Source organism: Oncorhynchus mykiss, chromosome 28, assembly GCF_013265735.2.
Source record: "Oncorhynchus mykiss isolate Arlee chromosome 28, USDA_OmykA_1.1, whole genome shotgun sequence".
Lineage (NCBI taxonomy): Eukaryota > Metazoa > Chordata > Actinopteri > Salmoniformes > Salmonidae > Oncorhynchus > Oncorhynchus mykiss.
The window spans coordinates 27,700,108-27,844,286 of NC_048592.1; the positions used below are offsets into that span (position 1 = coordinate 27,700,108).

Genomic DNA, 144,179 nt, shown 5'->3' on the forward strand with positions numbered 1-144,179 from the left:
ATACCCCCCCCCCCCCAAGCAGACACATCGTTGGCTCTGAATGAACTTTATTTGACTCTTTGCAAACTGGAAACCATTTATCCGGAGGCTGCATTCATTGTAGCTGGGGATTTTAACAAGGCTAATCTGAAAACAAGACTCCCTAAATTTTATCAGCATATCGATTGCGCAACCAGGGGTGGAAAGACCTTGGATCATTGTTACTCTAACTTCCGAGATGCATATAAGGCCCTGCCCCGCCCCCCTTTCGGAAAAGCTGACCACGACTCCATTTTGTTGATCCCTGCCTACAGACAGAAACTAAAACAAGAGGCTCCCACGCTGAGGTCTGTCCAACGCTGGTCCGACCAAGCTGACTCCACACTCCAAGACTGCTTCCATCACGTGGACTGGGACATGTTTCGTATTGCGTCAGACAACAACATTGACGAATACGCTGATTCCGTGTGCGAGTTCATTAGAGCGTGCGTTGAAGATGTCGTTCCCATAGCAACGATTAAAACATTCCCTAACCAGAAACCGTGGATTGATGGCAGCATTCGCGTGAAACTGAAAGCGCGAACCACTGCTTTTAATCAGGGCAAGGTGTCTGGTAACATGACCGAATACAAACAGTGCAGCTATTCCCTCCGCAAGGCTATCAAACAAGCTAAGCGTCAGTACAGAGACAAAGTAGAATCTCAATTCAACGGCTCAGACACAAGAGGCATGTGGCAGGGTCTACAGTCAATCACGGACTACAGGAAGAAATCCAGCCCAGTCACGGACCAGGATGTCCTGCTCCCAGGCAGACTAAATAACTTTTTTGCCCGCTTTGAGGACAATACAGTGCCACTGACACGGCCTGCAACGAAAACTTGCGGTCTCTCCTTCACTGCAGCCGAGGTGAGTAAGACATTTAAACGTGTTAACCCTCGCAAGGCTGCAGGCCCAGACGGCATCCCCAGCCGCGCCCTCAGAGCATGCGCAGACCAGCTGGCCGGTGTGTTTACGGACATATTCAATCAATCCCTATACCAGTCTGCTGTTCCCACATGCTTCAAGAGGGCCACCATTGTTCCTGTTCCCAAGAAAGCTAAGGTAACTGAGCTAAACGACTACCGCCCCGTAGCACTCACTTCCGTCATCATGAAGTGCTTTGAGAGACTAGTCAAGGACCATATCACCTCCACCCTACCTGACACCCTAGACCCACTCCAATTTGCTTACCGCCCAAATAGGTCCACAGACGATGCAATCTCAACCACACTGCACACTGCCCTAACCCATCTGGACAAGAGGAATACCTATGTGAGAATGCTGTTCATTGACTACAGCTCGGCATTCAACACCATAGTACCCTCCAAGCTCGTCATCAAGCTCGAGACCCTGGGTCTCAACCCCGCCCTGTGCAACTGGGTACTGGACTTCCTGACGGGCCGCCCCCAGGTGGTGAGGGTAGGCAACAACATCTCCTCCCCGCTGATCCTCAACATTGGGGCCCCACAAGGGTGCGTTCTGAGCCCTCTCCTGTACTCCCTGTTCATCCACGACTGCGTGGCCACGCACGCCTCCAACTCAATCATCAAGTTTGCGGACGACACAACAGTGGTAGGCTTGATTACCAACAACGACGAGACGGCCTACAGGGAGGAGGTGAGGGCCCTCGGAGTGTGGTGTCAGGAAAATAACCTCACACTCAACGTCAACAAAACTAAGGAGATGATTGTGGACTTCAGGAAACAGCAGAGGGAACACCCCCCTATCCACATCGATGGAACAGTAGTGGAGAGGGTAGCAAGTTTTAAGTTCCTCGGCATACACATCACAGACAAACTGAATTGGTCCACTCACACAGACAGCATTGTGAAGAAGGCGCAGCAGCGCCTCTTCAACCTCAGGAGGCTGAAGAAATTTGGTTTGTCACCAAAAGCACTCACAAACTTCTACAGATGCACAATCGAGAGCATCCTGGCGGGCTGTATCACCGCCTGGTACGGCAACTGCTCCGCCCTCAACCGTAAGGCTCTCCAGAGGGTAGTGAGGTCTGCACAACGCATCACCGGGGGCAAACTACCTGCCCTCCAGGACACCTACACCACCCGATGTCACAGGAAGGCCATAAAGATCATCAAGGACATCAACCACCCGATCCACTGCCTGTTCACCCCGCTATCATCCAGAAGGCAAGGTCAGTACAGGTGCATCAAAGCTGGGACCGAGAGACTGAAAAACAGCTTCTATCTCAAGGCCATCAGACTGTTAAACAGCCACCACTAACATTGAGTGGCTGCTGCCAACACACTGACACTGACTCAACTCCAGCCACTTTAATAATGGGAATTGATGGAAAATGATGTAAATATATCACTAGCCACTTTAAACAATGCTACCTTATATAATGTTACTTACCCTACATTATTCATCTCATATGCATACGTATATACTGTACTCTATATCATTGACTGTATCCTTATGTAATATATGTATCACTAGCCACTTTAACTATGCCACTTTGTTTACATACTCATCTCATATGTATATACTGTACTCGATACCATCTACTGTATCTTGCCTATGCTGCTCTGTACCATCACTCATTCATACAGTGCCTTGCGAAAGTATTCGGCCCCCTTGAACTTTGCGACCTTTTGCCACATTTCAGGCTTCAAACATAAAGATATAAAACTGTATTTTTTTGTGAAGAATCAACAACAAGTGGGACACAATCATGAAGTGGAAGTTTGCTGTTCATAGGGAGGAACCATAAAGAGATATTGGTCAATCTAGTTTTAGATTGTGTGGTCGATCTAGTTTTAGATTGTGTAAATGAGAGAGAGACACATACACATGGAGATAAGGAAACAAGAAAGACAGAAAGACAGATAGAAAGACAGACAGACAGAAAGACAGATAGACAGAAAGACAGATAGAATGATAGATAGATAGAAAGACAGAACGACAGACAGAAAGACAGAGACAGAATGATAGATAGACAGAAAGACAGATAGACAGATAGATAGGACAGAAAGACAGAGAACGACAGAGACAGAAAGACAGAGACAGAAAGACAGATAGAAAGACAGACAGAAAGACAGATAGATAGACAGAATGACAGATAGAATGACAGCTAGATAGGACAGATAGACAGAAAGACAGCTAGAACGACAGAAAGACAGCTAGACAGATAGACAGAAATACAGATAGACAGATAGACAGTAAGAAAGAGGTTGGCGTAGAATATTTGCTTCAATGAGTAGTATTCCTCAGGCATATAGTGTAGTAATTATCCAAACCATCTGCATGTGCTGTGAAGCAGATGGGGAGACTCAACCCACCCTGAGTTCATGCCTGAAAGGTACAAAGCAAAGGATTCTGGAGAAGTTGAGTGAACTCATGTATTTTACGAGACCAAAGTAAGTGGACTCATAAGATATAGGAAACAGGGTTTCCAGCAGGATTTTAATGTACATTATGGTCAAAGCCATTTGTACTAGTAGTGCTATGCTACAGTACATCCTTAACAGTTGTTTTACAGTATATAGAATTATTCACCTCATCTGCTTGGGGATTTAAATCTGCTACCTTTCTGTTACTGGCCCAACGCTCTTAACTGCTTGGCTACCTGCTGCCCACTTAAAAGATAATTTGACTTTTTATTTTATTTAACTAGGCAAGTCAGTTCAGAACAAATTCTTATTTTCAATGACGGACTAGGAACAGTGGGTTAACTGTCTGTTCAGGGGCAGAACGACAGATTTGTACCTTGTCAGCTCAGGGGTTTGAACTTGCAACCTTCCGGTTACTAGTCCAACGCTCTAACCACTAGGCTATCCTGCCCATTGTCTCTTGTAAGTACCATCCTTCTTCATACGTAAGAGGATCACTTGTTCACATGTGTAGGGTATAATCTAGTTGGGGATACCATATTTTGAAATATACACTATATGTACAAAAGTTTGTGGACACATCTTCAAATTAGTGGATTCGGCTATTTCAGCTACACCCATTGCTGACAGGTGTATAGATTTGAGCACACAGACATGCAATCTCCATAGACCAACATTGGCAGTAGAATGGCCTTACTGAAGAGCTCAGTGACTTTCAAAGTGGCACCGTCATAGGATGCCACCTTTCCAATAAGTCAGTTTGTCAAATCTCTGTTCTGCTAAAGCTGCCCCAGTCAACCCCAGTAAGTGCTGCTATTGTGAAGTGGGAACGTCTAGGAGCAACAACAGCTCAGCTGCGAAATGGTAGCCCACACAAACTCACAGAACGGGACCTCTGAGTGCTGAAGCACGTAGCGTGTACAAATCGTTTGTCTTCGGTTGCAACACTCACTACCGAGTTCCAAACTGCCCTTGGAAGGAACCTCAGCACATTAACTGTTCGTCGGGAGCATCATGAAATGGGTTTCCATGGTTTGGGCCCCTTAGATCCAGTGAAGGAAAATCATAATTCTACAGTATACAATGACATTCTAGATTATTCTGTGCTTCCAACTTTGTGGCAACAGTTTGGGGAAGGCCCTTCCCTGTTTCAGCATGACAATGCCCCTGTGCACAAAGCAAGGTCCATACAGAAATAGTTGTCAAGATCGGTGTGGAGAACTTGACTGGCCTGCACAGAGCCCTGACCTCAACCACATCAAACACCTTTGGGATGAATTGGAACGCCAGCTGTGAGCCAGGCCTAATCGCCCAACACCAGTGCCCATCCTCACTAATGCTCTTGTGGCTGAATGGATGCAAGTCCCCGCAGCAATGTTCCAACATCTAGTGGAAAGCCTACCCAGAAGAGTGGAGGCTGTTTTGGCATCAAAGGGGGACCAACTCCATATTGATGCCCATGATTTTGGAATGAGATGTTTGACGAGCGGGTGTCCACATACTTTTGGTCATGTAGTGTATATGATGTGTAATGTTGTTGCAAATATGGATCTCTCAATGTAAATTGGACCTATGACCAGTGATACTTTTGTTATATTATGTTTCAATATGTTTACTTACATTTGGCTGTTCTTTGTTGGTAAGTGTCATTATCACTAGTCTAGAACATTCCACCATCTCACTAAGACCGCAAATGGACAGTGATAAGCCTACTTTCCTTTGTTAATCTGTGGTCTGTGTGTGGAAGTATCCAGGGTGGGTGTTTTGTACAAACTCCTGTTAGTTGACTCAGTGTTGTCTGAGCCAGATTACCACTCTGCTTAATTACCTTCCTCTTCTCATTGGAACCCCAGAGTTTCCTGTAGCAAATTGTCTCCCCATAGTCCCATTGCGTGTGCATTTCAATAGTTTGAAACAAATACTTTTAACTGTGTAGTGAAGACCTGTTATGTCCAACTTAATCACAGATATCACAGACCTAGGGAACATTGTGAACATTGTGGGAGGCAACCTCTCTGCCAAGGGAGACTATGTTCCACTACTAATATCAGAAAAAATCTATATTTAAACATTTAGTTTAGCCTAAATCAAATCCAATGTGTTGGGTAGCATTACACATATTTAGCAGATGTTATTGCGGTTGTAGCTAAATGCTTGTGTTCTTAGCTCCAACAGTTCAGGAGTATCTAACAAAACGAATACACACACATCTAAAAGTACAAGAATGGAATTCACTATATGCACTTTGCCGATATACTATTAATCTAAATCTGTCAATCTCAGCTCTGTTGAGAAGCTTTATGCCTAGTCAGTTTCACGTATCAATAAAGCACATCAGAAGGTTCAGTGAATTAGATGCTCTGGAAGCCCGGAGGGCTCTTCATCTTGAAGGAATATCTCTATGGTTTAGAGTGAGTGAAGAGAGGAGGCAGAGTGAATAACACAGGAGAAGGACTCTAGGGAGGGAGTGAGGAAGAAGGAGCTGAAGAGTGATAGAAGAGCGTTAGGCCTCGTCCCATCACTCTGAAGAATGGGACTTCAAAGGTGGCGTGGCAGACATTACATTACAGCCTCTCTCAGCATGCCACCGCCTTGAGTGGCACCACCCACCCTCAGCCCCTCTCAGCACAGTGGGTATCAAAGTTCAAAGGTCAAGTTCAACGTTTTATTGTCATATGCACAGGATACAGCAGGTGTGAAACAATACAGTGAAATGCTTAACTTGCGAAGTTGCAAGCTGTTTCCCAACAACAGAAAAAAGAAGGAAATAAAAGCAAGAAACACTGTACTGGAGTGACTGGGGCACAGGAGGTTGGTGACACCTTAATTGGGGAGGATGGGCTCGTGGGAATGGCTGGAGCGGAATAGGTGGAATGGCATCAAATACATCAAACGTAGTTTCTATGTGTTTGATGCCATTCAATTCGTTCCATTCAAGACAGGATTATGAGCCGTCCTCCCCTCAGCAGCCTCCACTGGATTGAGGTAGGTATCAAGAGCATTCTGGTGAAGTGATCATAACAATAGGTTTGTTTTGAGATAGTGGGAGCGAGTTGACTGGGGGTATCATGGTACAGGTCTGTCAGTCAGAAAAATACACTGAAGTAATATACAAGTGTTTGTTTTTCAAAGTAAATAAAGTAAGTGGAGCTGCCTGGCCATGTTAAACCAGTGGACTAGATCTATAGCCAATCATTTTACCTGCAAATTCCTCTCCTCTAATTTCCCTTGTGACCTTATAATGGTGTTAAGATTGGTTAGATACCTTGGTGTCTTCTTAAGATCTCACCTGTTTTCTAACCAATAAGAATGCACTAGCGGGTTAAGAGCTATGGTGTAATGCACACTATAACAGGGCATTTATGACTATAGACTAGTTTTCCCTGGTGAGGTGGTTGTTTAAGTATGAGTAATAATGTACAGTGCCTTGCGAAAGTATTCGGCCCCCTTGAACTTTGCGACCTTTTGCCACATTTCAGGCTTCAAACATAAAGATATAAAACTTTATTTTTTTGTGAAGAATCAACAAGTGGGACACAATCATGAAGTGGAACGACATTTATTGGATATTTCAAACTTTTTTAACAAATCAAAAACTGAAAAATTGGGCGTGCAAAATTATTCAGCCCCCTTAAGTTAATACTTTGTAGTGCCACCTTTTGCTGCGATTACAGCTGTAAGTCGCTTGGGGTATGTCTCTATCAGTTTTGCACATCGAGAGACTGACATTTTTTCCCATTCCTCCTTGCAAAACAGCTCGAGCTCAGTGAGGTTGGATGGAGAGCATTTGTGAACAGCAGTTTTCAGTTCTTTCCACAGATTCTCGATTGGATTCAGGTCTGGACTTTGACTTGGCCATTCTAACACCTGGATATGTTTATTTTTGAACCATTCCATTGTAGATTTTGCTTTATGTTTTGGATCATTGTCTTGTTGGAAGACAAATCTCCATCCCAGTCTCAGGTCTTTTGCAGACTCCATCAGGTTTTCTTCCAGAATGGTCCTGTATTTGGCTCCATCCATCTTCCCATCAATTTTAACCATCTTCCCTGTCCCTGCTGAAGAAAAGCAGGCCCAAACCATGATGCTGCCACCACCATGTTTGACAGTGTGTTCAGGGTGATGAGCTGTGTTTCTTTTACGCCAAACATAACGTTTTGCATTGTTGCCAAAAAGTTCAATTTTGGTTTCATCTGACCAGAGCACCTTCTTCCACATGTTTGGTGTGTCTCCCAGGTGGCTTGTGGCAAACTTTAAACGACACTTTTTATGGATATCTTTAAGAAATGGCTTTCTTCTTGCCACTCTTCCATAAAGGCCAGATTTGTGCAATATACGACTGATTGTTGTCCTATGGACAGAGTCTCCCACCTCAGCTGTAGATCTCTGCAGTTCATCCAGAGTGATCATGGGCCTCTTGGCTGCATCTCTGATCAGTCTTCTCCTTGTTTGAGCTGAAAGTTTAGAGGGACGGCTAGGTCTTGGTAGATTTGCAGTGGTCTGATACTCCTTCCATTTCAATATTATCGCTTGCACAGTGCTCCTTGGGATGTTTAAAGCTTGGGAAATCTTTTTGTATCCAAATCCGGCTTTAAACTTCTTCACAACAGTATCTCGGACCTGCCTGGTGTGTTCCTTGTTCTTCATGATGCTCTCTGCGCTTTTAACGGACCTCTGAGACTATCACAGTGCAGGTGCATTTATACAGAGACTTGATTACACAAAGGTGGATTGTATTTATCATCATTAGTCATTTAGGTCAACATTGGATCATTCAGAGATCCTCACTGAACTTCTGGAGAGAGTTTGCTGCACTGAAAGTAAAGGGGCTGAATAATTTTGCACGCCCAATTTTTCAGTTTTTGATTTGTTAAAAAAGTTTGAAATATCCAATAAATGTCGTTCCACTTCATGATTGTGTCCCACTTGTTGTTGATTCTTCACAAAAAAATACAGTTTTATATCTTTATGTTTGAAGCCTGAAATGTGGCAAAAGGTCGCCAAGTTCAAGGGGGCCGAATACTTTCGCAAGGCACTGTATATTGTCAATGAAAGGCAACGGAATGTTTCCTTTCATTGACAATATACAGTGCCTTGCAAAAGTATTCACCCCCTTTGGAGATTTTCCTATTGACCAAACTGGTTAGAATTTAAGGACTGATGGATGGCGCTGAATACTGGGAAATTCTTGAGGGTAACCTGTTTCAGTCTTCCAGAGATTTGAGACTGGGACGGAGGTTCACCTTCCTGCAGAACAATGACCATAAGCATACTGCTAAAGCAACACTTGAGTGGTTTAAGGGGAAACATTTAAATGTCCTGGAATGGCCTAGTCAAAGCCCAGACCTCAATCAAATTGAGAATCTGTGGTATGATGACTTAAAGATTGCTGTACACCAGTGGAACCCATCCAACTTGAAGGAGCTGGAGCAATTTTGCCTTGAAGAATGGACGAAATCCCAGTGGCTAGATGTGCCAAGCTTATAGAGACATACTCCAAGAGACTTGCAGCTGTAATTGCTGCAAAAGGTGGCTTTACAAAGTATTGACTTTGGTGGGGGGGGGGGGGGGTTAATAGTTATGCACGCTCAATTATTATTATTTTTTTCTTATTTCTTGTTTGTTTCACAATAAAACATATTTTGCATCTTCAAAGTGGTACGCATGTTGTGTAAATCAAATGATACAAAACCCCCAAAAATCTATTTCAATTCCAGGTTGTAAGATAACAAAATAGGAAAAATGGCAAAGGGGTGAATACTTTTGCAAGGCACTGTACGTTATATTTTACTCATGTCATTAATCATTGTCTGAAAATGCATGTGTTTTCTCTGGAGAGGATTAGTATGGCTCCTCAGTGCATCACAGGTCCTTTTGACCTACTGGCCAAACCAAAGATCCTCTCCAGAATGCACTTTGCACTCAGCCTTGTAGATGGGCTTGGAAGTGTTTTCTACCATTATCTGCACTCTGGAAAAATGGTTCTCAAAGGGTTCTTTGGCTGTCCCCGTGGGGGAATCCTTTAAAGAATGCTTTTTGGTTCCATTTAGAACCATCTGTGGAAAGGTTCTAGATATAACCTTTTTTTTAAGAGTTCACCCTCCACCTCTTGAATTTGTTGTGTCCGGTCAAAAGATGGTAACAATACGCAGAATGATGTTCTCTGCCCTATGTTCCATTTAAAATAAGAAATCAGACTCTAGCCATAATCACTGTTATTCAAACACAATTCTTTTTTTGTGTGTGTTAAATTGATAGTGGAATGCGTTATCAAGAACCCTTCAGTCTTGGTACATATGTAAGTTGTCTTTGTCGATGTGCAAACTGGGAAATAAATGGATGGTGGCTGTGCTTAAGACATCAAGTCTTGTCTTGGGGTTTCAGTAATTGGACCTATTTGAGAGACAGAAAGCAGTGACAGATTGTCCTCTTCATATATATTCAAACAGTGGGTGAAAAGATGGAGGAGATCGAGAAACGTAGTCATCTGAGTCTGCAGAAAGCAAACCCAGCAATTACATGTGTATAAATGAATAGAGAAATGTTCTGTGAAGTTTTTTAGCCCAATCACTCTTGATAGAAGATTTATTCAAATCCATAGTTCCGTTTGACAGGTCTCATTCCGAGATGAGGATGACTGTCATTACTCATAGCTCATTTACACATTCACCGATGTAGGATATTCATTTGATCAATCTTTTGTATCTGATAATTTTGCAAACTTGCTGTGTATTTGAGTTTTAAAAAGCTTCCAAAATTTGACATTTCAGACCTGATATGCCCTGACGTAAAATCTATCAACCCCTACAAAAAGGTCCATGAATTATAACCCACAAAAATAAATCACATTTCCTGTTGCTGCAGGATTATTTTCCTGCTGTAGCAAACTGGCTCAAATTAAGATCCCACATCTATACCTGTTTGCCTTGGTCAGTTGAGAACAACATTGATCTGTACCTTTCAGGTAAATTGCTCTAAAACAAAAACACTTAGGCAACAATGTTGTTTGTCATTATTCATCTTTGAAAAACAATTTTATTATTGGATCCCTAATGATTAGACACTGTTGATATCAAGCAAGGTTAGATTTCTGAGTTGGTTCACATACTTCAGGAGCAATTATATATATTTTTTACACTCAGACCTAATGAATACTTACAATTAGCGCTCAATATATTTACGAAAAGTATCTAAACAAATATTTATTTTACACTTAACAGTTATGCAAACAATTAGGCTGCATGGCTTGGCATGATGATAATTACATCCATATGATGACTGACCGGTGCTTTTGTTAATTTCATTTAGTGTAATTGCTCATTATGCAGTGTGGTAATTATCCGGCAGCCATAGCTCAGTGGACAGTCTCTGGCTCAGACTGACACTTAACCTTACCAAATGTCAAAGTGGCTAATATAGGAGGGTTCCCATTTAAGCAAAGGTTGTAGCCCCTTGCTATTCCAATTCATCTCATAAAGGTCACCCTATTTGGATTTGCCTTGACAGAAGTTTACTTTTGTTTCCGGGAAAACGTGGAGCCTTCTGCTAATTTGGTGTTGCATGTAAATATAGATTTAAAGACATGTTAGTGGTTCAAATCCATGTTTTAATGTTTTATCCACTCAGAGGTGTACGGACCCCTGCGTCTTTGATGCATTATGGGCAATTCTGTTTTTAAGACTAGGCAAAGAGCTCACACGTCTGATTTCTTAGGTCTAAATCAACCACTTTTAAAAAGGCAAGAGCTGAAAGCAGCAGATATTGTGGGCTCTGGGGACCCCTTATCTACTCTTTAAACACTGCTTTTGAGGTGTGAAAATCTGAAAATCTAGTTGGGATACAGTGCATTCAGAAAGTATTCAGACTCCTTGACTTTTTCCACATTTTGTTAAGTTACAGCCTTATTCTGAAATAGATTTTTTTTAAATCCTCATCAATCTAACACACAATACTCCATAATGACAAACCAAAAACAGTATTGTTTTTGTGCAAATGTGTTCAAAAATAAAAAACTGAAATATCACATTTACATAAGTATTCAGACCGTTACTCAGCACTTTGTTGACGCACTTTAGCAGCAATTACAGCCTTGAATCTTCTTGGGTATGACGCTACAAGCTTGGCACACCTGTATTTGGGGAGTTTCTCCCACTTTTCTCTGCAGATCCTCTCAAGCTCTGTCAGGTTGGATGGGGAGCATCGCTGCACAGCTATCATCAGGTCTCTCCAGAGGTGTTCGATTGGGTTCAAATCCGGGCTCTGGCTGGGCCCCTCAAGGACATTCAGATACTTGTTCTGAAGCCGCTCCAGCATTGTCTTGGCTGTGTGCTTAAGGTCGTTGTCCTGTTGGAAGGTGAACCAATTTGAGGTCCTGAGCGCTCTGGAGCAGGTTTTCATAAAGGTCTCTCTGTACTTTGCTCCGTTAATCTTTGCCTCGATCTTGACTAGTCTCCTAGTCCCTGCTGCTGAAAAACATCCCAACAGCATGATGCTGCCACCACCATGCTTCACTGGACTCACCATACTGAGGAGTAGCTTACATCTGGCCACTCTACCATATAGGCCTGATAGGTGGAGTGTTGTAGAGATGGTTGTCCTTCTGGAAGATTCTCCCATCTCCACAGAGGAACTCTGGAGCTCTATCAGAGTGACAATTGGGTTCTTGGTCACCTCCCTGACCAAGGCCCTTCTCCCCCGATTGCTCAGTTTGCCTGGGCGGCCAGCTCTAGGAAGAGTCTTGGTGGTTCCAAACTTCTTCCATTTAAGAATGATGGAGGCCACTGTGTTCTTGGGAACCTTCAATGCTGAAGACGTTTTTTTGTACCCTTCCCCAGATCTGTGCCTTGACATAATCCTGTCTCGGAGTTCTACAGACAATTCCTTCGACCTCATGGCTTGGTTTTTGCTCTGACATGCACTGGCAACTGTGGAACTTTATATGCCTTTCCGAATCATGTCCAATCAATTGAATTTACCACAGGTGGACTCCAATCAAGAAACATCTCAAGTATCATCAATGGAAACAGGATGCACCCGGGCTCAATTTCGAGTCTCATAGCAAAGGGTCTGAATACTTATGTAAATAAGGTGTTTCTGTTTTTTTATTTTTAATACATTTGCAAACATTTTTTTTGCTTTGTCATTATGGGGTATTGTGTGTAGATTTATGAGGATTTTTATTTTTGATTTAATCAATTTTAGAACAAGGCTGTAACGTAACAAAATGTGGAAAAAGTCCAGGGTTCTGAATACTTTCCGATTGCACTGTAATTTCTCCCTGAACCAATGGCCATGGCAATGCATTTAGCATAAAACATGGGTAGAGTGTAATGCTACACTGACAATCATCCCTTAGCTAGCCTACATGTATAGCAGATAATGTCCAGCAGAAACAAGAGAGATGACACAATGGGTGTAATGGGTGTGTGCTGGTGGCAGGGAAGTCTGCCTTATTATTATTCGACCATGCTGGTCATTTATGAACATTTGAACATCTTGGCCATGTTCTGTTATAATCTCCACCCGGCACAGCCAGAAGAGGACTGGCCACCCCACATAGCCTGGTTTCTCTCTAGGTTTCTTCTTAGGTTTTGGCCTTACTAGGGAGTTTTTCCTAGCCACCGTGCTTCTACACCTGCATTGCTTGCTGTTTGGGGTTTTAGGCTGGGTTTCTGTACAGCACTTTGAGATATCAGCTGATGTACGAAGGGCTGTATAAATAAATTTGATTTGATTTTGAAGTCAGGCGCAGGACAACGAACTTAGTATATACGGAGGGAGTCCTTTAATAAGTGCTCACAAACTCCCAAAACCAACATATACAAAAATAATTAATGTGGGTACAAAACACGCCGCACACCAGAAACTAATAGCACCAATACATACAACAAACAATCACCGACAAGGACATGAGGGGAAACAGAGGGTTAAATACACAACATGTAATTGATGGGATTGGAACCAGGTGTGATGGAAGACAAGACAAAACCAATGGAAAATTAAAAATGGATCAGTGATGGCTAGATGGTCGGTGACGTCGACCGCCAAACACCGCCCGAACAAGGAGAGGGACAATGGGTAACATCTACTACAGTTTGACATCAAATGACCCAACAAAACCATTTCATATCAAAGCACTATTGTGGCTATTGTGCCTGATGAAAGTAGCTGGGATATTACTGATGGATCCCAACAAACAACATGCTTCTGTGCTTTTATTGATTTGTAGAATGTTTATTCATTGAAACAGATTTGTTTCTTTGATGGTTTGTCCTTATAAAGCTTGAGTGGGAGTGCATTTTGAGTCTTCTAGATTGTGTGTAATTGTAAAAGAAATGTATGTTAGCCATCCATACCTATGTATTTCGGTGTCCATGACCCTCCTGAACTTGAAAAAATGATTGAATGTCCCAACATTGAATAATACATGAGTGAGATGTGTGTCTGAAAAACCTTCAGCAAAGCCACAGACTGTCTCGAAGTGTGGCTGACCCCAAATAGATTTTCAGGATTTAAAAAACAAAGCCAAAAATCGAATCCTTCCCTTCTCACTCAAATGGCATCTTGGTTTCACATTCTGTTAGAGTGGGGGAGTTGAATCAGTCAGTAAGTCACGTTGACATTCCTTCATTACTGAGTGGGTTATTGCTGAATATATATCTTCAAACTAGGACAAAGCTCTGGAGTCTAGACTCTAAATCAACGTCTGAATTTCAACAGGCAGTTAGATGAAAAACATACAGGACCTCGTGCTGACTCTGTTTAAGCATCCCCCTTAACCATGTTCTTTCTGTTAATGAAGTGTTTCACTTTCCCTTTCGCAGACAATCTTCTGCGGTGACCCAAACGTAAAGCCTACACAGTTGTGTCCTGTACTCATGCAGATTTGTTATTGTCCCCTCTTTTATGTAAATGTTGAACTTTGAATTAGTACATTAAGGTATAACTAAATAAGGTTCCTATTAAGACTGCAATTATACAAATCATCCGCCTTAGATAGAAATGGATTGTTTTCAGGACATTTAAAGGGGCAATCAGCAGTTGCTACATTCATTTTTGGATTTAGAAATTCATGATATGTACCCATTGAGTTTTAAAGAATATAACGTATTAAAAAATGCCGCATGAGTTTACGTTCAACTGTTGTACCCTATCAGAACTCAAGCATGTTTTACTCCAATGTCTGTAAACAAAGTAAATGTAAACAAACACCATATAGCCTCAAAACATGATTCAAACTCTAATGTTGATATCATGGGTGGTTAGTGATTGCATCCATAACTCCGTCTATGACTTTGAGTGGTTACATTTCTCCAGCCCCATCCCTCAGTTTTTTTAACGAAATATGGGCAGGGGAAAAAGCCTTGTTATTGTTTCTACTGCTGATTGCAGCTTTAAGTTACCATTATAGTAATAAGAGAGGATCATATTCTATTCAACACCGGGCAGGGGAACAGTGCAGAGTGGTTGATTAGATAGAACAGGCCGTTTGATGACTAATTATATGACGCATCTATAGTAAAAACTCTCTTCAGGAAAAACAGTTACTCTTGAGCCAAGCACTTTGCTGATGAAGATAGTGAATACTTCAACCGTGTGCCCTATTTAACATGCAAACCAAACAGGGATGACAATATGTCTCCTCTGTACTGTACTATATTGGGGTGGAAGGGTAGTGTTCATCTGTCTTGTTTGTCTTCAGTCAGAGGGAGTCAGAGAGTGCAACTCATACAACTCTAGAACATCCATGTGTAGCTACTAGTGTAATGGCAATAAAGAATTGCAATAAAGAATTGCCATTGGGACAGTTCAGCAGGCCTACGTAAATGTTAGAGTGCACCTGACTCCCTACATGCAGCCTGCAGTCTCTTGTGTGTGTGTGAGTGTGTGTGTGTGTGTGTGTGTGTGTGCACCACAGAAGGTTGGTGGCACCTTAACTGGGTCGGACGAGCTTGTGGTCACGAGGGATAAATGGAATTGTATCAAATACATCAAACACATGGTTTCGGATTAGCTCACTTCCAGATGTTTTATGAGCCGTACTCCCCTCAGCAGCCTCCACTGATGTGCATGATCCTGTGCATGCGTGTGTGTGCATGTGAGAGAGTGAGCCAGGGTTCTCTCCATGCTCTAGTCTTACCTACACTGAAATTTAACTCTCCTGTCATCTCTCCATGCTCTAGTCTTACCTATTAACTATCCTGTCGTCTCTCCATGCTCCAGTCTTACCTACACATTCATTAATTCTCCTGTCACCTCTCCATGCTCCAGTCTTACCTATTAACTCTCCTGTCGTCTCTCCATGCTCCAGTCTTACCTACACATTCATTAATTATCCTGTCACCTCTCCATGCTCCAGTCTTACCTACACATTCATTAATTCTCCTGTCATCTCTCCATGCTCCAGTCTTACCTATTAACTCTCCTGTCATCTCTCCATGCTCCAGTCTTACCTATTAACTCTCCTGTCATCTCTCCATGCTCTAGTCTTACCTATTAACTCTCCTGTCATCTCTCCATGCTTTAGTCTTACCTACACAGTCATTACCAGGTTGAACCCCCCCTGCTTCTCTCACATCGCAGGAAATTGAATATGGGAGAATATTAAAGGTTTGCTTGCTCAGCGCATCACTGCACTTTACTAGAGCCTGACTATTGTCTGGCAGTTTAATTGCAAGAGACGCTGTGTTTATTGTTCTTTTAGCTTATTTAATCATAAAGTGTGAATACTGAATAATGGCCTACATTAAAATCAAAGTTACTGAGGTAATGAGAGAAGGGGGTGACAGGGACCTATAGACAGAAATAAAGAAAGGGTATAATCTAGATTCTGGAATTGATGTTCTAAACCCCAACAAAGATCCTTTATTCACATTCATGCACATACTGCATAGTGTGCGTAACAGGCTCTTTCTCAGAAACAGGATGATGCATCTGTTCATTGTTTTGATAACAATGTAGCATTCGACAATAGCATACAGCAATTTGGAAAGAGAGAAAGAGATGAACATGATGAAAATAGTGAAAATTATGATGAGAAAACAAAGGTTGACATTTACAATGTGTGGGCATATAACACAACCTATCATTCCCATCAGAGTGGAAAACCAAGGGGTTTGTTTGTTTAAATCAGATGAGTAATTTGATCATTTTACATATGTAAATCGTATGACAGCGGCAGCATAGAGCAGAGACCAGTACTAGGGTCTCTTTGACGTAAAAGCCCACAACTCAAAGATGGACAGTAGCTTATATAAGGAGAGGGAATTGTTGTTACAGCTAATACTACAGATACACCTAAAAAAGGGGATCACAATGATCAAATGCAACATGACACAGGATTGGTTAAATCCTAATGGTTTCACAACCGCAAAACCTCATAATATGGCTCAGCATCCAGGATGTGCAGTCAAAACTGATATCTGATCTTGTTTAGCATGATGTCATTCTGGATGCGTCCAACATGGCACCCTATTCCCTATAACGTTCCCTATTTTTTACCAGAGGGCCCTGGTCAAAGGTAGTGCACTACATAGGGAATAGGGCACCATGTGGAACGCACACAGAGTATTTGTTTCCCATAACTAATAGACTTCTCATATTGAGTAGGTTCCTAGAAGCTGTGTTGCCAGGATAATCATTTCCTGTGATGCTGTGAACACATGTTGTATTGTAAACAGGGATGTGTTTGAATATTAGTAGTCATCATCGGGGATGGTTTGTTTGTACAGTGGACATTTTTGTGAATGGCTTAACAAGGATTACACTATTAATGTTTGGCGCACACACATCACACACGGTTGAGCTACATTGTATTTAGTTTAGAAATCAGATATCACTGGATTGGAGTGGACTTTCACATTACACACAAACTGCAAAAATAAGGGAATGACCATTTCAATTGTGTTTAAAGACTAAGCTTGTAGTTAAAAAAAATGTTTTACCCCTTTTTCGTGGTATCCAATTGTTTTTAGTAGCTACTATCTTGTCTCATCGCCACAACTCCCGTACGGGCTCGGGAGACCAACCAAGCCGCACTTCTTCTTAATACAGCCTGCATCCAACCCGAAAGCCAGCCGCACCAATGTGTCGGAGAAAACACAGTGCACCTGGCAACCTTGGTTAGCGCGCACTGGCCCGCCACAGGAGTCGCTGGTGCGCTATGAGACAAGTATATCCCTACCGACCAAACCCTCCCTATCCCGGATGACTTTAGGCCAATTGTGCGTCTCCCCACGGACCTCCCAGTCGCGGCCGGTTACGACAGAGCCTGGGTGCGAACCCAGAGTCTCTGCAGTACAGCGCCCTTAACCACCGCGCCACCCGGGAGGCCACGTAGTTCATAGTTTTGAACGAAAAAAAACGATAAAGAAAATTGTGTAGGCGACAAGGTAATAGCTAAACTGAAATTATTCCATCCAACCACTGAGACTTCCATTAGGGTTCTAGAATAGAATTACATCAGGGACATGGGAAGCCATATTGTTGCACAGTGGTATGTCATCTACCCAGCCTGTTGGCCAACTGGCTTCCCTTGCTCCAGGAAAAATAACACATTTATATGAAATAACAGCTATTACGGGTGCCATCTGACATGCCGATCTCATCAGGAGAGCTGAGTGCTGTAATGTGGGTGTAATAGCACCATGGGTTTACATAAACTGTGACTCAACCAGGACTAGTCTTCATCATTGTCACCATCATTCTCACCTTCGTCGTTATCATCATTGTCATCAATATCATTATCTGCATAATCATTGGCATTGCCTCACACAACAGCGTGCACATTCATATCACTTCAATAGGATTAACTTTTTAAACACAGTTATCAAATCAAATCAAATTTTATTAGTCACATGCGCCGAATACAACAGTGAAATGCAAATAGTCTGGGTAGCCATTTGATTAGGTGTTCAGGAGTCTTATGGCTTGGGGGTAGAAGCTGTTTAGAAGCCTCTTGGACCTAGACTTGGCGCTCTGGTACCGCTTGCCGTGCAGTAGCAGAGAGAACAGTCTATTACTAGGGTGGCTGGAGTCTTTGACAATTTTTAGGGCCTTCCTCTGACACCGCCTGGTGTAGAGATCCTGGATGGCAGGAAGCTTGGCCCCAGTGAATTACTGGGCCGTTCGCACTACCCTCTGTAGTGCTTTGCGGTCGGAGGCCGAGCAGTTGCCATACCAGGCAGTGATACAACCATGCTCTCGTTGGTGCAGCTGTAGAACATTTTGAGGATCTGAGGACCCATGCCAAATCTTTTCAGTTTCCTGAGAGGGAATAGGTTTTGTCGAGCCCTCTTCACGACTGTCTTGGTGTGCTTGGACCATGTTAGTTTGTTGGTGATGTGGACACCAAGGAACTTGAAGCTCTCAACCTCCTCCACTGCAGCCCCGTCGATGAGAATGGGGGCGTGCTCGGTCCTCCTTTTCCTGTAGTCCACAATCATCTCCTTTGTTTTGATCATGTTGAGGGAGAGGTTGTTGTCCTGGCCTCACACTGCCAGGTCTCTGACCTCCTCCCTATAGGCTGTCTCGTTGTTGTTGGTGATCAGGCCTACCACTGTTGTGTCATCGGCAAACTTAATGATAGTGTTGGAGTCGTCCCTGGCCGTGCAGTCATGAGTGAACAGGGAGTACAGGAGGGGACTGAGCGAGCACCCCTAAGGGGCCCCTGTGTTGAGGATCAGCGTGGTAGATGTGTTGTTACCTACCCTTACCACCTGGGGGCGGCCCGTCAGGAAGTCCAGGATCCAGTTGCAGACGGAGGTGTACAGTCCCAGGGTCCTTAGCTTATTGATGAGCTTTGACTGCACTATGGTGTTGAACGCTGAGCTGTAGTCAATGAATGGCATTCTCACAAAGGTGTTCCTTCTGTCCAGGTGGGAAAGGGCAGTGTGGAGTGCAATAGAGATTGCATCATCTGTGGATCTGTTGGGGTGGTATGCAAATTGGAGTGGGTCTAGGGTTTCTGGTTTCTATGAACTATAGTATTCAGGTCTATTAATACCCTAGACAGAGGCAACATCAGCAATCATCAGAGGTGAAAGTAATTGCTTAATTCCTTCCCAACCTGTCCTCTACCTTTTGACTGTTTACTCACTGGGCAAACTGTGATAAGGACAAGACAGCTGTAGACCATCATTATGGCAACTGACCGCATTCAACTTTATCTGCCTGTAGCTCTTCTTTCCCAGCAAACATCGTCACAGTTAACAAGGCTGTTAACAGTATCAAGACAGTTTTAACTAAAAGAGAGATGATGGCCTACATTCAGCCCAATACAAAACGATCAGTCCTTGACTGACTAGGACTGTTCTACAGATATGGTTCCTAGAAGAAAATTCAGCAAGGAAACTTTTTCTAACGACTCAGTTAGACCTATTTCAATGGATGCTTTTGTAACAAATCCCTGTGTGAAACATATATTGACTGAAGAGATTGCTAATGCACAATCAAACATTAACTTCATGATTCATCTGGACTTTTATGTTTTATGTAGGTGCATATTCAGTATCTTATACAGCTGCTAACTCTTGGCTCTATGTGATATAATCTCTCAGAGCAGGATGAGTATGTCTGTGAATATCTCAGCTGCAATGTCTAGCACCCTACCTTATGACAGAACCTAGTGTGATAGCATCAGGATCATCATCTCATGTTTTATGACTGAGAAGTCATGTTATTGATCTCCGTTATCCAGTGAACATTTTCATTATGTAAATTTACATACTTACTCCATTATTACATGCAAACACAAAGCATATTATAATACATGTCAAAGTACAATTTCACAAATATCCTATTATCTAAGGTCAAATAAATCTAAAGAATTGTGTCCATTTATGCGTGAAATTCTCTTCTGACAACTGGATACATTATGATTACGTTTTTGGAGAAGTACTTATACCTATCAAGACACAAAAATTGCGTTATGAACTTAACTCAGACGCAGTATACTTAACTCAGTATACATTTTGAGCATCCTCCTGAATATTTGGCTTCGTGACCCACAAGCTTGTCCAGCTGTGCGACTTCAGAGAAAGCTGATTGGCTCAATCGCAAGTGCTTTTTTTCTAACGGCAAGAGGGTAATATATTTGTTACAAAGCCTCACAATCAACAGTTCCTACAGCAACACAACAGGACTTTGACTAAACAGAAAAACAGAGGCAAGTATGGGCTTTTCTTGGTTTGTTTCTTCTTGGCAACTTTGTTACTTTGGAAAGAAGACCATTGAGTTTAATTTAGTGTCCACTTGGGCACATACATGGCTTTTCGTATTGTCCATGTTTTATCACTTCGTGAGAAATTAACAGTAAGTAAAACTCTTAATCACAAACGTATTCTAATCCATGATATGTGTTGACTTCTCTGCCCAAAATATTTTCTCTAGTCTATGGCTGTGCCGGGGAACTCACTATGGATACTGCTTTTCGGTGCGTATTTTGCGCTGACGGTCGGAGCAGACTGCGAGAAGGACTGTGCGCTCTGCCTCAACCGTCTACGGGGGCATCAGACGGCGATTACCACTCTGGTAGGTCAAGTACATTTGGACATGTTTTAAAGCATATATTTCAAGTAAAGTAACGGGGTGATACTGTTTCCCGCGTCTAACTTTTTCGTAGGGAAAGATTGCGCAGTAGGCTACGCACCTGTGTTGTTTGGTCACCAAAATAAGCAATGGATAGATAGGCAATATTCCATGAGGTGCGTGTATCCTTGGAACACGACTTTATTAAACTCTTTTTCATTTATTTTGATTCACGTAGACAATGTAATACCAATTAAATTAGGCAACCCATAATGTCAATTGCATCAATATGACATTAATGATTAATGTCGGTTGGATTTTAATCTAGGCTGCAACTTGTGTTGTTGGTCTAACTGGCGACAACATGAGACCACGAGGCATTTATTTTTGCCATGCTTCATGAAGTTTTGAAATTAGAAGAGGATTTGGTTTCATTTATTACATATAGCCTGTAGTAAAACCAAGACTGTTGCGCATCATCAATTTCATGGGAGCCTTGTCACTTCGATTCTTGAAATGTAGGCTACTAAGGCAATTGAGGAGTGGCTGAATCCATGTCTGATTAGCCATTCAATAGTACTGGCCTATCCCAAATGCTCAACATCGAACAAAAAGTCTAAAATCTTACCACAATGGCATAAATTCAGTATCTCCATCAAACCTGTCTTTATTTGTGGCCCTTAGTATGTTTTAGCTCCATCAGGGAGCATGTTGGTGGTTCAATATAGCCTCAATTAAAATGTAGGTAGATAGCATATTTTCATATCATTCAAATACCCCCAATAAAATAAACATTCATATGAGAAGTTATTTTCTATCAGATAATGTATTTAGAATTATATGTAGGCTATACAAAAGCACTCTTCTCTTCTGCTTTGACAGCTCAGACATAAAAATACATGTTTATGAGGCATTAAAGATGTAGGCTTTGAGGAACATCATGTCTCATTAACTGTGATTCTAAAAAGTGGTAAAATGCACCAGATAAGTGTATTTCCATCTGTTTAAATATAATGACTCTTAAAACGAGTAGGTGAACATCACATTGGAACTGGCAAATAGAATGAATTTGTTCATACATCCAACCGTGTCTCTCCGACATTGGCGAGAGTAACAGCCACACCCTGAGTAAAATATTAAATATTGTTTAATTAAACACTACTTTATATGTAAAATATGCCTTTTGTATTGCAAAAAAATATATCACTGTCACTCCAGTCGATACGGTGGAAAGAAAAAATATGTGAACCCTTTGGAATTACCTGGAATTAAGCATAAATTGTTCATAAAATTTGATCTGATCTTCATATAAGTCAACAAATAGCAAACACAGTCTGCTTAAACTAATAACATGCAAACAATTATATGCTTTCATGTCTTTATTGATGGCGTATTTTCTTCTGTTGAAGCCATTCTGTTGTTGATTTATTTACTTCTGTGTTTTGGGTCATTGTCCTGTTGCATCACCCAACTTCTGTTGAGCTTCAATTGGCGGACAGATAGCCTTATATTCTCCTGCAAAATGTCTTGATAAACTTGGGAATTCATTTTTCCATCAATGATAGCAAGCTGTCCAGGCCCTGAGGCAGCGAAGCAGCCCCAAACCATGATGCTCCCTGCACCATACTTTACAGTTAGGATGAGGCTTTGATGTTGGTGTGCTGTGCCTTTTTTCTCCACACATAATGTTGTGTGTTCCTTCCAAACAACTCAACTTTAGTTTCCTCTGCCCACAGAATATATTTTGCCAGTAGCACACTGGAACATCCAGGTGCTCTTTTGCGAACTTCAGACATGCAGCAATGTTTTTTTAGACAGTTAGTGGCTTCTTCCATGGTGCTCTCCCATGAACACCATTCTTGTTTAGTGTTTTACGTATCATAGACTCGTCAAAAGAGATGTTAGCATGTTCAGTCTTTAGCTGACACTCTAGGATCCTTCTTAACCTCACTGAGTATTCTCTGTGCTCTTGCAGTCATATTTGCAGGACGGCCACTCCTAGGGAGAGTAGCAACAGTGAGGAACTTTTATAGACAATTTGTCTTGCCATGGACTGATGAACATCAAGGCTTTTAGAGATACTTTTGTAACCCTTTCCACATTTATGCAAGTCAACAATTCTTCATCTTAGGTCTTCTGAGACCTCTTTTGTTTGAGGCATGGTTCACATCAGGCAATGCTTCTTGTGAATAGGAAATCAAATGTTGTGAGTGTTTTTTTTTATAGGGCAGTGCAGCTCTAACCAACATCTCCAATCTCGACTCATTGATTGGACTCCAGGTTAGCTGACTCCTGACTCCAATGAGCTTTTGGAGAAGTCATTAGCCTAGGGGTTCACATACTTTTCCCAACCTATACTGTGAATGTTGAAATTATGCATTCAATATAGACAAGAAAAATACAATAACGTGTGTGTTATTAGTTTAAGCACAAAGTGTTTGTCTATTGTTGTGACTTAAAATGTTTTGACCAATTTATGCAGAAATTTAGGTAATTCCAAAGGGTTCACATACTTTTTCTTTCCATTGCTGCTTCACGGCTGTGTACCATGAGCCCCTTGATAGAGACAAGTCTCCAATGAAACTAGATTTCCAGTATGGTATGGGTTTGTGAGCCGCTGAGCCACCTCTGTGTTTTGAGGTTCCTCTTCCCTTCCTGTCTTTACAGACATGCTCAATAGAATGTGAGGGCAGCCTGGACACCACGAAGCTCCGCCTCTGCCGAGACGTCCTATTGGAGGAGGTAGATGACATCAAACAGGAAGAGGTGCAGGGTCAGCAGCACCAACTGGCCAAGAAGTATGGCGGCTTCATGAAGCGCTACGGGGGGTTCATGATCAGGAGGCGCTCACCCGTAGAGGGGCGAGTGCAGGGAGGAGAAAACAGCCCGGTGGCTGAGGAAGAGGACATCAGTCTGGAGATCCTGAAGATTCTGAATGCAGAGGCTGAGGGCCAGAGGGATGAGGAAGTGGCCAAGCGCTATGGGGGGTACGTGAGAAGAGGGGGGGACTTGGGGGGCCTGGAGGGGGTGGGCAGGCCATTGAAGAAGCGCTACGGGGGCTTCATGAGAAGGGTGGGAAGGCCTGAGTGGCTGGAGGATCAGAAGAACCAGGGGGGTCTCCTGAAGCGCTCCTGGGAGGGGGAGCAGGGTGACTCCCCCCTGGCTGAAATACAGAAGAGATATGGAGGATTCATGGACTAGGGGTCGGCCCCTCCTCCAACCTCTCCTGAGTCTGGACTCTCAATGTTGATTAGATTATCCATTCTTGTTCCGTTGTAGAGCTTCACTGTCATGCTTTTTGTTTGATTGGGTATAATGTGACAAAAAAAAGAGTACTGTATGTTTTATGGTTTTGGTTATTTATAAAATAACCTGTGTTCGTTGTGGTGTACGAGGCTGGGGCATGTGCGGAAAACAAATCGTGGCATGACCTGTTTGTTTTCTTTCCCTTTGTCTTGCCATTGGTTTTTAAAGGGATAGTTCACTTTTTTTAAATGTTAGTTGAGTTTCCACTTAAAAACTGTCATCCAAACTATTTTTAAGTTTGTTAGTTGGTTATTTAGAAATGGCCAGACTCTCCTGGCGAGTTAACATTAAAATAAGCTACAGCTTCAAAAAAGTTAATTATCCCTTTAAGTGGCCATAGAACATTTCCTGAAGCTTCCATTTCCACCACAAAGTCTCACAAAAGGCTGTAACTATGGGGGAGAAGGCTATTGTGGCCTTCCCATTGGTGGTTTGGTCTTTGGAACTGAAGGGCCCATCAATGTTATCTGCTTTGTTGTTGGAACATGGAGGTACCCTACTCTAAGTACTGCTATACCCGTGTGTTGTAGTCATCCATCTAATGGCAGTGTGTCGGTCGCTTTTCATTGTTATTATAATAACCATATTGCTCTTTCCACAGTGTTCACACTTATCCCAGTATGCTGATGTTGAAACATGTTGCTTTCAGTCGATAAATGCCCTCATTTTTTCTTCTTTCTATTGAGAACAGAGCAGCATTTCAGACCAATTAGTTGTACAAAACATAATAAACCCATGTATCCTGCAAAAATAAGTGGACTCCACTGGCTGTTTGATGTGTTTTTCTGCTTGGGAAGTGGAGCCAATGTTCCTGCCTCACTCTGCCAAGCCCACCTGAGATAATAACTCTGGTGTTAATGGTGAGGATTGTATTTATTTGACACATTCACTCAGCTTCACTCAGCCCTATGTCTATCTGTTTTTTGTACAGATTGCTCAAGTGAGCGCAAAATATTAACAGTTTTTAGTTTCTTAGCTCCCTAATGGCTCAGACTACCAAAACTTCACTGATTGATATTTTGCTTAACTTAATCTCCCCCCAGAGTTTTATATGAAGAATGCTCTTCCTCGCAATAAGGCAGTATTTTAAATGACTCACAAGTTAGATCTACAAAACAGGATAAATAGCCCCCTCTCCTGTCTGACACATTAATTTATATCATTCATTTCTCTAACTTCACTTCTCAATGGTAGTTGTTTCCAAAGGCACCACCATATCTATATCCACAGCCATTAACTTCCAAAATGTTGGCAGATACATACATAATGTAAGGAATAAACGCTGACGTTTTGTACATTACCTTGGGAAATAATGGACGACGCAGCGGGACGAGGCAAAGCCGAGTTCCTTTGTGTAGTTAATTTTTCCAAGATCATAGAGTACCATAGTAATACCCATAAATCCTAGCGGTCAAACAGGAAAATGATTCCAATCGTTTTTCCACCATTCATTTTTCCCAAAGTGGATTTTAGAAAAACGTGAAATAAAGGCAGTGTTTTGTGTTTGTTTACCCAGGCATGACGTTTTGAAAATTTCACTAGGACAAGGTGACTTTTATCAGTATATTCACCTGTATTTACCCCCCAAAAATGAAATGCTAATTGGCTACTAATTTGGCTATTTTGGCTGATGACCTGGATGAGACTGCCGAATTGGAGTAAAGGTAAGATTCTCTGATGTTGGCAAAATGTAGTAATTCATAATTTGGCTACATTTCTTTAAATGGACAATTCTGTGAACTGTCTCATGCAAGTTTTAAATTTACACAATACCTGTTAGCAAAGGTGTCAGCTAGAGATGATGTGCAGGAGCTTGCAAGGATTTGTAGTTTTGCATGAGGCCTACTTTGATGCTAATTATAATTTTCGAATCTGAGAGTAAATAGAGCTGAATATATTGATAAGTCACCTTGTCCGAGAGAGATTTACATGTTATCAAAAAGTCACGCCAGGGTAAGCCTACACAGCCCTTAATTTAAGTGTTTCTAAAATTTCCTATAGGAAAAATGAATGGTTTAAAAACGATTGGAACCATTTCCCTGTTTGACCGCTAGGTTTTATGGGTCTTATGACACCTCCACTGTGGGGTTCTATGTACAGAACATTGGCGTTTATCCTGCTTATAACAGTTGCCAAAGAAAACAATATGAAAGAACACATTTACTGGTAAAAATACTTTTCTTCAATGATATTTAGATTTTTAAACGCAAATTCATACTTTCTCATCTTTTGGTTGCTAGAGATTTATCCCACTTATACCAGTTGCCAAAGAAAACATTACTAATACACACATTTACCGAATATAAATAAAATGTTGTCGTTGATATTTTAATTTATATAAGCAACTTCATACTTTCTCATCTTTTGGTTGCTAGAGACACGATCCAGTTGTTCGTTTGATTAGTTCTGTCACACCCTGATCTGCTTCCCCTGTCTTTGTGATTGTCTCCACCCACCTCCAGGTGTCGCCCATCTTCCCCATTATCACCTGTGTATTTATACCTGTGTTCTCTGTTTGTCTGTTGTCAGTTTGTCTTGTTTGTGAAGTCAATCAGCGTTTTTGTATTCAGCTCCTGCTTTTCCCCAGTCTCTCTTTTCTCGTCCTCCTGGTTTTTGATCCTTGCCTGTCCTGACCCTGTACCCGCCCCCTGACCACTCTGCCTGCTCCTGAGCCTGCCTGCTGTCCTGTACCTTTGCCCCACCTCTGGATTACCGACCTCTGCCTGACCTGACCTTGAGCCTGCCTGCTGTCTTGTACCTTTGCCCCTGTTGCTGTAATAAACATTGTTACTTTGACACAGTCTGCACCTGGGTCTTACCTTGATTCCTGATAGTTCAATATTTATGGACTCGACCCAGTCGTTCGTTCTTTATGTTCCATTGCCATGCTCGCTGGCAATGTTCTTATCCCTTGCATGTTAGCTAGCCGGCTAGCAACCAGAATATACCAGAGTGTTGTTGAATACTCCTTTCTAATTGGCTTGAAGGGCATTCTAGAGAATGCATTATTTCCCTATAATGCATGGTATATGTGCACGGTAGAATTCAATGGCTAGTTCATTTGTGCATGTTTTGTTTAAGCTGCCTTTAAAAGCAAAAGTCGAATTGAATAGAATATTGGTATTGTTGAATTCGATTTTCATAATAGCAAGCTAGGACTGATGGTTTGGTTAGCTAAACTAGCAAGTCTGTTTGTTTAGTTACCATGGCAACTACTGTAGCTAACTAGTAAACTAGTAATCTAATCCACTTCAGTGGATGTTGAACACATTTCTACCTGCAAATGAACACATTTCTACATGCAGTCATGGTATAAAAGGGATAATCAACTCGAGGCTCTATGGGTTCTCTGGAATATAATGCAACTCCGTGGAAGGTCAGTTCCACTCCACTAGCACGTCGTGGAACACACTTTCCATGGAACGCATTGCCCCTCGTTGATTATCCCTTACTTAATGTCCATTCTATAATGCCCTTCTAGCCAATCAGAAACTAGTATTCAACTATGCTGTGGTATAAATACAGGTAACTGCCTAAATAAAGTGTCACAATAGGGCGTTGGGCCACCTCGAGCCGCCAGAAGAGCTTCAATACACCTTGGCATATATTCTTCAAGTGTCTGAAACCATTCTTCCATGATAAATTCCATCATTTGGTGTTTTGTTGATGGTGGTGAAAAACGCTTTCTCGTGTGCCGCTCCAGAAACCCCCATAAGTGTTCAATTGGGTTGAGATCTGAACACAGACACAGACACAGACACAGAAAAACATTATCCACCTATGCTCCTTTGAGACCGCTCTTTAAAAGTCACTGAGATCTTTTCTTCTAAGGTAGCCAAAATAATACATGAACCTAAGCATGATGGGATGTTTATTTCTTAATTAACTCTGTCATTGAGTTGCCCGCTCTCCACTCCCTTTTCCCTCAGAACAGCCTCAATTCATCGGGGCATGGACTCTACAGGGTGTCGAAAGCATTCCACAGGGATGCTGGCCCATGTTGACTCCAATGCTTCCCACAATTGTGTCAAGTTTGCTGGATATCCTTTGGGTGGTGGGCCATTCTTGATACATACAGGAAACTGTTGAACTTAAAAAAGAACAGCGTTGAAGTTCTTGACACAAACCGGTGCACCTGGCACCTACTACCATACCTGGTTCAAAGGCACTTAAATCTTTTGTCTTGCCCATTCACCCTCTGAATGCCACACATACACAATCCATGTCTCAATTGTCTCAAGGCTTAAAAAGCCTTCTTTAACCTGTCTCCTCCTCTTAATCTACACTGATGTGGCTTTAACAAAATAAAGGCTGTATCACATCTTGTCGTGATTGGGAGTCCCATAAGGTGGCGCACAATTGGCCCAGCATTGTATGGGTTTTGCTGGGGGAGGCCCAGCATCGTATGGGTTTGGCTGGGGGAGGCCCAGCATCGTATGGGTTTGGCTGGGGGAGGCCGTCATTGTAAATAAGAATTTGTTCTTAACTGACTTGCGTAGTTAAATAAAGGTACATTTTTTATAATAATGAAAAAATGTGACATCTATAAAGGGATCATATCTTTCACCTGGATTCACCTGGTCAGTCTATCTATGTCATTGAAAGAGCGGTGGTTCATAATGTGTTGTCAAAATATATCACTCATCTTGACATATACTAAAAACTGGAATATCAATCAATCAGCCTTCATTGACACAATGGAAAAATCTAATGATTCATTATTGAAATATTATGGGTGACTGAGAAAAACAAATTGGTATAATTTAAGGCCAAGTTTCAAACAATAATGTAGGCAATAGGGATGGTGGTGTGAGCATAGGGGTCTGGGCAGATGAGATGTAGTCATTGTTTGTGTGTGTATGTAAGTTGTTGTTTGCATCTATAAGTTTGTATTTGGAATGTACATTTTAAAAAAAAGAATATAGGGAAAATACAATATTATATATATAAAAATATGATATGAATTTAATCAATTAATCTATTCTTATTAATTGAATGTCTTGTCAACCCTCATTAATCTCGCATTAGGTCTATGCTTCAGAATATTTGAATTGTTATGTACCATGTGATTATGTAGTCGGTCATTTTTTGTGTGGAAATTTTTGTTTTGACATTCTACAAGAGAAACTATCGAAATAATGTTGTAAAATATAGTCTGCAGGCACTTGTGAATGACAAACATCAATAAATCCCACAATTCCCTGTGTAGTTCCAGAGCTCGAGTTTTGACAAAGAACATGGATATACTGACAAGATACAAGTCTCTGTGCCCTAACAATGGGAGTCGTTGTCCACAAAGCAACAAGCTGTCTAGCTCCCAATCATTTTTGAATATTCGATGAGGGCTGTTGACGTCAGCCGCCTGTATTCAATGGAGAGACACGATGCTACTGCCTCATCCGATATAAAGTGTTTTTTTTCTTAAAGTTGCCGTGATGTCACGTACCCTACTTATATCAGTGCACTTGTAACAACTTAAGCATTACGAAACTTCTATTCAATCAAATGAACCTCACGTAGCAAATAAGCCATTATTTATTCGTTGACAAAGTCCCTGGGTCGCTCCTCTTTTCAGTTCGCTGCAGCAAGCGACTGGAATAAGCTGCAAAAAACACTCAAACTATAAGTTTTATCTCTTCATTCAAAGACTCAATCATAGACACTTACTGACGGTTGTGGCTGCTTCACGTGATGTATTGTTGTTTCTACCTTCTTGCCCTTTGTGCTGTTGTCTGTGCCCAATAATGTTTGTGCTGCAACCATGTTGTGATGCTGCCATGCTGTGTTGTCATGTGTTTTAATCCCAGCCCCTGTCCCCGCAGGAGGCCTTTTGCCTGTTGGTAGGCCATCATTGTAAATAAGAATTTGTTCTTAACTGACTTGCCTAGTTAAATAAAGGTAAAAAATAATAATAATACTATTCAACACTTTCATTGACCTCCATACTCCATGCTTGGTGGGCAAAACAACGATAAAACGCCACCTGCTGGAGGGAGACAGATTTCCCCCCGTTGGGCTTCTCTCTTCCTTTCTGGCTTTGATCAGTGGCTTTGATTGGGGGTCATGTGACGTTACATAACCAGGCTCCAGCTCAGTTCAAGGAAAGTAGGCTGCACTGTTCAGGCATTTGACGACGGGAAAGCAACGAATAAACCACGCTGAAGGTGCAGGTAACGTCACTGAAGACATATCTCAACATAAGGAGACAAAATCATTTTTCAGTTCGTCTTTTTTTGTTGCTTTGATTCGCGAGTGCATAGGTCGTTAACAGACCCGCATTTACAGTGTTGAAATGTAGCGATAGTTGTTACAAAATATGTAAGGTTGAAGCTGATTAAGAAATCAGGTTTAGATCCAGCATTTTTAATGTGAGTCAAGGACGTGTATGTTAGAGTGCCACGATTGGCATGATGGAAACATTGAATTTGTCGGTAAACTTGACAAATGTCGACAAAATACGCTACATGAATTATGCGAGAAATTACGGCGGAAACGCCTTTATTCGCAGATTTTGATGTTCAGAGTGGAAGAGGCGAAGCGAGAGGTTTTACTCAAACTAAAATATGTCCACGAAGTGAGGAATGTTTGTATGGAGGTCCGTGTGTTGCATTTGGTTAAACAAAATGTAATTGATCATTCGCTACGTGAGGCTTATTTTATCGAATAGAAGTTTCACAATGGTTAGGTTGGTATTCCCTGCTATAAGTGGACGCACGTGGCATTTCGGCAACTGTGGAAATACAACTTTTAATCAGTTGCGCCTGTTGTAGAGCGATGGACTCATTAGTATGGACATTGCCACTGAGGGCTACAAAGATGAGCCATCAATCCACAATTCACCTGTTCTCGCCTGCTTTCCTTCTTTGAGGACATGTATTTCCATTTTTAGAGCGGTCACTTGACTATCTTACCAATATAATAGACCATCTGATATATTAAACCATCCTATCGAAAGTCACACGATACAGGTGTGTGGTTCTCCCACTACGACTCGGGAAAGCATGCAGTTTATTAGGCTACAGAGGAAATAAATTATGATTAACTTCACAGGGTGGTGAAAGTGCACGGTAATGATCTTGATGCTCCTTTCCAGTAAATATCGAGGTTCTTATTCTGGTGACATGATGATTGAGTCCTGGCTGCTGTTTTGACAAATAAAAATTATGAAGTCAGTGCCAGCCCTAGCCTTTGCAATTTTGCCATGGGGCTGGTAAAATATTTAGCAATTTCATAACACATTTCCTGCTACTCTACCAATTTTGCCTTTGGGTGGAGAAACATTTTGCAGTTTTGAAAGTGATATCTGAGTTAGGGTGACTAACAAGATGAAATTTGGTAAAATGTGTTAAAATGTTTTTAAAACATTCCACGTGAAATCACAATGCTGCTGCAACAGTTTGGGTCTCAGTGTGTCAATTTCAGATGGTTAAGCATTGCACCTGTAGTAGCATTACTGTATTTCAATTGCCCCTCGCAAAGTTTGTATTTCCTTCTCATTTAACTTCTCAAAGTTTTGCCATACAGGACTTTGCTGCTGTCCCTTGCCTTTCTCAACCATTAACAAAGATCAGGGTTGCCAGGTCTAGCTAAAATTTTAAGACTCCTAAAAACCAGCAAATTTGGTTTTCAATCAAAAAAATTGTGAGTTGAAGAATGTCGCAAGTTAAAATATTAATTGCCCTTATTAAACAGATAATGTTCCATCAATGGATGTCGATTAACTATAGACAAATCCGACAATAGAGTTTGAGTGTTGAAAAGAGGATCTCGAAATCTCTGTGCAAGAAACACTTGAAAGAACTTCAAAACGATGTTATGCTATTTTCTGGCAATTGTGCCAGATGTTAAGACTACAAACTTATAAATACAACTTTTTTTTAATGCTAGTGGTTGTGGGATGCAATAGATCCCAAATTAATACAACTCTCCCAGACTTTGGAATATTTATTTCTCGCATAGAATAGGTTGACTTTTGTACTATGGGGGATAGTAGATTGACATAGGATAGTGCTAGCGCTTTTGCTGTTCGTTAGGCCTACTTATGTTGTTGGATGGCAAAGTAAATGTGGACAGTTTTTCCAATATCTTCAATATGCACCTCAAAGCATCCTTCACTCGTGCTGCCAAACACACCCTCGTAAAACTGACTATCCTACTGATCCTCGACGCCATTTACAAAGTAGCCTCCAACACTCTACTCAACAAATTGGATGCAGTCTATCACAGTGCCATCTGTTTTGTCATCAAAGCCCCATATACTACGCACCACTGCGACCTGTACGCTCCCGTTGGCTGGCTCTCGCTTCATACTCGTTGCCAAACCCACAGGCTCCAGGTCATCTACAAGTCTTTGCTAGGTAAATCCTCGCCTTATGTCAGTTCACTGGTCACCATAGCAGCACCCACCCGCAGCACACACTCCAGCAGGTATATTTCTCTGATCACCCCCAAAGCCAATTCGTCCTTTGGCTGCCTTTCTTTCCAGTTCTCTGCTGCCATTGACTGGAATGAACTGCAAAAATCACTGAAGCTGGAGACTTATATCTCCCTCATTAACTTCAAGCACCAGCTGTCAGAGCAGCTCACAGATCATTGCAGCTGTACATAGCCCATCTGTAAATAGCCCATCCAACTACCCCATCCCCATACTGGGGTGCAAAATAAATAAATACAGTATCTCAACTTGCACATTCATCTTCTACACATCCATCACTCCAGTGTTTAATTGCTATATCGTAATTGCCTTGCCACTATGGCCTATTTTATTGCCTTACCTCCCTTACCTCATTTGCAGACACTGTGTGTGTGTGTGTATATATATATATATATCTCCTTTTTTTCCTACCCTATTATTGACTGTATGTTTGTTTATTCCATGAGTAACTCTGTGTTGTATGTGTCAAACTGCTTTACTTTATCTTGGCCAGGTCGCAGTTGTAAATGAGAACTTGTTCTCAACTAGCCTACCTGGTTAAATAAAGGTTACATTTAAAAAAAATGGATCAGGACGCGCGCAGTTGCTTCCCCGATGTCTGTCTTCACTTGTAGCCTGTGAGAAAGACCCGATCACTTGATGGAGAGCCATGTTAGTGAGAGGCGCTTCGGAGCGCGCACCATTCTGGGCCAAGGGCACAACGGCCACTGGCCACCATAGGAATGGATTTTTTTAGGGTGCATTATGGCCACACAGAGAATGTCGCCATGAAATTCTAGACATTATCAAATTGTGAATTAGATACTTATGAAGTGTGTGGAATACCTATTTATTTGTTAATTGCTCAAAACACAGAATAGCCGCGTGTGCGCACTCCCTCAAATCGTTTGGAGAAAATATCCTTTATTTTATTCAGCTTTGTTCAATTGTATTCTTCATAAATTATAAAATGTGATAGGAGAATTATGTTCTCCAGTTACATCACCCAATTTAATTATATTTACTCTCAGTCTGCAAACCAGAATGTGTAAGATCCTGGTCGAATGAAAGACGGAGGCCCAGCTAAATAGTCAAAAGGTTTATTCACGGGAACGTTCTAAAGTCAAGAATACAAAACAATTCATTTTATACTGACTTCTCACGCCCACACATTCACACACACAGACGCACATACACACATACCCACACACACATTCACAGACGCACATACACACATACCCACACATACATGCACACACACACATACCCATTCACACAGACGCACACACACACATACCCACACACACATTCACACAGACGCACACACACACACATACCCACACACACATTCACACAAACAGACGCACATACACACATACCCACACACACATTCACACAAACAGACGCACATACACACATACCTATATACATACATATATTTTGCTACTTTGTATTTGCTCTGGCCTGTCATGTAGGGCTGGGCGGTATACCGTATTTTATAATCTACCGGTATTGATGCACGGACCGGTTTGGGTTTTTACTTTACCTTCTATAACGGTATTTGAATGTTTGTTAAATGTGATACGGCATGTGTAATGTCCATTTAAAAAAAATAATAGTTTACTGCGCTACTTCAGTCGGCTCTCTCTCCATGCCGCTTTCCACACAGACTTAGCCCCGCCCTCTGTCACTCAAGGAGCACATTTGTTGTTCCTCGACCACGACTCTTGCGTTCAGTCTTCATGGTCAATGCAGCGCATGCAACAATGTTGATGACGACAATGCAGTATTCACTTTGCTTTTTAATATAAATCCACTAGCGTTCTATAATTACACTTTGTTTTTCTTACATCTGCCAACAGCTAGTTTGTCTTTTCTTAGCAAGTTCGGCCTAAATCTTGTAAAGCTGCTAATGCTAATCGCTAGCTAATAAATGTACTGAATCAGAGCAAATTGGCTATACAGCCTGATAATACCAGTGTTTGTGTAGACCTAGATCAGCATGTTTGTGCAGCTGTGACTTCTAAATCAGAGCAATGTGCAATGTAAGAATGTTAGCTACTTCATGTAGTTAAGAGAACATTCAATGTAGCCAAAGATTATAGGGTCCCCTAGGAAACACTTGTCAACACTTTGGTGTCTACCCTGTCACAATAACTCCTCCCCGTGGCATTTTCATTCATTGTCCTGTAAAAACACTGTATTCAAAATGCCCACTATTATATTCCAACTATAGAATTTGAATTATCATTCTATCCTCCAAGTGTTTTGCTCTAAATCGCAAGTCAAATTGCAATTGCAACATTTGGTTCGAAATGAGGCCTAGATGGTTTGACAATATTGTGCAGCCCTACGTGGCAGTGTGGAAATGATCTCAAATGAGTGCAGAAAATGTAGAAATGATTTTGGGTTGAAGTTGCATTGAACCATATAAAACAATCAGAATGGAGAAAACTGATTTTTGTAATCCTTAGCACCCTAGGGTCGCGCGTTACTCATAAAGCAAATGTAGAACTTTTTATTATTCAAAAACATTAACGACCGTCATACATCCAATTTTTTTCAATACCGTGATGATATTTTTTCCATATTGCCCAGCCCTAATTTAGTGCACATGCATTTTGTTTACATCACAATCAAACTTGTGTGTTTTTGAGTTTGTCGTGTGATTTCATGAATAGCCTAGTGGCATTTCATGCATTGTATTATCAGTTGAAAGTTATCCTTTTCAGATCAAACAAGGCTGATCCTATAGGCTACAGAAATGTATTTGACTAACTACAAAAGCAGAACACTAAACTGCAAAGTTTGCAGATGAGTGTTTTATAGCCCAATCTATTCAATAGACAAACAAATAAAACAATTAAATCAAACAGAAGTTAGCAAACAAATGAACTTTTTAATTGTGACAACTGTCTTTCCAGGGATCAGAAGAATGAATTTCCTCCTGGAAACCCTTCAAGTGATCGTAATGTCGATCTATTACAACATGGAGGCGTTTGTCCGACTGTTCATCCCACCCAAGAACAAAAATGTCACCGGTGAAATCGTCCTCATCACTGGGGCGGGCAGCGGCATTGGCCGGCTCCTGGCTGAGAAGTTTGCCCCCCTGGGCGTTTCTCTGGTCTTGTGGGACATCAACCAGGAGGGCATGGAGGAGACTTCAAGGCTAGTGAAGGAGAAAGGGGCGACTAAGGTCCACTACTACTTGTGTGACTGCAGTGACAAGTCCGAAGTCTACAGAGTGGCTGACAAGGTAATCCACCTGATTCTTATCAACTAGTCTTCCATCAAGACTATACTTTGCTGAATTAGTGTTGCTGCTTTGTTGGCTAATTCTCAGCAAGCCTTATGGTCTCCTGTGATTGGATGGCAGTGATATTAAATAGATTCCGGAGCGTTGAAAACTGCCCCAAACTGCCAGGGTACACACCCACATTGAACCACAACCCCAAGACTGAAATCTGAGCAACAGAAAAACAGATGAGAAATCGACCAGTTCAGTCCCTCTTAAAATACCCCCCCAGGTTCAACCTGTTACCCATGTCCATAATTACTCAGCAAAAATGTTATATAATCCTTACCATAAGTGAGTCGCCAGGATGTAGGAAACAAATAGATGTGTGTGTGTGTGTGTCGAGTCAACGTGTGTTTTTTGAAGTAGTGTGGTAAAAGTTAACATATGTCTATGTTTAGGTCAAGAGAGAGGTGGGGGATGTAAGCATTCTCATAAACAACGCAGGCATCGTCACGGGCAGGAAGTTCATGGATGCACCAGACTCCCTCATTGAGAAAACCTTCGAAGTTAACACCATGGCACACTTTTGGGTGAGCAAATGAGATGACTAGTGCACATCTGCGCACACTGTCTTGTCTGGTTTCGCTCACTTGCTGTCTTTATCTGTCAGTGCAGGCATTTTAAATGTGAAAGCATTATCCTAAATCCGCCAATATGTTTCTAAACATTTGATGGCTCTAACCTCATTGTAGGCCTATGTCCCTTGTAGTGTCAATTCCACCCTCACCCATCAAATGAACACAGATCTGTGTACTGATTCATATTTCCTGTTCATTTCTCTCTAGACATATAAAGCCTTTCTCCCAGCGATGACTGCCAACAACCACGGTCATCTGGTCAGCATTGCCAGTTCAGCTGGTCTGATTGGTGTCAATGGGCTAGCAGGTAAATCACCCACTATGCATGACTTACGCCAATGTTCCTCAATACTGGACCTGGAGAGCGACGGGATGTGCCGGCTTTTGTTCCGGTCCAGCACCAAGACACCTGATGGCTAATCAATGTTTGATGACTGGCTTAATCAGGTGTTGGTGCAATGCAAGAACAAAAGCCTGCACAGAAAATCTAAGGACATTTATTTGTCACATGCTTTGTAAAGAACGGGTGTATACTAACAGTGAAATGCTTAGTTACAGGTCCTTTTCCCAACAGTGCTACACACCCTCTAGCCATTGTGCAGAACATTACCTTTGTCTATGCTGTAAACTCTGGCCAGTACATTATGCAATCAGATTTCTATCATGGAGCTGATCGATACACATGTTAGCAGTCGACCTCGAATGGGGTAGAGGTTTAATGTGTAACTTATTGTACTACTGTAGTTGAAAGTTCCAAAAACAGACTGAGGTAGATGGACTGAAAAATGGTTCAAGGACAGTCTATTTCAATACTTAAGTGACGTTGACATTGCCAATGCAATTTCACAATTTAGTATAGACAAACATTATCTTGCTGTAGAGACCTTTGTTTAACCTGCTCTAAAACTGTTTGCAAATACATGTTTCCCTCTCCTGATAGATTACTGTGCCAGTAAGTTTGCTGCTATTGGCTTTGCTGAGTCTGTGGCTCTGGAGCTGCTGGCTACTGGGAAGGATGGAGTCAAGACTACCATAGTGTGTCCATTCTTCATCAATACTGGCATGTTCGATGGCTGCAATACTAAGTAAGTTATTTGCCATAAGGTGTTATACGGGATTTAATTAGACTTTAAAGTTGTCCAATTATTTTTAATGCTTTTATAAAGGGTTATCCTCTTTGCATATATTTAAAAAAAAGTTTCTCATTAAAAGTTTGAGATTGAATCCTGCTAAAAGGGTTTGCATCCATGTAGAAAATGACTTTAATATGCAATCTCTTTAAATGCCAGGGCCAGTTCTGTTCCTTTGAAACTCCCTACGAGAGACTTTTGAAATTGTTTTATTTTTATTTTTTATGACCTTGTCTCAGCATTGACAGGGCAAAATAGGTTGTGTTGAGGCAGGACTTACAAAAGTTCTGGGAGACTTCCTCTCTGAGCTGTGTGCTTGTGAGTTACTAATGCCTATTGTCACAACACTATGTATAAAAGGTCACGCACATAGGTCAAGTATGTGGACTGATACTCAACGTTGCTAGTCAAAATTGCTAGCCCTATGGTACAATTAAGTGATAATGCCAGAGAAGCCGGCGTTTGGAGGATATATTGGCAGGGGTGTTAGGCAAATCGTTCCAATATATCCTCCAAACACTGGCTTCAAAGGCATTATCACCTTTATACTATGAGTTACCAACATATTCAAATAATAATTGACATATTTTCATTCATATAATTTTGATTAATTTATTCATACTATTTCATCCTCTCGATATAGTCCTGACACAAATCTAGGGTTTCTATCCAAGCCGGCTGGTCGTTCGTTCTATCGGTTCAGTTGCCGGGAACGCGACCCAGTCGTTAGTATGGCAATGGAACATTTAGAACGGTCTGGCAACGTTTTTATCCCTTGCTTGCTCGCTAGCTACCCAATTACGGCTAACTTACAGTAACGTCAAACAGTGCAGCCAGAATAACCGCGAAGTAGCTGCATTTGCGTTTGTTTAATCTGTTTTCTAGTGACATTTATTTGGATACATCCATGACAATGAGCTAACGATGCTTAATTTCACCTGGCATAGGAAATCTGCTCTCTCGTCGGGACACTTGTTCAGAGGAGCTAGCCAACAACACAGCTAACACAATCACTTTAAATTGAAGCTGGAAATTGGAAATTGAAAAAAATTGAAGCTGAAATTGAAGCTGTTTCTTTGTATATATCCATAAAAATGATGCCAGCTGATTCATGATTTACACTGGCTAAGAAAAGATGCATGTCTGTCTCCTCCTGACATGTTCATTATTATGGGACACCAGAAGATCAAATTTCAATATTGAAACAATGTTGCAAATGTCGTAGACTGACAGCAAGGTTTATACAAATCTCAGTTCAAAAATCAATGCTAGTATAAAATAAATAGGAGATCATGAATAGATGCTTTTTATAGTGGAGATCGAGTTTATAAATTGCCTGGCTGGGCTGATAAAACAGTGGATTGCGACGTGCGATGGAACAGAGTAAATAGGCATTTGAACGTCATAGATTTAACCAGTGGTAACTTGTGGAATGGATACCGACTGGAATGCCGTTCTAACCAATCGGCATCCAGGATTATACCCCACTTTGTTTACATACTCATCTCATATGTATATACTGTACTCGATACCATCTACTGTATCTTGCCTATGCTGCTCTGTACCATCACTCATTCATATATCCTTATGTACATATTCTTTATCCCCTTACACTGTGTATAAGACAGTAGTTTTGGAATTGTTAGTTAGATTACTTGTTGGTTATTACTGCATTGTCGGAACTAGAGGCACAAGCATTTCGCTACACTCGCATTAACATCTGCTAACCATGTGTATGTGACAAATAAAATTTGATTTGAATTTATCACTATCAACAACAAACATAGAAGTGTGTACTGTACACAAGAATAAACATTACATACTATGGACTGGCTACAGTTGTGCTGGTAGGTAAAATAAATTGTTTCCCCCACAGGTGGCCTCTCTTGTTGCCCATCCTGGATCCAGACTACGTAGCAAACAAGATCATTGAAGCCATTTTAACTGACCAGGTCTACCTTCTGCTCCCAAGGACCATGTATCTTATCATAGGCCTGAAGAAGTGAGTCCCTTTATGTTCTTCCACTCTACACTTCATGATGGGATAGCATGCTGGGTTTAGCTATTTGTCGCACTGCCTCAGATCTGCTGCACAAACACGCACAATGACACTGTCAGTCACTCCATTCCAATACTCAGAAATGGTTACATGCTCAAAATGCACAGTAATGTCATACCCCTGGTCACAAACGGTTTCCTTCACTATTCTATGCCCAGGTAGGGTGCCCTCTGTCTAGTTTTCTAGCCTCCCTCCCTGCCACAAGTTGTTTACGTACAAGTCTTTCAATTAGCATAGTCCACATCTTCCCTAATGTTACTTTTTTACGGCTTGTTTTTACTGTTCGTGACCTAAACTAGCCTGTTAGTGAGTCTTCAAGTCTCGGACAGGATGGTGAATTATTTACTGTAGTAATTGACGAGGAAGGATGGACAAACAAACATCTGGTTTGTGACTAGCACTTGTAGCGAAACCAAACCACCCCAAGCTTTAAGTCAAAGCATTTTTATACTGTTGGTGTATGTGGACCCAAGCATTTGAGCTGGGTTGCCAAGCAACAGCTTTAGTATTTTGTCTATGGACGAATGCATTGCCAGGCTAAACTGTGAGCACTTATGAAGCTTGTTACTTCACTACATCAGGCAGTTCTGTCAGCTCTGATATAGTTCAAAGAAACTTGTTCCATGTTGTTTTTTTCACTAACATACCACATGCACTTGAATGTATCTTAAGACATTGTGACACAATGTGGTTATTTGGGGGGCACGTTAATGATCACAGGTTCTGGTTGAAAATGTAACTTCAGATCCACTATGGTTGGTTATTAATCTTAGATGGTTAATGCACAAAGAGTGAAGTGAGTGTTTTATAAAGTTGCTGACCTCCCTTCACCGTGTCCTTATAGCTCCTTGAGGTGGAAGCAGGCAGCTCTCCTGGGGAAGTACCTGGGTGCCTTCGAGAACCCAGAGCACTGTGAGACAACAAGCCTTAAGCTGCACTGATCTTCACTTCAGCCCCTTGCACTCTGACCCTCGTTTAACCCATGCCTATGGTCAACAAACTCACACACCCTCAGGGTGTGAATTGTGTTTTCTGTAACATACGAAGCCATTCGTGCATCAGCGTCACTGGCTGCCAATAGCAACATGTAGATTTAACGGTTATGTCTACAGTTCACACTGTTAAGAGAGGGCTCCGAGGTGATTTCTGTTAGCATAACATTTACATTATCCAACAGCTTGAGGTAAATGGTCAGCATTGAATTCCCTGATACCTCTGGTGAAAATTGAATCTGCATAGTGTTACTGCATTATCACTAGTACTGAAGGTACATTCTGTCACTTTATTTGTGAAACAGACCTCACCCAAAGCCCTGTAGAAGGATTGTTCATGTGCATTGATGAATTTGCATACAGATACATATTTTAGGGAACTAGTGAGAGTGCGGGAGTTTGTTTTTGACTACTGAATTACGGAAATCTGTCAAAGCTGTTTGAATGTTTCACTTGGGCCTAATGCCGTTGTTAAAGAGGCATTGTGCATCAGTGAAATACCTGTTACAGTATGTAGAAATGCACTTTTGTGGTTGGGTGTATTTTCAATGTTTTATATGGCCATAACTGTAAATCCCATTGGGATGTGACTACTTCAAGAATTATAATAAAAAAATGTTGTGTTTTTGTAAGACAAGATGAAGTCATGTTAGTCAAGGCTCTACAATCATTCAGCCAACCCTCACTCATACCCAGTGCAAACCTAGTCAGCGCTAATACAGTCGTTACAGGGGTGTATTTAATGAAGGGAAACAACCTGATACACAGCTGGTATGATTCTCAATCATTTTCTTATCTACACCATACATTTCTTTTAGAACTTTTTGTAATGTTATACCCTCCTGAACATGCCCCTAGAAATGGGGAAACTGTTTGTTGTAATGGCAGGGCCACTTGGGTACACCCCAGAGCATATTGCATCGATCATATTTTTAAAAAATCACATTTTCAATTTATTTTGAAGGCTATCAAAAGGTCATCATTGTCCCTCCTCTGCCAACGTGACATCACAACACCTTGTCTTTGGCTGTATTTCAACAGTAAGCTGAATTCTGATCTTTTTTTAAAACTAATTGGTCTTTTTGCCCAATCCGATCAGCTCTGAAAAATATCTTATGTGAAAAGTTCTGAGGTGTTGGCCAAATTACCAATTAGTGGGGAAAAAAAGATCAGAATTAGGCTGCCTTTGTATATCCGTAAGGCTGGCAGGTACCGGTAAATGCTTACCAATCTATCCAAAGGCCGGCAGATGGCGCTATTGATCTGGAATTGATGGTTCCATCTTACGGTCCAAACGCATTGTATGCAGCTGGCAATACACCCGGTCCATACCGAAAACATTTTCTATTCTGGCTGCAAAGGTGTTGATTTCCTACATTTTAATTGCGAGAAGGAGGAAATAAACTGAGAAGATATGAGTACGCTCTTTGAAACACCATTTTCCTCCACCAGGCTAGTGGCTAATGCTACTTCCTGTTGCACCCTGATTTCAGTCAGGGGTAAACCACACTGCCGCAACCTGATTGGCTGAACGCGATACGTAACACCCGAGACTAGCATTCCTAGGCATTAGCCACTTTAGCTTGGTGGTGGAAAAGGGTGTTTTCATAAAGAAAGTATGCATATATTCCGGCCTTCCTGCCATTAAATTTAGTTAAGGAGGAAATCGATGCCTTTGCAGCCTGACTGGATAATGTTTTAGCTACGAACCAGTCCAGGAGAATACAAGTCTATTACCGGCTTCATACAATGCGTTTGGAAGGTAAGATGGAAATGACTCGATCGCCATCTGCCAGCCTTTGGGCTGTTGCTAAACACTTACTTATGCATTTATGTCAAGTACGGATGCCAATGAGCAGTTATAGAAGCACCTGGTTGAGTGGACTGCAAGACTACATTTAGCTGGATACAACAGATTTATTCAGACCTACACCTGATTAGGACGGCAGTTGACAAATGATCTGCAACCTCAAGATTTTAAATCTACACAAGGCTTTTTGCGTTATGGAAATGTCCTTGAGAAAGAGGGCTTTTAGAAGTTTGAACAAGCTGAGTGTGTCTGGTGGGGAAGTTTTGATTTGGAATGATTTCCATGGCTACATTAGTTCCTTGAGGCCTTTGAGAATGAGTCTGAATGAAAGAGTGAGTCGTTGGCTTCATGTCGACTACAACACAATACAGCCATGACGAATACAACACAATACAGCCATGACGAATACAACACAATACAGCCATGACGAATACAACACAATACAGCCATGACGAATACAACACAATACAGCCATGACGAATACAGCCATGACGAATACAACACAATACAGCCATGACGAATACAGCCATGACGAATACAATACAACACAATACAGCCATGACGAATACAACACAATACAGCCATGACGAATACAGCCGTGACGAATACAATACAACACAATACAGCCATGACGAATACAACACAATACAGCCATGACGAATACAATACAATACAGCCATGACGAATACAGCCATGACGAATACAACACAATACAGCCATGACGAATACAACACAATACAGCCATGTCGAATACAACACAATACAGCCATGACGAATACAACAATACAGCCATGACGAATACAGTAGACGCAATCACTCGCCACCAATTAGACAAAATGACTAAAGCATGAAATGGCTTCTCTTAACATGATAAGTAGTGCAATTATGAGGTTATTATGCCCTTTGAAATACGTTTTGTTACTGGACTGGAAGACATTCAAACAGCGTCGATTATATCCTGAATAATTCATTGGATTTTCATCAGTGTTTTCTTCTTTAAGGGGTTTAATTTAGTCCCACTGTGATTACCAGTTAGGCTAGTGATCTATTCTGTTAGTTAGGCTGGCTAACAGAATAGATGACTTAATGTACTTGGTTCTAATGAAGTTCCAATGAAGTAATTTGGACTCACTTTCTCTTCTAGATGATGTTTGTTCTCCTAATAAGCTATAAATTGCGCATTGCAGTGATCATTGATAATATGTAGCCTAATTGACTGTTTTTATCACCAGTATTATACCCGTCAAGCTTGGGATTCTGCTGGGGATGTATCTGGGAGCTTTCAACTTTATGGATGCTTTCAAAGGACGCGTCAAGAAGGTGGAGTAGCGAAGAGGAAAAAGAGACAACATACTCTGTAATATTAGTGCCTCAAAGGAGATTAATAGTGCCTGTTATGTTTCTGTATTTTCTCTTTTTACTTGTTTTATAACATGTTCTTGTTTATAATTAATTTTAGTGTGTGAAGAAAAGCCTACTTACTAGTTTAACTCTGCAGACAAATTATATGTGTAGGCTGTATTGGTAATCAAATAATTAATGTATTACCTTAAAAAAAGAAAGTTGATGTAACATTGTGTTTTGTAGTATAAACCATATGGTGTTAGTTCACTACACTGACACGTAAGTATTGCTACATTTGGTAGCTATTTCACTCTTGTACCGTTCAGTGGAATACGTCCTCTTTTTGGCCTAAAGGAAAATTGAAGGTTTTTATTATTATTGACGCACTTGGTTTTTTATGTTAATTTGTTTTAAAAGGTCCATTGTTTTGAGGTCGAACCAGTTTCACCCACAGTGATAACCAGAACCACAGATGTTGAATTGAAGTCAACTTCACAGAGTAGTATGGAGGTACAGTATACTGCAATGTTGTCATTAGCGTTTAGATTACCTCATGCGCACACATGCACAATACACATTAGAAAAGGCCTAGTAGAGAAGCTCAGAAAACTGTCATGTGAAGGATGTGAAGGATAATTACCTGTGTGTACTGGACTAGTTTTGTGAAGTTCTCTAAGTCTACAGTAGCCAGATGACGGTTTACTCTACTGCCATTAGGATAATCAATGAAGTAATAATGCACATGCATTCAGTGGCTCTGTACAGAGGTGCTAGGCATTGGATCGGAAGAATAGGATAAATAATGTTCTGTTTTGTTGGAAAATTATCAGTTTGCATATACAGTATTTGTCCTCTGGACCTACCCTTTACATTTGAACAACTGAGCTGTTTATTGGTTAAAGGAAGATGTTTTCTGTTGACACTGAAGAGTTGACAATATGAGCTAATCATTTTATTTCAACCATGTCATGTTACATATTAATTATCGCTCTTTTAGTATCATGTTGTGTGTAACTGTTGGTATCTGAACATGATCCATTTTTAAACGTGTTTGTGTTGAAAGCCAAATGATATGGGACATTTATTAATAGTAAAAAGTTTGAAATCAAAGTCTTCTGTCATGCATTTTTTTTTTTTTATATCTCCGGTGGTTCTGGAATGATCCCTGAGGTACTAAATGTGGTTATTTGGTGATTGTGTGATCATAGCCCCATCTTGTGGAGACTTTAAAACCCGTTCTAGTCCTGTCAATTACTTTCCTGACTAAAGGGACAGACTCGGGCTGCACATCACTCTCCTCGCTGTGTACCATGTCGGTCTGCACGTCAGCCAGGCTAGTGAATGACAAGTTGGATTCAAACCCAGATGTCTCCAAATACAATGGATGCATCTGGAGAGATTTGATGTGTTAGATAATCTTTTAAACATCTGATTTAACCTCCTGACCCTTCAGTTGTTACTCAGTTTGTTATCTCATCTGGAGAGAATTGCAATATTGTTATCTAGATGTGAAGTACAGTTGACTTACTCATGCTGACCTTGGTGTAGGTTTGCATAGTCTTGTATGTAGTGTAGGTGAGATTATTTTGGACATTGCAATACTACATTTTGTTCACTAGAGGTCACTGGTGTCATACAGAGGGGATAGACCGTTCTTGGAACCCTCAGAAGCCAAGCAGCCTGAAATACAGTGCAACAAAAATTCTAGTCTGGTACCAAAAATGTTCTCTTGTACAGAAATGTATTCCATTGATAGTTTAAATGCATTCATTTATGTGGGAATACTGTATTCCAGAACAGACATTTCACAATGCAAATCATAAGTGATTAAGGTTATTCTCTAAGGTGTGCAATGCCCATACATCCCTTCCTTGGCTCTCTTGATGATGTTACATGCTCTAAGCAGTGCACGCTGAAAGGCTGTGCATGGTCAATCCAACGTCTGCTTTGGCCGTGCAGCATCTAAAGCCAATTTATGCTTGATCTGCATATGTGGTCAGATTGTGTGACTCGATTGCGGAGCCTCCAGAGGGATGCCGAAGCCAAAATGAGCTCAAATCAAATGTTATTGGTCACATACACATGGTTAGCAGATGTTAATGCGAGTGTATAAAAATGCTTGTGCTTCTAGTTCCGACCATGCAGTAATATCTAACAAGTAATCTAACCTAACAATTTCACAACAACTACCTTATTTTCACAAGTGTAAAGGAATGAATGAGAATATGTACATAAACATATGAATGAGTGATGGCTCAGTGGCATAGGCAAGATGCAGTAGATGGTATAGAGTACAGTATATACATATGAGATGAGTAATGTAGGGTATGTAAACATTATACAGTATAATGGCATTGTTTAAAGTGGCAAGTGATACATTTATTACATCAATTGTTCCATTATTAAAGTGGCTAGAAGTTGAGTCAGTATGTTGGCAGCAGCCACTCAATGTTAGTGATGGCTGTTTAACAGTCTGATGGCCTTGAGATAGAAGCTGTTTTTCATTATCTCGGTCCCAGCTTTGATGCACCTGTACTGACCTCGCCTTCTGGATGATAGCGGGGTGAACAGGCAGTGACTCGGGTGGTTGTTGTCCTTGATGATCTTTATGGCCTTCCTGTGACATCGGATGGTGTAGGTGTCCTGGAGAGCAGGTAGTTTGACCCCGGTGATGCGTTGGGCAGACCTCACTACCCTCTGGAGAGCCTTACTGTTGTGGGCAGAGCAGTTGCCGTACCAGGCGGTGATACGGCCCGACAGGATGCTCTCGATTGTGCATCTGTAAAAGTTTGAGTGTTTTTGGTGACAAGCTGAATTTCTTCAGGCTCTTGAGGTTGAAGAGGCGCTGCTGCGCCTTCTTCTCCACGCTGTCTGTGTGGGCGGACCATTTCAGTTTGTCCGTGATGTGTACGCCGAGGAACTTTCCACCCTCTCCACTACTGTCCCGTCAATGTGGATAGGGGGCTGCTCCCTCTGCTGTTTCCTGAAGTCCGCCATCATCTCCTTTGTTTTGTTGACATTGAGTATGAGGTTATTTTACTGACACTACACTCCGAGGGCCCTCACCTCCTCCCTGTAGGCCGTCTCGTCGTTGTTGGTAATTAAGCCTACCACTGTAGTGTCGTCTGCAAACTTGATGATTGAGTTGGAGGCGTGCATGGCCACGCAGTCGTGGGTGAACAGGGAGTACAGGAGAGGGCTGAGAACGCACCCTTGTGGGGTGTCAGTGTTGAGGATCAGCGGGGTGGAGATGTTACCTACCCTCACCACCTGGGGCGGCCTGTCAGGAAGTCCAGGACCCAGTTGCACAGGGCGGGGTCGAGACCCAGGGTCTCGAGCTTAATGACAAGTTTGGAGGGTACTATGGTGTTAAATGCTGAGCTGTAGTCGATGAACAGCATTCTTACATGGGCATTCCTCTTGTCCAAATGGGTTAGGGCAGTGTGATTGCGTAGTCTGTGGACCTATTGGGGCGGTAAGCAAATTGGAGTGGGTCTACTGACTCTTAGCTTGTTTAATTGCCTTGCAGAGGGAATAGCTCCATACCGCATCATGGTGCACCTCTCAAATTTTGTAACAATGTGGCGGGGCGGGCTCAGTATAGCTCCACATTGACATGATTGGTTGATGATTGGTTGACTAGGTGAGGGTGGGAGGTCCTGTATGAACACAGTCACTTCCTTGACAACTTCCCTCACAACAGTTTTGCACTGCTTAGTGAAGTGCAAGAAGTATGAATTCCCTGACTTCTGCAGGGAAGTCAGGGAGGTGCACCGCGATGCAGTATGGAGCTATTCCCTCCAAGGCAATCAAACAAGCTAAGAGTCAGTATAGAGACAAAGTAGAGTCACAAATGCTGCACGGCCAAAGCAGACACAGATTGACCGTGCAGCGCCTTTATGGCGATGTGGCCTCTGAGGTCAGGGCATTCATACTTCTTAACCTTCGCTGAGCAGCGCAGAGCTGTTGTCAAGGAAGTGAGTTTGTGTTTTATACAGGACCTCCCGCCCTCAACTACCATCAACCAATTATGTCAATGCGGAGCTATACTGAGCTCTCCGCATTGTTACAAAATTTGAGAGGTGCAAGGCATAAATTGGCTCTCTGAGCTATGTACGTGCATGCATCCTTGGAGAGGTGAGGAGGACCTGTGTGAAAATAACCACATTAAGGATTAGCCACAATAGTGGAATTTGCAGTTAGCCTTCAAAATAGAGGTCCCCCATTGAAAGTGATACAAATAGTGGAATAATGCCATATTTGAACTAGGAAATGCTGAACAATGTCTTAATGTTGTTAGGTACACCCATCTAGTATCGGGTCAGACCTGCCTCCAGAATAGCCTGAATTCTTCAGGGCATTCTACAGGTGTTGGAAATGTTCCAGATTCATATTCTTTATTTAATCCTTATTTTACCAGGTAAGTTGACTGGGAACACGTTCTCATTTACATCAACGACCTGGGGAATAGTTACAGGGGAGAGGAGGGGGGATGAATGAGCCAATTGTAAGATGAGAATTATTAGGTGGCCATGATGGTTTGAGGTCCAGATTGGAATTTAGCCAGGACACCGGGGTTAACACCCCTACTCTTACGATAAGTGCCAAGGGATCTTTAGTGACCACAGAGAGTCAGGACACTCGTTTAACATCCCATCCAAAAGACGGCACCCTACACAGGGCAATGTCCCCAATCACTGCCCTGGGGCATTGGGATATGGGCTAAATAGGGAAAGTAGTAGCAGGGGGAGGGATGTCCAAAAGGGATGTTGGTTCATGCTGATGCGATGGCATCACGCAGTTGCTGCAGATTGGAAGGCGGTACATTCATGCTGCGAACAACCCATTTCATCTCATCCAAGGGTGCTCTATTGGGTGGTGGTCTGGGGACTGCACAGGCCACTCTAGTAAATTGAACTTTGTCATGTACCAGGCAAAGTTTTTCCACTCCTCAATTGTCCAGTGATGGTGATCGCGTGCCCCATGGAGCCGCTTCTTGTTTTTAGCTGATAGAAGTGGAACCCGGTGTGGTCGTCTGCTGCAATAGCCCATCTGTGACAAGCATCGACGAGTTGTGCGTTCCGAGATGCCGTTCTGCACACTACTGTTGTACTGCGCCATTATTTGTCTGTGTGGCCTGCCTGTTTGCTTGCGCGATTCTTGCCATTCTCCTTTGACCTCTCTCATCAACAAGCTGTTTTTGCCCACAGGACTGCTGCTGACTGGATGGTTTTTATTCATCACACCATTCTCTGTAAACCTTAAACAATGTGTGCGTGAAGCCCAAGAGGGTGTTTCTGAGGTACTGGATCCGGCACACCTGTCACCGTTGATCATACCACGCTCAAAGTCGCTTAGGTCAATCGTTTTACCCATTCAAATGTTCAATCGAACAGTAACTGAATGCCTTGATACCCGTCTGCCTGTGTTACACAGCAAGCCACGGCCACGTAACTCACTGTCTTGTAGGGAGCAATCAATTTTCGTGAACGGGGTGGTGTACCTAATCAAATCAAACTTTTTGTCACATGCGCGGAATACAACAAGTGTAGACCTTACCGTGAAATGCTTACTTACAAGCCCTTAACCAACAGTGCAGTTCAAGAAGAGTTATGAAAATATTTACCAAATAAACAAAAGTAAAAAGTAACACAATAACATAACAATAACGAGGCGAAATACAGGGGTACCAGTACCGAATCAATGTACTGGGGTACAGGGTGATCGACATGTACATGTGGGTAGGGGTGAAGTGACTGCATAGATAATAAACAGTGAGTAGCAGTGTACAAAACAAATGAAGGGGGGGGGGGGGGGTGTCAATGTAAATAGTCTGGTGGCCATTTGATTAATTGTTCAGCAATCTTATGGTTGGTGAGAGGAGCTGTTAAGGAGCCTTTTGGTCCTAGACTTGGCGCTCCGGTACTGCTTGACATGCGGTAGCAGAGAGAACTGTCTGTGACTTGGGTGATACACTGGCTGGTGAGTGTATCAATTCAACAAAACACAAATCTGTTGAAATCACACTGTGGATGTATTATACTTTAGTATTGCATTGGGGGCATACTGTATGCACTGTAATGCCTTACCTATGTAATGCCTTACCTATGGATCTTGGGTCCATGAAACGGGGCATCGGCCTACTCAGTGACACTGACAGAACACAGCTGTGAAGAGTTTACACACATATTAGCGTTGTAGCTCATATTAGGGAACTTTAACTGTGGGAAATCACCTCAGTATTCAAATTGTATTTGTCACCTGCGCCGAATACAACAGGTGTAGTAGACCTTACCGTGAAATGTTTACTTACAATGCAGTGTTAAGAAAATATTTACTAAATACAAAAGTTTTAAAAAATAACACCATAAAATAACAATAATGAGGCTATATACAGGGGGTACCGGTACCGAGTCAAATATGCAGGGGTACGGGTTATTCGAGCCTATTGAACATTAATTTAGCATGCCTTACCTATGGATCTTGGGTCCATGAAATGGGGCATCAGCCTACTCGGTGACACCAACAGAACACAGCTGTGAAGAGTTTAAACAAATGTTAGCGTCCGAGCTCTTATTGTAGGACTCTGAAACCACTGTGAAATGAGACACAAAAGATCACCAGTAAACCTACTATGTGGTTTCACAGTCCCACAAAGAGCTATGACGTTTATTTATATAAACGTTTCAGAATTGTAATCTGTTGGAGTAACTGAGTAGGCTGATACCCCGTTCCATGGACCCAAGATCCATAGGTAAGGATGTATTTTAAATGGTTTATTTTATGGCTTCTATTTCTTGTGGAACTTGACGAATAACAGCTGGGGACATGGCAAAAACTCCTACATCAACTGAAATAAAATACTTGTTCAAAATAAATAAAATTCCATTCAATATTCATATTTAGTGGTTTTAAGGTAAAAGGACACCTTACCTGATATTGAAAGCCTTTTGGAATCCAGATTTTACACTATTTTTACACTAAGTAGTGATATTTCTGGCGACAAAAGGCACCATTTAGAAGGAATGAGACAATTATTTTATTTTGTGGAAATTATATAACATTCCGACCTTGTTTAGCATTCATTATATTGTCCAAATATGGCATATGGTATCCGTTTGAATCGCTTTCAATGAGGGACTTTTATTTTGAAGGCGAGCCACAAATTCCACAATTGTGGCTAATCCTTATTGTGGCTAGCTTCACACAGGTGAGAGGACCTTTCCTATAAACTTGGAGCCAAATACGGGAGTGTTCATTGACTCAACATCCATGCCATCGCATCACTACACACCAGACAATTCTACCGTCCACAGTGAAATGGCAAGAAAAACGGACGTCCCTTCCCTTTATTACGGTGAGTAGCCTAACCTAGGCTCATTGACGTAAAGTGTGTCACATTGATTGGGTCTGTTATTAAATAAATATGGCACATTAACAGCGTATGTAGCAATAGCAAAGGTGAGAAATTGTACCCTCAGATATCCTACCCGGCTGGCACATGATATTTATATTGCATAAGGGGAAATAGTTTTCAAATATTCTCAAAGCAACAGGGAAAGGGGATTTTAAGTCTATTTTTGTATCGGGGTATTATGGTGTTAATTTGACTACTAATTCTAGCGCGTTCTCGAGCCTCCTTGAGCATTCCACCTGCCATCCAAATACATGGATTATGAAATGTTGGTCTATGGGACATGATGAATGCTAGCTATGACATAACAACTCCGCATTAACTTAGCTTTGCTATTTTGGTCCGGCGTCCGAATCGAAGCGGCGCAGGTTAACCAATGGCACGAGCCGCTCGCCTGCATATTGCCGGGGATGCAACTTTGTTGCTAAGACGTCGTGTGCCGCTCGCGCACAGGGCAAATCTCGGCGCCGTATATATGCAGGATGGCAACTGTACTGCAACCTCATCTGACAGTGAACTGTAACGGAACCCTCTGTATTTAACATTATTCATAATTTTTTAGGCTACTTTTATAGGCCAATGACTGTATTTGAGTTAATAACTAGACGATCCAAATTATTTTACGGTTGCCCTTTGCGCACTAAACCTTGAGCACAAATCACACAGGCAGTCTATACCCATTTAAGTGCGCAGAGAATTTTAAGATTATGCAATAAATATTTTCTATTATTTTCAACATTAAAATGACCTTCTCTATTTTCTGATGCGTTCCACACAAAAAAACATTCCTAGTCTACTTCTGGTTTTCAAGGACATTAAGCCACCACGAAACACTGTAGTCTACTGGCTATTGTTGCTGTGTTGTTCATAATTACAGGATATTTCCCTCTGCTCTACTGAATACCAGGCTCTCTGTGACACAGTGGATTGGTATTGGAGTGCCCGCTGGCTACAGCAACCTGCACTGTTTCTGGAATGCAGTATCATTCTGCTCAGTCAAAATAATCTGTCAACTATTGTCAGGTGTGCATCAGAGGAGACTGGTGGGAGGTGCTGTAGGAGGATGGCCTTATTGTAATGGCTGGAATGGAATGAACCAAACGGAATCAATTATGTGGTTTTGGTATGTTTGATACCATTCCAGCCATTTACAATGAGGTGTCCTCCTATAGCTCCTCCCACCAGCCTCTGGTGTGCATGTGTATAGTCTGCCATTTGAGTGAAAGAGTTGGATGTGCACCAGACCAGTATAAACCAGTATTATGTTCACTGGCCCGAATGCCTCATTCCTTAGCAAAGTGGGTAAATGGTTCTCTCTCACTTGAACAATCCATTGTTGGAGGCATTAAAGCAGTGCAGGTGTGGCGGTGAGGTGTGTGAATGTGTTCTGGGGTAGAGCTGGGCGATATAGACACAAATCTATATCACTATATTGGCTGGTTTATTACGATAACGGTTAATTCAACGATAAGTTTAACATTAATGCGCACGGTAATTTTTTAAATATTACCCCTAAAACTACTACTACTACTTTCAATGTTGTGACTATCATTGTCCCGTTAACCCATATTAGCAGACTTATTTTATTTCTAACTTAACGATAAGTAGCCTTTCCTAGAGGAATGTTATCATTAAAATGTCAGTGATAAATGGTCGGTTTGATCGGTATTGCTCATTTGCGGTTTATCGTCCCAGCTCTATTCTGGGGTGTGTTACGGGCCTCAGATCAGTTTCACACATTTACATGGAGTGTAACGCACTGGTACTCTTTCTGTGGTCCTTGAGTCAAAGTCCAGCTGTTTGCTGACAGTGATTTCATCAGGGTTAAATTGCCAAAGCCTGGCACTTCCTCTCTTGCCCATGCAGATTAAGCTAACCTTGCCTGAGACCTGAAGCATCCCAGTGTCAAGGCTTTAGTTCAATGGGCTAACACAGTCTCGATTCACACTGATGACCAGGGTTCAGTATTTGGTGGGTGACACTACAAACACCAAAAAACAGACATCACTGGCTTGGGTGTCATTACCTAGGTGACTACAGTGTAGGGCTGGAGGTGGTGCAGTGTAGCGAGGAAGAGAGTAGGCCAGTGTGTCTTTGTACTTGGAGAAGTTTCTCTCCCCTGTTTACAAAGGCTTATGAATAATGAAGCAGCTCCCCCGTGGTGTCTCTGCTGCATCGTTCTGAACCAGAGATGTGGTTTTAATCTGTTAGTTTCTCCCCTCGAGCTGCCTGGCAACGGTGTGTGCGGGAGGGAAACCGCTGACAGTCCTCCTAATGGTTGCTGGATACGGTAGCTGTGTGGTTCCTCATGATTTTCAAAGGCTCCTATCTCCTCTGAATGATTTCTTTCTTCTGAAGAACATCTTTTCTCTGCATGCTGCTGCTTCCCTGTCTCTGTTCCTGTTTTTCATTTCTGTCTTCTCACAGTTTAAAGCTTGCTTTGTGTGTGTGTGTGTGTGCCCACATTGAAATTAACATAATGATGATCCGTGAGGAAATTAATGACCGGAAACATTATGAGAATAAAGGCTCAATTCCAGTGAGAGGACACTGTACATTACAAGAGATGATATGCTTAAGACATTAGAAACCAACCAATACAGACCAACCAAATACACACTTTCGCAGACCATATCAACTGCTTGAGTCCTGTGTAATATAGTTACTGGAATAGCCACAGGGATTTAGTCCATTGACTGCAGTTTGTTCTGGCTTTGCATCATTCCAGATGTGTGTTTTTTTTTTAGAGAACCTCAAACATTAAATCCAAAAGGCTGTGAGGCTATTGACCCAGGACAAGCTGGCCAAATCCTGTATGCTTCAACAAGCCATGTTCCCAGATCGGTTTGTGCTGTCTTCCTTACAGTGGCTTGCCAAAGTATTCACCCCCCTTGGCATTTTGTTGCCTTACAACCTCAAATTAAAATAATTCTTTTTTTGAGGGGGGGGGGGGGGGTTTACACAACATGCCTACCACATTGAAGATGCAAAATATATTTTTTATTGTTAAACAAACAAGAAATAAGACCAAAAAACATAACTTGAGCGTGCATAACTATTCACCCCCCCCAAGATTTTGCCTGTATATAGCGCCATCCATCATTCCTTCAATTCTGACCAGTGTCCCAGTCCCTGCCAATGGGAAAAATATCCCCACAGTGTGATGCTGCCACTACCATGCTTCATGGTGTTCTCGGGGTGATGCGGTGTTTGGTTTGCGCCAGACATGGCATTTTCCTTGATGGCCAAAAAGCGCAATTTTAGTCTCACCTGACCACCTGACCAGAGTACCTTCTTCCATGTGTTTGGGGAAATGTTTGCTTATTTTTTTCTTCAAGCAATGGCTTTTTTTCTGTCCGCTCTTCCTTAAATCCCAGCTCTGTAGAGTGTACGGCTTAAGGAAATAGTTATTCTGGAAAACCTGGGAATTTTTGGAAATAATTTTGCAACCCTACTCTTGGTTATTCATGTGTGGCAGTCAGGTTGTGTTCACTCCCTTCCCGAGTCAGTTTTTATGTTTTTGCCACCAGTAACATCTCCTCATTATGCTTGTAAACTTCTCACCAAATGGTAAAATCACAGATGTGAATGAACATATTTTAGGTGAGGCTAGAGACTAAAAGTATTGAATTATTCAGTGTTTTAGGAATTGAGATTTAATTTTTTATGAGGTGACATCAATAATATATATTTTAAATGTCTGTGTAGTAAAGGAGGATCTATCTCTACTGTATTTTACACCTGGTTACCCTCAAATGGGTGGAAGTCATCTTGAGAAGTCTGGCAACACACACAAATGGAAAATGGTTTATGGAACAAAGACAGGACATGAATCGCTTGTCCTTGTGAATATAACGGTACACCATAGGTAGGTTGTTTTTTTTGCATTGTCTATTGGTGTTCTTTTTTTCTTGCTGTCAAATGACAGTTTTCACTTGTGGTTACACATTTATGTCTTTACCTTGTGAGTTGTCAGTCTGGAAAGATCCTTGAGACATCCCTACCCCATTGAAGTTTACGTTTTAAATGATCATTTCTAGGGTCAGGTAAGGGTTCTGGTTAGGTAGAGATGTCCCAAGGATGCTGAATGGCACTGATCCTACATGATAATAGTAGACAATACTTCAGTCAGAGTTCTGTTTCTTTGGTATGTTATTGACTGTACGGTAATGATTGTATGAGGGCGGATCATTATGATATGTATGGTATACAGAAATTGGTTGTGATAACAATTATCAGATTTATAAAGAGCTGCAAGCTGTTTTTTCTAAGAAAATAGAGAATCTTTACCTTTCATCCTCACTCCCTAAACCTAAAGGATTTACAGAGCCCCCAGATAAAAACTAAAGCATGAAACACACAGATTCTCACTGCCAATAGCTACTTATCACAGACTGGTGATAGCTACTTATCACAGTGGGAGGCCATTCCTTTTCTTGCTAGAAACAAAAGCAGTATCACTGCACCAAATTCCCTAGTTTCAGACTCCTAATTATCCTTACACCTCTGAAGACTCGAGGCACTTCCATGCCAGTCGGATGAACTTGTTTTGTCTCTGAACACTCAAACTTGTTTCTCCACCGACTGTTGGATAAGAGGAACCATGGGGTGTTTACAACACTCGGTGGAGACTAGAGATCCTGACTGGCAATTGCATGTCCAGCATTACGTTACAGCCTTATTCTAAAATTGATGAGTAACAAAAATTATTTGATCAATCTACAAACAATGCCCCATAATGACAAAGTGAAAACAGGTTATTAGAAATGTTTGCAAATGTATTAAAAATAAACATACCTTATGTAAATAAGTATTCAGATCCTTTGCTATTAGACTTGTAATTGAGCTCCGGTGCATCCTGTTTCCATTGATCATCATTGAGATGTTTCTACAACTTGATTGGAGTCCACCTGTGGTAAATTAAATTGATTGGACATGATTTGGAAAGGCACACACCTGTCTATATAAGGTCCCACGGTTGACAGTGGATGTCAGAGCAAAAACCAAGCTATGAGGTCAAAGGAATTGTTTGTAGAGCGCAGAGACAGGCTTGTGTCGAGGCACAGCTCTGGGGAAGGGTCCCAAAACACATCTACTTATTTAAAAGGTTTTTCTTTGTTTTTCTTATTTTCTACATTGTAGAATAATAGTGAAGACATAAAAACTATGAAATTAAGTAGTAACTAAAATATATTTTATATTTGAGATTCTTCAAAGTAGCCACCCTGTAGGATTTGTATCTGGATGTGGGGCAGTGAGGGATTGTCTTTGGAACATCGTTTTTAAGACAAGATGAGTTGGGGAGGGATGGTTTCTGAGAGAAAGAGTGAGAACATGATGCATGTATGTGAAAGACACCTTCTCCCAGGTGATGTGTGTTCAGACGGAGGGAGCAGGACAGGCAGGATTATCTCTGGGTGACAGGCCGGGATTATCTCTGTCCTCAGACAAATCACTGTCTGAGGACAGATAAGGCCTTGCCAGCAAATAAACATCAACACACACACATCATTGACAACACCACACCAATAGCCCTCAAACTTCCACCGACATGTAGTCTGTGAAAACAGGCATATATTCTGGCCCCTATTTACTGTACACTGAACAGAAATATAAATGGAACATGCAACAATCAACGATTTTACTGAATTACAGTTCATATAAGGAAATCGGTCATTTGAAATAAATAAATTAGGCCCTAATCTATGGATTTCACATGACTGGGAATACAGATATGCATCTGTTGGTCACAGATGCATAAAAAAAGGTAGGAGCATGTATCAGAAAACCTGTCAGCATCTGGTGTGACCACCATTTGGTAAACTCGTCTGACGAGTATACACTTGCAGGGCAAGGGGCGAGGGAGGGAGGAAGGAATGATTTTTAAATGGACTGCCCTTGCCCGGAAATTCATAACTTGTTCATCCAGCGATGATTGTTTTCAGCCACCGGTAGCTTGTGGGTGCTTTATATGCGCTACAGTCAATTATGATTGCTTGTCTACTTATATTAACTATATCATTATTAATATACGCCTACTGTATGATAGCTAGCAAATGAATGAGCTAACTAAGGTTAGCCTGCCTAGCTGATTCTGAATGAACATTTGTTTTGTTTCTACAATTTCCAAAAGCTAACCAAACAAAAGCATCATTACTTTTATGAGATGAGTTTGTGCATTAGTAGCACAATTTGTAACTTATTTACATTCGATTTTTACTTACACTTGTATGTTGACTCCATATTGACGTTGAGGTTTTACGTTTTGGCTGACTTATCTTAGCGGATGTACAGTCATCGTGAATTGAATTATGGGGCGTTTACACTCGCAAACTCCATTACTAAAAACAAGGGCTGAGGGGCTTACGTTGCAAACTTCACTTGCTTTGCTAATCATTTGGACCGGCGACATATGACTGCGGGGATTCCCCCAAGGGCTGAGGGTTTAGGGCCGAGGGCTGTCTACTTTGAGTTTGAAACGCAGCCAGTGGCTGTGCGAAGTTGCTGGATATTGGCAGGAACTGGAACACGCTGTCCTACATGTCCATCCAAACATGCTCAATGGGTGATATGTCTGAGTATGGAGGCCATGGAAGAACTGGGACATTTTCAGGTTTAAGGAATTGTGTACAGATCGACATGCCACATTTCCATGCTGAAACGTGATGACGGCGGAGGAACGGCACGACAATGGGCCTCAGGATCTCTTCACAGTATGTCTGTGCATTCAAATTGTCATCGATAAAATGCAATTATGTTCATTGTCAGTAGCTTATGTCTGCCCTAAGCATAACCCCACCACCACGGGGCACTCTGTTCACAACGTTGACATCAGCAAACCACTTGCCCACACGACGCCATACACGCTGTCTACCATCTGCCAGGTACAGTTGAAACCAGGATTCATCTGTGAAGAGCACACTTCTCCAGCGTGACAGTAGCCCTCGACGGTGAGCATTTGCACACTGAAGTCGGTTACGACGCCGAACTGCAGTCAGGTAAAGACTCTGGTGAGGATGACAAGCATGCAGATGAACTTCCCTGAGACGGTTTCTGGCAGTTTGTACAGAAATTCTTCAGTTGTGCAAAGCCACAGTTTCATCAGCTGTCTGGGTAGCTCATCTCAGACCATCCCACAGTATCAGAACTCAGGCAAAGACCCAGATGCAGACACAGGAGGCGGATAGTACGAGTCTCAGTTTATTATAGTACAAGGGGCAGGCAAAAGGGTAGTCAAGGCAACGGGTCAGAGTCAGGCAGGTACAGGACGGTGGGCAGGATCAGGGTCGGGAAAGGTCAGAATTAGGAAGACTAAGAAGAGCACAGGGAACACGATGGTAGGACTTGCCAGGACAAGACGAACTGGCAACAGACAAACAGAAAACACAGGTATAAATACATAGGAGATAATGGGAGACACCTGGTGATGGGTGGAGACAAACACAAGACAGGTGAAACAGATCAGGGTGTGACACGCAGGTGAAGGAGCTGGATGTGAAGCGCCGGGGCTGGCGTGGTTGTGAGGCCGTTTGGACAGACTTCCAAATTCTCTAAAACGACATTGGAGATAATTAATATTCAATTCTCTGGCAACAGCTCTGGTGAACATTCTTGCAGTCAGCATACCAACTGCACGCTCCCTCAACTTGAAACATCTGTGGCATTGTGTGACAAAACTGCACATTTTAGAGTGGCCTTTTATTGTCCCCAGCACAAGGTGCACCTGTGTAATGATCATGCTGTTTAATCAGCTTCTCAACATGCCACACCTGTCAGGTGGATGGATTATCTTGGCAAAGGAGAAATGCTCACTAATGTTTTACGTTTAAGTTTACAGGGATGTAATCAGGTTTGTGCTCACAATGTGAGAGAAATAAGCTGTTTGCATCTGGAACATTTCTGGGATCTTTTATTTCAGCTCATAAAACATGGGACCAACACTTTACATGTTTCATTTTTATTTTTGTTCAGGGTACATTACCACTATTCAGAAAAATGGATGTGAGCTGTTGCTAGAGCAATTTGCATAAATGAGATTTTTCCCATTGCACTGTACACTTGACTTGTTTCTCTGAGAGGCCTGTTTGGGAGGACCTCACTGAAGATGGTTTCTGTTGTCTGTTTGTCTCCTAGTGCCTCTGTCCCCTCTTTGCTCATTGACATGCATAACAAGGGACCAGTACTGTATCTGGGAGTTACAGATGACTGACAGTTCATCCTCACAGGGAATATGCATGAACTGAATAACTACCATATCTTCAGAACTTTTACAGTGACGTGAAACTGGAAATATTATGTTAATACGCATGGTCCATGTGAAATGACATACGTAAATACATTGAAAATAGTAGTGCCCTTAAATGACTATTCCTCTTTTTTTTGTGTGGGGGGGGGGGGTGTGTGAGTAGCGTTCTGTATGGGGTGGCATTTAATACATAAATGAGCAGTGTGTATGACTGAACTTTCCCATAGTTCAACACTTCTCTTATGATTCTCAACAACAGGCTTGAATCTATTGCTGGATTGTTGTTTGTTCTGGACTGGACTGCTGTGATTGCTCCGTCATCAAGTGTACTTGCTGGAAGACTCCCTGTAGGCTTGACTCAGAGTAAACAACAGTCTGTTTGATAAACTTCCCTTCGGAGAGTAACTAGTAGGTACTTTATCTTACTGTAAGGTAAACACAAGTTAATTGCGTGAGAGATGCTGTGTTTGTGTAGACTAGAGGGAACGAGCTGATATTTTTGGATTGTTTGTGGGACTGGGTCCTTGAGGAGAACTCTGTGGGAGTGACAGTTCAAGTCTAGTATCATGCTAGCAGCTGACTATCATCCGTGGTGTGTATGTATGTATTCTGTATGCACATGCATGTTCGCTCAAATCTCGGTCTAAGGAAGTGAAATTTGTTAATTTGTTGAGAAAATGAAGGTCATTCCCACGGACTCGCACATCCACAGGCAAAAATAAATGCTCCACTGTATAAGCCCCCGAGACCCATCATGCATGTTCTTCAACATACTCTCTCTCCCAGACAGGCCAGCTTAACTTAGCTTTGTCCTTGTGTAACCGATGTGAAATGGCTAGCTAGTTAGCGGTGGTGCGCGCTAATAGCGTTTCAATCTGTGACATCACTCGCTCTGAGGCTTTGAAGTAGCTGTTCCCCATGCCCTACAAGGGCTGTGGCTTTTGTGGCGTGATGGGTAATGATGCTTTGAGGGTGGCTGTTGTTGATGTATGCATGAGGGTCCCTGGTTCGAGCCCAGGGAGGGGAGAGGGACAGAAGCAATACGGAAGCAATACTGTTACATTGATGCTGTTGACCCGGATCACTGGTTGCTGCGGAAAAGGAGGGTGAGTGTAACCAATGTGAAATGGCTAGCTAGTTAGCGGTGGTGCGTGGCTTTTGTGGCGCGATGGGTAATGATGCTTCGTGGGTGTCAGTTGTCGATGTGTGCAAAGGGTCCCTGGTTCAAGCCGAGGTAGGGGCGAGGAGAGTAACCTAAACTGTTACACTTGTCTACTGTAAGACATTCAGTAGAATTTAAGAAATTATAAATCCGTAGAATCTAAGACATTCTAAATCGGTTAATCAATCTGGATTCCAGATTCTGGGTCTTTGAAGTGACAATTCCCACGGGCGTTCAGCTACTAAGTGGGAGTGTCAAGCTCAGCGTTGACTTCATTAACGCTCATTACGTGCTATTAGCTGTCATGTTTGCTGGATTTCCCAGGGATTCTGGAGAGATTTAGCGAGGTGGATTGAAGGTCTGTGTGTAGGTAAACCCAGAAAGGAGAGGATCTCCCTTTCATAAGGTTTTATTGGGCGCTGTAGATTAGAATGAACTGTAATGGGTTCTTAGATGGGTTTGTTTGTCTATGGCGGGGGTAGGCAACTAGATTCAGTCGCTGGCTGATTTTTGTTGGATCGCATGGTCGTGTGCCGGAACCTAATTATAATAATTTGTACACTGCAAATTGACCACAACCAAAAAGAGATTGTATTTGAAAATAACAATAAATTCTTACCTTGATTACATTGAGACATAATCACATACCGTTATGTCTCTTTTTAATGTAATTTTTATTATTAGCTTTCCTAAATTAAACTCATTTTTAGCTGATTTCATGGTCATTTTAAGATGAGGGTAGGCCATATCCATACTAACAGTTTGGTTGTCTGCGTTAGGTAGAGAGGGTAGGCCATATCCATACTAACAGTTTGGTTGTCTGTGTTAGGTAGAGAGGGTAGGCCATATCCGTACCAACAGTTTGGTTGTCTGTGTTAGGTAGAGAGGGTAGGCCATATCCATACTAACAGTTTGGTTGTCTGCGTTAGGTAGAGAGGGTAGGCCATATCCATACTAACAGTTTGGTTGTCTGTGTTAGGTAGAGAGGGTAGGCCATATCCATACTAACAGTTTGGTTGTCTGCGTTAGGTAGAGAGGGTAGGCCATATCCATACTAACAGTTTGGTTGTCTGTGTTAGGTAGAGAGGGTAGGCCTACAGAACATGTTGGACTGATGCTGGCATTTTCATGTCTTGGTTTTGTTGAGTGACATTTGGATTGTAAGGGAGGGACCTTTTGTTAGTGTGCGAGTACAGTTATTAGTAACTACGCGTGCATGTATGTGTGTATGCCTGTTCAGTTAGTAACCATGCGTGTTTGCTTGGCTTGTGGAGAAGCTAATCGACAGTGAGAGGGATTCATCGAATGAAAAATGTAGATTCATACAAGAGGACAGAACTCTGGATGGGATGCCACAATGTGTACCTGTCTAGAACCCCATTCCGCTAGCGGAACCCCTCGCCAACAGCCAATGAAATTGCAGGGCGCCAAATACAAATCAACAGAAATCTCAGAAATCACATTTCTCAAACATACAAGTATTAGGCACCATATTAAAGATAAAACTCTCGTTAATCCAGCTACAGTGTCTGATTTCAAAAATGCTTTACAGCGAAAGCTCCACAAACAATTATGTTAGGTCACCACCAAGTCACAGAAAAACCCAGCCATTTTTCCAGCCAAAGAGAGGAGTCACAAAAAGCACAAATGGAGATATAATTAATCACTAACCTTTGATGACCTTCATCAGATGACACTCATAGGACTTCATGTTACACAATACATGTATGTTTTGTTTGATAAAGTGCATATTTATATCCAAAAATCTCATTTTACATTGGCGTGTTATGTTCAGTAGTTCCAAAACATGCAGTGATTTTGCAGAGAGCAGCATCAATTCACAGAAATACTCATTATAAATGTTGATGAAAATGCAAGTGTTATGCATGGAACTTTAGATACACTTCTCCTTAATGCAACCGCTGTGTCAGATTTCAAAACAACTTTACAGAAAAAGCATACCATGCAATCATATGAGTACAGAACACAGAGCCCAAACCAGCCAAAAGAAATATCCGCCATGTTGCGCAGTCAACATTAGTCAGAAATTGCATTATAAATATTCACTTACCTTTGATGATCTTCATCAGAATGCACTCCCAGGAATCCCAGTTCCACAATAAATGTTTGATTTGTTCGATAAGGTTCATCATTTATGTCCATATACCTCCTTTTGTTAGGGCATTTGGTAAACAAATCGAAACGTGCGTGCAACTTCCAGCGGAAAGGTAGGACGAAAATTCCAAAAAGTTATATTACTGGTCGTAGAAACATCAAACTATGTATAGAATCAATTTTTAGGATGTTTTTATCATAAATGTTCAATAATATTCCAACTGGAGAATTCCATTGTCTGTAGAAAAGCAATGAAACGAGAGCTACCTCATGTGAATGCGCGTGACTGACCCCCTTCACAGTAGAAGCCTGAAACAACGTTCTAAAGACGGTTGACATCTAGTGGAAGCCTTAGGAAGTGCAAAATGACCCATATCCCACTGTGTATTTGATAGGTTCAAAAGTTACAAACCTCAGATTTCCCATTTCCTGTTTGGATTTTTTCTCAGGTTTTTGCTTGCCATATGAGTTCTGTTATACTCACAGACATCATTCAAACAGTTTTAGAAATTTCATAGTGTTTTCTATCCAATACTAATAATAATATGTATATATTAGCATCTGGGACTGAGTAGGAGGCAGTTTACTCTGGGCACGCTATTCATCCAAAAGTGAAAATGCTGCCCGCTATCCCAAAGAAGTTTTAACAGTAACACACAGACAACCGTCAGCCCCTCAGGTCTCTCTCCTACAGACACTGTCATCGGTTACTAAGCAGCTGGTCACAATAACACTGTTCTATGGATATGGTTACAGCACAAGCTGTGGACTATAGACCCTTCTGTGATGGCTGCGTCCTGACTGAATCTTGTGCTTGGTGTTACGTTATGTTTATTTTCTGTCTGATGTCTCATAGTTATTTGAGTAAATGACTCATTTCAATGTGATGGGTAAGTTGTAACTTAACCACCGAGGAACTTTGGATTACAGTGGTATTATTCTGCAGAGTGACAGGGGAGACAGCGAGTGAGGAAAGTCAAAGAGAGGAGAAGTGTAGTTAACAGAGGAAAGTGTCAGGCTACAGTTTGACATGACTGTGATGGTTAACTGCAGAGAGAAGGCATCACAAAGTCAAAGAGAGGAGAAGTGTAGTTAACAGAGGAAAGTGTCAGGCTACAGTTTGACATGACTGTGATGGTTAACTGCAGAGAGAAGGCATCACAAAGTCAAAGAGAGGAGAAGTGTAGTTAACAGAGGAAAGTGTCAGGCTACAGTTTGACATGACTGTGATGGTTAACTGCAGAGAGAAGGCATCACAAAGTCAAAAGGAGGAGGCAGTGGGAAAATGGGAGCTAGCCGGGGAGGGGATTCCCTAAGGGGTGGATCAGAGAAGGCTGGCGGAGCGTGGAGGGTACCCAGGAACGAGGCACCCCAGGGGGGCAGGCTGTCCTGGACTGCTGGAGCCACCTGCCAGACACACCAGTAGTCCTCTGCCCCCTCCCTGCCATTGAGTTTACATGGATGGGGGTGGGAGTGTGTTTAAGGGAATGGTATGTGCGTGCCTGAGCTATGCTCCTGCATTCATGCGTGATTCTACATGCGTTTGCATACTGTACTGTGGATGTTTGGAATTTAAGATTTTTGTAACAGGTGTTGTGGTACAATGAGTAGCAGGAGAGAGAGTAGCTGTCAGTATTGGAGGTTATAGGATACAGTACTGTATGCCAGTATTGGAGGGGAGAGGAGATGGTACTGTATGTTATTATTGGAGGGGAGAGGAGACAGTACTGTATGCCAGTATTGGAGAGGAGACAGTACTGCATGCCAGTATTGGAGAGGAGACAGTACTGTATGTTGTTGGTATTATTGGAGGTGAGAGGAGACAGAACTGTATGTTATTATTGGAGGTGAGAGGAGACAGAACTGTATGTTATTATTGGAGGTGAGAGGAGACAGAACTGTATGTTATTATTGGAGGTGAGAGGAGACAGAACTGTATGTTATTATTGGAGGTGAGAGGAGACAGTACTGTATGTTATTATTGGAGGTGAGAGGAGACAGAACTGTATGTTATTATTGGAGGAGACAGAACTGTATGTTATTATTGGAGGTGAGTTACACTCTGTGATGAGATGAGGCAGTATGTCAGTATTGGAGATAGGGTTGCACATTTTGGGGAATATTCAGAGGTGGAAACTTTCCGTGGGAATTAACGAGAATATATGGGAACTAACGAAAATATATGAGAATTAACTGAAATGTATAGAAATTAATACCATTTAAATGTATATGTTTTTTTGCATTGGATATAAACTCAACAAAAAAAGAAAGGTCCCTTTTTCAGGACCCTGTCTTTCAAAGATAATTTGTAAAAATCCAAATAACTTCACAGATCTTCATTATAAAGGGTTTGTTATAAAAGGTTTCCCACGCTTGTTCAATGAACCATAAACAACTAATGAACATGCACCTGTGGAACGGTCGTTAAGACACTAACAGCTTACAGACGGTAGGCAATTCAGGTCACAGTTATGAAAACTTAGGCCACTAAAGAGGCCTTTCTACTGACTGAAAAACAGCAAAATAAAGATGCCCAGGGTCCCTGCTCATCTGAGTGAACATGCCTTAGGCATGCTGCAAGAAGGCATGAGGACTGCAGATGTGGCCATCAAATGAATTGCAATGCCTGTACTGTGAGACGCCTTAGACAGCGCTACAGGATGGACAGCTGATCATCCTTGCAGTGGCAGACCACGTGTAACAAAACCTGCACAGGATCGGTACATCCGAACATCACACCTGCGGGACAAGTACAGGATGGCAACAACAACTGCCCGAGTTACACAAGGAATGCACAATACCTCCATCAGTGCTCAGACTGTCCGCAATAGGCTGAGAGAGGCTGGACTGAGGGCGTGTAGGTCTGTTGTAAGGCAGGTCCTCACCAGACATCACCGGCAACAACGTCGCCTATGGGCACAAACCCACTGTCGCTGGACCAGACAGGACTGGCAAAAAGTGCTCTTCACTGACGAGTCACGGTTTTGTCTCAACAGGGGTGATGGTCGGATCCGCGTTTATCGTCGACGGAATGAGCGTTACACCGAGGCCTGTACTCTGGAGCAGGATCGATTTTGGAGGTGGAGGGTCCATCATGGTCTGGGGCAGTGTGTCTTATTCTTCTCACTTTGCTTGGTGAGGTAGATTGCTGCTATAACTTGATGACCCTTCACATACCTAACCATTTCCTTGGCTCTCTTGTAGAGTGTATCCATTGTTTTCAGTGCCATGATGTCCTTGAGGAGCAGATTCAATGCATGAGCAGCATAGCCAATGGGTGTGATGTGAGGGTAGGACTCCTCCACTTTAGACCAAGCGGCCTTCATGTTCGCAGCATTGTCTGGCACCAGTGCAAATACCTTCTGTGGTCCAAGGTCATTGATGACTGCCTTCAGCTCATCTGCAATGTAGAGACCGGTGTGTCTGTGCTCTTGTAGAATACTGGTTGTGGGGTGGAGATTACGTCGTTAATTATTCCTTGCCCACAAACATTCGACCACCCATCAGAGATGATTGCAATACAGTCTGCTTTCTCTATGATTTGCTTGACCTTCACTTAAACTCTGAACTCTGCATCCAGCAAATGAGTAGATTAAACATGTCTGGTTGGAGGGGTATATGCTGGGCGAAGAACATTCAGAAATCTCTTCCAATACACATTGCCTGTGAGCATCATAGGGGAACCAGTTGCATACACAGCTCGAGCAAGACACTCATCAGAATTTCTCTGACTACTTTCCTCCATTGAGTCAAAAAAACTTCTGATTCCAGCTGTTGCTATCGATAAGGTGTCTGATTCATAATTTTCACCTCGAATAGAGGTAGAGGGACTTTTGTCAGAGGTTATGTGCTCTGAGGGAACTTGATGCACTTGCCCAGATGATTCTGCATCTTTGTTGCATTCTTCGCATATAATTGGGCACAGTATTTGCAAATGTACACAGCTTTTCCTTCTATATTAGCTGCAGTGAAATGTGCCCGTGGCATTTTCCTGTAAAGATTAGAAAAAAAATGAGTTAAAAAGAAACCCAAATACAATTCCATGTACAGATAAATAGTTAAGCAGTTAGATTAATCAACTCCTTTGTAAGATAAATGTTTTAACATGTATGGAAACAGGTGAATTAACACTCCTCAGTTAGCAGGTTCAAGGAAGCTAAAACCCACATGGTAGAAAAAACGAACTAGCAGAAATTGTTAACAAGTTAGAAATGATTTTAAAACACTTTGCTGTAGGCTACTATTTACTAGTTAACAAAAAATAATGTATGTCATATAAAATATATCCACCCCACCCAGTACTGTAATTAAAACTTACCGGAAAGCATGTAGTCCTTGGCTCAGACAGTGTAATAGCGTGGGTTCAATAGCATCTCATTAGTGTGCAAGATCTTGAGAATCAGCTGTACATGCGATAGAAGAGTGCACTGCACAGGTGATGGAAGAATGCACTGTGCATGCAGAGGGTTGCAATTCCATTGAATTGGGGATAATTTAAACAAAATATGCCACAAGACCTAGAATTGCCTTATGTGTATCCCACAAAAAAGGTTCACTGTTTTAAGCTAACTTTTTTTTATGAATTTAAGCAATATTCCCAAACTTCCTATGGAAAAATTCCAGTAATTTACCAGAAGGTTTCTGACCCTTTGCAACCCTATTTGGAGGTGAGAGGAGACAGTGCTGTATGTCAGTATTGGAGGTGAGTCACACTCTGTGCTGAGATGAGACAGAACTGTATGTTATTACTGGAGGTGACCTTAGTGTGGAGTTGACAGATACTGCAGGGGGATATCTTTGGTTATATCACCAGAGGTAGCGTTCCAGTGTACTACTAAACTCACAGCTCTAAAGGTCAGGGCTGTCTGAGAATGGACAGTGACAGAGAAGGTGCAATACTCTATTCTGCTTTGTGGTTTCTGTCTACATGCGTAATGCCAGATATATTGCCAGATACATATATTGAAATACGCTACATGACCAAAATAATATGGTCACCTGCCCTTCGAACATCCCCCTTCCAAAATCATGGACATTAATATGGAATTTGTCCCCCATTTCCTGCTCTAACAGCCTCCACTATTCTGGGAAAGTTTTCCACTAGATGTTGGAATATTGCTTTGGGGACTTGCTTCCATTCATACACAAGCATTAGTGAGGTCGGGCACTGATTTTGGGCGATTAGGTCTGGCTCGCAGTCGGCATTGTAATTCATCCCAAAGGTGTTAGATGGGGTTGAGGTCAGGGCTCTGTGCAGGCCAGTGAAGTTCTTCCACACTGATCGACAAACCATTTCTGTGTGAACCTCGCTTTGTGCACGGGGGCATTGTCATACTGAAACCTGAAATGGCCTTCCCCAAACTGTTGCCACAAAGTTGGAAGCACAGAATCGTCTGGAATGTCATTGTATGCTGTGGCATTAAGATTTCCCTTCACTGGAACTAAGGGGCCTTGCACCATTATTCCTCCTCCACCAAACTTTACAGTTGTCACTAAGCAATGGGGCAGGTAGTGTTCTCCTGGAATCCACCAAACCCAGATTCATCCGCCGGACTGCCAGATGGTGACGCTTGATCCATCACTCCAGAGAACGTGTTTCCACTGCTCCAGAGTCCAGTGGCAGCTTTACCCTACTACAGCCGACACTTGGCCATGGAAACCAATTTGATGAAGGTCCTGACATACAGTCATTGTTCACCCGGCGGTCCCGTTGTGTGGCCTTCGCAGTTGAGACGTTGTTGCTCTTAGACATTTCCACTTCACAATAACAGCACTTCCAGTTGACCAGGGCAGCTCTAGCAGTGCAGACATTTTATGAACTGACTTGTTGGAAATGTGGCATCCTATGACGGTGCCACGTTGAAAGTCACTGAGCTCTTCAGTAAAGTCATTCTACTGCTAATGTTTGTCTATGGAGATTGCATGGCTGTGTGCTCGATTTTTATACACCTGTCACTAACAGGTGTGACTGAGAGCCGAATCCACCGATTTTAAAATTATTATTATTATTTTATTTTTATACATATATATTTGTTTTGAATGGGTGTCCACATACATTTTTTTACATACACTATATAAAACAAAAGTATGTCTCTGTCTAAATGATGCTATCTGACTTATTTTGGAAGAAATGCGTATTTCGTAACTTTGCAGGGTATGCATCCTACTCTTAATTCAAATACCCTTTGGTAGTGCAGGGCTTACACACGTACACAAAACAAAATAGATTTTCACAGCTGATTGAGGATGGTGCTTTGTGTTGCAGTAATGGCCTCCTTTCAGTGCATGCTAATAATGAGAATGCCAAAATGAGTGAAACGGAGGCTCTGAGTAGAGTAATCTAATGACACTGCCACATTCTGTGCAATAAGAAATTGCTTTTGGTTTTCACAAAATCAATAGCGGTTCAATTAGAGATACTCTTTGCACTGAATGACTTTCTAGAATTGCATAATTGTGTCATTATTGCTATGTGTGACTTTGCGTGTGTGTGCCATTTATTACAAATTGATTGCTAAATGTTTAACTACGGGGTACATTCATTTCACCCTGGGGAACGCATAGTAATATAAATGTAAAATAAGGTGTTGTATCTAACAAAGTGCTCCATTTCCTTTTCACACAAATACAAGCTGACCTCATCACGTTTTCCAGCTAGATTTTGTATAACGTTACCAGTTGGCATCAGGAGAGTTTGACTGGCCCAGAGCCTTAGTTTTTATGTAATAGCCTCTCTTTTCTTTCTCCCTCTTTATTCCCCCAAATACTCCACTTGATATTTTTCCCCCATTTTTTTAAAACTCTTTGATATTGTTTCTGTTCTGTTTTTCTTATTATTCAAAACTCCTCTAGCCAGCCCCCCCATCTCCTTACATCTCTGTTTTCGTTCTGCGTCAGACAGTCTCAAAGGCTCGCGTTGACAGCCTCTCTCTCTCTCTCTCTCTCTCTCCGTGTGTTCTTCCGAAGCCCTGGAGGCCTTGTCTCTCTCTCCTGAGGCGACCTCTCTCCCCCAGCGACGCCTCTAGCTGGAACAGAGACACACTGCACGCCCACCAGAGCACTCATTCACAATCAAACCTCAGCAGGACAATGATGATGGGGATCTACATCCTCCCTGTCACTGTCTTCCCACTGGGCACAGACATCAATTCAACGTCTATTCCACGTTTGTTCAATGTAATTTAATTGAAATGACATGGAAACAACATTGATTCAACCTGTGTGTGTGTATCTGTCCGTCCGTCCGTCCAGTGGGTTATCTCTTCACTTAGGTTGTCTCAAGACTTTCAATTCATTCGTGTTGAAATGTTGTGTGATAGCCTGTATGATTGACAGGGATGATGTAAGTGAACGCTGGAGTTGCTGATGTTTCAGATTGTCAACACTTTCTTGGCTTTGGGAAACACAGACGTATGCACATCCACGCACAAACACACGCCTTTGTCTTGTGTATACACATTTTGAGTGACGATGCCAGAGAAATATAGACACACCTCACAAATGGTTGGACAAGTTGCCAACCACAAGGCTCACTGCACTGTCTGTCCTCCTTCTCAATCATCCAGCACCCCCTTAATAAATCGTCACATACTTTCATGTAAAAAGCTGTTGTTTCAGCAGCTTAGATGCTACTGCAGTTTCTAATTGCCAGGCTTCTGTTGAAAAGAGAGAAATTAAGCAGCAATCTGGTGCCTAATTAGGCTTTGATTCCTGATTTGTTTTGTGCAGAGGGTCTCATTCAGATGTGTGTGTGTGTGCGCGTCATGCTGTAGTGTGGGCGAGGGTAATATGATATGACACTGCTGATTTAAAGAAGGGCCATGGGTTCTCTCCACTTTGACAAAACATTATTTGAATCTCTCTCTAACATAATAAATGTAATTTAGCAGATGCTTTATTTCAAAGCGACTAACAGTCAAATGTGCATATATTTTACATACAGGTGGCCCCGGGAAGTAATGATACAATGTTTAACTGTGAAAATACATGAGAGTGGAGTCTTCAACAGGTCTGTGTAGGAGGGTATCACTCACTCACACACAGTCTTGTTATACTGTACCAGTGAAGATCAACTCCGTATCTATCCTGTTTTGTGGGCTACACTGCCACCCACTCACTCTCTATTACTTTAAGACTCTATGTGTTAATCTCATTTACCTCCCAGGCACTCAAATTATTACACTCAGATACAACCAAGAAGATGTCTTTAAAAGACCATGTTTACTTTGTTTAGGCTCTCTAGTTTTGTATTTTGGATAATTAGCCTATTTCTCTAATTCTATGTAAACAAATATTTACTTTGTGAGCCAATATTTGCCTTTGTGCACATACTTGGTCCAGTTAAACTCTTCGTCTTCCACCAGAAATAGTGTTTGTAGACATCCCTTATCAATACTATAGGTGCCCCAGGCAGGCCCCAGTGCCTTAATTTGATCGTATCTGAGCAGGCTATAACCACTTGTTTAGTATATACAATATCATATTGTAACTTGTTATTGTAACTCTGTAACTAGCTACTGTATTATACACAATAAGCTGAGACACAACCGTGTGTCAACTCTCTTTGGAGTCCCACATGGCACAGGCTAGGCAGACAGACGGGCGAACACGCTAGGCTGACAGGCTAGGCGGACGAGCGGACAGGCTAGGCAGACAGGCTAGGCGAACAGACAGATGGGCGGACAGGCTAGGGGGACGGGCGGACAGGCTAGGGGGACAGGCGGACAGGCTAGGGGGACGGGCGGACAGGCTAGTGGGACGGGCGGACAGGCTAGGCGGACGAGCGGACAGGCTAGGCGAACAGACAGACGGGCGGACAGGCTAGGGGGACGGGCGGACAGGCTAGGCGGACGAGCGGACAGGCTAGGCGAACAGACAGACGGGCGGACAGGCTAGGGGGACGGGCGGACAGGCTAGGCGGACGGGCGGACAGGCTAGGCGAACAGACAGACGGGCGGACAGGCTAGGGGGACGGGCGGACAGGCTAGGCGGACAGACAGACGGGCGGACAAGCAAGGCGGACAGGCAAGGCGGACAAGCAAGGCGGACAGGCAAGGCGGGCAGACAGACGGACAGACAGACGGGCGGACAGGCTAGGCGGACAGACAGACGGGAGGACAGGCTAGGCGGACAGACAGACGGGAGGACAGGCTAGGCGGACGGACAGACGGGAGGACAGGCTAGGCGGACGGACAGACGGGAGGACAGGCTAGGCGGACGGACAGACGGGAGGACAGGCTAGGCGGACGGACAGACGGGAGGACAGGCTAGGCGGACGGACAGACGGGAGGACAGGCTAGGCGGACGGACAGACGGGAGGACAGGCTAGGCGGACGGACAGACGGGAGGACAGGCTAGGCGGACGGACAGACGGGAGGACAGGCTAGGCGGACGGACAGACGGGAGGACAGGCTAGGCGGACGGACAGACGGGAGGACAGGCTAGGCGGACGGACAGACGGGAGGACAGGCTAGGCGGACGGACAGACGGGAGGACAGGCTAGGCGGACGGACAGACGGGAGGACAGGCTAGGCGGACGGACAGACGGGAGGACAGGCTAGGCGGACGGACAGACGGGAGGACAGGCTAGGCGGACGGACAGACGGGAGGACAGGCTAGGCGGACGGACAGACGGGAGGACAGGCTAGGCGGACGGGAGGACAGGCTAGGCGGACGGACAGACGGGAGGACAGGCTAGGCGGACGGACAGACGGGAGGACAGGCTAGGCGGCTAGGCGGACCGACAGACGGGAGACAGACGGGAGGACAGGCTAGGCGGACAGACAGACAGACGGAAGGAAAGGCTAGGCGGACGGACAGACGGGAGGACAGGCTAGGCGGACGGACAGATGGGAGGACAGGCTAGGCGGACGGACAGATGGGAGGACAGGCTAGGCGGCTAGGCGGACGGACAGACGGGAGGACAGGCTAGGCGGCTAGGCGGACGGACAGACGGGAGGACAGGCTAGGCGGACAGACAGACGGGAGGACAGGCTAGGCGGACGGACAGACGGGAGGACAGGCTAGGCGGACGGACAGACGGGAGGACAGGCTAGGCGGACGGACAGACGGGAGGACAGGCTAGGCGGACGGACAGACGGGGGGACAGGCTAGGCGGACCGACAGACGGGAGGACAGGCTAGGCGGACAGACAGACGGGAGGACAGGCTAGGCGGACAGACAGACGGGAGGACAGGCTAGGCGGACAGACAGACGGAAGGAAAGGCTAGGCGGCTAGGCGGACGGACAGACGGGAGGACAGGCTAGGCGGACGGACAGACGGGAGGACAGGCTAGGCGGACGGACAGACGGGAGGACAGGCTAGGCGGACGGACAGACGGGAGGACAGGCTAGGCGGACAGACAGACGGAAGGAAAGGCTAGGCGGCTAGGCAGACGGACAGACGGGAGGACAGGCTAGGCGGCTAGGCGGACGGACAGACGGGAGGACAGGCTAGGCGGACAGACAGACGGGAGGACAGGCTAGGCGGACAGACAGACGGGAGGACAGGCTAGGCGGACAGACAGACGGGAGGACAGGCTAGGCGGACAGACAGACGGGAGGACAGGCTAGGCGGACAGACAGACGGGAGGACAGGCTAGGCGGACAGACAGACGGGAGGACAGGCTAGGCGGACGAACAGACGGGAGGACAGGCTAGGCGGACGGACAGACGGGAGGACAGGCTAGGCGGACGGACAGACGGGAGGACAGGCTAGGCGGACGGACAGACGGGAGGACAGGCTAGGCGGACGGACAGACGGGCGGACAGGCTAGGGGAACGGGCGGACAGGCTAGGCGGACAGACAGACGGGCGGACAGGCAAGGCGGACAGGCAAGGCAGACGGGCGGACAGACAGACGGGCGGACAGGCTAGGCGGACAGACAGACGGAAGGAAAGGCTAGGCGGCTAGGCGGACGGACAGACGGGAGGACAGGCTAGGTGGACAGACAGACGGGAGGACAGGCTAGGCGGACAGACAGACGGGAGACAGATGGGAGGACAGGCTAGGCGGACAGACAGACGGGAGACAGACGGGAGGACAGGCTAGGCGGACGAACAGACGGGAGGACAGGCTAGGCAGACGGACAGACGGGAGGACAGGCTAGGCGGACGGACAGACAGGCGGACAGGCTAGGCAGACGGGAGGACAGGCTAGGCGGACAGACAGATGGGAGACAGATGGGAGGACAGACTAGGCGGACGAACAGACGGGAGGACAGGCTAGGCGGACGGACAGACGGGCGGACAGGCAAGGAGGACAGGCAAGGCAGACAGACAGATGGGCGGCAAGGCGGACAGACAGACGGGCGGACAGGCTAGGCGGACGGACAGACGGGAGGACAGGCTAGGCGGACGGACAGACGGGAGGACAGGCTAGGCGGACGGACAGACGGGAGGACAGGCTAGGCGGACGGACAGACGGGAGGACAGGCTAGGCGGACGGACAGACGGGAGGACAGGCTAGGCGGACGGACAGACGGGAGGACAGGCTAGGCGGACGGACAGACGGGAGGACAGGCTAGGCGGACGGACAGACGGGAGGACAGGCTAGGCGGACGGACAGACGGGAGGACAGGCTAGGCGGACGGACAGACGGGAGGACAGGCTAGGCGGACGGACAGACGGGAGGACAGGCTAGGCGGACGGACAGACGGGAGGACAGGCTAGGCGGACCGACAGACGGGAGGACAGGCTAGGCGGACGGACAGACGGGAGGACAGGCTAGGCGGACGGACAGACGGGCGGACAGGCAAGGCGGACGGACAGACGGGCGGACAGGCAAGGCGGACAGGCAAGGCAGACGGGCGGACAGACAGACGGGCGGACAGGCTAGGCAGACAGACAGATGGAAGGAAAGGCTAGGCGGCTAGGCGGACGGACAGACGGGAGGACAGGCTAGGCGGACAGACAGACGGGAGACAGACGGGAGGACAGGCTAGGCGGACAGACAGACGGGAGACAGACGGGAGGACAGGCTAGGCGGACGAACAGACGGGAGGACAGGCTAGGCAGACGGACAGACGGGAGGACAGGCTAGGCGGACGGACAGACGGGAGGACAGGCTAGGCGGACGGACAGACGGGCGGACAGGCTTGGGGAACGGGCGGACAGACAGACGGGCGGACAGGCAAGGCGGACAGGCAAGGCAGACGGGCGGACAGACAGACGGGCGGACAGGCTAGGCGGACAGACAGACGGAAGGAAAGGCTAGGCGGCTAGGCGGACGGACAGACGGGAGGACAGGCTAGGCGGACAGACAGACGGGAGGACAGGCTAGGCGGACAGACAGACGGGAGACAGATGGGAGGACAGGCTAGGCGGACAGACAGACGGGAGACAGACGGGAGGACAGGCTAGGCGGACGAACAGACGGGAGGACAGGCTAGGCGGACAGACAGACGGGAGACAGACGGGAGGACAGGCTAGGCGGACAGACAGACGGGAGACAGACGGGAGGACAGGCTAGGCGGACGAACAGACGGGAGGACAGGCTAGGCAGACGGTCAGACGGGAGGACAGGCTAGGCGGACGGACAGACGGGCGGACAGGCTAGGGGAACGGGCGGACAGGCTAGGCGGACAGACAGACGGGCGGACAGGCAAGGCGGACAGGCAAGGCAGACGGGCGGACAGACAGACGGGCGGACAGGCTAGGCGGACAGACAGACGGAAGGAAAGGCTAGGCGGCTAGGCGGACGGACAGACGGGAGGACAGGCTAGGCGGACAGACAGACGTGAGGACAGGCTAGGCGGACAGACAGACGGGAGACAGATGGGAGGACAGGCTAGGCGGACAGACAGACGGGAGGACAGGCTAGGCGGACGAACAGACGGGAGGACAGGCTAGGCGGACGAACAGACGGGAGGACAGGCTAGGCAGACGGACAGACGGGAGGACAGGCTAGGCGGACAGGCTAGGCAGACGGGAGGACAGGCTAGGCGGACAGACAGATGGGAGACAGACGGGAGGACAGACTAGGCGGACGGACAGACGGGAGGACAGGCTAGGCGGACGGACAGACGGGCAGACAGGCAAGGAGGACAGGCAAGGCAGACAGACAGATGGGCGGACAGGCAGGGCGGACAGACAGACGGGCGGACAGGCTAGGTGGACAGACAGATGGGAGACAGACGGGAGGACAGGCTAGGCGGACGGACAGACGGAAGGACAGGCTAGGCGGACAGGCTAGGCGGACGGACAGACGGGAGGACAGGCTAGGCGGACAGACAGATGGGAGACAGACGGGAGGACAGGCTAGCTGGACGAACAGACGGGAGGACAGGCTAGCTGGACGAACAGACGGGAGGACAGGCTAGGCGGACGAACAGACGGGAGGACAGGCTAGGCGGACGAACAGACGGGAGGACAGGCTAGGCGGACGAACAGACGGGAGGACAGGCTAGGCGGACGAACAGACGGGAGGACAGGCTAGGCGGACGGACAGACGGGAGGACAGGCTAGGCGGACGGACAGACGGGAGGACAGGCTAGGTGGACGGACAGACGGGAGGACAGGCTAGGCGGACGGACAGACGGGAGGACAGGCTAGGCGGACGGACAGACGGGAGGACAGGCTAGGCGGACGGACAGACGGGAGGACAGGCTAGGCGGACGGACAGACGGAAGGACAGGCTAGGTGGACGGACAGACGGGAGGACAGGCTAGGCGGACGGACAGGTGGGAGGACAGGCGGACAGACAACGGGAGGATAGACAGACAGGAGGACAGTGGAGACTGGAAATGAATCAATGAAGAAGAGACTGACAGAGACAGAGTTACAGTAGAAGCCTACCACTTCAGCGAGTGGTGACACTGATTTAGGTTGTCTAGGGGACCTCACTACTTGTTCAGATTAACCTTCCTGCTCAGGGATTCTCTTTCCTCAGCTCTGTCACATCGATAGTGACACTGGAGACCCAGACAAGGAGATGTCAGTGCTCTAGCTTACATGTTTAAACTTGGCTAAGGCATGTGTACAAACAGGAGTATATGCTTTGGTAGTGAGTGAGTCTGAACAAAACATTAAGAACACCTTCCTAATATAGAGTTGTACCCCCCTTTTTACCCTCAGAATAGCATCAATTCATCGGGGCATGGACTCTATAAGGTGTCGAAAGCATTCCACAGGGATGGCCCATGTTGACTCCAATGCTTCCCACAGTTGTCAAGTTGGCTGGGTGTCCTTTGTGTGGTGAACCATTCTTGATACACAGGGGAAACTGTTGAGCGTGAAAAACCCAGCAGCGTTGCAGTTTTTGACACAAACCTGTGCGCCTGGCACCTACTACCATACCCCGTTCAAAGGCACTTACATTTGTCTTGCCCAATCATCCTCTGAATGGCACACAGACACAATCAATGTCTCAAATGTGTCAAGGCTTTAAAACCCTTCTTTAACCTGTCTCCTCCTCTTCATCTACACTGATTTGAAGTGGATTTAACAAGTGACATCAATAAGGTATCATAGCTTTCACCTGGATTCACCTGGTCAGTCTGTCACGGAATGAGCAGGTGTTCTTAATGTTTTATACACAGTAATTGATGGTTTTTAATCAATGTCTAATGGCTGATAGTTAATGATCCTGTATCATGTCAAATAGAGCACTGCCCATTACGCCTAATCAAGGCACTGTTATCGACATAATGAAGAATCAGAAGCTTGTCATCCGTTGATTTTTGAAAAGATGAAATATGGAGGGATCCGGCATATTTTTTTGAAAGTGACTTGACAACAATCAATATTTAAACTGCTACACATACTGTCCCAGCTAGCACATAACGTTCTGAGAACCATATGTTTGTTAGAGTTGTCGAGAGTGGTTGTCCTATGGTTATTTTGCATACATCCTACCTTTCTGGGAATGGTGCAAAATAGCTACCTGGCTTTTGAACATTCTCAGCACATTTAAGGAACTTGACAAAATAAGTTATTTTCTTGGTATTTCATTACTTAAACAGAACGTTTCCTAAAAGTTCGAACATGGTTGCATTTCATTTACATTTTGGTCATGTTCTAGGAACATTCTCCAACTGGTTTGACATTGGGAATGTTCTCAAATAGTTCATAGAACGTTAAGAAACAACGTTCTTCTGTGGGAATTTCAGTACATCAGGATAACGTTTCTTACAGGTTTCCTCAGGGTTCTATTTAAAGTCATGTTCTGAGAATGTTTAGAAAACTTTCCATTAAAAAAAACACCAAAATCCATGTGTCCTATCTGTGCTTGGAGTTTTTTTTAAATCACACACAATAAGCTAGCAGTGTTATTAAAAGTCTTATTGAAACATCCAGTAAAATGTTTAAGGAAGTTATTTAAAAACCTCTAAATAACCTATAATTTCAATTCTCAGAGTAACAATAAAACTTTCAAGGAACCAGAGTAAAACGTTCTCAGAACATCCTTGCAACCTTAAAATAAATGTTCCCAGAACAGGCAAAATGGTAGCCTAGTGGTTAGAGCGTTGGACTAGTAGCCGGAAGGTTGCAAGTTCAAACCCCCGAGCTGACAAGGTACAAATCTGTCGTTCTGCCCCTGAACAGGCAGTTAACCCACTGTTCCTAGGCCGTCATTGAAAATAAAAATCAGTTCTTAACTGACTTGCCTGGTTAAATAAAGGTAAAATAAATAAATAAACTTCTGTTCTTATGACTGACACTGTGTGTGTGTGTGTGTGTATGAGAGGAAGGGAAAAGGAAAGGTAAAGAGTAATATACTTTCTCCCTCTGCCATAACAATGATCTACACAGCCAGTGGATGTGACCTAGTTTAGAACAGGCTGCATCATATTCAATACTTGCTAACAAACTAGATCCCATTACTGTGTGGAGCTCCATCTCTCAAGTGTTTTTCTCACGATTAGTTTTCTTCTCTTTTTTTTTCTACCTTAGAGCTGTAGAGGCAGTTTTGAAATGGCCCTATGGTGTTCATATTGGCACAGCCTCAGTCTCTGCAGGACTTGTCAATGTCATCCGGAGTTGTCAGTCTCATCAACTTGGACACTGTATATGAAACCGCAACTAAAAGCCAAGCGTGGTCTGGGTAATCGTCAAGTGTGGTCTGGGTAATCGTCAAGGGTGGTCTGGGTAATCGTCAAGGGTGGTCTGGGTAATCGTCAAGGGTGGTCTGGGTAATCGTCAAGGGTTAAATTGCTATGTATAGAAATGTCAAACACTTCAAGGTAATGGTGATCTAGTATAAAATGACTTATACCTGGACGTTTCCTTCAAGTTCTCTTAGTCTGGTTCTGTCTCTCTACATTCATTGCTCTTGACATACTCTTCCTGGCTGAAGCGTGAGGCTTCAAGATACATTAGCAGGTGGTACTCAGCGTGACAGCCAACTTCGCCTGTTTCCACTTGAGGCCAACTGGTACAATTAGCACAAACATGGACTGGATTGCTTACAAAGGCACTAATACAGCCAGTGTATTCTGCAGTCAATGGGCTGTACAGTCAGTGAGCCTCAGTCAATAAGACAACTTATAGTTGTTGATTTTCTAAAAGCCAGAATGTGTGGTGTTACATCAAGGCGGCCATCTTGTCCATCCATGGTCCAGATGGTGCTTTTGAACTCTGACCCTGCTTTGATTTCAAAGGTGAAAGTATCTGACTTTTAACCTCCACTGTATCCCATTGTATTGCCCAGCAGTGGATAAACTCAGGGGGTCTGAGACTACAGCTACCCCACAGTGCTCTGAGTGCCTGCCTCGCAGGTGTCAGATGAGTTAGGTCCAGCTTATATATTTATACCTACTGTACCGTCGTCATGGATGGATACCTCTCATTTATTCTTCTTACCCAGAATACCCCACTGTGTGGATGAAACTCCGAAGCCAAATAAATGCATGGAGCAGAGAAGGGGAGAGGGAGATAAAGGCCAAGAAGGAGAGAAATACTATAGATAATGTAAGAGTGAGTGACAGAGGGAAATAAAGAGAGAGCGATAAGCCCCAAAATCAGCAGAGATGAAACTCTGTTATTAATGGGTAAGACGTCCTGTGCCAGCATGATAAGAGGGACTGTTACCCTCCATGTAAAATGAATTGTTAGACAGCATTATATTCCCTCACGTTTGGTGCAGGAGAAAGGAAAAATGTTATTACAAACACAGCTGGGTGTATCACACTCTATATACCACACAGCAAGACCTGCTCTAAATTCACACTTGAGAAAGTGTACTTGTAAAGGCACTAGAAAATAGAGGGAAAGGGTCTATGGTGGCTAACAGTTTATAATGCCTAAATCACACATTTTACATGGAGCCACTTGAGACTGATGGAATGTGAACACCACCAAGCTCTATTCTATTCAGTCGTGTCTCTATAACTTTAATTTCTACTACCTCCACTATTCGACTACCTATGTTTTTTTTGCTCCCGATAGCAATTCTACACTAATTTCCTCCACTATTGCAGATTCCCCAACAAGCTAGTTTTTGATCCATTACCAACAAAGCTTCCAAGCAAACAAACCATTGAACTGCAAACTTAATGTTCCAATTTCAGTTTGATTAAGCACAGAGACATTGTCGATTGATGACAATATTTGAGAGTTGATTATGGTAGTACAGCAACACCTTTCAACATGTCATTCTGTATCTCTATCTCAATGGGGCTATGTCTGTCTGTCTGTGTGTGTTTGTGTGATGTATTTCGGAGGGCCGGAAGTGGAGACAGCCAAGACAGGACTAAGTGTTTTTCCTCTACCTCACTGTGTTATTATGATTGAATGAGCCCATCTGGCTTCTGTAGGTGGAGAGTCGTTGACGCTGGGTGTTGGTGTTTGATTCAGATTGTCTGGAACAAAGCACCTCAATCTATCACTGCTTGTACTGGGAGGGGAGACCAACACATTGGAATAAGCTTCCTCTGTCTTTGTTACAATATCAAGTCCCTCTGTATCTCCGCTGAAGGTAGCTAGCTGTAAGTGGGTTTTACTGTTGTAGCACTGAGCCATTGCAGTCGTCCTGTCGTCAGTGTCTCAGGTAAAAGACCTGGGATAAAAGTGCTACATGTTCATTAGGCCTACCTGGAATGTTGTCATGTGTGAAAGCTATCTTAGAGATGTTGGGCATCTATTCCAACTTCAGTCATTTGCATTTTAAAGCTAGCTATAACACATTAATTAACAAGCGGACATCTTTTAAATAGCTGTTGAGGAATGTAGTGAAAGTCAATGTCTCTCCCTCATTCATTAACTTTCAACGGGATTTGTTAACCCTCAGTCGTAGACAGCGTGTCCTGTGGCCTTCACGACCGGTAACTCGCTTGGTTAACCCCTCCTGACCATGAAACGCAACAACAACAACCACAGTATTGGGAGCTGCACTTCTGTGAAGAAAAAAACGTTGAGGCTTATGTCCCGGAAATGTTTTTAACTGAAAGACTGCAACAACAAAACGTTTTATTTTTAATTTTTTTTACAACACCTGTGTGTTGTGATGCGCCAGGTAGAAATTGCTGTGTCACTGCAACTTCTACTCTTGTTGCACTACATTCAACACATCTCATTACACTCAATTGACCACTCAACCACACAACTCCACCCACGGTCAATCTGTCTGACCGTGACCATTTAGCTGTGAGAACCCTTAGCACCCACTTGACTGTGAGCGTCTGACCATGAGATTGGCCAGCCCAGAGCAGAACCACTCCACTCCTCCTCATCATCCTCTCTGCACACCGCTACACAGCAATCTGCTTGCAGGAGGAACATTGGCGGTTTGTGATTCCTCTGGGCTGCCCCTGACATGCAATAATAGTCCTAATGTGTGTTTTTATTGTAGACCAGGGAATTAAAGCAATATTAAACCCGGGAGACTTCCTGGTAGTTAATGTGCTGGGGAACGTGTGGTGCGTGAGGTGTGGGGAGACTCAAAGCAGGTAAGTAAGGAGAACTCAGAGAGGGAACTCATACCGAATACTAACTTGAAGTACTGTAACTTGACAGGCCTTCCTGTAAGATCGAGTCCACTGTCTTACATTTGGTGGCAGCAGTGGGATCTGGACATCTACGAATACATCACTGTAAGTAAACAAACATGCACTTGAAGACCTTGTTGTGCAAGCCTGCCTTACTGTCACCTCCCTTGGCTGTAAAGGTCCACTGTCTTATCAAGATGTTTAAGACTGGTGTGTCTCACACCCCTGTTAGTCTCACCTAGCTTGACCTATAGACCTTGCTTGGTCCATTTTGACCTGTAGCCCTGACTTGTGTGTTGTACTGAGGAACATAAGGCTAATGTAAACAAGTGCGGCAGGCCAAACTAAACAGGGATTTAGGAGACACCAGCACAGATTGTTGCCATGGTGTTGCTAATGGGATTGTTACAGAAGAGTCAGGATTAAAGTCACTGAGTTACACTGTGTGACACAGCCTGAGCCATGCAGGGTCTGAATGACTGGGTGTGTTTACTAGACCTGAGTCCTCAGCACTGAACACATTTACTGTGTTGCAGAGAGGGTTTTGCTGAACAAACATGCCTATAGACAGAGGGGACATGATACTTGATATCTTCATCATAAGGCCGTATAACAGTGATGTCTTCTTTTGGCAACAACATGGCGTCCATACCAGGAAATGATCAAATTACATATTATTTTTCCCATGCTTCGTAAACAACAGGTGTAGACTACTTACGGCCCTTCCCAACAATGCAGAGAGAACAAAAAGAGAAATAAAAGAATAACAGGAGGAATAAATACACAATGATACATGATATCGGGAAGATTCAGACCCCTTGACTTTTTCAACATTTTGTTACTTTTCAGCCTATTTCTAAAATGGTATAAATGATTTCATCAATTATCTACACACAATAGCCCATAATGACAAAGTGGAAACAACATTTTAGAAATGTTTGCAAATGTATAAAAAATACAAACCGAAAAACCTTATTTACATAAGTATTCAGACCCTTTGACTTTTTCCACCTGTGCTAAATTCAATTCATTGGACATGATTTGGAAAGGCACACACCTGTCTATAAAAGGTCCCACAGTTGACAGTGCATGTCAGAGCAAAAACCAAGCCATGAGGTCAAAGGAATTGTCCGTAGAGCTACAATACAGGTTTGTGTCGAGGCACATACAGTTGAAGTCGGAAGCTTACATACACTTTAGCCAAATACATTTAAACTCCGTTTTTCACAATTCCTGACATTTAATCCTAGTAAAAATTCCCTGTCTTAAGTCAGTTAGGATCACAACTTTATTTTAAGAATGTGAAATGTCAGAATAATAGTAGTGATTTATTTCAGCTTTTATTTCTTTCATCACATTTTCAGTGGGTCAGAAGTTTACATATACACTCAATTAGTATTTGGTAGCATTGCCTTTAAATTGTTTAACTTGGGTCAAACGTTTTGGGTAGCCTTCCACAAGCTTCCCACACTACGTTGGGTGAATTTGGGCCCATTTCTCCTGACAGAGCTGATGAAACTGAGTCAGTTTTGTAGGCCTCCTTGCTCACACACGCTTTTTCAGTTCTGCCCACACATTTTCTATATGATTGAGGTCAGGGCATTGTGATGGCCACTCCAATACCTTGATTTTGTTGTCCTTAAGCTATGTTTCCACAACTTTGGAAGTATGCTTGGGGTAATTGTCCATTTGGAAGACCCATTTGCAATCAAGCTTTAACTTCCTGACTGATGTCTCGAGATGTTGCTTCAATATATCCACATAATATTCCTGCCTCATGATGCCATCTATTTTGTGAAGTGCACCAGTCCCTCCTGCAGCAAAGCACACCCACAACATGATGCTGCCACCCATGTGCTTCATGGTTGGGATGGTGTTCTTTGGCTTGCAAACCTCCCCCTTTTCCCTCCAAACATAACGATGGTCATTATGGCCAAACAGTGTTTGGTGTTTATACTTGCGTACTATTGTTTGTACAGATGAACATGGTACATTCAGGCATTTGGAAATTGCTCCCAAGGATGAACCAGACCTGTGGAGGTCTACAATTTTGTTTTCTGAGGTCTTGGCTGATTTATTTTTGATTTTCCCATGATGTCAAGCAAAGAGGCACTGAGTTGAAAGGTAGGCCTTGAAATACATCCACAGGTACACCCCCAATTGACTCAAATGATGTCAATAAGCCTATCAGAAGCTTCTAAAGCCATGACACCATTTTCTGGAATTTTCCAAGCTGTTTAAATGCACAGTAAACTTAGTGTATGTAAACTTCTGACCCACTGGAATTGTGATACAGTGAAATAATCTGTCTGTAAACAATTGTTGGAAAAATTACTTGTGTCATGCACAAAGTAGATGTCCTAACTAACTTGCCAAAACTATAGTTTGTTAACAAGAAATTTGTGGAGTGGATGAAAATAGTTTTAATGACTTCAACCTAAGTGTATGTAAACTTCCTACTTCAACTGTATGTGTAACCTTTTATTTAACTAGGCAAGTCAGTTAAGAACAAATTCTTATTTACAATGACAGCGTGTACCGGCCAAACCCGGACAACGCTGGGACAATTGTGTGCTGCCCTATGGGACTCCCAATCACAGCTGGTTGTGAATCAGCCTGGATTCTAACCAGAGTGTCTGTAGTGACGCCTCAAGCACTGAGATGCAGTGCCTTAGACCGCTGTGCTGCTCGGGTGCCCAATTTCTGGGGAAGGATACCAAAACATTTCTGCAGCATTGAAGGTCCCCAAGAACACAGTGGCCTCCATCATTCTTAAATGAAAGAAGTTTGGAACAACGAAGACTCTTTCCAAAGCTGGCCGCCTGGCCAAACTGAGCAATCTGGGGAGAAGGGCCTACGTTAGGGAGGTGACCAAGAACCCGATAGTCACTCTGACAGAGCTCCAGAGTTCCTCTGTGGAGATGGGAGAACCTTCCAGAAGGACAACCATCTCTGCAGCACTCCACCAATCAGGCTTTTATGGTAGCGTGGCCAGATAGAAGCCATTCCTCAGTAAAAAGCACACGACAGCCCGTTTGGAGTTTGCCAAAAGGCACCTAAAGACTTTCAGTCTATGCGAAACAAGATTCTCTGTTCTGATGAAACCAACATTGAACTCTTTGGCCTGAATGCCAAGTGTCACGTCTAGAGGAAACCTGGCATCATCCTTACAGTGAAGCATGGTGGTGGCAGCATCTTGCTGTGGAGATGTTTTTCAGAGGCAGGGACTAGGAGACTAGTCAGGATCGAAGGAAAGATGAATGGAACAAAGTACAGAGAGCTCCTTGATGAAAACCTGCTCAGGACTTCAGACGGGGGCAAAGGTTCACCTTTCAAAAGGACAATGACCCTAAACACAGAGCCAAGACAATGTAGGAGTGGCTTCGGGACATGTCTCTAAATGTCCTTGAGTGGCCCAACCAGAGCTGGGACTTGAACCCAATCAAGCATCTCTGGAGAGAACTGGAAATAGCTGTGCAGCAATGCTCACCATCATATCTGACAGAGCTTGAGAGGATCTGCAGAGAGAAATGGGAGGAAATCCCCAAATACACGTGTGCCAATGTAACGGATGTGAAACGGCTAGCTTAGTTAGCGTGGGCGCTAAATAGCGTTTCAATCAGTGACGTCACTTGCTCTGAGACCTTGAAGTAGTAGTTCCCCTTGCTCTGCAAGGGCCGCGGCTTTTGTGGAGCGATGGGTAACGACGCTTCGTGGTTGTCAGTTGTTGATGTGTGCAGAAGGTCCCTGGTTCGCGCCCGGGTATGTGACTTTATCAGTACCTACAGTACAGTGCATTTGGAATGTATTCAGACCGATTTACTTTGTCCACATTGTTACGTTACAGCCTTATTCAAAAATGTATTAAATAGTTTTCCCCCCTCATCAATCTACACCCCATAATGACGAAGCCAAAACAGGTTTATAGAAATTTTTGCAAACGTATCAATAATAAAAAAACGGAAATATCACATTTACATAAGTATTCAGACCCTTTCAACTGTGTTGAAGCACCTTTGTAGCAATTACAGCCTTGAGCCTTCTTGGGTATGACGCATCAAGATTGGTGTAACAGTATAATTTTAATCAGTGACGTCACTTGCTCTGAGACCTTGAAGTAGTAGTTCCCCTTGCTCTGCAAGGGCCGCGGCTTTTGTGGAGCGATGGGTAACGACGCTTCGTGGTTGTCAGTTGTTGATGTGTGCAGAAGGTCCCTGGTTCGCGCCCGGGTATGGGCGAGGGGACGGTCTAAAATTATACTGTTACATTGATGCTGTTGACCCAGATTACTGGTTGCTGCGGAAAAAAGGAGGAAGGTCAAAAGGGGGGTGAGTGTAACGGATGTGAAACGGCTAGCTTAGTTAGCGTGGGCGCTAAATAGCGTTTCAATCAGTGACGTCACTTGCTCTGAGACCTTGAAGTAGTAGTTGGGTAACGACGCTTCGTAGGTGTCAGTTGTTGATGTGTGCAGAAGGTCCCTGGTTCGCGCCCGGGTATGGGCCAGGGACCTTCTGCACACATCAACAACTGACACCTACGAAGCGTCGTTACCCATCGCTCCACAAAAGCCGTGGCCCTTGCAGAGCAAGGGGAACTACTACTTCAAGGTCTCAGAGCAAGTGACGTCACTGATTAAAATTATACTGTTACACCAATCTTGATGCGTCATACCCAAGAAGGCTCAAGGCTGTAATTGTTACAAAGGTGCTTCAACACAGTTGAAAGGGTCTGAATACTTATGTAAATGTGATATTTCCGTTTTTTATTATTGATACGTTTGCAAAAATTTCTATAAACCTGTTTTGGCTTCGTCATTATGGGGTGTAGATTGATGAGGGGGGAAAACGATTTAATACATTTTTGAATAAGGCTGTAACGTAACAATGTGGACAAAGTAAATCGGTCTGAATACATTCCAAATGCACTGTACTGTAGGTACTGATAAAGTCACTAGGCAACAGGATAGATCATAAACGGTACCAGTTAGTGCAAAATAGATAGTCCAGGTAGCTATTTAGGACCTTCCTCTAACACTGCCTGGTATAGAGGTCGTGGATGGCAGGGAGCTCGGCCCCAGTGATGTACTGGGCCGTACACACTACATTCTGTAGCGCCGTGTGGTCGGATGCCAAGCAGTTGCCATACCAAGCGGTGATGCAGCCAGTCAAGATGCTTTCAATGGCGCAGCTTTAGAAATTTTTGAGGATCTGAGGGCCCATGCCAAATCTTTTCAGCCTCCTGAGGAGGAAGAAGCGTGGTCGTGCCATCTTCGCAACTGTGTTGGGGTGTGAGGACCATGATAATTCCTTTGTGTTGTGTACACCGATCAACTTGAGGCTCCTGACTCGCTCCACTACAGCCCCGTAGATGTGGATGGGATCATGCTCAGACTCAGGTTCCTGTAGTCCACAATCATCTCCTTTGTCTTGCTGACATTGAGGGAGAGGTTTTTGTCCTGGCACCACACTGCCAGGTCACTGACCTCCTCCCTATATGGCTGTCTCATTGTCGTCGGTTATCAGGCCAACCACCATCGGGTCGTCAGCAAACTTCATGATGATGTTGGAGTCGTGCGCCACCATGCAGTCGTGGGTGAACAGGGAGTACAGGAGGGGACTCAGCACGCGCCCCTGAGGGGTCCCGTATTGAGGGTCATCATGGCGAATGTGTTGCCTACCCTTACCACCTGGGGGCGGCCCATCAGGAATTTCAGAATCCAGTTGCAGAGAGAGGTGTTCAGTCCCAGGGTCCTGAGCTTAGTGATAAGCTTGGAGGGAACTATGGTGTTGAATGCTTCACAGTATGGTAAAAAATGAATAGACTCAAATTGTTTTTTGGGGAACCAGGGTTACACGTAACTTTTTTTTGTGTACCTAATTCTTTCCTGTATATCTCTGATGCATTTCAGACACCTCAAACCATACTTACTTTTGATTTCATTTCTGGACTATCTTTTGCCATGTATGATGTATTATTCAATGCGTTTATATGGGCTGATAGCAGTAAGACCAAATGTTTCATCACACATTTTTGGGGGATACCTACAGAGGTCCTAAAACTCAAAATCATATAGCTAAAGGGTCCATCTTATGACCATATTAAAACAATTCCATACGTTAGCTTAGTAGTAGTATTAGTATTGCCATCTAATAGTCTAGACTCTTAAGGGTTAAAAGCATGTGTACTGGTTAGAGGCTATACTGGGATATTTACTGTACATTTTAGCTGTCTGTTGCCAAGCCACCGTACCCTCTCGTCACATGACATTCACACATGTTGCGAATGTAAATTGAAAAGTTAATGAACATAAAGTGCCGTCAAAGTATTCACACTCTTTGATTTATTCCACATGTTGTGCTACAAAGTTTGTCATTTTTTGTCAATGATATACACCATTGTTTTATGTATTTTTTTTTAAATTGTAAAATAATAATCTCTTGATTAGATAAGTATTCAACCACCTGAGTCAATACATGTTATAATCATTTTTGGAAGCAATTACAGCTGTGAGTCTTTCTGAGTACATCTCTAAAACATATCTTTTGTGCAACATTTGCCCATTATTCTTTTTGCATTTTTTTCAAGCTCTGTTAAATTGGTTGTTGATCATTGCTAGAAACCATTTTCAGGTCTTGCCATAGATTTTCAAGCAGATTTAAGTCAAAACTGTAACTTGACCACTCAGGCACATACACTGTCTTCTTGGTAAGCAACTGTACATTTGGCCTTGTAGGTTATTGTCCTGCTGAAAGGACATCTCTCCGTGTCTAGTGGAAAGCAGACTGAACCAGATTTTGCCTGTGCTTAACTCCATAACGTTTCTTTGTTTATCCTGAGAAATTATCCAGTCCTTAACGATTACAAGCATACCCATAACATGATGCAGCCACCACTATGATTTAAAATATGGAGAGTGGTACTCAGTAATGTTTGGGGCAAATCCAATACAACCCATAACACATCGTAATCAGGACAAAAAGTTAATTGCTTTGCTACATTTTCTGCAGTATTACTTTAGTGCCTTCTTGCAAACTGGATGCATGTTTTGGAATATTTGTTATTCTGTACTGGCTTCCTTCTTTTCACTCTGTCAATGATGTTAGTATTGTGGAATAAGCACAATGTTGCTGATCCATCCTCAGTTTTGTCCTATCACAGCCATTAAACTCTGTAACTGTTTTAAAGTCACCATTGGCCTCATGGTGAAATCCCTGAGTGGTTTCCTTCCTCTCCGGCAATTGAGTTAAGAAGGACGCCTGTATCTTTGTAGTGACTGGGTGTATTAATACACCATCCAAAGTGTAATTAATAACTTCACAATTCTCAAAGGTATATTCAGTGTCTGCTTTTTAAATGTTTTCCAATCTAAAAAAAAAGGTTCCCTTTTTTGCGAAGCATTTTAAAACCTCCCTGGTCTTTGTGGTTGAATCTGTGTTTGAAATTCACTGCTCGACTGAGGGACCTTACAATTATCTGTATGTGTGGGGTACAGACATGAGGTAGTCATTCAAAAATAATTTAAAACACTATTGCACAGAGGGAGTCCATGCAGCTTATTATGTGACTTGTTTACACGTGAACTTATTTAGACTTGCCATAACAAAGGGGTTGACTACTTATTGACTCACTTACATTTCAGCTTAAAATGTTTAAATTTTTTATAATTACAAAAAACAATTTCACTTTGACATAATGGTATTGTGTGTAGGCCATTTTAAATTCAGACAGTAACACTGCAAGATGTGGACAACGTCAAGCAGTGTGAATACTTTCTGAAGGCACTGTATTATGGAAATTAAAATCTTGTTGCGGTGCTTCTGCTACAACTCTTTTCAATCTGTATAGGCTCTCTCCCCAGCCACATACAAAGATCAATCCAAGGATGATATGGGTCTGTGGGCCAAGCCAGCAGGCACTTGGCGGGGTTTGGACCTGCACATCCGATCAATAGTCACCGTGCTTCTTCGCTGTAGTCTTGCCTGACTGGGGGAAACACAATATTGCTGCTCTTTCTCTACACACATGCACGAATACTCACACATGCGCTCAGACACATACAAATGAATAAGCACGCACACACATATATATGCAACTGCACACAGCAGTTTGGTCAGGGGGTCAGCTGTCTAGGCTAGAAAAATCGATTTCTGGTGCTGACAGCCACTCCAAGGTAAGCCTGAGGTATTGAGACTAGCTGAGATGGATAAGAAAGGAAAATAGGAAGAGTGGCTTTAAGATGGATAGGAGGAGAGACGGACAGAGAAAGAGTGTTCGTTTTTGTTGTGAATATGAATGTCTGTCGAGGTCACGTCAGGAATATCTCTTGATCCTACTCATATTCTGAAAAGATCACAGTGACATACAAAGAGGATCTAGGATCCTTGCCAGGAAAACCTGATCATCAACTCCCACACTCTCCACAGTGGCCTTTTCTCTTTTGATACCCTTATGGATTTAACCGTTTATGAAAGAGTGATAAATAAGAAATTAGAGTAACACTATCTGGCCTATTTCTGTTCCCTCTGCTTAGCAGACTGGAGGGACGATGCACAAACTGGGACAGTTATTGAGTTACTGTACTGTAGTTTACACAAGCTTTCACTTAATCTTGAGAAATGTGGATTATTCAGTTACCTACTCCATCTTGGGTCAGGGTTCATGTTGTTTCACAGTGGAATGAATGCTGTTGGAGATGCTGGTTATCCGGGGGAGTAGTTTGATGGTAGCTGGACAGCAGTAAGTATGTATACTGTAGTTTAGGTACTGCATGGCAGTAGTTATTTTAAAGGCACCTTGAATTTAGGTGCTCTTTCTACAAAATGTGTCCTGCCAATCAACTGAATATTTTTTTAATGCTTTGCTCATTCAACACAATTATTTCACCCCCCCCCCCCCCCCCCCCCTGCATCCCACTGCTGGTTTGCCTCTGAAGCTAAGCAGGGTTGGTCCTGGTCAGTCCCTAGATGGGAGACCAGATGCTGCTGGAAGTGGTGTTGGAGGGTCAGTAGGATGCACACTTTCCTCTGCTCTCCAAAAAAAATATTCCATTGCAGTGATTGTGCTGGCTTTTGGATGGGATGTTAAACGGGTGTCCTGGCTCTCTGTGGTCACTAAAGATCCCATGGCACTTATCCTAGGGGTGTTAACCCTGGTGTCATGGCTAAATTGCCAATATGGCCCTCATACCATCATGGCCACCTAATCATCCCCAGCTTCCAAATGGCTCATTCATTTCCTGTAACTAGTCCACCGGTTGTTGCCAGAAATGAGAATGTGTTCTCAGTCAACTTTCCTGGTAAAATAAGGAGGGGGAAAAAACTGACTCTGCAAAATCCAACTGCATTATTCAGACAAGATGACAGAAACCAGAGAGGAGAATAAAATAGTTCATTCACCTGAGTGAAAATGTGAATACACAAACTCAGAAAAGTCACCTTCAACAACCCACAGTGAAGTCATTTTTTTGCCCAGAATCACAAACTCTTTCTCTGCTTCAATCTCTTAATAACTTCTTTGGGATTGGTGTCCCATCCACAGGACTGTTGAGCTAACGTAGGCTAATGCGATTTAGCATGAGGTTGTAAGTAGCAAGAACATTTCCTAGGACATAGACATATCTGATATTGGCCAAAAGCTTAAATTCTTGTTAATCTAACTGCACTGTCCAATATACAGTAGCTATTACAGTGAAAGAATACCATGCTATTGTTTGAGGAGAGTGCACAATTTTGAACATGAAATGTTATTAATAAACAAATTAGGCACATTTGGGCAGTCTTGATACAAATGCAATAGTTCATTGGATCAGTCTAAAACTTTGCACATACACTGCTGCCATCTAGTGGCCAAAATCTAAATTGTGCCTGGGCTGGAATAATACATTATGGCCTTTCACTTACATTTCAAAGATGATGGTACAAAAAAAAACTAAAGAACGGTTGTTTTTTGCTTTGTATTATCTTTTACCAGATCTATTGTGTTATTATTCTACATTCCTTTCACATTTCCACAAACGTCAAAGTGTTTCCTTTCAAATAGTACCAAGAATATGCATATCCTTGCTTCAGGACCTGAACTACAGGCAGTTAGAACTTGGTATGTAATTTTAGGCAAAAATTGAAAAAAAAGTGACTGATTCTTAAGCGGTTCACCTGTTGCTCGCACAACCTACTCTCTCCACACACACATCTCCTACCAAGTGGAACTATACCGGTGGAGACCCATACAGAATTTATTAGCAGAACACCTTGCTGCATCCCCCCTCCCTCCTCCAAAATGACCATAATGGAAATAAGCTTTTAAGCTGTATGTATGTATGTATGTATGTATGTATGTATTTAAAAAATTGTCAAATAAATTCAATCAATCAATTCAAACTCTGGTCCTGAACTTCTCAATCTTATTATAATTTATTTTTCAAAGACCAATACACTCCCCTACAGAGTTTCTACACTTCTTGTCTATGGACCTATTCATGCTTTGGGTCTTGCTGTTCGGCCATTGAGTTAGCTTAGCTGACACCTGCTTAATCATGTTTCGTATCGTTATTCTTCGTATCACTTCATCACTTTGACTAATGTGGAAATGTCTCTTCTTCAGGAGAACCACGGAAGTTTGACCCAACATTTAGAGGACCAATCTGCAACAGGTAATGTTTCACTTTGCTTTTGCATTATCACAGTTTAACTGTGCGTCTTGATTGTTTCATTGCTGTGACTGAGGGCTTGTTGCTACAGATCTATTATCTTAATTTGATCACTCTGATGTCACAGAGAATTTTCCTGCACAACAGGAAATGCAAATTGTAGTGTATTCAAGGTTTAAAAAGTTTGTAATTTCAATTTGACAATTTCAGACTTGACTTGTATCAACCCCTGTAAAAATGTCCATGAATTATAATCCACATATTATTCACTTTTCCTGTTGCTGCAGGATTATTTTCCTGCTGTGAGAAGCAGGGTAAAATTAAGATTTGAATGTGTAATCCCATTTCCAGACGGTGAGCGTTTTCATATAGATTCAGTGCCTCTTCACTAGCCTCGCAAGCCACCTGATCCAGCCAGCGAACATTCATGTAGCCTTGCAAAATCAGGCGGCTTGCAAGGCTACCTCTTCAATACACTGCTGCCAATGGGCACGTTCGAGCGGATACATTTTGTCTAGTCGTGACTATCGTTGTTCACCAACTTTCAGTGTGTTGCATTATGGGGATACCAATGTTCCGACTTGCGCCTACAATGTCGACTGCATGGACTAAACATGTGATCAAAGGTCATGCAGATTTTGATGAAGTCGCTGTTGCGTCTCAGTAACTGCACCATGCAGCCATCACCTGCATTGTGGGAGGCGCTATTTGTCAACCACTCATTAGGGTGTTTTTTGTTGAACCACGCAAACGTGATCAAAGACATGACTGAAACAGGAACCAACTTTGCCAAAATTCTAAAGCTACAGGGGCTACAAACGAAAGTTATATTTGAGACCTCTCTCCAACCAATTATTTGCACACACGTTATGTATTCAGTGAGTGTATGATGTGGGAGTATTGAACATTTTTATTTAAACATTTATAAAGTAACACTGCCATGCAGATCTGAGCCTTGCTGTTTGAAAACCACAACCGTCTCTGACTTTTGGCTGTCACAGACTTCACTCATCGACTTTCGTCTACAGTCAGCTTCGTTAGTCTTACTACTCGAACACACCCAATAGCTAGGAGTGATTATGAAGGAGAGTGTGCTGCCAAATGGCTGTCCCACTGGTGATGTACTGTAGTACACATGCTTTAAGGCTTTGGTGATGTACGACACAACTTTTAATACTACACATCAATGTTAAAGACACACATTCACAAGAGAGCTGTAGTCACCATGGAACTGCCCTGCTGGCAGGCTAGTCCCTTTGCTATATTGACAGTAGTCGGATTTTGATATAGAATAGAAAATGTAAATTAATTAAGGGCAACGTCCCTTACCCTTTTAAAGGTAGTGCACTAATCAGAGAATAGGGTGTGATTTGAGACAGAACCCATGGTCTGCTCTGGTCTCTGACTGAAATGAAAATGACACTGTCATGGAAATTACATTTATAGGCTATAGCTAATAGTAACTTTAAAGCTAATATTTACTGTGAGCTAAGCCTAAACTCATACAGACCCTCTGAAATGTCAGTTGTGCTTAACCCAGTGTCGACCAATTACATTTCAGGTAATATAAGAGATTAATATTTGGTGACATAACTGAAGATTATTCCACAGTATTCAATAATAGGATATGGTGTTTCAAAATGTTCAGACAGACTATTACCCACAGAGATATACATGTTCTATATCTATTCTAATACCATCCATGTTATACAATTATTTGCCACTACATCACAACAACGGTCAGAAGCAGTAACCAAACCTCCATTCCATTATAAACCAAACCCAAACATTTGAGATTCTCTAGCCAACATTCATTGACGATACAGACCCTCCCTTCCCTACCAATCTCATAGACAGAGCATGAAATCTGAGAGAAGCTGGAGAGAACACCCCCCCCCCCCCCCCTCCTGTCTGACAGCGTCACAGATAAAAGCATGTCATAGAAAAGAGGGAGAAAAGCAGGGAGGAAATAGATGGCTATTAGAAACTCCGGTAACTGGCTGCAATCAGTGTGGCTGCAGTTCAAACCGGCTGGAACTGGAACCAGGTCAGTTGGCTAGAAGAGCCCCACTAACCCAGACAGAGATGGGTGGCGGGGAGCGGAGTAGAGTTGTATGTGTAAATAAGAAATGAGGAGGACCCTTTAAATCCTTAATTAGACCTCACTGACAAAACCCATCCAGGAGAAAAGAGTGGCTGAATAAAAGAGTCTGGAGTGGCTTGTTTTTTTGTGAGGATTGCAGTGTGTTGGTGTTGAAAGTGGGTGGATGGATGGGTCTTGTTGTGGGACTCTGCTAAAGGAGTTGTGTTGTGGGGATTCTATGTTGTTAATTGGTGATCAGGGGAATGACGTGGTAGAAAATTCTGCCATTTTAACACTTCCTCTGATCGTCTACTGAACGCTTCCCTTAGTCAGAGCAGGGAGCTGCAGAGATGCAATTATAGATTTAGCTTGTGTGTGTGTGTGTGGTGCTGCTTGTGAAGCTCTTTTGGTGGCAAAAATTACACTCAAATAATTCCATTACCAAAACGTTTTAGAAACACAGTAAGTTTCTGGGCATCCAGCTTTTATCTTGTTCTATTTGATTATTTTAGGATTTCTCTGTATCAGTGTTTTCACCCCAGCAGTAATTTCAGGCCTCAGTTGATATCTTATTAGCTAAAGGAACTACTGATGACACACTGGCTTTGTTCCAGCAATACAGAGATCCTCCCCAGATGACAAACTCTTTTAGAGTTTTTGCAAAGCTGCAGACTCAACTCGGTGTATCCATCTGGATGTGGATGGGAACCTACCAAATTAGTTGTTATATTAAAGCAGCGAGGCTGCTGCTTTGGAGTGCTGCTTTGGAGTGCTGCTTTGGAGTGCTGCTTTGGAGTGCTGCTTTGCCAGCTTTACCAGTTCAATGCCCTTTTCACCTCTAACACAGTAGGAGGATATGCAGGAGAGACTTGCTGACTCACACCTGGAAACACCTGCTTGTGTCGCTTGCTCTTTCATCAGTAAATGCTGTTGTTTATCTTTTGTCCTAAAGAGACCCGTGGCAAACGTACTACCTGCAGTTTGTTGGTAGTGGCAAAGTTATGGCTAGTCTGTTTATCTTGTCTATTCTGTTTTTTCATTTACAGTAGACTAGCAGTAGACTAGCGCAAATAGTAGACTAGCGCAAATAGAGAATGCAGAAAACCTAGCCTGTTTGATGAATGTTTGGTGTTTTGAAGTCATAGAAATTGGTTGTGAAAGTGGTTTATCTGTTTTAAAGTCATACAGTACAAAAATATTGAACTGTTCTTGTTTTGTGCAGGTATAATTTCAAGACCATTTTTCACCAGCTGTCAAATTACTGTTCACAGCCATAGTTAGAATAATTAATTAACTACTCATTACCATTCACAGCCATAGTTAGAATCATTAATTAACTTCTCATTACCGTTCACAGCCATAGTTAGAATCATTAATTAACTTCTCATTACCGTTCACAGCCATAGTTAGAATCATTAATTAACCTCTCATTACCGTTCACAGCCATAGTTAGAATCATTAATTAACTTCTCATTACCATTCACAGCCATGGTTAGAATCATTAATCAACTTCTCATTACCGTTCACAGCCATAGTTAGAATCATTAATCAACTTCTCATTACCGTTCACAGCCATAGTTAGAATCATTAACCGAGTTCCGATTCAGAGATATAAAGTAGTCCTGCAGAATCAATGGATCAGCGGTTTTAATTAGAAACTAGAAATGAATTCCATCTCTTCAATGTCTATTTTGAGTGAGAGATATGGAGTCGTTTAATGAAGTGATTTTAGAGATGGCCGTAGATTAAACCAGTCGACTATTGAATCTCAGATCTGTTTGTTCTCTTTCCAACTGCTTGTCACTCAATGTTACAAGTTGGCAAAAGAGCACAAACAGATCAGGGATCAGGCTATTGAATCCCAGGTCGCATCAATTCTCACTGACTGTTTCTTTCCTTTCAAACTGTCCTGTGAAATTAGAGTCCATAACAGCGACTCAGCAAGCAGCACAGCCCTGTTGAGTGTCCTCCGGGTTTTTAGAACAACTAGCTCTTTCTCTCACACAAACACACTTTCTCTTCTACATCCCTCCCTGCCTGAGTTTAGCCAAGGTTTCTGCTCTAATGTCAGTGTGTTTAACTCTGCTCAACAGCTGGTGAATGAGAGTTAAGAGGAGAGGACAGAATGTGCAGCGCAGCAGATTCAGCATCAAGCAGGGTCGTTACAGAGGATTGGAAAGGACAGAACTGCATAAACAGAGCAGGAAAACACTGACTAGTCCGGACAGACCTACTAGGAGGCAGGAGGGTTTATTTCGCATGGAGAAGGAGAGGAACAATCATTTTGATTGATTAGGAAAGACAGAGTTAACTTCAACCTGTCCCACCACTCCTCACATTCTTGCTCACCGTGTGTGTGTGTGTACGGTTCTGTGTGTCTATGCATTTCTGTTAGACCAGGGGAGAGTGCTGCCTGAGCTCAGCTAAAGGCTGAATTATTGAGCGCTGGGGAGCAGTAGGGAGCGTTGTGCTGTATGTTTGTGAAAGCCTGCTGTGCAGCTTAACACCAGGCCTCTCACTGACGCCGCAATATAACCTCAGTGACACACATGACCCTCTAACAGTCCTGTCCCAGTGCTGCCAATCACAACCTGGTCTCTATTCCTTGAACACACTACCTGACAGTCATGGTCTGTTTAATCAGGCATTACCTCAGTGCTCTCTAAGTAGTCAACTGGGAAGCCAGGCAGGGATTTCTATGCATTCAATTGAAATATAAGCTGATTAAGATATATTAAACATGACGCTAGATACAGTACCAGTCAAATGTTTGGACACACCTACTCATTCAAGGGTTTTTATTTATTTTTATTATTTTCTACATTGTAGAATAATAGTGAAGACATCACAACTATGAAATAACACATATGGAATAATGTAGTATCCAAAAAAGTGTTAAACAAATATATTTCAGATTCTTCAAAGTAGCCACCCTTTGCCTTGATGACAGCTTTGCACACGCTTGGCATTCTCTCAACCAGCTTCACCCGGAATGGTTTTCCAACTGTCTTGAAGGAGTTCCCACATATGCTGAGTACTTGTTGGCTGCTTTTCCTTCACTCTGCGGCCGGTCCAACTCATCCCAAACCATTTAAATTGGATTGAGGTCGGGGGATTGTGGAGGCCAGATCATCTGATGCAGCACTCCATCATTCTCCTTCTTGGTCATATAGCCCTTACACAGCCTGGAGGTGTGTTGGGTCATTGTCCTGTTGAAAAACAAATGATAGTCCCACTAAGTGCAAACCAGATGGGATGGCATATCATTGCAGAATGCTGTGGTAGCCATGCTGGATAAGTGTGCCTTGAATTCTAAATAAATCACAGACAGTGTCACCAGCAAAGTACTCCCACAACATCACACATCCTCCATGCAATGTCCATTGCTCGTGTTTTTTGGCCCAAGCAAATCTCTTCTTCTTATTGGTGTCCTTTAGTAGTGGTTTCTTTGTAGCAATTGGACCATGAAGGCCTGATTCACGCAGTCTCCTCTCAACAGTTGATGTTGAGATGTGTCTGTTACTTGAACTCTTTGAGGCATTTATTTGGGCTGCAATTCCAATGAACTAGTGACTCTAATGAACTATTCCTTTACAGCAGAGGTAACTCTGGGTCTTCCTTTCCTGTGGCGGTCCTCATGAGAGCCAGATTCATAATAGCACTTGATTTTGTTTAGCGACTGCACTTGAAACTTTCAAAGTTCTTGAACGTTTCCGCATTGACTGACCTTCATGTCTTCAAGTGGTACCGCAGTACAACCACGACTGGGCCGCAGACGTAACTCCATCCGCTGTGCCCTCAACTGGCCATTGCCGGATGTCGGAGCAGACGCTTCTACTTACCCTGGCCTGCTAACTTTAAATGGCGTGTCTCCTGCGTGCTAGCATAGTAACGACTACCCCACAGCATCCCCGTTCCATCTATTGCTGTTCACTGGACCATATGATCAGTTGGCTGCATAGCTGATGCCTGCTGGACTGGTCATTTATCACGGTATTCCATTTTGTTTATTTTTCTTGTTTTTCTGCCGGCCCCGAACTCAGGCCCTTCGTGTAGTTAACCGACCCTCTCTGCCCATTCATCACCATTTTACCTGTTGTTGTTGTCTTAGCTGATTAGCTGTTGTTGTCTTAGCTAACTCTCCCAATCAACACCTGTGATTGCTTTATGCCTCGCTTTATGTCTCTCGCAAATGTCAATATGCCTTGTATACTGTTGTTTAGGATAGTTATCATTGTTTTAGTTTACAGTGGAGCCGCTAGTCTCTCTGTCACAAATTACTAAGGTGGGTGGAATCAGGCACAGAGAGCAGGTTTCAGTTACTTGTCAGTTTATTCTCCGGCGCACAAACGACGGTCACGCCAACACACAGGGCGAATAAAATACCCAGCCCTAACACAGGACCAAAATAGTCCGGAGAATAAAACACACGAAAAACCACCATATAACAGGATAACAAAAACAATCCCCCACAAAACAAGGGCGGGACAACCTACTATATAAGGACGCTAATTAACTAAAATACACACAGGTGAAACTAATAAGACAAAACCAACAGACAAACGGAAAAGGGATCGGTAGTGGCTAGTAGGACGGTGACGACGACCGCCGAGCACCGCCCGAACAGGCAGGGGAGCCAACTTTGGCGGAAGTCGTGACAGTACCCCCCCCCCCCCCCCGACGCGCGGCCCCCGCAGCGCGCCGCCACCACCGGCCTCGAGGACGACCCAGAGGACGAGGTGCAGGGCGATCCGGGTGGAGGCGGTGGAAATCTCTCAGGAGAGAAGGGTCCAAAATGTCCCCCACCGGAACCCTTCATCTCTCCTCCGGACCGTACCCCTCCCAGTCCACGAGGTACTGTAGGCCCCCCACCCGGCGTCTCGAATCCAGAATGCCCCGAACTGTGTACGCCGGGGACCCCTCTATGTCCAGAGGGGGCGGAGGGACCTCAGGCACCTCACCTTCTTGCAGGGGACCAGCCACCTGAGGAGAGACACATGAAACGAGGGGTTAATACGGTAATACCTAGGAAGTTGTAACCTGTAACACACCTCGTTTATTCTCCTCAGGACTTTAAATGGCCCCACACACTGCGGCCCCAGCTTCCGACAGGGCAGGCGGAGGGGCAGGTTTCGGGTCGAGAGCCAGACCCTGTCCCCCGGTGCAAACACGGGGGCCTCACTGCGGTGCTGGTCAGCGCTCCTCTTCTGCCGTTCTCCCGCTAAGCTTAGTGAATCCTGAACGGCTTTCCAGGTGTCCTTGGAGCGCTGTACCCATTCCTCCACCGCAGGAGCCTCGGTCTGGCTCTGATGCCATGGGGCCAGGACCGGCTGGTAACCTAACACACACTCAAAAGGGGACAAGTTAGTTGAGGAGTGGCGTAGGAAGTTCTGAGCGAGTTCAGCCCAAGGAACATACCTTGCCCACTCACCAGGCCGGTCCCGGCAATAGGACCGCAGAAACCTGCCCACATCCTGGTTTACGCTCTCCACCTGCCCATTACTCTCGGGGTGAAAACCTGAGGTTAAGCTGCCCGAGACCCCGAGTCTCTCCATAAACGCCCTCCACACTCTGGACGTGAATTGGGGACCCCGATCAGAAACGATGTCCTCAGGCACCCCATAGTGCCGGAAGACATGGGTAAACAAGGCCTCCGCAGTCTGCAGGGCCGTAGGGAGACCGGGCAACGGGATGAGACGACAGGACTTAGAAAACCGATCCACAACGACCAGGATCGTAGTACTTCCCTGGGACGGGGGAAGGTCGGTAAGAAAGTCCACCGATAAGTGTGTCCACGGCCGTTGTGGAACGGGGAGGGGTTGTAACTTCCCTCTAGGCAGGTGCCGAGGAGCTTTGCTCTGAGCACACACTGAGCAGGAGGAGATATAAAATCTCACGTCTTTAGCCAGCGTGGGCCACCAGTATCTCCCTCTCAGACTCCGCACTGTCCTCTCGATGCCAGGATGACCCGAGGAGGGGAGAGTATGAGCCCACCGGATCAGCTTGTCCCGGACCCCCCTCGGCACATACTGAGTCCCCACTGGACGGTTAGGGGGGGCCGGCTCCAACCGTGAGGCCTCCTCTATCTCCGCGTCCACCTCCCATACCACCGGTGCCACGAGACATGACGGTGGAATGATGGGAGTTGGCTCAACGGACCGCTCCTCGGTATCATAGAGGCGGGACAGCGCATCGGCTTTGGTGTTTTGGGAGCCTGGCCGGTATGAGATGGTAAACCGAAACCTGGTAAAAAAACATGGCCCATCTAGCCTGACGTGGATTTAGTCTCCTCGCTGCCCGGATATACTTGAGATTACGGTGGTCAGTCCAGATGAGAAAAGGGTGTTTCGCCCTCTCAAGCCAATGTCTCCACACCTTCAGAGCCTTGACTACAGCTAACAACTCCCGGTCCCCCACGTCATAGTTTCGCTCCGCTGGACTGAGCTTGCTCGAAAAGAAAGCACACGGGCGGAGCTTGGGTGGCACGCCCGAGCGCTGAGACAGCACGAGGAAAGGTAGGTCTAACGACACCAGGGGAATCCCTAGCCTTAACGCAAGCCCACGATCCATGAAATTCCCAGCTGCGCCTGAATCGACTAGCGCCTTATGCTGTAGAGGGGGAAAAAACCCAGGGAAAGAAGTCAACACATACACATGACCGACAGGAAGCTCTGGGTGAGTCTGGTGCTTACTCACCTGGGGTGATCGAGCAGTGCTCCGCCTGCCCTCCCGACTCCCAGACGAGTTCCTCCAGCACCAGTCGGCCTTGTGCCCTCGTCGACCACAACTGGTACAGGAGGACACTCCTCCTCCGGTCCCCCTCGAAGCCGCCCCTCCTAATTCCATAGGGATAGGGGCAGGAGGGCTGGGAAGTGGAAACGACAGGGCCTGTTCCGAACGCCCGCGGGCAGCCAGCAGGTTGTCGAGACGGATAGCCAAGTCAATGAGTTCATCCAGTGTGAAGGTGGTGTCCCGACATGCCAGCTCCCTGCGGACATCCTCCCTGAGACTGCATCTGAAATCGATCAAGGCCCTGTCGTTCCACCCTGCTCCTGCGGCCAAGGTCCTGAACTCCAGAGCAAAGTCCTGTACGCTCCTCGTGTCCTGACGCAGGTGGAACAGCCGTTCACCCGCCGCCTCACCCTCTGGTGGATGGTCAAACACAGCTCGAAATCGGCGGGTGAACTCTGGGTAATTATCCCTCGCCGAGTCCGGGCCATTCCACACTGCGTTGGCCCACTCGAGGGCTCGCCCAGTCAAGCAGGAGATGAGGGCGCTCACGCTCTCCTCTCCGGAGGGAGCAGGACGCACGGTAGCCAGGTATAGTTCCAGTTGGAGAAAGAAACCCTGGCACCAAGCCGCCGTTCCGTCATACTCCCGTGGGAGCGTCAGCCGAAGAGCCCCGGAGCCAGATGTGGTCGCAGGAACAGGAGGTGCTGAAGAAGGGGGTGCTGGAGATGAGGTGGGAAGGCCACTCCTCTCCCATCGATCCATCCTCTCCATCATTTGGTCCATGGCCGAACCAATCCGGTGAAGCACCCTGGTGTGATGGAGGACCCTCTCTTCCATCGATGGGAGAGGAGACGCGGCTGCTCCTGCTGATTCCATTGTTCGGGTGCGGGATTCTGTCACAAATTACTAAGGTGGGTGGAATCAGGCGCAGAGAGCAGGTTTCAGTTACTTGTCAGTTTATTCTCCGGCGCACAAACAACGGTCACGCCAACACACAGGGCGAATAAAATACCCAGCCCTAACACAGGACCAAAATAGTCCGGAGAATAAAACACACGAAAAACCACCATATAACAGGATAACAAAAACAATCCCGCCCAAAACAAGGGCGGGACAACCTACTATATATAAGGACGCTAATTAACTAAAATACACACAGGTGAAACTAATAAGACAAAACCAACAGACAAACGAAAAAGGGATCGGTAGTGGCTAGTAGGACGGTGACGACGACCGCCGAGCACCGCCCCAACAGGCAGGGGAGCCAACTTCGGCGGAAGTCGTGACACTCACTCTACATGCCTCAGATTCCTCCTTTGTCCCACCCCCCACACATGTGGGTGACCTCACCCAGAATAACCAGCACGTCCAGAGATGCAACCTCTTATCATCACTCAGTGCCTGGGCTTACCTCCACTGTACCCGCACCCCACCATACCCCTGTCTGCACATTATGCCCTGAATCTATTCTATCACGGCCAGAAATCTGCTTCTTTTATTCTCTGTCCCCAACGCACTAGACGACCAGTTTTGATAGCCTTTAGCCGTGCCCTCATCCTACTCCTCCTCTGTTTCTCGGGTGATGTGGAGGTTAACCCAGGCCCTGCGTGTCTCCAGGCACTCTCATTTGTTGACTTCTGTAATCGAAAAAGCCTTGGTTTGATGCATGTCAACATCAGAAGCCTCCTCCCTAAGTTTGTTTTACTCACTGCTTTAGCACACTCCGCCAACGCTGATGTGCTTGCCGTGTCTGAATCTTGGCTTAGGAAGGCCACCAAAAAATTCTGAGATTTTCATACCCAACTACAACATTTTCCGTCAAGATAGAACTGCCAAAGGGGGAGGAGTTGCAATCTACTGCAGAGATAGCTTACAAAGTTCTGTCATACTTTCAAGGTCTATGCCCAAACAGTTTGAGCTTCTAATTTAAAAAATGAATCTCTCCAGAAATAAGTCTCTCACTGTTGCCGCCTGTTATAGACCCCCCTCAACTCCCAGCTGTGCCCTGAACACCATAGATGAGGGGCAATCAATTCACATATCTTCAGACTTCGTTCTGTTAGGTGACTTAAACTAGGATATGCTTAACACCCCGGCAGTCCTACAATCTAAGCTAGATGCCCTCAATCTCACACAAATCATCAAGGAACCCACCAGGTACAACCCTAAATCCGTAAACATGGGCACCCTCGTAGATATCCTGACCAACTTGCCCTCCAAATACACCTCTGCTATTTTCAATCAGGATCTCAGTGATCACTGCCTCATTGCCTGCATCCGCTATGGGTCCGCGGTCAAACGACCACCCCTCATCACTGTCAAACACTCCCTAAAACACTTCTGCGAGCAGGCCTGTCTAATCGACCTGGCCCGGTTATCTTGGAAGGATATTGACCTCATTCCGTCAGTCGAGGATGCCTGGTTGTTCTTTAAAAGTAATTTCCTCACCATCTTAAATAAGCATGCCCCTTTCAAAAAATGTAGAGCTAAGAAGAGATATAGCCCTTGGTTCACTCCAGAACTGACTGCCCTTGACCTGCACAAAAACATCCTGTGGTGGCCTGCAATAGCATCGAATAGTCCCCGCGATATGCAACTGTTCAGGGAAGTCAGGAACCAATACACTCAGTCAGTCAGGAAAGCAAAGGCTAGCTTTTTCAAACAGAAACTTGCATCCTGTAGCTCTAACTGCAAAAAGTTTTGGGACACTAAAGTTCATGGAGAACAAGAGCACCTCCTCCCAGCTGCCCACTGCACTAAGGCTAGGTAACACGGTCACCACCGATAAATCCATGATAATCGAAAATTTCAATAAGCATTCCTCTACGGCTGGCCATGCTTTCCTCCTGGCTACCCCAACCCCGGCCAACAGCCCCCCCCCCCCCCCCCCCCCCCCCCCCCAAATCCAGATAGCAGATGTTCTGAAAGGGCTGCAAAACCTGGATCCGTACAAATCAGCTGGGCTAGACAATCTGGACCCTCTCTTTTTAAAACTATCTGCCGCCATTGTTGCAACCCCTATTACCAGTCTGTTCAACCTCTCTTTCGTATCGTCCGAGATCCCTAAAGATTGGAAAGCTGCCGCGGTCATCCCCCTCTTCAAAGGGGGTGACACTCTAGACCCAAACGGTTATAGACCTATATCCTTCCTGCCCTCTCTAAAGGCAGGGCAGGAAGCCAAGTTAATAAACAGATCACTGACCATTTCGAATCCCACCGTACCTTCTCCACTGTGTAATCCGGTTTCCCAGCTGGCCACGGGTGCACCTCAGCCACGCTCAAGGTACTAAACGACATCATAACCGCCATCAATAAAAGACAGTACTGTGCAGCCGTCTTCATCGACTTGGCCAAGGCCATTGACTCTGTCAATCACCACATTCTTATCGGCAGACTCAACAGCCTTGGTTTCTCAAATGACTGCCTTGCCTGGTTCACCAACTACTTCGCAGACAGAGTTCAGTGTGTCAAATCGGAGGGCCTGTTGTCCGGACCTCTGGCAGTCTCTATGGGGGTACCACAGGGTTAAATTCTCAGGCTGACTCTTTTCTCGGTATATATCAATGATGTCGCTCTTGCTGCGGGTGATTCCCTGATCCACCTCTACGCAGACAACACCATTCTGTATACATCTGGCCCTTCTTTGGACACTGTGTTAACTAACCTCCAAACGAGCTTCAATGCCATACAACACCCCTTTCCGTGGCCTCCAACTGCTCTTAAACGCTAGTAAAACCAAATGCATGCTTTTCAACCGTTCACTGCCTGCACCCGCCCGCCCGACTAACATCACTATCCTGGACGGTTCTGACCTAGAATATGTGGACAACTACCCAGGTGTCTGGCTAGACTATAAACTCTCCTTCCAGACTCATATTAAACATCTCCATTCCAAACTCAAATCTAGAATCTGCTTTCTATTTCGCAACAAAGCCTCCTTCACTCATGCCACCAAACTTTTCCTAGTAAAACTGACTATCCTACCGATCCTCGACTTCGGCGATGTCATCTACAAAATTGCTTCCAATACACATCATCATCTGCTCATTTATCACTCCAGCGTTAATCTGCTAAATTATGATTACTTCGCTACTATGGCCTATTTATTGCCTACCTCCTCACGCCATTTGCACACACTGTATATAGACTTTCTTTTTTTTCTATTGTGTTGACTGCACGCTTGTTTATTCCATGTGTAATTCTGTTTGTGTCGTGCTGCTTTGCTTTATCTTGGCCAGGTCGCAGTTGGAAATGAGAACTTGTTCTCAACTAGCCTACCTGGTTAAATAAAGGTGAAATAAAATAATAAAGTACTGTCATTTCTCTTTGCTTATTTGAGATGTTCTTGCTGTAGTATGGACTTGGTCTTTTACCAAACATGGCTATCTTCTGTATACCCCCCCTATCTTGTCACAACACAAATTATTGGCTCAAATGCATTAAGAAGGAAAGACATTCCACAAATTAACATGGTGTTACGCACGCCTCTATGAAGAGGGAACGCAACACCCTGCTACAACTAAACTCTCTGTGAAGTGAAAAAGGTATGGACTGTAGGTGCGAGTAAGAATGACAACAGACAGAATGTGGTACCATTTACAAGGACTTTATTCCTTTACACGGTAATATGTGGAAAAGGGGCTGGACGGAACCAAAGCAAAGAAAGTAAATCTCAAAGCCCCCCCTCTCCTTATCTTACCTGCCTAACCACTTTTACCTAATTTAGCACCACCTGGTGCCCTAACCAAAATATAGGGGGTGGTCCGCCCAGGTCTTACCTAGTGTGCCTAGACAGTGAATATACTACGGGTATATGTATGCCCGCGGGCCTCTTGCCTAAGCACTCCCAAGGTGCCTTCCCCTTTCCCCCTGGGAACAAATGAAACAGAATATTAAACAATTTCACAAACAAACTAAGAAACAAAGTACATCAAATAAGCTCTATCTGAGCAACAAACTCACAAAAAATACCAACTTCCCAGCAATGAACTCCCATCAAAATCAACCTCTAGCAATATCTCTCTGCAATGACCTCCAAGCAAATCTCTCTATCACAAACAATCGCTTTGCAATGACCTCCCAGCAAATCTCTCTCAGTAATCCCTACCTCCAAAATCTCTCTCTCCTGAACAGAACACTGGCTTTTATATAGCTTCAGAATGAATGTAACTGGAGACAGCTGTGTCTTGACGAGGGGGCGGGGTCAGCTCTCCAATTAGCCCTGGAGTCGACCAATCAGCTGCTTGAGGGATTTCAGGAAGCCATTTCCTGAAATAAAACACATGCAAATACACAAACTACAACACATAAACTGGGGAACGTAACACATGGCACACCTGATTATTGAAATTCATTCCAGGCATTCATTCCACCTCATGATGCTGGTTGAGAGAATGCCAAGAGTGTGCAAAGCTGTCATTAAGGCAAAAGGGTGGTTACTTTGAAGACTCTCAAATATAAAATATAATTTGTTTAGCACTTTCTGGGTTACTACATGATTCCATGTGTGTTATTTCATAGTTTTCATGTCTTCACTATGTGCTGAGGAAAATCAGCGACCTACAGTACCAGTCAAAAGTTGGGACACACCTACTCAATTTTCTACATTGTAGATTCTACATTGTAGAATATAGTAAAAATAAAGAAAAACCCTTGAATGAGTAGGTGTGTCCCAACTTTTGACTGGTACTGTAGGTCGCTGATTTTCCTCAGCACATGTGTACACACGCACTACTGTTTGTGGATATGTGACCCTTTTCCGTCCCCGGTTGGATAGAAAGATGTAAGCACTTGGCACACAGGTATACACACTGCAAGAGCCATTCTGATTGCCAAACCCTGGGAAAGAGAGTATGGGAATGTGATGTGTCTAGAGAGAGTCATAGCAGCAGATTGTTGAGGTTAATATTTAATTTCCGTTGTGAAAGCATCTCATCATCACCATGGTCCCTTCTGCAGCTGTTTGATCTTTACCAGAATAATGAGCATGGCCTTGGTGTGTATTTATCTCTCTGTCCTCTCGTTTCTCTCTCTCTTTACACCCTCTCTCATCTCTCTGTCCTCTCGTTCCTCTCTCTCAGGGTGTTGAAAGCCTCAAGGATATTGACCTTTTCTTCTTCTTTCTCTCTCTCTCTCCCTATCTCAATGGGAGAATCTTAATTGCATACTCCTCGCATCCTCTCCCCTTGCCTCTTTCTCAAAACCCATTGGAGAAGAAGGTCAGAGGGAGGGACCTCTCGCTTTCTCATCCAATGGGTTTTGAGAAGTAGTGTGCAATTGAGATTCTCTGTATCTACCTCTTTTTCCCTTTGTGTTTTTCCCTCACTACAGAAGCTGCACAGACTTGTTTTGCTGTGTGATCTTCGTCATCGTCATCCTTGGATACATAGCACTGGGGACTGTGGGTGAGTGGACCCTAACCACTATATTACCAGGACAGTGTAAGGATGTCTATAGATGGAAACTCACAACTCTTCATGATGTATAGGTCTACATGCATTGGACAAAACTCGATGTCCAGCTGTCTTGCATTCCCAAATGTCTAGGAATTATGCCAATGTGAGACGAGCATTATCCTTTATTTCATCACCCTAGTGGAGTCAAAGTTCTGTTACTTTCAAAACAGTGTAAACAAGCAATGAAAAGGAGATGCTACATGAGTTGTGTTTAGACATTTGTATTGTAAGCAATGATAATGCCACAGTGGCCCAAACCCAAACACACTGGCCCAAACCCAAACACACTGGCCCCATGAGTGGGAGTCAGTAGATGAACCTTTGATCAGAGGACTCTGAAATCCCACCATCAATACTCACCACCGTGTTAGAGAAAGATAAAACCGAATAGCAGTCGGTTCTAACTACTTAGTTAGCCGGCGGAGTAGTAAGATAAACACAAGAAAGGACGTGTTTGTGTCAAAGAAACAAGTAGCAAAAAAATAGTAGCAAAGAAAGAAAGAAAGTAGCAAGTGTGAGAGAGAAATGGTGAACATAGCTAGAGATCATACATTGTGCTGGAGAGAGATACAAAGAGAGAGCGAGAGGTGTGTAGCATCTGTTCTATTCAGAGACTGTTTGAAGACGTTGGGTTCACATCACCTCTGAAAGATGGTAGAAATGACTGTTTTCATGTCCCTCCCACAGCTCTATGAAGCGCTTCTGGGCTTCCCTCTCTTATCTCTATTATTTTGCTCTCCCCTCTTCTGCTAAAGATCAATCCATCGCTCAATGATTGGTTCTGCTTCAAAAGTTGTGTACGTTTTCTCATAGTAATGATCTCAGAAATGGTAAGCAGCTAAAGAATTAAAAGGGTAGGTTTTGGAGTGACTGCACTGAAGATAAAGTTGCTTCAACATTGAATAAAAGCAGCTATTTACTATGCATGCTGTTCTCCTGTTAGCGCCCCCCCCCCCCCCCCCTCCGCCCCTTGTGAATACTTACTCATTAATGCAATCAATTGTTCCCATTATATTACCATCCCCACTAGATGTTATAGGCAGCCCTACTCCCTATGCCCAACTGTAGCTCAATAAAAGGAAGATGTATCGTTGAGAAAAGAGAGAAGGATAAAACGCAGAAAGGGAAAATACAGCAATCCTGTGTATTGATTCTTGTAGTAGAGTTGGGTTATGACTGATATCTGGTCAGTGTTGAATAAAGTGATATTCAGAAAAGAACAGGTAGGGAGAGAGAGAAGATAGAAGCCATTGTTCAAAAATCCTTTTGGTTCAGGCCTTTTGACAGTCTCAACATGGGGTCTCTGTTGAAAAAGAGAACGTTTTCTACTGTGACATTGCCTTTGAGAACGTAGAGCTTCATTCAATCAAAACCTAACTTGCAGTCCTCAGTTGCACACTATAAAAACATACATTTAGTCCTGTAGCCAAATTCAACCAGAGAATGGCCTTGGCAGCACACAAATAAATCCCTACAATTTTCAGAATAAGTGAATGCAGGCATCAGTTGTTTTTTGTTGTTGATATATTCAGCTTCTGAAACTTTGAGATGAGGAGCATCCCAATCCTAATCCTTCTTTGATGCAGCTGATTCAAGGTCATAGAAGCAACTTACTGGCCATCAGCTACCCCATGACCTTTAATTGCCGATCTGGCCTTATTCCTTCCAATGTCATTATTTAACCTTGTCATACAGAACCGTTATAATATAAGTTGCCCCCTTTTGCTGCAACCCAGCGCTATAGACTCATATATTTTTGTATGAGTTCATTATTTTTCAATATGCCACGGCCATTCCATCTCATGTTTTAGTTTGAGTTCACCTCGGTAAAGGCGTGTGGAGCTCTGGTCTCATATTTTAGTGTGATCTCATTCTTTAAAGAGCAGCAGGGATGCTGGCAGTCAAAACCAATAGAGCGTTTAGAGAGCTTGATATTGGAGTGATGATGAAGTCACTCTTAACTCTTCATACCGCCTGCCAGCTACCAATGACCTCATGCCATCAGGAGAGGAGAGCCCCCCTCCCCCTCCTTCATATGCATAAACCCACACAAAATACACACACGTGCAAAATTACACACACTCACTCACACACACACACACCTTATTACAATCTACACCACTCCATGCCCATCTACACCACACAAACATCCATAATGACTTCATCCTCTCAGGAACACTCACTCACTTCAATCTTCTTTCTTTTTCTTTGCCTTGGCCTTTCTCTCTCGCGCAGACAAACACACACACACACACACACACACACACACACACACACACAGGATTTTCGGGTTGACTCATAACCTGCAGTCCCTGTGGTTATATCCGCAGGCGGGTTTAGGGTCATAAAATATTGTATGGATGAAGTGCGGGTGGGTAGCAAGCTGAACAACAATGCTTTAAAAGTTCATAAATGTATCATTCTTGTGCAATTCATATCTATAGGCTACATTGGGTTTTTTTTCTTATAATTTTGGATCTGCTATAAGTGCGTAAGCCTAAGCTTTATTGCCTTACTGTACGTGTGCCAAATACACGCCAATCGCCAAATGCTTTTGGGAACTTGGGCAGAATCTTAACGTCGATCCACTGAGGCAAAAATGACAATGTCAGAGTTGAATTCAATAAGAGAAAAGCTACGAAATGGAGAGTTGAAAATAAAGAGAATGAGGGTCCAGAAAAGTAATGTTTGGGAAAGATGAGGTGAAGTGGTAAAAGAGGAGGATAGCAGACTATGTTATGTGTGATGATTGTGAGGCGCTATACAAATTAGACAGTCACAAGATGGGGTCTTCAACCTACTGTTCTGATGAGTTAAATGGAAACTTACATCTGGACACTGACTGGAGGTTTATAACCTCTCACATTGTCTTTATATTAACTCCTGCTGAATTATGTATTTCTTGCAGTAAAATGTATACATCAAATGTAAATTGACACAGGAACAGGAGTGGAGAAATATTATTGATTTATTTCAGAACGTGAAGTTAGGGACCATCTGTAAAGGTGCTATCTTATCAGCATCATAAAAGCTGATAGTATATCTACCACATTAAATATGCATCCAAGCCGAAACTGAAATCTTATCAGAAACATGTTGGGTCGTTTTCACTGCTTTTCATTTCCTTAAAACCGGCAACAACAAAAACAATACTGCACCCCCTGTCAAATGATTCTGCCGTCTCTGACTGAACAGTGCATTTTCTATCGCCCCATTAGTGGGTTAGGGTCAGGTGCGGGCCTCAGATCTGAACTTTATCACATATAGTCAAGAGGTTGCGGATGGGTTATTAGGAATTGCAGCAGATGTGGATGAACAAACAGCCGGCATCACTAACACACACCATTTATCTCTCATCCCTGAGGCATCTTGTGTGGTTTGGGGGAAATCCTCTGGCTGTGCTGATTTACAGTAAACGTTGACCATACTAGGAAGATTCGTTCTGACATCATTCAGTGTATGATTTATTCAGCATAATTACTGATTCGCATTGATTTGTAGAGCAGCTGCAACCATACCATATATCAACAGGGCTAGGTCGGCACATGCCCATCCATCGCTATATCTCCTTAGAAGTCTGTCGTTCACTACGTGTTTCAGATACTGTACAGAAGCATTCCATTTAGAATCTGATGGTTCTGGAATACTACCATAATGATTCCGTTAGTCAGACTGTTCGACTGAGGTTCGACTGAGACTGTTCGACTGAGGTTCGACTGAGACTGTTCGACTGAGGTTCGACTGAGACTGTTCGACTGAGGTTCGACTCAGACTGTTCGACTGAGACTGTTCGACTGAGACTGTTCGACTGAGACTGTTCGACTGAGGTTCGACTGAGACTGTTCGACTGAGGTCCGACTGAGACTGTTCGACTGAGGTTCGACTGAGACTGTTCGACTGAGGTTCGACTGAGACTGTTCGACTGAGGTAGTCACTGACAGCCTCTCATTCATAGAGAAAAGGTACTACTATTGATCAAAACGAATCGACACACACAGACAAACATGCACGTATACACACATACACACACACATACACACACACATACACACACATACACACACACACACACACACGTGGTGTCTTAGAAAGCGAAATCTCCTTTCCTGTATGCTTTCTGAACAATGCTGTAAACGATGCAGAAAATAAGCCTGAGAAGAGCAGTAGCCTCTGGAATGAGAAGTGTGATTGCGTTTTTTACAGCAGAGCAGCAGTTAGACACACAATGACCTCGTCTTTAAAATCCTGCCAGAGGAGCTGAAGAACACGTTGAGATTCTCCGATACAAAAGAATCTGAACCCTTTGATTCAGGGAGTGGGAATAAGACTTCAGTCTATCCAGACTTTTCATCTATATTTATTTTATTTCGGTATTAGAAAACAGAGGTAAAAGAGGATGATTTATTCTCGCTTCCTCTCTCCATCTCCTTCTTTCTCACTCTTTGTGGCTCTCTCTCTCGCTCTCTCGCTCTCTCTCCATTTCTCTCTCGATCTGTTTGCTTCTTTCTCTCTCATTCTGTCTCTCTGTGTCTCTCTCTCTCTCTCTCACTCCTTCTTTTTTTTCTCCAGCGTGGCTACAAGGTGACCCCAGGAAGGTGATCTACCCTACAGACAGCTACGGACAATTCTGTGGGCAGAAGGGCACTCCAAACGCGTGAGTAATTACTCTAGTGAGTGATTAGCATACCATTAGTACTAAATAGGCCTTAGATCCTTTTGAGGTCATGATAATTCCCCTGTGCCTTATTTGCTGCTATTAATTGGTGCTTACTTGCCAATTAACACACCTGTCAGAGGTTTCCACTACCACTGATACAGCGTCAGATACTTTTTCATCCCCCTGAATTCAGTTAAGGATCATCTGATCCTAGATCTGTTGTTAACTTTAAACTTCCATCTAGCCCTAGTGTGGCCCTCTGAACCATTGGCTGGTTCTTTATCTAAGCACTTCAATGCTATTCAATTGACCATTTGCCCATTACAATTAAAATGCACCTCACCCCCACACACAGTTCCCATTGTCAGTGAAATCAAACCCAGTGAATCCAAAGTCTAATACTGCATCCCCACACTAAACTGCTCAGTGTTGAATTCCCCTCATAGAACTCAAGCGTGATTGACAGGCTGTAACCATGGCGAGGATTCGTTCTTTATCGACGGCTGTAAAGCTGTGATAAGGCAGTTTGTGGGACCGGGCTATGAGATAGGGAGTAGTGTGTTTACTCCCAGCTAGCCAGGGCCCTCAGATCTCAGCAGCTCATAATTAGCACTGTGTTTTTCTCCCAGGATTATGGGATTGTGATGGAGTTTAGCCTGAAACACGTGTAGAGAAGAGACTACACCCCTCTCTCACCCGTTATACTGAAACACTGGAGCATACAGGCTACAATTGACAAAAATGAAGAGGGATATTAGTCTTTTTTAACATCACTGTATGTCCGACTATATGAGGGCTTTTCTCTGAATCTGTCCTCTGTGCTCCACAGCCACCTAGTGGTAGAACTGTATCGCTTCTAAACCATGTCAATGTTTGTTCTTTCTATAGAAAAAAATCCACACTGTTCTACTTCAACATCCTGAAATGTGCCAACCCTGCTGTCCTCATCAACCTACAGTGCCCGACCACTCAGGTATTCATAACATATTGGTCAAATGATATCAGAGAAAAAATAACAGAGTAATGAAGTATTTAAGTGTAGTGGCTGTTCAGACATGGGGGTCATATCAGCCACGGAATGAGTTTACCTTGGGGCTCATAGTAATGGCTGGAATGGAATTCATGGAATGGTATCAAACACGTGGTTTCCATGAGTTTGATATTAAAAATAAATATAGTCGCACTCCCAGTAATTTATTGGGTAAATCACCAACGTTTTGGCATCACTCTGCCTTCTTCAGAAGTTTGATACCATTCCATTTACTCCATCCCAGCCATTATTATGAGCCGTCCTCCTCTCACCAGCCTCCTGTGATATCATTTTACTGACTTTTAATAAAAATGTGTGTATGTGTGTGTGTTTCCTAACAGATGTGTGTTTCCAAGTGCCCGGACAAATTTTCCACCTATACAGATGTGCAGTTGCAATACCAAATCACTGCCGCGCCCTGGGACTACTACAGGCAGTTCTGCAAACCAGGATTCAACAACCCAACAAAGGCAGGTACCATGTATGTAAGCTGTAAGCAAAGGCAGTGTGTAGGCAGGATACTGTTAGGATGTGTACCATGTATGTAAGCTGTTTGCATGTGTGAGTATACTGGTTCTCAAAGGCAGTGTGTAGGCAGGATACTGTTAGGATGTGAACTTTCCATTGAATGCAACATCTTGATCTTTGCTTTTTATTTTCAGCCCATTGCACAAGTGTTACGAGACGAGGACTGTCCATCGATGATTGTGCCTAGCAGACCATGTAAGTACAGGGGGGGGGGGGGGGGGGGGGGGGGGGGGGGGGAGATGGCAACTGGCAGGCTATTGTGAAGTGATGGTACTGAATTGTCTTGTCTACTAGTCCTGCAGCGTTGTTTTCCTGACTTCATCACTCAAAATGGAACCCTGACGGTGGCCAAAAGAACCCACTTCAAAGATGCCCTGGACACAGCCCGCAGTGTGACTGAACTAAGAGACGCTGCCAAGTGAGTTACAAAGACCGACACACACACATGTTGAGGTGCGTGTTCATGCATACACACACAAACACACAGAGACATTTCTGTAAGAACGGCAGTTTTAGAATAGTATTGTCTCCTAAAGTGGCATCACAGGTCTGGTGGATGCTAAGGAGGTTGGGATGAAGATTGTGGAGGACTACGCCGCCTCATGGAACTGGATCTTAATGTAAGAACCTACATGAAAACTAGAATACTTCAGTACTTACTATAGGATTCTGTAGTAAACTGTAGAATACTTTACTACATCCTGTAGTATCCCTCTATCATGTGTAATACTTAGTATATAATCTACCACACACTACAGTATTATCTACAAAAATACTACAGTAATGTCCGCATAAACCCAATAATAAATACTTCAGTATTGAATTTGCATATACCCAGTACATTCCCCTCCCCCATTTCCCAATTTGTGCCACCCATAAGTGAGGAACCTAAATGCCAAGTATAGCCCATATATTGTGTACCCTACAGGCTATAGAAAAGAATAGTAGCTATGAACTATCAGTTCAGACCCCAGTCCTACCTACCTACGTACCTACCTACCTACGTACGTACCTACCTACCTACCTACCTACCTACCTACCTACCTACCACAAGTTATGGAAAATGTGCTCTTTTAGTATTTCTCCAGTAGTAGCCTGCACTTCTTCATCAAAGAAAATGTTAAAAAAAAAACATGATCTATAGTAAATACAACAGTAAAGTCTACAAAAACACTACATTAATTACTATAGTATATACTACGCTTTTATTTTACTACAGAATTTATACTACAGTTAACTGTAAATACTACAGTAAAGTCTACAAAAACACTAATGGGTAATACTATAGTATTTATAGTACTTTTTCATGTGTGAACTCTTACTGGCAGAGATACACTGGTTTGAGTTATTATAAGGGACAATGAATTGTTCTGTATGGTACTTTTACGGTACTGTAAAATGCTATATTTAGAGAGTGTACTGTATATTATATTTCCAGAGGTCTGGTGATGGCTCTGGTGGTCAGTCTGATCTTCATCCTGCTGCTACGTTTCACTGCCGGACTCCTCCTCTGGTTCACCATCATTGCAGTCATACTGGTCATTGCATACGGTCAGTATGTGTGTGTGCCTGTTTGCTTGCGTGCGTGTTTAAGCGGTTGTGTGAATATGTGCAACTGTGCATATGTACGTACGTGCGTGCGTAGCCGCGTGTGTTACCAGTGTCTTCTCACCTCTTTAACCTCTGCTTTCTGTGACTCTGTAGGAATATGGCACTGTTACCTGGAGTTCTCCCTGCTGAGGCAGCAGCCCGGGGCAGATGTGACCATCGTAGACATCGGCTTCCAGACAGATGTCATGGTTTACCTGCAGCTCAGCCAGACATGGCTCATCTTCTGTGAGTCATCACCTCTCTCATGACGATCTCTCTCTCAGCTTTATCTCAGGGCTGAGTCTCTTTCAAAGCATTTAGGCTGATGACCAGTTTCAGTAAAAGTAAAACATTTCTCAAAGTATATGGTTGTTCTGTAATACATTCTTTCATTTACTTTACACATTACAAATTGAGAAAATGTTTGGTTAGGATTGATACTATGGTTTGGCTCAGACTCGCTAACTTTCTGCTGTCTCTCCTCCCCACTCTCTCTGTTAGTGATAGCTCTGGGTACCATAGAAGCCTCTATCCTGATCATTCTTATCTTCCTGAGGAGGAGAGTACGGGTGGCTATCGCTCTACTGAGAGAGGGAAGCAAGTAAGTCAACTAATAGTAACAGTTTCCGCGTTCTCTCACTTTATTTCTTCATTTAGTTCAAGAGTATATTTTCAATGACTGATGTTCTTCTTGTGCCTCTGGTCTCTAGGGCCGTCAGCTACATCATGTCAACACTCTTCTATCCAATCATCACTTTCCTGCTGCTGGCCGTCTGCAGCTCCTATTTTGCCGTCACCTCTGTGTATCTTACTCTTACTGGTGTGGTATTTCTCCACTCGAGGGCGCTGTTTTTGCATTTCTTTGTTCATGATAACCATCAACTCCCAGATGCTATACAGTTGTTGTATTGAATGCCTTATGGAGTACAGAGACACATAATTAATTGAAGAAAGTGGTGTTCTATTGTGTATTGTTGTACAAGAGCAATTTTTTTTTATACCTTAATCAGCATTACACCCAGATTCCTGGCCTCCTCTGGAGATGCCATCTATAAAGTAATGGCTGCTGAGCCCAACTGCATGTACGCAAACAAGACATGTAATCCTGAGGTAAGTCCCCTTTTTCTCCACTCAATCTAAGTATCCTGCAGACACACACAGAAACTCGGGTTGAGTACCCCAGATTTGCATGGATGGTAATCCGGTATTTTCACTATTTCCATCTCAGACGTTCAACAAGACCAACGTGTCTAAGGCGTGTCCGGGAGCCCAGTGTACATTTGCGTTCTACGGCGGGGAGACGCCCTACCACCGCTACCTCTTCATCCTCCAGCTGTCCAACCTGCTCATCTTCCTGTGGCTGGTCAACTTCACCATCGCCCTGGGACAGTGTACCCTGGCTGGGGCCTTCGCTTCCTACTACTGGGCCCGGAGGAAGCCCCAGGACATCCCCCCCTGTCCCCTGTTCTCTTCATTTAGCAGGGCCATACGGTAAGGAGCCTTCCATACCAGACCACAAATACAGTTGATTAGCAGGGTTACTGGAAAAGTGACTTTCATTAGGGCTCAGGAGTTGTTTGAACCATGTGTTTAGAGGGTTTGGGAGTTGATGATTTTTATTAATGATAGACTGACTAAAGCAGATGTGCGTGTGTGATCATCTGGGTTACAGGTATCACACAGGCTCACTTGCGTTTGGTGCTCTAATTCTGGCCGTGGTTCAGATGGCCCGAATTATCCTGGAGTATCTAGATTCTAAACTCAAAGGTCAGTTTGGCTTTAGGACAGTATAGTACAGTATTACATCATCTAGTCCTGAATGTGACTCTGGAGTAACTCGTCACTAATGGTCTGTGTTCAGGTGCCAATAACGTGGCAGCACGCTTCGTGCTCTGCTGCCTCAAATGCTGTTTCTGGTGTCTAGAGCGCTTCGTCAAGTTCATGAACAGAAACGCTTACATTATGGTGAGTATGGTGGTTTGTGGGCGTCCATATGCACTGACACTTACATAGTAGTTCCTCGGTGTGAAGTGGTGCTAATTTAGCGACAGAGTCAGGGGTAGCTGAATATGACCGCACAACTCAATTGTAGGCTATAGTGTAACTCAATATGGTACCATGGTCTGTGTGTTCACTCTAGATTGCGATATATGGGAAGGGCTTCTGCATGTCAGCTCGAGATGCCTTCTGCCTACTGATGAGAAACGTAGTCAGGTAAGGCCCTCTGAAGCCAGGGGCTGGATTGTTAGGCTACCCAGTTGGTGGCACCTTACTGAGCTAACCTCACCGGGTTCCCCCCTCTCTACTGCAGGGTGGCGGTGCTGGACAGAGTGACTGACTTCCTACTGTTCCTGGGGAAAGTGCTAATAGCAGGGAGTGTAGGTGAGTCATTGCAAAAAACATATATTTTTGTTCTTGTGACTTCTAACCGTTTTAGTCTAAGGTTATTAAGAGAATTTATATTGTCTTTGACTGAAATCAGTCAAAGGTATAAATATTTGATGAAGCGTATCTGTGGGTATTTACAATGTTGTTTGTGTGTTTCAGGCGTCATAGCCTTCTTTTTCTTCACACACAAAATGCCCATCTTTCAGGAAGAAGTGCCGACCTTGCATTACTACTGGGTACCGTTACTGGTAAGAGGCCCAAATAGAAAGGGTATAGCAGTGGGTATATCCTACATTCAGCTGGGTATTGATGGTGTATTATCGTGTCTTCTCATTGGCAGACGGTGATATTCGGGTCCTATTTGATCGCTCATGGATTCTTCAGTGTATATGCAATGTGTGTAGACACACTGTTTCTGTGTTTCTGTAAGTAAAACCTATGTATTCCTCTTCATAGATATGCTTCCAAAACACGGTGGTATTGGTTGATGATTCATTACGGTTGAATGCAAAAAAAATCACATCTGAAAGAATACGCCTGCTCTCATCCTGACCTCTGGCATCTTTGATTGGCTATTCAGTCGATCCCAATATCAATGCTTTGGCTGCTTTACAACTGTAAAAACCACCATGGCTGTTCACTTGCTTCACATTTGATCTGAGCACCTCTAACCCCTCTCTCCTCTCCCTTTCTCCACTCCTCCCATACACCCCTCCAGGTGAGGACTTGGAGAGGAATGATGGGAGCTCTGAGAAGCCTTTCCTCATGTCCGCTGGGCTTCACAGTATTCTGAGAAAAACTGACCACCACTGAGGGACACAAAACAAAACTGTCCTACAAACTAATAGCTTTACTCTTCTGAGATATTTAGCATGCTTTAAACTCAACTGAACAGAGCTGAACACTAGCTACCTACACTATGGTGTCTATCAGCTAGCAGGTAATATCAGTCTCTAATGGACGATGAGACCACTGGCTGTGACTATTGCAACTCAAGAACCTTCTCAACTCTTCAGAATGAACACTGACTGGGATTTTGAGGGACTCTGAGACTCCTCTTAAGAACTCTTACATTGACAATGACATTTGTGATCATTCAAATAATTATTAGAAGTACAGGACACAGACAATGAGACTAATAGTGTGACTATTAAGCATGAAGACTTTGCTACTGCCTTACCTCAAGACTAGGAATTTGCAGGCAGCAACTCTTTTGGAACAAGGTCAGGTGGTCAGACTTCACTGTGACTTGTTCAGATAATCCAACAAGCTCGTAACTCTCTGGTGCAGTGAGAGAGAGATTTAGAAACTTCTGGTTTGCTCCAAACACATCAGAGGCTATGCATATCCAACCTGCAGGACACTACTATTGTCCCTACCATCTTCATTCATCCGCAGCAGCTGTACTGTAACTGTAGTTTACATGAACAAGGGACCTTAATGCAAAGAAAAGTGCAGCAGACTCTGACTGAACCCTAAATGGTAGTCTGACCAACTCTTGTTCTGCGGACTTTGTCTTTTAGCTAATGCTCAAACTAGTTGATTTATGCTACTCAAAGTCCATATTCATTACTAATGGAGTTCCAAATACTTAGCCACTAAAGGCTAAGCAACAACAGTGTCAAGGACAATCATGAGAAATTTGACCCTGTCACACTACTGCAGTCAACAGTGCAGTTTGCGGTCAAAACGTGAAACTGTGGTCACCTTTACACCCACAAATGGGCTCAGGTACAGCACGGGTAGCCTGTATTGTGTGTGTGTGTGTGATACTACACTGTACATGTATGTTAGTGGAGGCTGCTGAGGGGAGAATGGCTCCTAATAATGTCTGGAACGGAGCAAATGGAATGGCATCAAACACCTGGAAACCATGTATTTGATGTATTTGATACCATTCCACTGATCTGCTCCAGTCATTACCACGAGCCTGTTCTCCCCAATTAAGGTGCCACCAACCTCCTTTGATGTATGTTTGGAGGGACTAGCTGTTCCGAATAAGGGCTTCTGTATATCTGATATGCTCCTGTCCTACTGTATGAATATTGAATCCTATTGTTTCAACTTCGTCAAAACCGGATGGTTTCACTTTCAAATCAGGATTTGATTTTGAAGTCATGTCATCTCTTGGTCCTGATAGGATCTAAATACAACTGAATGGTGTTACTCCCTGGCCAATGGACTACTCTCCATAATCCAGACATACTGTATGTTGTGTGATAGGAAAACCTGCAAGCAAACAAAAATCCCTATGCCTAGCTTTGGTTGCTGTGGTGGATTACAGTTGTCTGAAGTGCTGATTTTTTTCATTTTACCTGGATGACCACCCCAGTTCTGGCAAATACTTGGGGAGACTATCAAATACAGAGAATGTGTACAAAACACTGGTCGAAAGCATCCACTATATTAAACAGAAGGCTAAGGCAGATCCTGTGGAGATTCAGATAAGTCTGTGTCAATGCAATTTAAGATCCATTGAAAAATAAATGCTGTTTACCTAGCTGAGCATAAGGTTTTATGTACGACTTAATTGCAGGTTCTAGTTAATGTGCCTAGCTGGTTGATAATGGAGGCTTTTACTTTAGGCTAAACACCTTTTTAGACTCCTGGCAATGGAAGGATGTCAATGTCATTTTGGTAGAATTTGTACTTCAGTGGTAGTACAGATGAAAAAAGTGCTATGTTTTTATAATGTCAATTACATGTACATGCTCTTTTCTACATTTTGGGATGAATATTTAATGTATATTTAATTTGGGATTTTCTTTTGTAAAATTTAGTCAATGAGAATGTGAAGTGACATTTATAAATAAAATACATTTGAATAGTTCCATGTGATTTACAGCATTTGATGTGCCATGTAATGCGTTTACACCAACCATTTCTACAGTGTGAAAACATGGGCAATATTGAAATGTTGTGCAAATCTACAGCTATTGCAGGTAAAACATCAAAATCACTGTAGAATCCATAAATCCCAATTACCCGTCTATTCTTCCTCATTTTGAGTTTCTTTTCAACTCTGAGGGCTCTATTCAATCTGAAACGCTGAAGCAGAAGGCGTTACAGATTCTCCTATAGAAATGTTAAGGTAATTTACGATTGAGCCAAAATATGCAGCGTTTACCGTGAATGCAATCTCCACTAAAGTGGGAACATTGCCTTTAAATTTCATCCCAGCTGTAGAGCTGAACTTCCTCGATCCGGATTGAATCACCCCCTTATTTCCAGTGCTGGATCAAGAGTACAACCAAAGATTATGGAAATTCTGACAAGGTACTCGTCTCTCCACCCTAACAATGGGAGTCGTTGTCCACAAAGCGGCACAGTGGGTTGTCTAGCTCCTGCCTATCCTTTTTTGGATTAGTGGACAAGTCTCATTTATTGTCATATTTTTTAAATATTCAATGAGGGTTGTTGACATCAACCGCCTGTATTCAATGTAGAGAGATGCTATGCTACTAGCCACATTCCATTAATATGCATAGCCGTCTCAAGACAACTCTGGTATAGTTCTCAAAGTTGCCGGGATTTCAAGTGACCTACTTATACACTACATATACAAAAGTATGTGGACATCCCTTTAAATGTATGTGGACATCCCTTTAAATTAGAGTATTCAGGCTATTTCAGCCACACCTGTTGCTGATGGGTATATAAAATCGAGCACACAGCCATGCAATCTCCATAGACAAACATTGGCAGTAGAATGGCCTTACTGAAGAGCTCAGAGACTTTCAACGTGGCACTGTCATAGGATGCAACCTTTCCAATAAGTCAGTTCTTCAAATTTCTGCCCTGCTAGAGCTGACCCGGTCAACTGTAAGTGCTGTTATTGTGTGGAAATGTCTAGGAGCAACAACAACTCAACCGTGAAGGTCACATAAGCTCATACAACAGGACCACTGAGTGCTGAAGCACGTAGCACATAAAAATCGTCTGTCCTCGGTTGCAACACTCACTACCGAGTTCCAAACTGCCTCCAGAAGCAACGTCGGGAGTTGAATGAAATGGGTTTCCATGGCCAACCAGCCGCACACAAGCCTAAGATCCCCATGCGCAATACCAAGCGTCGGCTGGAGTGCTGTAAAGCTCGCCACCATTGTACTCTGGAGCAGTGAAAACGCGTTCCCTGGAGTGATGAATCACACTTCACCATCTGGCAGTCCGACGGACTAATCTGGGTTTGGCGAATGCCAGGAGAAAGCTACCTGCCCGAATGCATAGTGCCAACTGTAAAGTTTGGTGGAGGAGGAATAATGGTCTGGGGCTGTTTTTCCAGTGGAGGGAAATCTTAACGCTACAGCATACAATGGCATTCTAGACTATTCTGTGGCAACAGTTTGGGGAAGGCCCTTTCCTGTTTCAGCATGACAAAGCCCCTGAGCACCAAGCGAGGTCCATACAGAAATGGTTTGTTCAGATCGGTATGGAAGAACTTGACTGGCCTGCACAGAACCCCGACCTCAACCCCATCAAACACCTTTGGGATGAATTGGCCTAATCGCCTAATCGCCCATCAGTGCCCGACCTCACTAATGCTCTTGTGGCTGAATGGAAGCAAGTCCCCGCAGCAATGTTCCAGCATCTAGTCGTAAGCCTTCCCAGAAGAGTGGAGACTGTTATAGCCGCAAAGGGGGGAACCAACTCCATATTAATGGAATGAGAGTGTAATGAATCAATACACTCATAACAACTTAAACATTTGGAAACTTCAACTCGATCAAATAAACCATACATTGTTTTGTTGATCAAATTCAACACTCATTGACCGCCATACAAAAAGCCCTTGCATGGAGGGCTAAAACAACGAAAACACGCCACCTGCTCGAGGGAGACAGGCCGTGTTGGAACCCTCTTCCTCTCTACCAACTCAAAATGTATTTGTCACATACACATGGTTAGCAGATGTTAAATTAATGCGAGTGTAGTGAAATGCTTGTGCTTATAGTTCCGACCATGCAGTAATATCTAACAAGTAATCTAACAATTTCACAACTACCTTATACACACAAGTGTAAAGGAATGAATAAGAATATCTACATAAAAAATATATGGATGAACGATAGCCGAACAGCATAGGCAAGATGCAGTAGACGGTATAAAGTACGGTACATACATATGAGATGAGTAATGTAGGGTAAACATTATTTAAAGTGCCTAGTGATACATTTATTACATACAATTTTTTAAAATTAAAGTGGCTAGAGATTTCAGTGAGTATGTTGGCAACAGCCACTCAATGTTAGTGATGGCTGTTTAACAGTCTGATGGCCTTGAGATAGAAGCTGTTTTTCAGTCTCTCGGTCCCAGTTTTGATGCACCTGTACTGACCTCGCCTTTTGTGATTGAGTTGTCTGTGGACCTATTGGGGCGGTAAGAAAATTGGAGTGGGTCAAGGGTGTCAGGCAGGGTGAAGGCGATATGGTCCTTTACTAGTCTCTCAAAGAACTTCATGATGACGGAAGTGAGTGCTACCGGGCGATAGTCATTTAGCTCAGTTACCTTAGCTTTCTTGGGAACAGAAACAATGGTGGCCCTCTTGAAGCATGTGGGAACAGCAGACTGGGATAAGGGTTGATTAAATATGTCCATAATCACACCAGCCAGCTGGTCTGGGCATGCTCTGAGGACACGGCTAGGGATGCCGTCTGGGCCTGCAGGCTTGCGAGGGTTACTATGTTTAAATGTTTTACTCACAGTTAGCTGCAGTGAAGGAGAGCCTGCAGGTTTTCATATCGGTGGCACTGTATTGTCCTCAAAGCGAGCAAATAAGTTGTTTAATTTATCTGGGACCCAGACGTCGTGGTCTGCGACGGGGCTGGTTTTCTTTTTGTAGTCCGTGATTGACTGTAGACCCTGCCACATACCTCTCGTGTCTGAGCCATTGAATTGCGACCCTACTTTGTCTCTATACTGAAGCTTAGCTTGTTTGATTGCCTTGTGGAGGGAATAGCTACACGGTTTTGTATTCAGTCATGTTTCTGGTCACCTTGCCCTGATTAAAAGCAGTGGTTCTCGCTTTTAGTTTTGCGCGACTGCTGCCATCAATCCAGGGTTTCTGGTTGGGGAAGGTTTTAATAGTCGCTGTGGGTACAACATCACCGATGCACTTGCTAATTAACTCGCTCACCGAATCAGCGTATTCATCAATGTTATTGTCCAACGCTATTCGAAACATATCCCAGTCCACGTGATCGAAGCAATCTTGAAGCGTGGAATCCGATTGGTCGGACCAGCGTTGAACAGACCTGAGCACGGGCGTTTCCTGTTTTAGTCTATAGGCTGGGAGCAACAAAATGGAGTCGTGGTCAGATTCTCCAAAAGGAGGGCGGGGGAGGGCTTTGTATGCGTCACGGAAGTTAGAGTAACAATGATCCAGGGTTTTACCAGCCCGGGTCGTGCATTCGATATGCTGATAAAATTTATGGAGCCTTGTTTTCAGATTAGCTTTGTTAAAATTCCCAGCTACGATAAATGCAGCCTCAGGATATGTGGTTTCCAGTTTACATAGAGTCCAATGAAGTTCTTTCAGGGCCGTCGATGTGTCTGCTTGGGGGAGGGGATATACACGGCTGTGATTACAATCGAAGAGAATTCTCTTGGTAGATAATGCAGTCGGCATTTGATTGTAAGAAATTCTAGATCAGGTGAACAAAAGGACTTGAGTTCCTGTGTGTTGTTATGATCACAACACGTCTCGTTAATCATAAGGCATACACCCGCCCTTCTTCTTACCAGAGGGATGTTTTTTTCTGTCGGGGCGATGTGTGACAAAACCAGGTGGCTGTACCGACTGACGTATCCCGAGTGAGCCATGTTTCTGTGAAACAAAGAAAGTTACAATCTTTGATGTCTCTCTGGAAGGGAACCCTTGCTCGGATTTCGTCTACCTTGTTGTCAAGAGACAATTTTGTCTACCTTGTTGTCAAGGGACATTGGCGAATAGTATACTCGGGAGCGGTGCGCCCGTCTACGGAGCCTGACCTGAAGACTTCTCGGTCTGCCCCTTTGTTTTGGGTAGCCGGCTGGGATCCGATCCATTGTCCTGGGTGGTGGGCCAAACAGAGGATCCGCTTTGGTAAAGCCGTATTCCTGGTCGTAATGTTGGTAAGTTGACGTTGCTCTTATATCCAATAGTTCCTCCTGGCTGTATGTAATAAAACTTAAGATTTCCTGGGTAACAATGTAAGAAATATAAAAATAAATAAAAATACTGCATAGTATCCTAGGAATGCGAAGCGAGGCGGTCATCTCTGTCGGCGCCGGAATACGGGCATTTGACTAGATCTCCGAGGTGGTGCTCGCAGTCGCCAGATGAAGAGACAGAGGTAGTAGGAAGAGGACAATAAAAGATTCAGAAGGAGAGAATGCACCTGAAAGTTCAAGCAGCATGCTTGCCCATGGGCAAGTGCCAACGCCCACGCATCCTGTCTACCAGCATTAGAGAAATGTGACGTCTACACATACTTTGGAGCAGGGCTTTAAATACATCTCCTTGGGGATCCCCGACCGTTCCATGTATTGGAGCTCCAGAGCTAGCACACCTGATTCAACTCACTAATTTATTAAGTGCTTGATGATAGGGTTTTGACTAGATGGGACGCCGCTAATGTCAAGTGACTTTTCGTAGCAGGTTAGAATATACACAGCAGGTTAGATAATGAGGTTAAACTTGGGAAAAGGGTTAGCTAAAATGCAAAAGTTCTCAGATGTAACTCAAGTGTTGACGTCACTATGACATTAGCAGCATCCCTTCGGATGTGAAATGGCTAGCTAGTTAGCAGTGGTGCGCGCTAGTAGCGTTTCAATCGGTGACGTCACTAGCTCTGAGACCTTGAAGTAGTGGTTCCCCATGCTCTGCAAGGGCCGCGGCTTTTGTGGAACGATGGGTAACGGTTGACGTGGCAACAGCCACTCAATGTTAGTGATGGCTGTTTAACAGTCTGATGGCCTTGAGATAGAAGCTGTTTTTCCAGCCCAATCCCGTCCCCTCGCCCCGACAAGCGGGCAACATCATTGTGAAACGTCTGAGGGTCCCGGAGGAGATGTTTGAGAACCAGAGGTGCGTTCAGTTCGCTTGCACGTTTGCAACGGTTTGTACTGACGTTATTAAAGGGCAGTGTCTATGCTGACAGTGTTCCCCGACCCAAGTCCAAAACACTGTCAGCATCGCTTTCTTTCAATTGAAAAACGTACTGAACGCAGCCCTGTGCTTTGGAGTGCCCCATACAACAAACCAGTCTATTCAGTCAGTTAAACTGTAAAGCGCGTCAAATGGCATTACGATTGTCATGACCGTCAAAACAAGACCGCATCTATAGAGTCCAGTCCCTGTCAGCAGTGATTTTTCACAGCCTTCCAAAATAGGTGTGTATCTATCTATTTATAAATAGCTGTGAAGTATTTGTAGTTAATCATATCGGTAATGTTAGTTCATCATATCAGAGCTCCGCCCACTGGTGAAGTTGAGCAGAGCATGCTGGGCGATCTCCAGCTCAGAGAAGATCAGCTCCAGAGTGAGAGAGAATTCCAGCCATCCTAGTGTTTTCCTACCAGTTAGCATGCATCCTTGTTGATATGTAAGGACATCTTTCATATATTTCCGGTGTTTATGTCTGAAGATGCACTCTGTGACTCTGTCATATGTATGGTTATGCTAATTAGTAGTTTATACTGCGCGCAAGTTAGCTCTAGTTTGGGCGTCTTATCATTTCGGACATTTAACCCTGTGTTTGTAATGTCCCCCAGCGTGTTGTATTATATTTTGATCTCAAATTAGTACAGTCACGTTGTATTGCGCAGTTTGGTCCTGTATAGCATTAAGTCATTATAGTAATATTATATCTAAGCAAATTGTTTATAAGAGATGTGAATTGGAGATTCTGTTGTCATTCACTATTGTGTCTTTGTTTCTCTCTTTAATTGCAGACCACACACACACTTTCCACATCAACTGGAATCCAACCTGTCTGTTCTCTGTGCCCTTACCAGCACATGGGAGCGAACACATTAAGGAAAACCTAACCAAAAGAATATAGACAGCCAAGTCCTCACTTACACATATACAGTGCCTTGCGAAAGTATTCGGCCCCCTTGAACTTTGCAACCTTTTGCCACATTTCAGGCTTCAAACATAAAGATATAAAACTGTATTTTTTTGTGAAGAATCAACAACAAGTGGGACACAATCATGAAGTGGAACGACATTTATTGGATATTTCAAACTTTTATAACAAATCAAAAACTGAAAAATTGGGCGTGCAAAATTATTCAGCCCCTTTACTTTCAGTGCAGCAAACTCTCTCCAGAAGTTCAGTGAGGATCTCTGAATGATCCAATGTTGACCTAAATGACTAATGATGATAAATACAATCCACCTGTGTGTAATCAAGTCTCCGTATAAATGCACCTGCACTGTGATAGTCTCAGAGGTCCGTTAAAAGTGCAGAGAGCATCATGAAGAACAAGGAACACACCAGGCAGGTCCGAGATACTGTTGTGAAGAAGTTTAAAGCCGGATTTGGATACAAAAACATTTCCCAAGCTTTAAACATCCCAAGGAGCACTGTGCAAGCGATAATATTGAAATGGAAGGAGTATCAGACCACTGCAAATCTACCAAGACCTGGCCGTCCCTCTAAACTTTCAGCTCATACAAGGAGAAGACTGATCAGAGATGCAGCCAAGAGGCCCATGGTCACTCTGGATGAACTGCAGAGATCTACAGCTGAGGTGGGAGACTCTGTCCATAGGACAACAATCAGTCGTATATTGCACAAATCTGGCCTTTATGGAAGAGTGGCAAGAAGAAAGCCATTTCTTAAAGATATCCATAAAAAGTGTCGTTTAAAGTTTGCCACAAGCCACCTGGGAGACACACCAAACATGTGGAAGAAGGTGCTCTGGTCAGATGAAACCAAAATTGAACTTTTTGGCAACAATGCAAAATGTTATGTTTGGCGTAAAAGCAACACAGCTCATCACACTGAACACACCATCCCCACTGTCAAACATGGTGGTGGCAGCATCATGGTTTGGGCCTGCCTTTCTTCAGCAGGGACAGGGAAGATGGTTAAAATTGATGGGAAGATGGATGGAGCCAAATACAGGACCATTCTGGAAGAGAACCTGATGGAGTCTGCAAAAGACCTGAGACTGGGACGGAGATTTGTCTTCCAACAAGACAATGATCCAAAACATAAAGCAAAATCTACAATGGAATGGTTCAAAAATAAACATATCCAGGTGTTAGAATGGCCAAGTCAAAGTCCAGACCTGAATCCAATCGAGAATCTGTGGAAAGAACTGAAAACTGCTGTTCACAAATGCTCTCCAGCCAACCTCACTGAGCTCGAGCTGTTTTGCAAGGAGGAATGGGAAAAAATGTCAGTCTCTCGATGTGCAAAACTGATAGAGACATACCCCAAGCGACTTACAGCTGTAATCGCAGCAAAAGGTGGCGCTACAAAGTATTAACTTAAGGGGGCTGAATAATTTTGCACGCCCAATTTTTCAGTTTTTGATTTGTTAAAAAAGTTTGAAATATCCAATAAATGTCGTTCCACTTCATGATTGTGTCCCACTTGTTGTTGATTCTTCACAAAAAAATACAGTTTTATATCTTTATGTTTGAAGCCTGAAATGTGGCAAAAGGTCGCAAAGTTCAAGGGGGCCGAATACTTTCGCAAGGCACTGTACATACAGTACCAGTCAAAAGTTTGGAAACACCTACTCATTTAAGGGTTTTTCTATATTTTTACCATTTTCTACATAGAAAAGTAGTGAAGACATCAAAACTATGAAATAACACATATGGAATCATGTTGTAACCAAAGAAGGGTTAAACAAATCAAAATATATTTTAGATTTGAAATTCTTCAAAGTAGCTTTGCCTCGACGACAGCTTTGCACACTCTTGTGTGCTTCATGAGGTAGTCACCTGGAATACATTTCAATTAACAGGTGTGCCTTGTTAAAAGTTCATTTGTTGAATTTCTTTCCTTAATGCGTTTGAGCCAATAATTTGAGTTGTGACAAGATAGGGGGGGGGGGTGGTATACAGAAGATAGCCCTATTTGGTAAAAAAACAAGTCCATATTATGGCAAGAACAGCTCAAATAATCAAAGAGAAATGACAGTCCATCATTACTTTAAGACATGAAGGTCAGTCAATCTGGAAAATTTGAATAACTTTGAAAGTTTCTTCAAGTGCAGTCGCAAAAAACATCAAGCACTATGATGAAACTGTCTCTCATGAGGACCGTCACAGGAAATGAAGACCCAGCGTTACCTCTGCTGCAGAGGATAAGTTCATTAAAGTTACCAGCCTCAGAAATTGGCAAATAACTGCACCTCAGATTACAGCCCAAATAAATGCTTCACAGATTAAGTAATTTATTTTATTTTATTTTTTTTATTTCACCTTTATTTAACCAGGTAGGCTAGTTGAGAACAAGTTCTCATTTGCAACTGCGACCTGGCCAAGATAAGGCATAGCAGTGTGAACAGACAACACAGAGTTACACATGGAGTAAACAATTAACAAGTTAATAACACAGTAGAAAAAAGGGGAGTCTATATATACATTGTGTGCAAAAGGCATGAGAAGGTAGGCAAATAATTACAATTATGCAGATTAACACTGGAGTGATAAATGATCAGATGGTTATGTAAAGGTAGAGATAGAGATATTGGTGTGCAAAAGAGCAGAAAAATAAATAAATAAAAACAGTATGGGGATGAGGTAGGTGAAAATGGGTGGGCTATTTACCAATAGACTATGTACAGCTGCAGCGATCGGTTAGCTGCTCAGATAGCAGATGTTTGAAGTTGGTGAGGGAGATAAAAGTCTCCAACTTCAGCGATTTTTGCAATTCGTTCCAATCACAGGCAGCAGAGAACTGGAACGAAAGGCGGCCAAATGAGGTGTAGGCTTTAGGGATGATCAGTGAGATACACCTGCTGGAGCGCGTGCTACGGATGGGTGTTGCCATCGTAACCAGTGAACTGAGATAAGGCGGAGCTTTACCTAGCATGGACTTGTAGATGACCTGGAGCCAGTGGGTCTGGCGACGAATATGTAGCGAGGGCCAGCCGACTAGAGCATACAAGTAAGAGACCCATCACAACATCAACTGTACAGAGGAGACTGAATCAGGACTTCATGGTCAAATTGCTGCAAAGAAACCACTACTAAAGGACACAAATAAGAAGAAGGCACTTGCTTGGGCCAAGAAACACAAGCAATGGACATTAGACCAGTGGAAATATATAATTTTGGTCTGAGTCCAAATTTGAGATTTTTGGTTCCAACCGCAGTGTCTTTGTGAGATGTAGAGTAGGTGAACGGATAATCTCTGCATGTGTGGTTCCCACCGTGAAGCATGGAGAAGATGGTGTGGGGGTGCTTTGCTGGTGACACTGTCAATGATTTTATTTAGAATTCAAGGCACACTTAACCAGCGTGGCTACCACAGCATTCTGCAGCAATACGTCATCCCATCTGGTTTGCTCTTAGTGAGACTATCATTTGTTTTTCAACAGGACAATGACCCAAAACCCACCTCCAGGCTGTGTAAGGGCTATTTGACCAAGAAGAAGAGTGATGGTGCTGCATCAGATGACCTGGCCAGATGATTCCTCATGCAGCTGGTTGAGAGAATGCCAAGTGTACTTTGAAGAATTTCAAATATAAAATATATTTTGATTTGGTTAACACTTTTTTTTGTTTACATGTGTTTCATAGTTTGTCTTCACTCTTATTCTACAATGTAGAAAATGGTAAAATAAAGAAAAACCATTGAATGAGTAGGTGTGTCCAAACATAAATACATTTATACATGAACAAAAATACACTCTGAACAAAAATATAAACGCAACATGTAAAGTGTTGGTCCCACAAATGTTCCATATGCACAAAAAGCTGATCTCTCAAATTTTGTGCACAAGTTTGTTTTCATCCATGTTAGTGAGCATTTGTCCTTTGCCAAGATAATCCATCCACCTGACCGGTTTGACATATGAAGAAGCTGATTAAATAGCATGATCATTACACAGGTGCACCTTGTGCTGGGGACAAAAGGCCACTTTAAACTGTGAAGTTGTCACAACATAATGCCAAAGATGTCTTTAAGTTTTTAGGGAGCATGCAATTGGCACGCTGAGTGCAGGACTGTCCACCAGAGCTGTAGCCAGAGAATTCAATGTTCATTTCTCTACATAAGCTGTCTCCAACGTTGTTTTAGAGAATTTGGCAGTATGTCTAACCGGCCTCAACAGCAGACCACGTGTAACCACGCCAGACCAGGACCTCCACATCCGGCTTCTTCACCTGCGGAATCGTCTGAGACCAGCCACTCGGAATGCTGACGCAACTGTGGGTTTGCACAACCAAAATAATTCTGCAGTTCGGCGTCGTAACCATCTTCAGTGGGAAAATGATCACATTCGTTGGCCACTGTGCTCTTCACGGATGAATCCCGGTCTCAACTGTACCCGGGAGATGGCAGACGGCGTCGTGTGGGCTAGCGGTTTGCTGATGTCAACGTTGTGAACAGAGTGCCCCGTGGTGGTGGTGTGTGTATGGGCAGGCATAAGCTACCTACAACGAACATAATTGCACAAAGATACTGTTATGAGATTCTGAGGCCCATTGTTGTGCCATTCATCCGCCGCCTTCACTTCATTCTTCAGCATGATAATGCACAGGCCCAATGTGGCAAGGATCTGTACGCAATTCCTGGAAGCTGAAATGTTGCAGTTCTTCCATGGTCTGCATTCTTACCAGACATGTCACCCATTGAGCATGTTTCAGATGCTCTGGATTGACAGCATGTTTCAGTTCCCGCCAATATCCAAAATCTTTGCACAGCCATTGAAGAGTAGGACAACAAGGAGATATGCATGAGACTTACGGTGGTCACACCAGATACCGACTGGTTTTCTGATCCCTGCCCATACTGTACCTTTTTATTTAAGGGATTCATGACCAACATATATACAGTACCTTTGGAAAGTATTCAGACCCCTTAACTTTCTACAAATTATTGTTAGGTTACACCCTTATAAAATTGATTAAATAGTTTATTTCCCCCTTAATCTAAACACAATACCCAATAATGACAAAGCAAAAACAGGTTAAGAAACACATTTAAATAAGTATTCAGACCCCTTTACTTTGTTGAAGCTCCTTTGGCAGCGATTACAGCCTCAGTCTTCTTGGGTATAATCCTACAAGCTTGGCACACCTGTATTTTGGGAGTGTCTCCCATTCTTCTCTGCAGATCCTCTCAAGCTCTGTCAGGTTGGATGGGGAGCATTGCTGCACCGATATTTTCAGGTCTCTTCAGAGATGTTCGATCGGGTTCAAGTCTCTGCCATTCAAGGACATTCAGAGACTTGTCCAGAAGCCACTCCTGTGTTGTCTGTGTGCTTTGGGTCGTTGTCCTGTTGGAAGGTGTAACTTCGCCCGAGAACGAGGTCCTGAGCGCTCTGGAGCAGGTTTTCATTAAGGATCTTTCTCTGTTCTTTGTCAGTTCATCTTTGCCTCGATCCTGTCTAGTCCCTGCCACTGAAAAACATCCCCACAGCATGATGCTGCCACTATCATGCTTCACCGAAGGGATGGTGCCAGGTTTCCTCCAGATGTGATGCTTGGCATTCAGGCCAACAAGTTCAATCTTTGTTTCATTAGACTAGATAATCTTGTTTGTCGTGGTCAGAGTCTTTAGGTGTCTTTTGTCAAACTCCATTCAGGCTGTCATGTGCCTTTTTACTTAGGAGTGGTTTCCGTCTGGCCACTCTACCATAAAGGCCTGATTGGTGGAGTGCTGCAGAGATGGTTGTCCTTCTGGAAGGTTCTCCCATCTCCTCAGAGGAGCTCTGTCAGTGACCATCGGGTTCGCCCTTCTATTGCTCAGTTCGGCCAGGCGGACAGCTTCAAAACTTCCATTGAAGAATGATGGAGGCCACTGTGTTCTTGGGAACCTTCAATGCTTCCCCAGATCTGTGCCTTGACACATTCCTGTCTCAGAGCTCTACAGACAATTCCTTCAACCTCATGGCTTGGTTTTTGCTCTGACATGCAGTCAACTGTGGGACCTTACATAGACAGGTGTGTGCCTTTCCAAATCATGTCTAATCAATTGAATTTACTTCAGGGGGACTCCAATCAAGTTGTAGAAACAGCTCAAGGATGATAAATGGAAACAGGATGCACCACAGCTCAATTGAGTCTCATAGCAGAGGGTCTGAATACTTATTTACATAAGGTATGTTTATTTTTAATAAATGTGCAAACATTTCTAAACCTTTGTCATTACCCCATAATGTGTGTAGATTGCTTTGGATTGTTTTATTTAATCCATTTTAGAAGACTAATGTAACAACATTTGGGAAAAAGTCAAGGGGTCTGAATAACTTTCTGAAAGCACTATATAGCTGTATTCAGTAATGAAATCCATAGATTAGTGCCCAATTAATTTTTCAATTGACTGATTTCCTTATGAACTGTAACTCAGTAAAAATCTTTGAAATTGTTGCATATTCCATTTTTGTTCAGTGTACACATCTATTAATACATTTATTTTTTTACAAAGTGCTCAGTCACATATCTCAAATAAATTAAATGCCAACCAATATGTACAATACATCAACAACAAGTTTACATATTAACCTTATTTTACATCTGAATTGGATCTCCTTCGATAAATCCCCATAGCAAATCATTTTGCACCCCACCCTTTAATGGACAGGGCTTTCGCATTGGCTCCTCAGCATTCTAACCAATGGTAAGGGCCGGTTCTGCAGGGTGCGGGATGTGAAGATCAGGCATGGCTGATTGGCAGCTGTGTCATGGAATGGTATAAAAGAGGCTGGAACACCAGGGAGGAGGGAGAGTGCACTGTGAAGAACAAACATAACCCATTGGGTTATGAAATATTGTGATTCCAGATCTTTGCACTGAATTGTAAAGCAAAACTAAATAAGATGTTACAAAGTAAGCTTAACCCACAAGCCATAAAAAAAGATGAACCTGTGATGTGCTGGTTTTGCTCACCATCCATGTAAGTGTGTAGTGCTGTAAGCACGGGTGTGTCTGTTGGTATGTAGGATGTGTAGTGTAGATCCTCCATAAGAGGCGGAGAAAGCCTGGACTGCTGTAGTGACGACGTCGCTGCAGATGGCACATGGTGCTGAGGGCTCACATGCTTCTTATGACGAGCTCGACAGTTCTGGAACCAAACCTGTACATTCAATAGGGATGGGTTAAGCTTCATTTGTAACTTCAGGGACACCTACAATTGTTTGACTAGACTAATGTTAGAGAGCTCACCTGAATGACTCTGCGACTGAGGCCAGTCCTCTCTGCCAGCTTCTGGAGGGTCTGAGCGTCTGGGTTATTGTCCTGAGCAAACTGGGCCTGCATCACCTAACAGACAAGACACAGTGAATGTAAGATGGTCACACACAATTATATCTTTCATATGCAAACATCCAGGATAGTCATTTCTGGAGTGACAGGAAAGTAATAAATGTTCACCTGTAGCTGGTCTGTGGTGAAGCTAGTGCGAGCCCTCTTAGCTGGTTTGGGATGAGACCCTTCTTGCTCTGATGGTGGGGCTCCCTCTACAGTAACACCTTTTCATGTAAACACATGACCACATAGGTCATCACATTGCATAGGAAAATGAGGAAGGCTAATCGATAAGGGAAAATCTAGAATCTCATATTTATCAATCGTTTCAAAATAATTAAATTGACTAAATTAAATTGCTGCATCAATCATACATGTGTAGAAAAAACAGCTAGTGTACAATTAACACATTTTTAAAAGTGCAGGCCTTATTCTTTCTACACACCTTTTAATGTTGCTTACCACTTTCCATGGCCTGTTTCAGGTTGTCCAGCATGGAGTCGTAGTGGATTCGGCACAGCACCCTCTCCTCCACCAGGGCAAATTCCTCCCCCGTGGAGAGCTGGCGCTTGCAGGAGAAGCAGGCGAAGCAGGCCAGGTGGTAGGTGTTGCCCTTTGCTCTCCTCACCCAGTCTTTGGAGTGCATGTTCCTGCTACAGTGGGCACAGCGAGTTCCATACTTCCTGTGGAAAAGTTGGATTGCAAACAAACTACAGATCAAAACCACTAAAGGCAGGGTAGCCATTTACTTTATTTTGTCTTTAAAAAAATATATATATATTTTATATCAACAAAATTATTTGATCATGAATCTAGAAATACAAGGTTGTCCCAAAAAATGCATTTAATGTAAATTGAAGGCTGTAGAGAAGTGCTACTATGAATGTTGTGGCTATAAAAAGGGCCCAATGTTAAAAGCCACTTATCTTGCCTTGTAGAATGCCTCATTAACATCATTAGATAACAATTGAATGTCATGTCAAAGTTGCAACTTCAGATGTAGCCTAAACTCAACTCCTCTCCGTTGACGTGGAGTTGAGTTTTACTTGGCTAATCGCGCTGGAGCCCTCCCTGTATGGAAGAGGCCACCCTTTTCACCTACCTGAAGTAGTCGAGTTTGCAGAAAACCACCTTGTCTTTGATGTAGCAACTGGCATGTCTTCCTAGAGGAGTTTGGCACATGCTGCACGAGAGGCAGTTCACGTGCCAACACAAGTTGTTCACCTGAAATGTAGCCACAAAAGTCAAACAGATTTATTCGCCCGAAAGAGTAACCTGGTCTACAGTTTTAGCCACGAAAATTAGGCATGTATGAACACCATTCGATGTTAAAGTAACAATTTTGCTGAACTTAAAATGTAATTTTATTTACCAAATAGGCCTACAAACTTTTTTTCCTGTCACAGTTAAAAATGTGAACACTTTAGGGATCCTAGGCCTATGAGTTTCTGGACGTTGGGGGAGAAAAAAAATGTACATACGCATTTTAAGCCTTGGTTTGAATATCTAATATCTAAGCCGGTCATAGGCTCGGAAACTTACCTCGAGTAGATATTTGTCAACTATCTCCAAACCACAACTTGTACAAAGGCTTTTCCCCAGAGAGGCTGATGCCATCGTCTGCGGTGTCAAGGAAGACAAAGACGAAGATGGTGAATAGGACTCATCTCCAAAAATGTAATCCGATGTGCCCTAGATATATAAAACAGAAAAATAAGTCATTATTGACATAACGCAAACTTTTTCATGCCTAAATTAAGAACAATTTCATCTGCATAAATTTGACCCGGCCTACCTATGTCTGGGTTTTCCTCTACCATCGACTGTCCTGCTAGTACATACATACATGTGTCATCTAAAGTAGTTATGACTGACGTGGTTTTCCCACCTAGTTATCTTAAGATGAATGCACAAACTAAATCACTGGTTAGCCTAGTGGTTAGAGTGTTGGACTAGTAACCGGAAGGTTGCGAGTTCAAACCCCCGAGCTGACAAGGTACAAATCTGTCGTTCTGCCCCTGAACCCACTGTTCCCAGGCCGTCATTGAAAATAAGAATTTGTTCTTAACTGACTTGCCTGGTTAAATAAAGGTAAAATAAATAAATAAAATAAATTATTGACATGTAAATGAAGGCACCCGTGAAGGCATAGGCCTAATTTCCAATGGTAAGGTTTCACGCATAGGCCTACTATTAAAAATAGGCTACCGGTATACCCGTTTGATTACTCATGCTACTTGTCGGCGTATTGACTGTACGTTTGTTTATTCTATGTGTAACTGGTTTGTCTCACTGCTTTACTTTATTTTGGCCAGGTCGCAGTTGTAAATGAGAACTTGTTCTTAACTGGGCAACCTGGTTAAATTTAAAAAAGTATACTCAAAGAATCGGAAGATGCCCTTCCACATCCCTCCTTAGGCATAGTGACTAGTCAAAATATGCACTGGAATGGCCTTTAACTCCACTTCTGCTTGCTATGACAACAATGACGAAAAAAATAGGACTAAGATGCCATCTTCAAGAACCCTTTAATATTTTTTTGTACACATGAACCAAAACTCTTGAAATGTTCAACCACTTGTCAACAAAATAACGTTCATGGTTCAACGCTTATCAATATCTGCTGTCAATCACATTAGTTATCTGCAGAAGGGCAATTCTTGCAAAATTATCACATTCAGGACGAATGACTGAACAAAAAAGCCGAATGGCCAAATCAGACAGATTTGTTTGGCAGTTATCGGCATGGCAGCTTTCTCCAAACCAACGCTGATTAGCCTGTAACGCAACCTCCCTCAGGTAATGCACTGATTTGTGCAGAGAAAACGAATGGGTGGGGATCTCAAATCTAAAATTATTAACTTGAAACAGTCGCCCGTCGGTTTGGAGTAGCCTAACATTTTACCGAATGTAAGATGTTTAAACAATAAATGGTAGGCCTAATAGCACCATATAAAATCGAAAAATTCGCTAAACAATGAATGCTCGATAATTTCTTCAAACTTTTAATATGGATATAGGCATACCGTGCTGTCGAAGGTCGAGTTAAACCCATTTTCAATGTCATCCACCTCGGGGCAAGCCAACATTTGTTCGCTTTTCCAATACATTACGTTGTAGCCCTAAAACAAAACGCAGATCCAGCAGGATAATAGTCCCATATAGATTCCATCCAGTGTCAGAGGCAGCTGCACCAACCCCATGCTCTAGCGAAAGCAATCTTTGCATTAGTGAGGGTGGAACTTTTCCCTCTCCATTTTCCTTTTTGACTGTCTTGGCCGCACCTCTTTGACACATATGCCCGCCTTGCAGTGGATATGAGATGTTATACATGGGGAAATTAGTTCAGTAATACGTCAGAGGTGATACCACATCTCTCGATATAGCTTTTTATTTTATTTTCGTTATTTTTGCATAGTACAACAATCCTCCGTGATAAGATGCTCTTAATTTCGTTTTATTTCACACGCTGCTGCTAAAGGTGAAAATAAACTAAAACAAATGTAACAGGTAAATTAGACTTTGTTCATCTCTTACAATTTATAGCCCAATGTTTGCAACCTTAGTTTCAGAAAATAAAGAACTCGCATTGCAGCAATCAGTTCGTTTTTAATCCATCCCATTCGGACTAACCGATAGCATCTGGGCAGAGAGCAACTGACAGCAGCCCAGTTGGGTTTATTCTCCCGTAGTTCAGCATCTTTATTGCTGCCTGCAGCTGATAATGGTGACGGTAGTTCAATTAACGATGGGCCCTATAATTGCTAAATTATAGGTAGGTTTGTGAAACCCCTATCATTTTTAAATAATTTCGTGTGTGCCCATGTTTTCTTTGTTTTGCCACGGTAAAACACGCGCACATCTTTAGTAAAACCACATATAAAAGGCGTGGGGACCCTTTTCAATAGGAAAGCTTTCAGTTCGAAGCATCTGATTAAAAAAAGAGATGTGCAATCTTCAGCATTATAATAATTGTCACCATGCCTCTGTTATAAATTGTTATGCAATGTTGGCTATTGCAGGAATTTATCGATTTTTTTTGTACCAAGATTTTTCAGGAGGACTCAATTTTTTTCGTTTTCATAATACAAATACATGCTTATTATAATGTTGAGGCGAATAATAGCCTGCATAATACAACTCAATCTGGTTTTAATGTTGAATTATCCTCTTTGAATTTTTTGTTGTTGATATTCATTATTTACTGTAGGCCTACGTTTCCCTAAATTGTGGTAGCCTGTGCAAACTTAGCATCCCTGTACGTTTGATTTGATCGCTCTTTGATTAGTTTTTGAAAAGTTATTGTTTTTCTTATAAGACAGTGAACTGACAGCTCTGACTTTGCTTTCGTGTGTCCCATGTGCGCTGACACACACACAAACACAGCGGATTTTTTATCATCAACAAACAAAAAATTGATGAATTTGTTTTGTAAATGTAACTATTTTTTCTTTCAAATAGGCTGTATTTATTTGTTAACAGCAACATATGCTTTCAGATAGTCCTAATGTAAACGTTCCAATATCTTTAAATTAATCCAAATTAGCCTATTATTATTATGATTTTTCACGTTGTTAAATGAAAATATGAGAAATTCGATTTGAACCAAATTTTGTCGAATGGGCAAGACAGGTTTTTTTCGTCATGGGAACATTTTTGCCGAGACTAAACATTCGCTAGTCTATAGTTAACATGCATGTCTGATTGGATTAGATTCACCTAAACTAGAATATGTTATTTCACAAGAGCAGACCGAACAATTTAAACCTCTCACTGGGCTACTACTGAAACCCACTGAATCGGATCAAATGAACGGTATGCTTATTAAAATATGCAAGCATGATTCTTTTTTTTTTCAAGTGTGTGATTGACAATATCATCCCCTTAATCTGTGTTTCTCCCTATGTGGACATTTCGCAGCAAAGCCACAAGCGTTCAAAATATCAATTTTCAGACGCAGGGGGAAAATGTTTTTGTTTCTTTGTAACATATACTTGTAAACCCCCTATGATTTAAGTCCTTCGTCAGGGAATTTAACCATGTAACAAACCTAATGGCCCATTTCAGAACTTTATTTCCTGGTCTGTAATCGCTGTTAATGTTATTCGTTAGTTAGTTAAACTGTATAGTCCATCACATGTATGACACCATTTTTTCAAATTGATTCCCTCATAATAGCGGATCACATTTTCTATAACACTTTTCTCAAAGTCTTGGAGCTCCCTACAGTATATTATATGAGGACATTCACCTAATTTAATCATGTACAGACAAACAGAAAGACAGGTTTTCTAGAGTTTGTAAAGAGGAAGCTATTGTCTCGAAAAAATAAATGGATGTTTTGTCACGTACATCACCAAATAGGTGCAGAGAAATGTATTATTTTAAAGGGTCAGCCACAGATGCACCCTGTACTGCAATTGCTAATTAGGGTTAAGTGCCTTGTTCAAGGGCACATCGACAGATTATTCAACATGTCGGCTTGGGTAATCTACATTTTGGTTACTGGCGCAAGGCTCTAACTGCCTGCCGCCCTACTATTGTGATAGTTTGTTATGGGTCCATTGGAGAGATGAATCAATGTATGCCTGACATCATTGCTGAAACTGTCATCTGGATTTTGTCATCTTGCTAAATTAGTGCTCTCTCTTACACAGACCATTGTGTACAAAGCTCAGATGAAGGTGTAAGGAGTCTAATCTTTTGGCTCGGTTATGATACACTATATATACAAAAGTATGTAGATACCCCTTCAAATTAGTGGATTTGGCTATTTCAGCCAAACCTGTTAGTGACAGGTGTATAAAATCGAGCACACAGTCATGCAATCTCCATAGACAACCATTGGCAGTAGAATGGCCTTACCGAAGAGCTCAGTGACTTTCAATGTGGTACCGTCATAGGATGCCACCTTTCCAACAAGTCAGTTCATCAAATTTCTGTCCTGCTAGACCTGACCCAGTCAACTGCAAGTGCTGTTATTGCGAAGTGGAAATGTCTAAGAGCAGCAACGGCTCAGCCACAAAGTGGTCGACCACACAAGCTCACAGACCGGAACGTCGAGTGCTGAAGCACGTAGCGTGTACAAATCATCTGTCCTCAGTTGCAATACTCACTATCGAGTTACAAACGGCCTCTGGAAGCAACGTCAGCACACTAACTGTTCGTCAGGAGCTTCATGAAATGGGTTTCCATGGCCGAGCCACTGCACACAAGCCTAGAATCACCATACACAATCCCAAGCGTCAGCTGGAGTGGGGGAAAGCTCGCCGCTATTGGACTCTGGAACAGTTGAAACACGTTCTCTGGAGTGATGAATCACGCTTCAACATCTGGCAGTCGGCGGACGAATCTGGGTTTGGCGGATGCCAGGAGAACGCTACCTACCCAAAAGCATAGTGGCAACTGTAAAGTTTGGAGGAGGAATAATGTTTTGGGGCTGTTTTTCATGGTTCGGTCTAGGCCCCTTAGTTCCAGTGAAGGGAAATCTTAACACTACAGCATACAATGACATTCTAGACGATTCTGTGCTACCAACTTTGTGGCAACAGTTCCTGTTCCAGCATGACAATGCCCCTGTGCACAAAGCGAGGTTTATACAGAAATTGTTTGTCGATCGGTGTGGAAGAACTTGACTAGCCTGCACAAAGCCCTGACCTCAACCCCATCTAACACTTTTGGGATGAATTGGAACGTCGACTGCAAGCTAATTCTAATCGCCCAACATCAGTACCTGACCACGCTAATGCACTTGTGGCTGAAAGGAAGCAAGTCCCTGCAGCAATGTTCCAACATCTAGTGGGAAGCCTGTTATAGCAGCAACTCCACATTAATGCCCATGATTTTGGAATGAGATGTTCGACGAGCAGGTGTCCACATACTTTTGGTATTGTAGTGTATAATTTCAGGTGGCATAATTTAGACATTGGGGGTATACTGTTGATTGACTTGACATCAGTGTGTGTTTGCCTCTCTGACACCAAACTCAATTACTCTGTTTTTTCCCCACCTGTGCTGAAAAAAATGGTTTCAAATAGAACTGCAGTGATCACCAAAGTGCACGGTGTTACTCTTTGCTACAGTACTTACTAAGTCGCTCTGTATAAGGGCACCTGCTAAATAAACAAAATGTACAAGGTACATAACTCCTGGGAAAGTCCTGTAGCACAGCTGGAGATTCAATCATTTTTGTTCCTTGGCTTCTCTCTGCCACTCTTTTTTCACTCTACTATGTGTGAGTCACCAAGCACATATCATGTTGAGCTCTGGGTGGGTACAACCATAGAAATATATTTCAGAAAATGGACAAAGCTCGTCAGTCCAGAGATTTCTGGGTGTTACCAAAATATGGATGCCAGTGTATCCACTCTGAAACGTTGACTTAAATTGGAGAGTCTGCTCCATTTTACTAATCCTAATTCTGTGTATTCGAAAGAGAGGGGAGGGGCCCTCTGAATTCTGATGCTGCGCCACATTCTATAACGTTGTTGGGAAATGGGTCCAATCCAAGGGTGACTTGGTTCCTCCATTCTCTTGTGTTCATGGCGTTCTTTCGATTTCCCATCATAGTGAAACCCCCATCCTGTTACACACATACGTGGAGGAAGCAGAAGTCAGAGGAGGGACTAGCATTAACACACAGTAGAAATGGTAACACTTACATCAACTGTTGAATGATAGACACTACAAAGTGAGCTGATATGTGATCAAAGTGTAAAAAAAATGGGAAATGGATCCTTTACTTAAGACTTCTGTTGCTATTTTTCCTCCCTCAAAACAGTCTGAAAACATTTCACATCCCCCTTTCCTCTTGCATTGCAATTGTTCTTCTGTTGCAGGGCTCTCTCTATTGTGTTATTGGAGATATACTGGGTCCACAGATATTCCTGTGTGTAAGACAATACCCCTCAAATCATTGCATCTCATCATTAGCCATATAAGAATAACAAACCTAAAGGAAGTTATGTCTTGGTTTTTCTGTGTTGATGGACAGGCACAGAACATTTACCTATGACTATTGTTTTTTTATTCAATCATGAAGTTTTTATATATGTATATATCAAAACTATGAAATAACACATATGGATTCATGTAGCAACCAAACAAAGTGTTACACAAATCAAAGTATATTTATATTTGAGATTCCTCTAAGTAGACACCCTTTGCCTTGATGACAGCTTTGCACACTTTTGCCATTCTCTCAACCAGCTTCATGAGGTCAGTAATCAGTTGTGTTGTGACAAGGTAGGGGTGGTATACAGAAGATAGCCCTATTTAATAAAATACCAAGTCCATATTATGGCAAGAACAGCTCAAATAAGCAAAGGGAAACGACAGTCCATCATTACTTTAAGACATGAAGGTCAGTCAATTGGTAAAACTTCAAGAACTTTTGAAAGTTTCTTCAAGGGCAGTTGCAAAAACCATCAAGTGCTATGATGAAACTGGCTCTCATGAGGACTGCCACAGGAAATTAAGACCCAGAGTTGCTGCAGAGGATCAGTTCATTAGAGTTACCAGCCTCAGAAATTGCAGCCACAATAAATCCTTCACAGAGTTCAAGTAACGGACACATCACAACATCAACTGTTCAATGGAGACTGCGTGAAACAGGCTTACATGGTCGAATAATAAGAAGAAGATACTTACTTGGGCCAGGAAACACGAGCAATGGACATTAGACCGGTGGAAATCTGTTTGAGCCCAAATTAATAGATTTTTGGTTCCAACCGCCATGTGAGATGCAAAGTACGTGAACGGATGATCTCCGCTTGTGTGGTTCCCACCGTGAAGCATGGAGGAGGAGGTGTGGGGTTGCTTGGCTGGTGACACGGTCAGTGACTTATTTACAATTCAAGGCACTCTTAACCAGCATGGCTACCATAGCATTCTGCAGTGATACGTCATCCCATCTGGTTTGTGCTTAGTCCCACTATCATTTGTTTTTCAACAGGACAATGATCCAATACACCTCCAGGCTGTGTAAGGGCTATTTGACCAAGAAGGAGAGTAATGGAGTGCTGATTCAGATGACCTGGCCTCCACCAGCACCCGACCACAACCCAGTTGAGATGGTTTGGGATTAGTTGAACCACAGAGTGAAGGAAAAGCAGCCAACAAGTGAAGTGTTCAGCATATGTGGGAACTCCTTCAAGACTGTTGGAAAAGCATTCCATCAGAAGCTTCTAAAGCCATGACATAATTTTCTGGAATTTTCCAAGCTGTTTCAAGGCACAGTCAACCCCACCCACTAGAATTGTGATACAGTGAATTTTAAGTGAAATAATATGTCTGTAAACAATTGTTGGAAAAATTACCTGTGTCATGCACAAAGTAGATGTCCTGACCGACTTGCCAAAACTATAGTTTGTAAACAAGAAATTTGTGGAGTGGTTGAATAATGAGTTTTAATGACTCCAACTTAAGTGTAAGTAAACTTCCGACTTCAACTGTATATATTAGGCTATTCCTGCAGTCAGCATGTCAATTGCACACTCCCTCAAAACTTGAGACATCTGTAGCATTTAGGTGCATTTAGTCTAATCTTTTGGCTAGGTTATGATGCACTATCATATACAGAAGTATGTGGACACCCCTTCAAATTAGTGGATTCTGCTATTTCAGCCACACACGTTGCTGACAGGTGTATAAAATCGAGCACACAGCCATGCAATCTCCATAGACAACCAATGGCAGTAGAATGGCCTTGCTGAAGAGAGGTTCATCCAAAAGATGGAGATTCAACAGGAGGCTATTTGCCATTTTTGACCAAATACACAAAATATAGAAAATGAAGGTGGAGTTGGGCAGGAGTCATATGATTCTGCAGGCCTGGGGGTAGAACCCTCAGAGCGCCTGTCTTCCAGTAATGAGCTTTGGCAGGTTAACCTGAGGGGGCAGAGGGGGGCTGTAGAGGTCATGTTTCTGGGAGGAAGAGAAATCTCCACTGGCGTCAAGGCGTATGTTTCAGG

General features: G+C 43.4%; 4 protein-coding genes across 11 annotated transcripts; 3 read left to right on the forward strand and 1 right to left on the reverse strand.

The window, feature by feature from the left end:
* The first annotated feature begins 20,441 nt into the window (after positions 1 to 20,441).
* On the forward strand, positions 20,442 to 24,954 carry LOC110508827 (proenkephalin-A-like). The gene is made up of 3 exons (XM_036966924.1): positions 20,442 to 20,532; positions 20,757 to 20,897; positions 23,562 to 24,954. Exons 2-3 carry the CDS (start codon positions 20,760 to 20,762, stop codon positions 24,093 to 24,095), a joined length of 672 nt encoding a protein of 223 aa, XP_036822819.1. The 5' UTR covers positions 20,442 to 20,532; positions 20,757 to 20,759; the 3' UTR covers positions 24,096 to 24,954.
* A 5,256-nt stretch (positions 24,955 to 30,210) lies between these two features.
* LOC110508828 (epidermal retinol dehydrogenase 2) lies at positions 30,211 to 44,934 on the forward strand. 3 transcript variants are annotated; one of them, XM_021589669.2, is made up of 7 exons: positions 30,211 to 30,370; positions 35,538 to 35,869; positions 36,310 to 36,441; positions 36,697 to 36,796; positions 37,430 to 37,574; positions 39,496 to 39,621; positions 43,713 to 44,934. In XM_021589669.2, the coding sequence occupies exons 2-7, from the start codon at positions 35,549 to 35,551 to the stop codon at positions 43,807 to 43,809; spliced, it is 921 nt and encodes a 306-aa protein (XP_021445344.2). In that variant the 5' UTR covers positions 30,211 to 30,370; positions 35,538 to 35,548; the 3' UTR covers positions 43,810 to 44,934. The 3 variants fall into 3 exon arrangements, with proteins under 3 accessions (XP_021445344.2, XP_021445345.2, XP_036822229.1); XM_021589670.2 differs by lacking the exon at positions 43,713 to 44,934 and adding an exon at positions 40,523 to 41,313; XM_036966334.1 differs by having other exon boundaries at positions 30,251 to 30,364.
* Positions 44,935 to 51,044: 6,110 nt separating this feature from the next.
* On the forward strand, positions 51,045 to 120,624 carry LOC110508829 (choline transporter-like protein 5-A). 6 transcript variants are annotated; one of them, XM_021589672.2, is made up of 22 exons: positions 51,045 to 51,181; positions 92,283 to 92,331; positions 107,474 to 107,547; positions 112,168 to 112,252; positions 113,144 to 113,228; positions 113,627 to 113,755; positions 113,948 to 114,008; positions 114,108 to 114,231; positions 114,350 to 114,433; positions 115,252 to 115,364; positions 115,518 to 115,649; positions 115,905 to 116,004; positions 116,114 to 116,206; positions 116,426 to 116,513; positions 116,632 to 116,894; positions 117,076 to 117,170; positions 117,265 to 117,368; positions 117,544 to 117,617; positions 117,715 to 117,785; positions 117,951 to 118,039; positions 118,132 to 118,216; positions 118,510 to 120,624. In XM_021589672.2, the coding sequence occupies exons 1-22, from the start codon at positions 51,097 to 51,099 to the stop codon at positions 118,602 to 118,604; spliced, it is 2,178 nt and encodes a 725-aa protein (XP_021445347.1). In that variant the 5' UTR covers positions 51,045 to 51,096; the 3' UTR covers positions 118,605 to 120,624. The 6 variants fall into 6 exon arrangements, with proteins under 6 accessions (XP_021445347.1, XP_036822576.1, XP_036822578.1 ...); XM_021589671.2 differs by lacking the exon at positions 107,474 to 107,547 and adding an exon at positions 81,712 to 81,788 and having other exon boundaries at positions 51,052 to 51,181; XM_036966681.1 differs by lacking the exon at positions 107,474 to 107,547 and having other exon boundaries at positions 112,168 to 112,268; positions 113,627 to 113,766.
* A 12,628-nt stretch (positions 120,625 to 133,252) lies between these two features.
* LOC110508831 (LIM/homeobox protein Lhx8) lies at positions 133,253 to 137,495 on the reverse strand. The gene is made up of 8 exons (XM_021589674.2): positions 137,235 to 137,495; positions 135,751 to 135,900; positions 135,311 to 135,432; positions 134,671 to 134,891; positions 134,335 to 134,432; positions 134,128 to 134,223; positions 133,852 to 134,038; positions 133,253 to 133,695 (listed from the first exon to the last, which is right to left on the reverse strand). Exons 1-8 carry the CDS (start codon positions 137,316 to 137,318, stop codon positions 133,619 to 133,621), a joined length of 1,035 nt encoding a protein of 344 aa, XP_021445349.2. The 5' UTR covers positions 137,319 to 137,495; the 3' UTR covers positions 133,253 to 133,618.
* Between the last annotated feature and the right edge of the window lie 6,684 nt (positions 137,496 to 144,179).

Bases quoted from the DNA above. Each gene is read 5' to 3' on its own strand.
- LOC110508829 (XM_021589671.2), top strand. From the start codon at position 51,097: ATGCCATCGCATCACTACACACCAGACAATTCTACCGTCCACAGTGAA. The intron at 117,171-117,264 runs GTCAGTTTGGCT...GTCTGTGTTCAG, and splicing joins TCTAGATTCTAAACTCAAAG to GTGCCAATAACGTGGCAGCA. The intron at 118,217-118,509 runs GTAAGTAAAACC...ACACCCCTCCAG, and splicing joins CACACTGTTTCTGTGTTTCT to GTGAGGACTTGGAGAGGAAT.
- LOC110508828 (XM_021589669.2), top strand. From the start codon at position 35,549: ATGAATTTCCTCCTGGAAACCCTTCAAGTGATCGTAATGTCGATCTAT. The intron at 35,870-36,309 runs GTAATCCACCTG...GTCTATGTTTAG, and splicing joins TCTACAGAGTGGCTGACAAG to GTCAAGAGAGAGGTGGGGGA. The intron at 36,797-37,429 runs GTAAATCACCCA...CTCTCCTGATAG, and splicing joins TGGTGTCAATGGGCTAGCAG to ATTACTGTGCCAGTAAGTTT.
- LOC110508831 (XM_021589674.2), bottom strand. From the start codon at position 137,318: ATGTATTGGAAAAGCGAACAAATGTTGGCTTGCCCCGAGGTGGATGAC. The intron at 134,892-135,310 runs GTAGGTGAAAAG...ACTTTTCCACAG, and splicing joins TGCAAACTCGACTACTTCAG to GAAGTATGGAACTCGCTGTG. The intron at 134,433-134,670 runs GTAAGCAACATT...TTACATGAAAAG, and splicing joins GAAACAGGCCATGGAAAGTG to GTGTTACTGTAGAGGGAGCC.
- LOC110508827 (XM_036966924.1), top strand. From the start codon at position 20,760: ATGGCTGTGCCGGGGAACTCACTATGGATACTGCTTTTCGGTGCGTAT. The intron at 20,898-23,561 runs GTAGGTCAAGTA...CTGTCTTTACAG, and splicing joins AGACGGCGATTACCACTCTG to ACATGCTCAATAGAATGTGA.